At 39.7% G+C, this 144,179-nt stretch overlaps 4 protein-coding genes across 4 annotated transcripts; 3 read left to right on the top strand and 1 right to left on the bottom strand.

The window, feature by feature from the left end:
* Window positions 1-77,321: 77,321 nt before the first annotated feature.
* GDF10 (growth differentiation factor 10) lies at window positions 77,322-87,217 on the top strand. Its single transcript, XM_058029197.1, has 3 exons — window positions 77,322-77,644; window positions 81,157-82,064; window positions 86,289-87,217. The coding sequence occupies exons 1-3, from the start codon at window positions 77,347-77,349 to the stop codon at window positions 86,478-86,480; spliced, it is 1,398 nt and encodes a 465-aa protein (XP_057885180.1). The 5' UTR covers window positions 77,322-77,346; the 3' UTR covers window positions 86,481-87,217.
* Window positions 87,218-92,130: 4,913 nt separating this feature from the next.
* GDF2 (growth differentiation factor 2) lies at window positions 92,131-95,078 on the top strand. The gene is made up of 2 exons (XM_058029543.1): window positions 92,131-92,473; window positions 94,138-95,078. The coding sequence occupies exons 1-2, from the start codon at window positions 92,131-92,133 to the stop codon at window positions 95,076-95,078; spliced, it is 1,284 nt and encodes a 427-aa protein (XP_057885526.1).
* Window positions 95,079-102,255: 7,177 nt separating this feature from the next.
* Window positions 102,256-117,318, top strand: RBP3 (retinol binding protein 3). The gene is made up of 4 exons (XM_058029557.1): window positions 102,256-105,300; window positions 112,080-112,270; window positions 115,018-115,160; window positions 116,990-117,318. The coding sequence occupies exons 1-4, from the start codon at window positions 102,256-102,258 to the stop codon at window positions 117,316-117,318; spliced, it is 3,708 nt and encodes a 1,235-aa protein (XP_057885540.1).
* Window positions 117,319-124,047: 6,729 nt separating this feature from the next.
* Window positions 124,048-142,667, bottom strand: ZNF488 (zinc finger protein 488). Its single transcript, XM_058029428.1, has 4 exons — window positions 142,604-142,667; window positions 131,684-131,906; window positions 127,299-127,527; window positions 124,048-125,355 (listed from the first exon to the last, which is right to left on the bottom strand). Exons 2-4 carry the CDS (start codon window positions 131,897-131,899, stop codon window positions 124,181-124,183), a joined length of 1,620 nt encoding a protein of 539 aa, XP_057885411.1. The 5' UTR covers window positions 131,900-131,906; window positions 142,604-142,667; the 3' UTR covers window positions 124,048-124,180.
* Window positions 142,668-144,179: the final 1,512 nt, after the last annotated feature.

Genomic DNA, 144,179 nt, shown 5'->3' with positions numbered 1-144,179 from the left:
TACATATTATTAGAAAGTATTTTTTTAATGCATGCAAATCATGTAAAAGTAGAGGGCTCAAAATGCAGGATGGCACAATCCATTCAATAAATTTTCCTATGGGAATAAGACTGCTATTCTGGAGTTTTACCATATAAGTGTGTGTGTGTGTGTATGTATGTACACACACTTCTTTTATATCAAAATTAACTGTCTTTTCAATGGCCACTATGGAAAAATAACAATTATTTCTGTGGTAGAGAACTGTGGAAAATTAGTTCAGTATAAAAAATACTGGAACATTCCCTGATGCTGGGAAAAAAATACGTTCTGTACAATATAAATTATGGTATTGACATGGGACTCTCCAGATAAGATTATATAGCTTCATTCCTCAAGAAGTCACAGTTGTCTTAAAGTTGCACCTGGGGCTCCATGCAAATCACAGTACTTCTGGTCATGCCGGAAGTACTCTATGCCAAAAAGAAAGAATGCAGGAAAGGAATGATCAGAGCAGAAAGTAACCAGCTTTTCTTTGACAGCAAAAAGCAATTGTAAATTGAAAAAAAATTGCTATTACAGCTGGCTTCTTCTACAAAGCTCAAGAATTCCATATTTCTCATAATTTGCCCTGGATGCACACATTCATCTAACTGTTTCTGAAAGCCTAGTAAACTTTCAGTCTCCACAACATCTATGCCAATGAGTTCTTCAGATCAATCATCTGCTATGTAGTTTTTACTGTGTTGACTCTTGATCCCTGCTTTCAAAGAAGTGTCCAGTATATTTTCACTAACTTCTTCCCCAAGCTTTTGCCAGGCCTTTCCTCGCTCATTGCCTCTTGAAGTTTAAAAGTCTGAGATCTTACAATTACACCTAGCTGATTTTTGGTAGCTCAGCTTGAGTTTGCAAGAGTTCCTTTTCTGTTTTGTGTGAATTGTCTGTCAAAATAAAAATGAATCATGAACAAAAATTAATCATGTGTCAATCTGTGTCCAAGGCCTTAGTTAATTTACAGTCACTGGGTCACTTCAGTCCAGAACTGGAATAAGTCCTAACATACAGCTTATGTGGACAACTGGGTCAAAGTCTTGCCTGAAGACAGCATGACATCGTATACCTATCCAGGCCTTCCATATACAAAAAAAAAATCCTGCCTTATAAGAACTATTATTTCCAAAAATACACTTAAATTACCAACACTTGCAAATAAAGCATAAATCTCTGTGAACAAGAGAAAATCAGAAAAAATAAGACATGCTTTCCAAAAAGCTTCCTGCAAGCACCTTGCCAGAAGAAAGTGCAAAAAACACCTGACACCTGGGAGACTGGTAAATGGCAAAGAAGAAAAAGCTCTGAACAAATAACTGAAGATAGACAGAATTCTAGGAGCTTTAGGTAAGAAAATAGTGATGAGGAGAAGTACTTTGAGCAAAGCAAGGAACAACAGAAGTGTTGCCATCTTATTGCAAAGCTCTCATACCTTCTTGGTAATTTCTCATGGGCAATTCCTCACAGCACTGACTCCTTCTTCACAAAGCAGCCAGCTAGCTCCAACTCCCTTCACAGAACAACCAACAAACTGCATCTCTCTTCACCCAGCTAACCCACTCTTTTGTAGCACTCATCTTCTTATTGGACACAGCTGTGGCCTATTAAGGGAGGCCTGTTCCTAATCTTTGGTGATCAGTACAGCTGTAACTCCTGAGGTGTGAGTCTACCTTCTGCACTATCCTCTTACATTCTATCCCTCCACAGGGAAGCAACAAGACTGGAGTGCCAAGATGAGACTGTTTTGTGAGTTGGAGAACATAAATTGAGTATGACCATTCTGACAGAAACTTGATATTTCTCAAGTGTGGAAGCTATTTGGGGACTTAAAGAATACCTGTTTCTGAATTGGAATTGGGAAATATTTACCTTAGGAAACCTTTTACGTTCTTTCTCTTTTGCCTTCTGCAAAGTCTCATCAGGGCACTTCTCCTCAGCACCAGAATAACATTCTGTGTGGCATCTGCTATTTTCTGTAGATGGGCATCACTTAAGTGTCTTGCTTGTCTCTGACCCACAGCCCTCAGGTCTAGACCACTATTCTCCAACCTACAGCAAAGCATATTGAGTGAGTGCTTGGCGACCTATATCTTAATCGTAGGCAGAGGTGTTTATTGTGGCTTGCACAATACAGGCTTTTGTAGAGGCTCACTGCCTCCCTACCATGCTCATCCTACAGTAACAGGAACTGCTCCTGCCTTATTATTGCTACTGTCATCAGCTGCTCCAGCTGGGTGGCCCTAAAACTTCCAGGATCCTTGTGTCTGTAGCTAGGGAAAGCTAAAGTCTCCTAGCTACAATACTGAAGGCTTTTGGTTGCATTATAGCTGGCAGGAGAAGTTCCTGCTCTGGCTACTGCAAGATGAGCTGAACATCCTTCTGCCCCTTACAAGACATGGAGACAACGGCAGTGCACTGGGCAGCTCACCAGTCAAGGAGTTTTAAAGCCAGGATCTGAGTGCGAGCTGACAGAAGCAGAAGAAAGGAGAGGCTTGTGTGATTATTAGGATCATTAGAGCCTGCCCCTTCTGAACTTATGCATGTGCCTAAGAAAACTGTGCCATCTGTACTTTAAGCTCATAGGAGATAAGCAGAGGAAGAAGGGTTTATATCACATGTGCTGCAAAGCCTTTGTAAAGAATGAAAACAAACTGTGGTGCTGACTTTGTCTATGAAAAACAGTAAGGTCCCAACCATGCTAATATTTTGTCAAAAAATATTGAATCAGTTAGTGACCATAACATTTTCTAATGGCTTCCAAACATCAAAACAGATTTTGGCATAAATAAAAATCCTCCCTCTTTATTAAATCCTTATATGGGAAGTTTCAGAGCAGAAGGAATCCTTGGCATCAGAGTCATCAGGCTGGACCTTTGCAGCAGGAGAAACTTTAGTATCAGATAGGGCACAAAATACCAAATTGTCACTGCACAATTCAGGTCTCACCTTAAGGCCAACTGGGGCTGCTAAATGGGTATCAGTGAGCATCAAGCAGAAAGCAGATGAATGTTTACACTTGGTACGGCAACTGTATAGATCAGGATTTTGTCCCCCAGCCCTCCAAAATAAGTTTGCTGGGGTCTCTAATTTGGCTTCAGTCTTCCTTTGTTAGTCAAAACACACAAAGTAATTCACGTGGTAATTTGACCTCCTGAGCTGATTTCCAACTGACTTTCTTCCATCTTGAAAGTACCACCCAATGGCCCCCCTCAATTGTCTCTCCAAAAATATTTTAGGTTTGTTAATTCTGAGGAGTCCATCCAAGACAATAAATATATAATAGTCCCTATTCTTTCTCCCACCCTAACACCTATACAGAAGACAACTTCCTTCCTGATTCATTTACTCAGTCATATGGTTGTCTCCTGTCAAGAAAACAGCTATCAATCTTCTAAAAGTACAGCTCAGGTATTCTCCAGTCCCCCATAACTTTTTTCTCACTTTGGTGTTTTTTATCTTCAGCTTTGGCAAGGCCTGCAAATCCAGCTGAGGAAATAGCTCATCTTGAAACAAATTTCATGTTTTGAATATAGAACAGATAGATACCTAGAGGAAAAACTACACCCACACTGAGCACAGCTGGAGCAGGGGAGATTTAATTTGCACTTCTAAAATATTCTGAAATATAAAGACAATATTTCAAAGCAGTTTTTTACTCTAAGCTGTACAAGGTTACCAGTACCAAATATTTTACAGCCATTAGGTGTATCAATACCTAACATTTTTTTTTGGATGCTTACAGAACTTTGCAAAACTTAGCTGTTAGAAAAGAAATTTCACATGTTAAATGTCTGCCCAGGGAACTATTATTTTATTTTCCCCATTGTTCTGCAAAAGATTAGAAGTTTCCAACAATGAAATTAGTGAGAGATACTGTTTTGTGCATGTTAAATATATTCTTACAACCGCTTTTTCAGAAAGTTCTGCTAAAAATAGATTTGAAATACATTGAGTTTCTCATGTCAGAGATGAGCCTTATCCTTCTCTCTAAAACCAATTAAGCTGTCCAAACCCAAAGTCATTAGAGGCAAAAAATGAATATTTGCCTATACACAATAATGAGATAGAGATAGGGTGAGTATATTTCAAATGAGGGATTCAAGAGCTGACCAAAATTGCTGATTTAGTCTCCTCGCTAAAACATCAAATCTGAGATTAAGAGAAACATTCCCCTTTAATCTATATTTAATTGTTCCCAGATGGCATGGGACATAGAATCATAGGCTTATAAAACTATAGAACCATTTAGGTTGAAAAAGACCTTAAAGATCAGCAAGCCAAATCATAAACCTAAATCTGCCAATTCCAACTCTAAACCATGCTCCTAAACTGCCATATCCAGGCAGGCTATGAAAATAGCCTGACTCAAACAAAAAGAGAAAATCGTGCATGGAACTAGAAGTACCCCAAGGGAAAAGAGCATGTGGACAAGGAAATGAGGACCATGAAGGAGAAAAGTAATGATGGTGTGATAATGATGATAATGGTGATGATGATGATATGGGAAAGGGAAGTCAGAGCAAATCTGACTCAGAGTGATAAACAAACAAGAAGTACTTGTAACCAAATTTTCAATAAATCACTGTTCCTTTCATGTCAGCAAGCACCCTCAAACTACTCTGGCTGTTTGGTGGATAGAGCTTTGGGCATTACTGGCTTGTTTTGTTCAGCTTTTATCCTTATTACCATTACTTAAAAAAATTTCCAAAGGCATTTGGAAGAAGACTACATGTAGGTTTCAGGGGCTGCAGAGCCAACTATCATGGAAGGATGCTGAGGCTTGGCTCAGACCTCTGCTTGCCCACCTCTGTCTTACATTGCTGTGTACTCCAAGAGCTGCTTTCAGGAAGGAGATCAGTATTTCCCTGAAGGAACTGGAATGAGCACAACAATGAAAAATAGAGTTAACAGCATGCAGCTGGCTTCAACTATGTTGCCACCTAAATTTTAAATTAAAGAAAAGCAAACTTAGGCCAGGTAAAAGAATCTGATGGTTCCTCTCCTCTTTCCCCAGCTAAATGAACTAGGAGTGCTAGATATGTAAGAATAGAATCCAAGATATTCAAACCAATTGTTTCTAATTGTTCTACTGATGCCTAAAATACCTAAGAATCAGTTGCATGATTTGGCTTTAAAAAAGTAGTAGTATACTCCCAAGGTGTATACTACTTTAAGGTGTGTTTATCCTTCTGTTTTCTACTCCATGGAGCTCTGATTTTTCTGACCTGTTCATGTTATGACACCCTTATGGTAAAATTTTAATCCTTTGCTGTGGCAATGTTCTAGCATACATACTGCCCTGTGCTCACATATGGCCAGCTTGAACCCTGGATATGCAGATACCTGATCTGTTTTCTCGAAACTTGTTACTTGGACAAGATTCTAACAAACTGGAATGTCGGCCCAGGTTTTTTGGCAGAGTGCCTCCGTTTTCTGTGTCTGTAAGAGGCCTTACTTTCCCAAGCTCCTTGTCCCACTGGTAGTTTCATAAAAAAGCTCAGCATGTCCCTGGAAGTTCACAAAGCCTTCTTCATTCATAAACAAGTTGCTTGCGAGCCCATGAACAGAATGGCTCTATCCGTGACGTCTGATTGACCTTCAAGAACTGCACACATGACAGAAAAAATAATAATAATAAAAAAGGGGGCAGAAAGTTTAAGGAAATAGACAAATGAAGAACAAGGGACCCATCAGTGTGTTAGTAATGTGGTGAATGCAAGAATTAAAGATATAAATATCATGACGGACCGTATTTGCACTGCCAGAGTCTGTTTAAAAGAAAGAACCCCAGAGCTAGGAACCGATGCCTCCTGCATCCCTAATGGCTTCTATATAAAAATTGTCATTTTCTTTGTATGATTAAAATAAAGAGCAATGGCAAAATAAACTCTCCCTTCCTACATGCTTCTTTTAATGACTCTACTGCTGATAGAAGATGCCAGTTTTACAAGTCTGCAGACAGAGGCCTTCTGTCTGCAGAATAGGTACAAGACAAGCCGTGGCAGGGAGAGGGTCTCTGCCACACACGCAGCTGCCTCAGACCAGCAAGACCACCCCAAGAGGGAAAGGAGCATTCAGTCCTTGGCCTCCTTACTCCCAGCAGCAGCCTGGGAGCTAATCAGTGCCATTTGCCAAAGGAGTTCCAGGCAGTCTGAAGTCTGAGCACTTGTCACTAGCATGGAGTTAACAGCTCGTTTAGCTTCAGTTCTACTGGGTGCTACTGACAGCTGCTCCTGAGAATGCACAGAATGTCATTACTGGTCTCTACATATGGGTCATTCATGCAGCCGCCATTTCTAACTATTCCATTAGTCACCATTCCCTGTCATCTCCCTGTTTTATCCTCTCTGACAAGCTCGCTTGCTCTCTGACTCCTTCATAGTGAAATTTTTGTCCCTTTTACTTTCCAGGTGGTGCTTTTCCTATCGTCCAGTGCTGCCTTTCCAGGGGAATCCCAACAGAGCAGCAAGGACCTCCTTGGCTTTAGGTAGCTAACAGCTGACCATAACCCTCTTTCTTCTTCACTGAATTCTGTGCTCACACATTTCTAACTGTACGTTTTGAAAGTCAGAACTTCTAGTTTCTTTCACCTCTGCAGTGCAAAGCTTCTGATGGCAGAATCAATCATTCATTTTGATGGTAACTCAGCCGCCTCCCAGGTACTGTGGGCGTACCTATCAGCTTAGTGGTACTGAGTATGGGAGAAGAGAGATACATGTTCTCTCTTCTATCCCACTGCATTTCATTTGTTACAGTGACAGAAATGATGCTATGAACTTTCATTTAGTGTAAATCTCAACACTGAGCAACATGGTGACTTAAGACCAGCAGTGGAACAGAGTTCTGTTCAGACCGAGGGTGAACACAAGCAAGAATCAGGGCTGTCCCCAGGGGGTCTTATCATAATATATTAACTAACTCAGCCCCAGATGCTGAGTTTCCAAACAACTAAAAAACATCATCATTTTAGGTAGCATAACTGATAGCTCTCCATCAAGATGTCTGCCAGTGAATCAGTCATGGAAACTAAATTAGGGTTTATTTCTCTAGAAGCAATTATTTCAGTTTAAATGATGCTGGCAAGGCTCTGCACAGGAAATGCCGGCAATTTCCTAAACTGAGTGTTCTATGGGTAAACAAGAACTTTCATCTTTAGGAAAGTAAATCCAAAATATCTCAGCAGTGATAATCACAATAAGATCATCACAGTAAAATTATCTTGCAAGATTGTCATTTTAGTCACTCCCCTTCTGCTGATTGTGGCTGGAAAAATTAAGTTGCTGCAATTCACAGTGTTAGTTTTATACTTGGCTGAAGTCTGGTTAGTAGCTTCTTAGTATTTTTTACTGTTACTGGAAGTGTGGCTCAGATTATAATTTGGGTGACCTTGTGATGGGCAGTTTTAATATGGAGGTGGAGATCACCTCTACACCTAGTGGTGCACCTACAAAGCAACTTTTCTGGTGCACCACTCAAAAAGACTTCTCATTCTTTCCAACCTCACAGAAAACCATCAGAAGTTTTATATTTATTCTACAAGCATCTTTTGGTTGCAGTGATCCATCCCCCTCTGCCTCAGAGTTTTATAGTCTCCTCTTTAGTGTATTAAAAAATGCTATGCAGTCCCATATGAAATGAAAAAGGCAAAGACTGTGCTTGATTTTTGTATCAGGCTTTTACCATCTCAGTTTGCAGTGATGCACTAAAACTGTTCCCCAAGGCACTGGAAAGAAGGATTCTATGTTCTTTGGGAATGTGCCTAAGCTGAAATATTTGAGACCTCAGCAAGCACAGACAAAACTGATTGGCACAGACAAACTCTGACACGGTCACAGTTTTCCATTTGTGTATTTGTGGAGCAGAACATGTACATTACTACATCCAAGTCAGAACACAAAGAGAGCTGTCTTAAAGGTCTTTTCCAACCTAAATAATTCTATGATTCTATCTTAATGAGAATTTCAAGACTCATTAAGGCCAGATTTTATGAGTATCTTAAATTACTATATTTGGTAAGAACTGCTTGGTATATATTGGTTTTCCAGCTATAAAGTGTATTGTTTTGCTTTAAGTGATTTTTTTTTAAATACCCAAACATATTCCAATTATATTCTATTTTTCAGTTCTCTTTCTGAAACCTGGGCTTTGACATCTACCTGTTGGAAGTACCTTACCTTAGCTGTTTGGGAACAAAGTCCAGACATGCATGTGTTCTTCCCAGATGTTCAGCAGTAAGAACCCTACAGCTTTTAGCAGCTTCGGCATGAGCTTCCTAACTCTCTGATGTTTTCTAACAGGGGTTATGCATACATCTGCTCTAGTGTTAACTTCCTATCTCTCCTTCTCTAACCCCCTTCCTCCCTCTCCTGGACAATGAGAAAAAAATACAAAGGTCATGAACCTAACTGCACGCATCTCTTCCTGCTTCTTGTGTGGTTTTCACCCTGACCTTGATACTCTCTTGTTTCCCTAGTGGCGCCTCATGAACCCCCTTGTGCTTCCTTAAGAACAGGAACAGCAGAAAGAGGGAAAGAAATCTGGCAATTAGAAACATACCCTGAGATTTCCTGCTTCTAATGCCTATTGCAAAGAGGCTGCTGTTCCTCAGTTAACAGAGAGTAAAACAAGAGAAAATTAATGAGCTTAGCAAATTGAGGACAAATTGAATGAAAGGGGGCAAAATTCATCCCTGATGTGTTTTATTGGAAGGCAACTGATGGGCAAATTTATCTTGATATTTTAAACTATTCTTTAAGTACACAAGTAAGGACTGGGGGGGTTTGTTATTGTTTTGGTGGTAGGGTTTTTTCTTAACCATGTATCATTTGTTATTTGCAACCTGAACTACTTCATTAATTTTCTGTAACTAAATATTGTTAATATATTCACGTAACCAATATGATAGAGGGAAGAAACAGCATGATTAAATGGCTGACTTACTCTCACTATGGAATAAAACAGCCACTGCATAGAGGAATGACCTGATACAGGTAAATTTTGCTCTTTGTGCCTTTGGGTATCATCAGTCTAGATCATTCCCTTCACACAAGTTCTAGAATACAGATACCATCTCTTCACTATGCTTAAGTAGTTATTTTTAATCCTTATAGTCTTGGCCTAAGTGAATATTTATTACAGTGAAATGTTTTCATAGCTGGATTACCACAGAACTATAACAAGGACTCTTCCACGGTACTCAAGTGCAAAAAAGTGCTATGTCCTACATTCAGTGCTAAGAGGTGTTGACAACACTGTCACCTAACAGATTTACTTGGCCTTGGGGAGGAGAAACATTTTTGGCATGAAATTGTTTCCAGTGAATAAAATACTAATTTTCATTAACCACATTTAAACTGTAAATTTACTATTACATAAGTCACATGTAAATGAAAAGCCTTAAATCAGGTGTGGAACGTACTTGTAGACAAACACCTCTTGGTAATAAATTCTTACGAAGCAGCAATTGCCCTGCTGTGGCCTAGGTGGAGCATTTGCAAGAGCTGCACAAAGAACTGGCTATTCACATGGTTCTGGCACTCCTTCCTAGTTTCCTGCTGCTAAATTACATTAAGAGACTCAAAACATACTTTCTTAATATCCCTCCCCCCTGCAGGGAATTACTGTGGTTGCCACAAGAAAGTTACTTGATCATGGTGGGGCAGGAAAAGAGCTTGGTACAATCCTGAACAACTGATCCATGTAACCATCTCTGGGGTCCAAATTCAGCCTGCTGTCTCTACTCAGCAAAATACATGGCCTCTCTATTTTACTTACATAAGAGGTTAGGTAAGATGGACTGCAATGAGAACTAACACATTTTTAATTTTCCCAGTGGTGTCAGTGGGGTGTTGGAGGTTACCACAGGCTGTACAACTGGGGTTATAGACAATAAACTCTGCAGAGCATTCACTGCTTTTATGATTTTCTTTTTCTAAAATATTTTTTATCACTGGGGCTGAGTTTTAACTGTGACTCCTACAGTGCTACTGTAACATAGCATGACAGTGGCATACAAATACAGACATATTAAAAGATGAAAAGAGAAAGCCACAGTATTCCAACAGTTCCATCACTGAACTGTTGTGATGCCAGCCAGTGAACTGACATGCCATTCAAATTAAGCCATTTCTCTGTTTCTGAGACCCAGCTTACCCGTATCCACTTTTCATACTCAACATTCTTAAAGTTTTTTAGTTCATAACGGTACATGCAGCAGAATTGATTCAGAAAGTGCTACTCAGTGATTTAAAACACGAAAATGTGGTTATATCCCTGTTTCTGAAATTGCTATTTACCTCTGAAATGCACACACCTGAAAGAATATTCATTGAAAATTCTGAGTAAATAATACCCAATCCTCTCTTTGGATTATGTTTCCTGACTTAAATGCACTTGCCAAATTTTCATATTTCACTAAATATAAACTAGCAACTTTAAATCCATATTTACAAGCCAGGCATTCTGCTTAGTGATATCCACAGCAATTCCCAAACCTGTGATACACTAAACTGTTGGAAATGGCATTTTTTGATCAGGTGGATCAAGTTTTCCTTTGGATCAATCTTAATTTCTATCTTAATTTAAATTATCTTAATTTAAAGATCTTATTTAAATTAATATAGCCTAACATGCTATACGTTTGTCAATGGAACTAGGTCAATTTATAATTAATGAGGACTTTATCAAGAAAAATGTATTCAGGGACTGCAGGTGTGTGCTTGTATAAATAGACATATTTCTTGCAACAAAATGCCAGGGAAGTTTGATATAGGGTAAAGACATTTCTAAAGATTGTCTTCTGAAAACATGAAGGACACTCCATCTGTGCCACTGCCATCTGAGCTTTTATGCAGCAGCTACTGCTCTGTCAGTAACAACAGTACCACAACAGTACCGGAATACAAAGGGCAAAATCTGAGTTTTCAACCTTTCACTTGTCTGTGCTCTCTCAAATAATCTTTGCCCTGGTTACTTACATTGATCTCAGTACAGAATTTACACAGATTACCCTTCCCACTGTATCTTAAGTCAGATGTGTGCAAGGCAAAGCAACTACATCTGCTTGGCTCAGGGTCAGAACTGCTCCTTGCAAATCTCTCTATGGCAGCTCTTCCAGTTGCTAACTTGTATAAACAGACCATGCTTTGCACAAATTCCCTTGTATTCTGGGACTTACGCTATCAGACTTGAGCATGCTTTTCTTGTTCATGGTGTCCCTTTTACTTTTTTCCATGTCCTTTACCAAGTAGTATAGTGCCTACCTGGAAAGAGGGATAGAATACTCAAATCCCATTCTGTCATTTTTATCTGATGGAGAGAACAAGCACATGCTTTTCACAGATGCAGCTAGAGAAAAACAAAGGAGTTACTCAGAGGCTGCCTCAGAGGTTGACATAGTGCCTCTCATATTGCTGCTACTGGATTCTGGCAAAGATGAAAATAGCCAATACCTGCAGCATATTGTCACTAATCCCAAGTCTCTCCTCAGCTCTGATAGTGCTTGATCCTAGCTTTTAAAAGTAGCTTCAGAAAATTCAAATGCTTGAATTTTATATATATGCTTGAGTGAAATATAATGCTTGAGTGACTAACATTTGGAAAATTCTTTGAGGTCCTTTATTTATAAGCAAATTTGATGCTTCTAACTAGGTGTAGCTGCAACCTACCATCCTGTGTTTGGACCAAACTCAAGACAAACCAGCCTACTAGCTGCTAGGACAGGAATTTGCTAGTCTCCAGCAAATTTCTGTTGTTCAGACTCCTCTGTGCTGGGTCTGAGTCTCCTCCTCACTGTTGCTACATTCTTTACAGTGGAAATTGGGAGGTTCAGGAGGGTTTGCACTGGGCCTATACATGATGAGTACTCCCCACACGATTTGAAAACACTAATAAAGTCTGTGTTCCTGCTCTGTTGCATAAACAGAACATAAAGAGGAAAAGAAGGAGTTGGATCTAATATGATATTCAAATTAATTTAAGCACCCCTTTCTTGTGAAATCCTTCATTCAAACTGTCATGTTTTCACATATAAGAACAAAAATGCTTAAATTGTTTTGTAAATTATGCACAATTGGAAGCTTTTCAAATCAAAGGCATCTTTTGTACTTAATCAAAAAGCAAGGTACCCAAACATGAGATCTAGCAACATCTAGAAGCTGACTTGTCTATTAACAACAGATTGCCATATGCCTATGGAGCTGAAAGAGATTTCTCAATTCTTTTTCATCAAGGCACTGTGTCATAGAATGTGGGGAACTTGATATTAATGTACCAAGGGTCACTATTCCTGTGACAGAATCAGCAGCTTTATTGAAACCACCTACTCTGGTTGCACAGAGTTAACTCTAAGTGTTAATTTACACACACACATTCTGGTATCTGTACATGGAAGGCCTCATGCAAATCATCAGGGCTGAGTTCTAAAGAGCCAATTTGGCCTTGATCAGGATGAGGTCTGTCTTACTGACTTTTACAGTGCAGTGCTAAATTTTCAGATTTTGAAAATGTGTGTGTGTGTGTGTGTGTGTGTGTGTGTGTGACAGATCAAGAGACGCTCTCTCTGATTGACTTGATCTGGTACTCTGCTACAGATATATATGATTGTGCACATAGAAAGCCATGAATATCTGCATATAAATATAGATCTTCCATGACTCTATATTTATTATTTAAGTTCAAGCAAAAGGACTTTTACTTACAGTGAAGCTAGTAAAGAAAGGAGAAAATACTTTCTGATGACATTTTTTTATGACTAAGCTTGTTAATTAATGAAAAGAGCCCTTTCATGAAAAGTTTATTCCTGATAAAAGACATGTTGCTTTCTGTATGAAAAGTTATATAATTACTTTTGTGTGTCATACTTTGTGGGAGAGATATATCAGGAAATCTAAAAGAAACTACCCATCCCTTTCTGTCCAAGTATACATGGTGTGTTGCTCCTTGCCATGTGAATGAAAAGAAGCTGTATCAGTGTGCAGTCTGCTCACTTCATCATGAATACAGCTGCAGCTGGCCAGGGATTGCACAGTACTTTGTAAGAGAGTGATAATTTGTAGCTGGAATTCTATGGTTGCTTTATGTAGGAAGTTGGGCAAGATAAATACAATGATTGCTTCTAACTTTAAAATTAATAAAACAACACCCTGGCAATTCATACTTCTCAGCTTATAAATTAAGACATGGCAGCACAAAGAAGGAAGGTGATTGCTTAGATTCATGCAACAGGTTGCAGGAGGTGGCTAAGTAAAATCTCATTGTCATTATTCCTATCTGCTAAATCTTGCACTTTGTTGCTTTCAAAGCAAACCATTATGAAATTAACATCTTTTCACACAGGAAACAATTGCCTTTGCAACAGCTCATCCCATGTCACATGCTTGATTTTCCCTGTTTACCAAGTTTCATAGACTGCCATCATCATTGCTGATTCAGCATACCTCTATACAATGCCAGTCCAACCTTTTGCAATTAACAGGAGTTAATTGTAATTGCAAAGGTGCAATGTCCTGCAGCCTCTGCCTTTGGTCTCATTGCAGCAATTCCTCCATCATTATACAGTCAAAAGGACAAATAACTATGCTGACCTTTCACAGGAATTTCCATGCAAAGATCCAAATCCATTGCTGAGAAAGTGTAACTCTTTAGGAATTCTATCCTGGAATACAGTGATGGTCAGTTAAGTGACAGGATCATGACTTCAGCTGAATTGCTCCATGCACTACATGGAGCACAGTCTTGATATAAAACTCACTGTTCTAGCTCCTGTGTTTGAGATAAGGTAGAACAATGAAAATGACTCAAAGCTGGCATAAATGTTGGGACCATTTGGTCCCGTACAACTTCTGCTAAATAAGTTGTATTTAACATTTTAATCTTTAATGTTTTAGTATCATTCTTCAAATGGTTGAATATCACTCTGATTCCCACTGCAGAGCTAACAAAGTCATTTATCTCTTGCAAAAGGCATATGAATAGAGGAGAGGACAAGGTCTGTGATGGAGGCTGGCTCATAGTCTAAGCACTGGCAGAGAAAAAAATTACCTTAATGATTTTGACAGTCTGTTCTTGAACCGAACATCTTGTTCCCATAAGATGCTTTACATCTGTCTGTAGCCAGTAACTGTGTGATCACAGCTGAAATGCAGGTTATTCCATAATGTGTAGTACCCTTATCCAGACAGAGACAACATCATTTTGCTTACCATACATGCCTCTAGAGCTGAAAAACAATCTGAGTCTCCACAGCACATTCCAGCATTGCTGCTTTTTCAGAAAGAACTTTCCTCTTCCTCTCAAACTTCAGCTTGGTACATATATAACATAGGCATTGTGCCCTGAAAATATAAAACAAAACAAACTTTGAAGTGCCTTTAAACTAACATAACTATTTCATCCTTCTAGCACATGCCTGTGTGTAGATTCCCATTCTGCAACTGATATTTATTGATCTACATTCATATGATCCAAGAAAAGCTTGACTGCATTGCCTTGTGGTAAAATTATAAGGGGAAAAACTGGAATGTGGAGGAGAAGGAAGGAGGAAAGCCAAGCTTTTATAACTCTTTGTAAACCTGGTTTATGTGAGCCTAGCCAACCCAGGGTCTAAATGATCTGTTACGCTTAAGATGTGAAAGGCAGCACTGTTGCTGAGCTGCTGGTGCCCCACAGAATCAAAATATTTCTGCTGAGCTACAATTTAAACAGTCATACTCCAAATATGGGAAGCAACCCCTGTGAGGAAGTATGTTTTCCTTCTCAAAGCACTTTACCTTCAGTGAGTAAATGTTCCTAAGTGTAATAATAAAAGCACTAAAGTTTAGGTGCATTTTTATTTTGTGCTAATAGAGCAATCAAAAATACACAGTCTCAATTTTGCATTTTTATTCTGAAGAGATTTCAATGTTTTCCTGTAGATATATATCTGATCAGCATATCCCTATCTGTCAAGAGAATAGAAAGCTCTCCTGCCTTTTTACTTTCATTAACATAATAATGATTATGGGTTCTCAGTCATGATCAGTTTCTGCTTAAATTATCAGATTGCAATTCCCCATTACTGTGCCTTGCTCTGGCACAAAACTCCAAGGAACCATCTACCAGCTGAATGCCTCCTACCTGTCACTTGTTCCTCTGCTTGCCTCTCACATACAGGCTGTATTTTTACTTCTCCTCAGACTGCAAAATCAATCTGAGTAAAATAAGATTTCCTAAAACATGAAACCACATTTAGATCCAGACTCCCTATCTTCTTCCTCCTCCACCCCATACAATGGGAGCATCTGTGAATTTGGCAGATGATAAAACCATACTGGTGGAAAACCTTCTGACAGTGGTGAATAGACCCAAGAAGAGTAAAAAACTTGTGCCAGCAATCAGGGGAGGTGTCCAAAGATATGAACATCATGACTGGGAGAAACCTGTACAGCGGTGGGTGGAAAGGGGGACATTTCTAGCAAGTCTAGTATCTAGTGAGTACAAAGAATTGCCAAGCACCACATAAATCAGAATAAAGCTGTATTTTCCAAAAGATATATCCACAAAAAGTGAGAAGATTTTTCAAGCTCTTCATTTACTATTTACAAGCCTTTATGCACACTCAGATTCTTCAAATCTGTATTGATTTCATCTATATACCTAAAGAGGTGCCTTGCCCTTGAAAATCTGGCATCTCTTCTGAATGTATAAGCCTTAAAATTTTGAGAGGAGTTCTTCCAGTAATGTACTCAAAGGCTGAAAATGAATTTGAAATGGCATATGGCTCTCACACAGCTTCTCTGAAAAGAATTTATCCATTATGGGAAAGAAAATGTAAAGAACATCTGGAGGTCTGTTGAAAAAAAAGGGTTAGCAAGAATTAACTCAAGCTTATTTTTCCCCCACAGCTTCATGTAGGTTAGAGTCTGAAACTATCTCAGCTGAGGCCCAAAACTAAGGTGATGTCCTCCTCACTGGATCTTCAGCTCCGCTCAAAGATGTAATGTAGGATACAGGAGTAGAAGAAGCCAATACACACTGTAAGGGTATTTAACAACTGGAGTAAAGCTCTGGGGCCACTAATTAAGTTTTAATGTCTCAAGGTCTTCATGCAGGCCTGCGGAGTGGAAGATCTGCTTTAGTCAAACAAAAAGGTTCTTGGACTCATTGCTCAAGCAATCAGATGAGGTTCTCTGGCCTGCTACACCAAAAGGCCAGATGACCTAATGGTCCCTCTTGGCCTTAAAATCTGCAAATCTAGAATTACACCCCACTATAAAGCTTATATAAGGGATGGGAGAAAAGAGGCCAAAGAATTACAGAGTATTTACAAGCCTGCTACAGTCATCACTAATGTACATATAATTGGCAAAGCATTTACATCAGAGGCCAGTTGTAACACATACGTTTATTGAAGGCTTGCACATTTCATTATAACTGAATTACTGAATATATCTAAGCCATTTATAGTGAACTGTGGCAAACTCTAAAATAAAGTAAACACATGTGCAGGGATTATTGATGTGGTATGGCTGTTCTGATACTTAAAGGCATTATAAACTATTTGCAAGGCATTTAATAAAAGTGACTTACATTTGTATAGCGCCTTTTATCCTGAGGTATCCCAAAAATTCTGTACAAACTGCAACTACAACTCCATTATTCAGGCTGACACCAGTGGGGCTATTCTGAAGTCAGTTGGGTCATAGTGCCATCATGCTAGAGTGCAGCTATCCAATCTTGCATCTATAAATGGTGAAGGGGAAACAGTAGCTGTTTCACAGGTTTCACTGGACGTGAGTCCCCAAGAAGCTATTAGATCATTTAATCAGATATTTCATATTACTTAGGGCATCTAAAAACAGGCAGAGGAAATGGCATTTTTCCTCTGAGTATTTTACATGTCTGAGTATTGCAACTCTCAAACCTCACATCTAAGCTTGTCTCACAATAATGTCTTTCTTACATATTCTTCTTGGAAATAGCGGCAGTAAGAGCTCTTGCTGGGATGGTTATCTACAACAACATCTCACTCCTCTGAACTTCCAAGGCAGAGTCTCACAGCATGTGGGAACACCTTACCTTCTTAGTCAGCAGTCTTAAAACTCTGTTTGTTGGAAGACAACATGCTTAGATGATTACAGTCACTCTATGGAAGAATCTTGTTTTCTTCATTATTTACCATTTCATTAATCTTTATTTTAAAAATATAATTCAAAACTCTATTATTTACTTTGCTGAAGAAAATATGAAATCATATTGGAGCATAAAGCAGTCTCTGAAGACCCCTCCCAGCACGACTTAACAAAGAAATGAGATTTATTGGTGATACAACTTTTAATAGAGCCTTTTATTCAAACACTACTGACTGGTCCAAAAGGACCATTCAGACCTGGTCTCCTTCTGTGTCTTGTGGAAGGAAAGATAGATGACTGGGGACGGACCTTCCAAGCACTCTTCTGGGTGCTCTCTTTTGATCATCATAAGATTAGGACTGGATTGGACCAGGTGATGGGACATTACAGAAATGCCTGCACTGAAATGCCGCCAAATCCTATCAGTACTAAGTCAAAAGCTTGGGAGAAAGCCAAGCATGCTGTCTTCATACCAAATAGATCAACAATCCTATCAGAATTAGGTGGATAATACATTCACTTTGAGAGATAGAAAATAAATAATTATTTTGACCCAAGCTACAGTATGATAAGCCACTGTGGGACTGAAGCAAAATCTAAGCACTAACATTCCTGAAAATGGTATTAAGGCATCTTTAATTGACACTAATTGGTCAGGATATAATTTAGGTCTCCTCCAGAATCATAACCTGTAGAAGCCCAAAGACCATAAAACTTTGGCCTCTAACACATTAACATTTTTTCCTAGCACAGGAAGGATCTTTCTAACAAAACCTCAAACCAAGTGCTAACACCCTTTATACTTTGTGAGACTGTTGTGTCATAACATAGCATGATGGCTGATATACAGGTTTGATAAAGAAAATGGAATTCTGAACTCATCCATTTTCTTAACTCTCCAAAACTAATCTAAGATATTATTTCTCCCTGAAAACTACTCCTGTTGTATCATTATGTCTTCATCACTACAGTCTCATTAGTAAAGTAGTCTGAATTCTGCTGTAGTAGTCAGATTGCATACTGCTGAAATTTATGATAATGCATGTACTCACTATAATCTGCAATTCAAAAAGTCAGTATTGTTGGCAAAATGATGTGCTTCACCTATAATATACTCACCCTCACCTAAAGCTAGATGTTTAGAATACTCTTAATTCACTGTATGAATCACAAACCAGGTTTTACAGCCTGAAATACACTGAAGTGATCAAAGCAGAGGTTTTACAGCCTGAAATACACTGAAGTGATCAAAGCAGAGGACAGTGAAGGACCTGGTACTTGCATATTGTTAAGATCCTGCATTAGGTAACATTCATGAAATACTTTTCCCTCTCACTCTCACAAGGAAAAATCTAGCAAAGAAAATATACTTGGAGTGATATGAGGTTCTTTTATCCCATTTTCGGGGAGAAGGATCATAGAGTTTCCATTTTGTGCTCTTTTAAACGGGTCATTTCTGAGATTGCTTTAGATCACAGTTACACAGACAATTTCACTGGTATGACCCAAGGGCTGTGGTGTCTGGCAGGTGGCAAGAATCAGCAGCTGACGGATGTAGGCAGGCTTGGCAGGGACAGGAACAGGAACCCCTTACACTCAGCTGTGAAAGGATTTGTAAAATTGAACTGCAACCTCAGGAACTTGAACTTGCTAAACGCTAATGACAAATCAATGAGAGACTCAGGATATTCTCAGATAAACGCTTTCTCTGGTGCCAAAGCTGACCTAAGAAGTTCCTGCCCTCCCCTGCACCTGCTCTTTTTCTTTCCCTGCAGCATTACCCATTCCATCACAGAAATGTGTTGGATGAAATTGAAAACTTTTAACCCTATTTTAGTTCTGGTCTACAGGGTGATTCCATGAACTGTTGCAATGTAAGCAAAGTGCTAAAATGAAGGGGTGGGGGTGTATGGGTACTTGGACAACATAATTATAACAATAGCAAATATGCATCGTCTGAGTTTTAATATATTGTTAGATAGCATATTTCATCTGATTAAACATTTCCTGAGCATTCATGAAGAAATTCTGAGTTCAATTTGAATGAGGTCCCAAAAGCAGGTATTGTGTCACAACCATTTTATCCCTCTCTGGCTAAAAGATTTAGTCAAAGAAAAAACCCAAAATTTAGAATACATTCAAACTCTCAAAACATAGATCTATCTAACTAACCACTGCTATTTTCATTGTTCCATATCATTCTACTGCTACCTTTAAATTTCAGTTTTTATCTGTATCTCTGTTATCATTTTATACTGCTATCCAGAGATATATAGATTCATGTGGTTTTACAGCTGCCTCACACAATCTATGAAAAGTCAAACACACTTGTTTAGACTATGAGCTTGTTTATTCTGGACTACGATAACTAAATATACTCTCTGAAGGTAATGTGATTAACTTGGCCAAGCTGATTCATAAAGAAGAATGTCAGGAATTCCTCTTCCAGATGTAGCCTGCATTGCTCAGAACTTTCTCCAGCAGAAGCACATTTCCCAAGCTCCACTTAACTTCCCATAGATAGTGAAAATCCCAAGATGTACAATTAAGGAGGCAGAAGGAGGAGTGGGAGAAGGCAATGATTGCCTTAGATGTGTTCATACTTAACGGAATTAACATTTGCTGATACAATAGAACCTAAGGAGGCAGGCACATCATTTAATGTGTTAGACTTGCAGACCTTTGACTCTTTTATGGTTAATTAGCCTTTAACTTCAGAAAGCCCCCAGTTCATAGAACTTCCATCAGCTCTGAATTCAAAGCTTTGCCCTCTCTCACCCTGGCAGTTTACAGTGTAATGATGATTGATAACCAGATGAAAGCTTTAGCTGGGGCCTGTCTTCTTGCATTGTGCTGGAAGAGAAGTGTAATGATCTACAGCTGCAATGGTTTCAGAACCCATTTTGGTTAATTGAGGCCTTAATTACCCACTTAAGCAGGTTTGGGCCAAATTGATTTTATACCGCTTTTTTCTACAGCAGGTTAAAAATTAACCCTGCACTCTTAGATGCATTTGACAAGGTTTCTATTCACTTATTGCCTAAAAAGCCTAGTGAATATGATCTCTAGCTGACATTCATGAACTCAAGTAAAAAGGAGGAATGATACATTTTAATGGTAACAGATTACTGCTGACACTTAACTGCTATTAAAGATATAGAAGTGATCAAACACCCTCTAATATCTGGTTAGTGAGCAGTATGTGAGATAAACTCCCACCAAAACAAAAGCTTTTTTGTTTAGACCCAGGAATTAGAGGCACCTTTAAAATGTGAGGAGAAAAGTGCCCATCTACAGGATCAAAGCTGACTTCATTGGTCTAAGCAGCATAGAGATCAGACTGGCAGGGTATTTAGAGCAGGCAGCACTCTACTCCTCCTCAAGAACTTCAGCTTTGCTCACATTGCATAAGGAACATTCTGTATTAAATGTTTCTAGACAGAAAAAAAATGGATCATAAAGACACACTATTTTTTCTGACTTAAAGAGGACCGTCCAGAGAGAATTTGGGTTTACACTATCTCACTGTGCAAACTCCACATGCACTGGGAAACAGGCATGGTAAACCTATTCTAGACCTGTTCTTATTGTTCAGACAACAAGAGCAGACAACGTCTCAGCAGTCCTCCGAAGGGACTCTTAAAACTGTCTTTCACAAAGATCAGTATTTGCACACAGTCTGGGCTCCCATGGGAACACTGATAAACCCACAGAGCTGCAGACACTCCACATCAAAGTGCTGTGGACAGGTGAGGCTGTTGAGCTCTGACCTGCACCATAGTTCAGCTGACTGTAATGTACTGCAGACATAACTTCACTTGTGCATCTCATGTATTGTATAAATCCACAGTATGCCTCATTGCTTCTGCTTAATGTGATCCATGATTCTTAAATCTTAACTATAAACCATTCCAAAACCTTCTCTTTTATATTGATCACATTTCCTAATTAGAATAGCTGGCTCCCCCAGGTTATAGGCTAGCAACTAAAGAGCATGTTTACTGTAAATTATAGCCTGCTCACAGAAAACTGACAGCCTCAAGCAGAAAGAATCATACACAGATTCAGCTGACTCACACACAAGAACTGCGAGACATTCCCAAGTATTGGGTAACACAACAGGTAGTGTGGAAGCAAGACAGTAAGGACCAAAAGAAGAAACCATTTTGTGGGTGCAGCTTTGCAAAATAGCTGTTGCTCACTGCTAGAGATGGAAAAGGGATGCTGATCATCCAAACTAACTCCCTAGTAATAACACACTCCATTTGGTGTAAGTGTTTGTACAGGTCTTTTCAACAAAACTTCAGTAAGCTGACATAGCTGTTCCATAGGAAAAAGTCAGCTTTTGGCCTGCGCCCAGCAAGTTCTGCATGATGCTTTTGCCACCTCTGCTTTAACGAAAAAAATGTGTTCTGTTTCATGCCACTTGACACTGATGTCCACATGCTCCTACCCTCTGTGAGAGGGAACAGTTGTTTGATGTCAGGAAGACACCTTTGTCAGACATAGCTTCCAATTCGTTTTATTCCCACTATCTTCCACTGCATTTTTTGGGTTTTCTAACTTAGCATTAGGGGACTTTCTATTTAAGGGCCTGGAACAAAAACTGTGACTTGGCCTCACAATAGAAAATTACTCTAGCTATATCCTTTGCAATACTGATGATGAGATCTGAACAGGTAAACACCCATGAGGGTGTTCATATCTGTGGATCCTCAGTTTTACGGTGTGCAGTTCCTTTGAAGACTAATGTCTTTGTTGACCTGGCTTGCAATATTCAAATTTGCTAGAATTCTCTTCGGTTTTATATGTCCTTTTTATCAAGTATCATTGAAAAACAGCAGGAAGTCTGAGGTGCTTACATCTTAAAGATCCAATATTCTGCATCATGGCTGGCATAAGTAATGAAAGATACTTGTAAAGCTGCTCTAAACCATCCCCCCAGAGTAAGAAAGCTTTTGTTAAAACCAATGAGATAGGCGCTGGAATTATTTTGCTGTTGCTCCCTCAGGCTCTTAGCCTCCTCAATAAAATGGTCCATCCTGGAAAATGAGTCAATTCAAATAAAAGTCCCTTGCATCTTGCTGGCAGAACCCCATTAACATGATGGAAATCGTTGGCTCTCCACAGTGATCATTCCACACAGAACAGCTCTTGAAGGTCATTTCTTCAAAGGAATAGAAGCTACCCTCAACTAAAGGAACAGATGTACACATACCTGCATACTCAAGCTCTCATTTAATTTTCTTGAAATAAGCATGGGTTTCGTTTTGGATTTTCCAGAAGACACCAACATCATCTTCCCCTTCTGCTTCTAAGTTCAAAATGACAGACTTAGCACATTGATTTTCTGGAGTCAGGAAGGGACCGCACAGCAGACACACACAGATTAAACTGCCTTTATATTGGAAATGTTTCAATTTAAAATGCAGTTTTTGGTTAGAGTGTTCTCACATGTGCCATTGCTTCCTTCACATAAAACAAGGAGCTTTGATATTCTCATTCATGAAATACATCACCACACTTTTTAATAATCCCAGCACAAAACTGCTAAAGTTAAACCAGCCCCCTGGTCTCTATATTGTTTGATTACTGACACATGCTGTGATCCTGAAATCTGCTTGTGACTTTATCAGGATGGGATGAGGAACAGATTTGCCTAAATTCTTGGCGACACAAGTATAAGGAGGATAAAGGAGAGGTTATTTTCCACCATAACTGTTATTTGCTTAAAAAATTCTTCCCCAAAGCAAAGTTATAATGTGATATCTTGAAAGAACACTACTCCATTCTTTGCTCAAACACTCTTTAACTTCACATTAGCAAGACAGAATCATATCAGCTAACTAAAGATTCTAAAGATACTGATCAGATTGTTTTAAATTTCACTGAGGCTAGAGCTGGGAAACATTAAGATGCACTTCCCTGCAAGAAAAGCAGAAAAAGTTTGCTGCCAGGGTAGCCAAAAAAGCTACTATAATGTTGATAACAACTTACTGATTCCAACAGCTACTTTGATGAAGGCATGTCTTTTATTTCTGCAGTCCTGCTGCAGCAGGCTGGAAAGGTAATGCCAAAGGAACACAGTTGGAAAAATATTCCATGAACATAGGAACATTCAGCAGAGAGAGTGAGAGAGAGGAGTGATTGAAAACAGATGAAGCCAGCTCATGATCACAGCTTCCACTGCTGAATAACTAAGTCCATGTAAAACTGCCAGGCATTTCCCTCTGCCACGTGAGAAACCCCAGGGAAAGCCAAGCCTTTGTCTTCCTTTGACACATCAAGCAGTGAGGATATTATTGGCTGATAGAACATCCACAATATACATCACTGCCTTTGGCTCTGGTGAATGTTAGTATATCTTGCCATTTTCAGACATGGGTGAATTATCAGGAAATTGTTATGCCAGAAGCCTGTTGCTGCAGATCAACAAGTTCCCCAGTGCTAATTGTGTGCACCTAATAGGATTTTCTACCATGGGATAGCACATAGGAGACATACCTCTCTCAAAATTTGCAGTGTAATTCAGATGCAGTTGGGCTTCAGTTAATCACTGAACCACCTCGGCCCTAGCAGAATTAATAAACAGTATGTGTGCAGCCTGGTAGGTGGAGAATTACAGAACTCCAAACTTTTGGGGTTTTTCCCATACTCTAGGACATTAAATAATCTTGGAGATGTCACTTCCTGTCCCTACATTTCAGCTACTGTATTAAGAGCTACTCAGATAATAAACTAGCTAGCTGAAAGCTAACTTACCTGTGTACACAGAAGTTGCAGTCACAGCCTTCACTACAGACAGACAAGATTTTAAGCTGTTAAGAGTTAAGATCCAAGAGCTTTTTTTTCTGTAGAGCACTGCACAGTAATTCATGATAAATCATTCTGAATGCTACTACTGTACAAATGATAACAGTGGTCATCTGTCTGCAGTTATTTAGAGAAAACCAAGCAGCTCGTGCCCCTCATTGAGACACCTGTGGTGTAACATGCTGTATGGTCAGATTTAGGCAGAATTCCTAATTTTCAGAATTCCTCCTACAACCTGACACCTTGGTAGAAACTGGAAAATCAGTCATCCGGTGATTCAGAAGAATACAAGAGCATACCCACAACAATCACTATAAACATAATTCAACAATGGCATGAATATTTGGGAGAGAAGGAGGGTCTCCCCATACTGGACCCTTACAATGGCATTCAAAAGAACATGAAAAAGCAAGACAAAGTCTGATACTTGTCAGAGATGCTAAGAAGAGCATACTCATGACATTTCCATCAGTGAGCAGCACTCCATGAAGGTTTAGTACTTTTTGTGCTTTGAAAAAAAAAAATGCAATAGAAGCTGGAATGTTGCTCTTTGTCTTCCCCTGTAGGAAAGCCAGCCAAGAGCATTTCCAAACTTTGTTGACTCACTTGCCACTGCAGCTTTAAAGGAGATGAGAGGGTATCCTCACAGTTGTCATGCTAATAATTTGGTAGTTATCATATAATAAGTATAGAAATTCAGATTCTAAGTGGATTTGGCACTAATCTCTAAAAATTAATGTTTCATCTCATCTTTAATCTCAAATGATAGTTATGGAAATTATAACCCTTTGTTGTGCAGTGTTAGGAGGTGTCACAAAACCCAATCCACTACTGCAATGTAATCAAGACAGCAATTCAACAGTGAAGCAAGATCACATCCCTCTTCACTCCTGCTGTTTCTATCCAGCAGGTTTTCAGCTAAATACAACTTCAACATTCAGTAAAATCTTCCAAAGTAAAAGTTTAACTTGCATCAGGGTGCTTCAAAATATCAGCTAGACTATACTCAGACAAGCTGAGCAGCCTGAATGAATAAATGCAGTGCATAATGTAGACCACTGGAGGGATCATATGAGTGGCAGATGGAAAGGTCAAGATGATAACTTATTTGTGAACCAAAAATAACCATTTCCTTAATAACACAAACCAGTAGTACAGCTACTGAACTGCTATGCTCTGAGAAGGTCAGACAGGACATCAGGTTTCACCAAATGACCTCAGAAGAACCACTTCTAATAATTAAATACTGTTAAAAAACAGTTTTTCAGGTTGAGAGAGATGGCTGGTGTCCACTGTCCCCACAGCTTGCAATCATGACGCCCTCAGTACAGTGACTGTTGGAAAGGGGAATGTGCTGTAAAGATCAATTGAGACATTTGGTTCAACATTTTTACTGATGGAAGGTTACATCAATTGAACGTGTATTTCTTCCATGGAACTTAAGCTGTAGTCATGATTCTTGATATAGTATTTTCTGATTTTCTCAATTTCTGTCTTTGAAGGAGAGGAAACAGAGGAATAATTCCACTCTAACATATTTCTACGTAGTTGAGTTCTTTTTAAGAATACAAATGTAATCTATTTTAAAGTTAAATGGAAGCATTTTTCACACCTTCAGGTTCTCACATAAAATAAATCTGTCTTTTTCAGATGACTGCTAGCAACAGAAGTTACAATTAAGACATATCTTGGAAGGTGAAGACTAACACTGCAGGTGCACCTGAAAATATGTGAGAAGGCTAGCCAAAAGAACTGCATATGAAGAAAAGGAACAAGATGAGGAAGTGTTTGGGGGAATGCTGCTGGAAGTTACAAGACTAAAAATGCCTGGTCCTTTTGCACTGTAATGTTCTGGTTATGTTTTTGTCTTAATAAGAACTGTGAGGGATGACAGAATCTACTCCACTCAAACTCCACTAAAAATCCCCTCCTCAATCTCAAAAACATCTGGCTTGCGTGCTGCAAGAAGAAAGTTAGGTTTTTTTCATATTTATTTATTTATTTTCAAATGGACAGGATATTGAACCAGCATGAATGGGGAAAAGAGATGCAACCAAGAACTTCAAGCTAAATCACATGTGACAAAACCACAGAATTGCTGCAACCAGGGCAGACTCCACACCGAGTTAGCTTTTACCTCTTCAGTTTCCAAGAGGAAAGACAGAGAATGGTAAACCAGTGTTGGGAGGCATTAAAGAGAAACATGTAGAGAAAATTGGACTTTTTTTGGTAAACTGATGTTGCAACTTTTGCACTGACATCAATTTACCATCCGTAATTAGCCTTAGGTCACGCAAAAACCAGAGAAACACAAGGATGGTTTCTCCTTCTTAATGTCACCTCCTGAAACTCAAAGATATTACACAGAATTTGCCCAGGACTGAAAGAGGGAAAACTTCTGGCACTTTTACAGGATTTATGGGAACAAAAATTTTAAATTGGAGAGAAGAAACCTTACTGAGTTATCCACCTTGCCTACATACAGAACTTAATATAGAACTTAAAAAACCTCTGATACAGTCTCCAAGCTGTGAAATTCCTTGACTGAGATGTCTGTGGTATTTTTCTGTACTTGTTTTATTACTGGGCAGTAATTTGCAACAGTGTGGAAAAAAGGCAATAAAATCCATTCTGAGAGTACCAAGAACATTTTCCATTTGGATTAGAAAGAATCTGCAATCTCCTCAAAACAGCTACAAATAAGATTAAACCAGGAGTCCCAATCTGCATGTGTACAAACCATCACCTCAAAGACATCTTCCAGAAGTCTCCATCCTAGTTTCTCTGAAGCAACCTGGGGGTTGTTTCTTTTGTTAACAAACTTCCAGCAGTACTGGCATATTCAATATGTGTCCCATTCCTGTGACTCGGTGTGCTTCCATCAGGTCAGGTCACAGGTGCCACCCCCTGCATTCACTGCTCTCCCATAACAATAAATATTTGCACCTGAGATGCACTGATGAGGGATTCTGCTTTGTTCTATGTCATAGCTAAAACAGGAAAGAGGAAATCCCTGCCCCACTCATTTTTTCCCCTTACCTCATTTTCCTTTCCCTACTCTGTTTGGAAAACAATCTAGCTTGAAAATATCTATAAAAACTCATTCCTTCCTGCTGGTGACAAGCAATGGAATAATTTCTGCTAGCAAAACAAATGAAGCAAGCAGATAGTGAGGACAGCAAAAGTACTCATTGACAACCAGGTATCATCAGCATCAATGGCAAATGAGTGTCTGTGGCAGCAACGTGGATACCAGTGGTGAGGCAAACACCCTCTTTACTCCACACACAGTAAGCTCCAGAAAGGAGAAGCAACATTGTGCAGAAGTGGGAAGATTCGTGAAGAAGGCACAATAGGTATTTACAGAAGTGATTGATATGCCAGAAAGAAAATTATGAATTTCAATTCAAGAGAAGTACTGCAAAGCAGAACCAACCAGAAGTACCCCAATAAACCATTTTTCTCAGAACTTGCTGATTTAGTCAAATTAAAATATTCTTTATAATCAGCTATATTTCCAGTCTCTGAAAGTTTTCTGCTGTTTTGGGACAATAGTTTTTGAGGACTCAAAATTATTTCCCAGAACTCATACTCATTTTCAGAGCCACTCTTATTGCTGGCACATCAAACATGCTAAAACCATGAGTCGGGAATTTATAGGCCTAAAACTGTATTATGTGAGTCTTAAAAACTGAGATTAAGTGCAAAAATAGTTTTCAATTAATTTGGTTTTGAGCTTTGAGCTATCAGAATTCAAGGATGTCAAGCTGTGCTATAAAACCTTTTACACCCAGAAAAGCAGGATGTTTTGTAAAATAACTAGAGATGAAATTTCATATGACTGTGGGAGCTAAAGAAAGACACCTTGACAAACATGAAAAAAATAATGAAGCTATTCAATTTCACAGAAATAAGTTGCATCCAGTGAGCTTTGCAAGATCAGCCTGCATAGCTTTGTTTTATATTAGTTAAAGAAAAAGGCTATAAAGGACAAAAACAATGCCTCAGGAAAATAGTATGGCATTCTTTGCTTTAAATAGGGTGCACATCCACTGTTTTTCCTAAGGGATTTAAGAAGACTTGACCTATTTGGATGCCTGTCTCTTAGAGATTGTGATAGCTAAATATGCAGCTGTGTCAGCAAATGGAAAGAGAATTTCATTCATGTAACATCTGGCCTCATTTTAACTCATTAATGCTTCTCTGGAATGACTGCTTAGTCAAGATAATGAAATAACATTTAAATATGGTCTTGTTATTGGTCTGTCATCCTTTGATCCAGAGATTAATTTAGGTGACCTAAGAATTTAAGTACACAATTTCAACAAGCAGGTAAAACAGCATACATGTGGATTAAGCCTGGCAAACACAAGGCTAGTTTTAATAGATATTGATGCACAGGCATGGGAGCCATGCCCACCATGTAAAGAAGTTAAGTCAGTGTGAACCAAGAGATTCCCACAGCTCACAGGGGTCAGGAAGGGCCACATCTCAGTGGTATGCCCAGAGAGACACAGGCAAAAGCAGCTGCCTGGAACTGCTCGGTAATATGAAGCTGCTACATGGAACGCCTCAGTAGGCTTGGGCTCTGCACATACAGACCACAACAGAGCAGGAGCTCCTTAGAAATTCCCATCTCCAAATATGAGATGCACATAGAGGGAAAAAGGAAGATGATGCACAAAAGTAAGCAGCCTGAAAAAAAAGGCTGACAGAACGACAGGGGTCAAAGCATTCCCTGCCTTGAACCAGCAGGATGGCAATTCCATTCAACTCCCTGCCCTGAGCTAGCCTTTGCAAACAATCAAGGATTGCTGTTTAGGGTCTACAGCCCAGAGACCTCCACTTCCCACAGTGGCTCTGTGCCCAGCCTGCAGTCTGTACTGAGATGGTTTTCAGGCAAAGGACATCCCTGCTGGTGCTCAGGCCTCGCAGCCTGGCTGGCTGTGTTCATCTGACACCTTCCTGCCACCAGTCTGGAATGTTCTCTGGAAGGTCAGAACTAGGATTATTTTGGAGACAGAGTTACCCTGGAAAGAACAAACCAAGTACTGTGCATTTCAAAAGCTGTTGCCAAAATCTTCTAAAACTTATTAATCCAAAGCTGGTTAGGATTTAGTTTTTGTTTGGGGCTTTTTTTAGATGAAACGCTCTAAACCTCCTCACCATGAGTAGGAGGTAAATAAGAGGGAGGGAAAAGCCCTCATTTCCTTGAACCTCAGCTCAAGCACAAAACACAAAAAATAATCAACCATTGGACAACATATCCCAATGTAAACATTGATATCTTTCAGTACAAGTAGCTATTGAGAGATGAATAGCCAAGGGAACAAATTCAGAAGACAAGCAAGTTAGTAGACATTGAAGAGGGGTGATTTAAACCTCTCTTTTATTGTTACAAGCTCCTTTAATTTCAGGGGATTCAGTCCTAACAGATATATCAGAACAGTGCTCCAAGCCTGAACTAATGCTCCAGATGTCTCAGCTTGTCTCCTCTGCAGGTGCACACCAGTACAGCCTCACCAACCAACAATCCTCACTGGTGGCAATCACTGCTGATTTACTCTGAAATGGAGGACCTGCATGTACATATTTCAAACTCCTAATACTTTCTTTTGCTAGAATTCAATCTATTTGGTTACAAGATCGTGGAGGACTGAGATAGAAGAAAGAATTTTAAGCTCCCCCTTTTGTTCTGATGCATTGTACAGAAGTGTCTCTACTTGTTTTATTCCTCTCTAAGGACTTCTCTTTTTTCTTCTTTCTTTCTTTTTTTTTTCTCCAGAACAGCACATAAGTGTTAGGAGAAGGGATACATAATTAAAGTAAAACATTAAAATGTCACACAGAGATTAAAAAATAAAGAGCTGCTGTGCTGATTTTCCACATATGCAAGCCAGGCATCCATTGGCATATCCAAGCCTGACCTTTGGAAAAACAGAATCCCCCTCATCTTCAGTGCTTCCTGTAGCCCTGCTTAAAAAAAAACAAACAAAAAACCCAACAACAAAATAACAAAATCAAAACAAAGAACATGTGACTACCTGCATACATTAGCAGAGATATTGACTATTCTGAATGCAAAGACATGCATCTTTTTGTGATGCACGTTGTGAAAAATTTTGGGGGAAGGAAGAATAATATTTTATTAACTTAGTAATGAGAAGTTTCCACAGCTAAGGTAATACATGATAATATGGACTGAACAGCAGCCCATTGTTTGAGAGCAGAATGGAGCCCTGTATGGGATCACTGCTGGATTCTGTACACCACAGATGGAAGGGAGGAATTACACCCTGGATTTGGGGTGTGAAGGGGGGTATGCATTTCTTTTATGGTTTTATTGGCCTTGCACACAGGTCAGTGAGTCACACACTCACACACACACACAAAGATATGCTCATGCATGCACACTCTGCAGCACTGACAGTCTGTCAGAGCTGGGAGGCAGCTTGTCTAAGTTGAAAGTTTAATGGGTGCCCGACACTAAGCTAACAAGTTTTTCAAACAGTGGCTAACAAAAAACAGGGATCAGGGAGACTGCATTTGGTGCCAAGAGATTTGTTTTAATATTAACAAGGACTGAATTCAGGCAATAAAAGAGGAGGAGAATAATATCTTCTGAAAGTGCTGAAAGCCAGGTAGTTCAATATATTTGAAACAACATATGTTTTTTAGCAAGAGATTTTTTACTTTTTTTTAGGATGAGAAAGAAAATTCAGGAATATGAAGCAAAAGTAAGTGGTTAGCAACACAAAAATGTCAGCAAATACACACATAGTAGAATTTATTTTATATCCTACATTTCTAAAATTTGACATAATAAAAGCTGTGGAGTTTTTTAGTAAAGAGACACAGATTCCCCCAAGAGAGTCATGCTACAGTCCCACAAAGGTCATGATAAGATCTTTTAATAAGAGTGTCCATTTTAACACTACTGGGGATCTGGATCTATGATACTAAGTAAAAAAAAATATTGTTAAATCTTTTGCTACACTTCCTAGGCTTTTTTTGAGGATTTTAGGATCTGGGCTTAGAACTTTGAAACACACTAATGGTGGATGACCTGTCTTAGAGTCTTCTGAGATGTGTTCACACCATTCTCTCTGGAGTAAAAGATGTGTGCCTAGATTCCTGGTAATGCTTTCTCTGAAGTTCAAAGACAATAACAAACCTAGACAAGCAAAGGCTGCTGCCACCATAATTAAATGGAAGGCTCAAACCTTGAAAAAGAGTTGCAAAAGACTGTACCAGTGAAAAGGTATTGATGTGCTGACCTTGTGTTAGGACTTGCAATGTTATCAGTCTCATCATTCCAAGCCTACACTGAAAATGAGACCTAATTTCAGAAACTAAATGGGATTGAATTGCTTCATAGTTGAAAAGGAAAACTCAGAGTGTACTTGGGATTTAAACCATGACCTTTTCTCTCTGATTCTACATAGCAGTACCTCTTTAGTTCTAAAAACATCACACATCTGGGGAAATTTTAAACTGTGGCCAGAAGTTAGAGGTTTTACACAAGAGAAAATTTACTAATGCAATGTTCAATTAAATTTTCAAACAGTTTCATATACCTGATTTGATCAGAACCACATAACTTTTCTCAAAGCTGAGACAATTGAATCAGATAATAGGATTAAAGTTTCCATGGCCAATGGTGCATAAAGAAATTATGTATCTGAGGTACTGTTTCTTTGAACAATTAGTCTGAATGACTACGTAACAGTCTCCAGCTGGGTCATCTGAGGATGCTTTTAAAGATCTCTTCAAAAGCTTCAGCCTGTTACTATACCAAGACCAGAGTCTAAATTACTGACCAATATCCTCTCATTCATTCCATGTGATTCCCTACATCTCTGCACAATGCACCAAGTTCTCATAATTTTAGGTTATTGCCTTTACATTCTTTTCTTCATCCTTCCTTAAACCAAATAACGTGAGGAATACATACAAATTCTTGTGACTGTGTAGAAAATCAGGGATCTTTTAGAAATATTTGACAAATACTGCTTTGAAAATATATTGAGTTTTTCCAGCCAAAGCCACTTCAAATGATTCTTGGAGTCAAAGGCTTCCTGGGTTCTTCAGTAAGGGAAAGAGGGAATGAAGCAGAGAGAGAGAAAAAAAAAAAAAAAAAAAAAAAAAAAAAAGAGAGATGGTTAAAAAGCACTGGCTACAAACATCTGAAAGATTAAAGTCAAATCTGACAAGGCAGCAACTTCATCCATAAATTAAACAAAAATTGGTTATCCCAAATCTATAATCCAGTTGCAAAACTATGTAATTTTTACCTTTTTATATGGATCCAACAGCTGGAAACTACCAAAAGTACCAACAGATGTCTAAATGCCTTTGAAAATAAATGCTGTAGAAAAGTACTGGGGATTAAATGGAATGAATTTAAATCAAATTCTTAGATCAGCCAGAGTTCAGCAACCTTTTATTTATAAAGTTATTCTACAGGGAAAATGGAAATATCTAGAACCTTTTGTAAGTGAAGCCAGAGCATTTGCAACAGCTGACATGCCATTAGGCAACTGAAAAAAATATGTAAAAGGAGATGACTAGAAGAATTACTCCACTGAACAAGTGGAAAAAGAGAAAACTTTTGTGATCTATTTGTTATTTAATAATGTGAGCAGCAAGACAGAGAAAAGGAAAATAGCTGTGACCTTTTCCTGACCATCGGATAACATAATAAGAATCAAATTTTTATGAATTATTTATCTTTACTCAGAAAAAGGAATTCCACATGGAATTTTTGCTGTAGTATCTACTGAACTTTAAATTTACATCTTATTCAGGAATTATTTCATGTTTTGTTCATCATTATTTCAAATTTTAAACAATAAATTTTAAGAAAGAGACACTTTTTTGTGGTTTTAGTGCTCTTGACATAAGGAAGACCTGGTCTATGATGAACACATAGATACAATACAGCAAATAGCCATTTTCATGCTACTCTTTTTTTCCCTTTAGATTCATAGAAACAGTAAGGGAAAATACAGTTTCTAAGAAGACAGTATGTCACCTTTGAAGCATACACTGGGCTTACTCTATGAACAAAGTGTCAGTCCTATCAACTTAAATGTGTAGTACTTAGAAAACAGTTTCACAGCCTAATGGAAAAAGCTTTGTTAGAGCTAAGAGTCATTTTGCTTTACTATCAAGTACTGCTTTTTTATCAAATAATGCAAGGAAGATGTTCTGTGTCTTCAGCAACACCGAGAATCATCAGTTGCACTCCTATAAATATTAGTGGTTTGCATTTTGAAAACAGTTGCTTTCCAGAAGACTGATCCTCCCTTTTAATACCAGACATGATGAAAGTTGATGACACTACAGGGCAGAAGATTTAAAAGCAAGAAATGGAAAGACTTCTGAACAGCATTAAACAGACCTGTTAAAACTTACCACCCCAGAAGGTCACAAAGGGAGAATAACTAGCTGGGTATTAATGAAAGGCTGGGATCATTTTATGGCCATTCACATCTGTAGCCATGTTAGGCAGAGATGATTGCACTAATCAGACCAAGCTTCAGGGCATAAACTGTCTGTCTTTGGCCTGTACCTGCCACAGATCACTGGCCAAAACAGCATTCTTTCTCCTTGCCTCTCTCCTGCCTCATAAAGTTCTGAACAATTAGACTTCTACATTAACTGTCAACCATTTTTTTTCTCCAGTGGTGGGCACTAGTCAGTGCCAGAGACACTGGACCTGATTTCCCCACAATGTGTGGTTTCTGCAGCCGAGACGTTCCATCGTGCCGCTAAGACAATGACCCATCTGGACCTGTGCAGTCTGGGAAAAGGCTCAGCTCAGGGCACACTGGAATTGGGAATGCTGTCTGCAGCACATGTGACCTTTGTATCTCAATCTTCTAAAAGGCTACATTATATATTTCAGTATGGTGGACTCCAAATTTCTTGTCACTGTCAGCTCTCAGAATTTCCCTATGCCCCACCCTTCTAATCCAAGTTTTCATTGGAAAGACAACAAAGGTGATGTACTTAGAGAAACCAGCTACAGACCCATTTATCACTGTTTTATGGACCACCACTGGTCCATAAACCACAGTTTAGGAATTGCTGGCCTAAAGCATCAAAGAAACACTAGGAAATAGCAACTAGACTATCTGTGGATTTAAACTATGAGAATAATAGTTTTGACAAATCTCTGTCTTCTTTTTTTGACCATAAATGCTCTACCAACAAATTGTGACTCCGTTTATTTATTAGTCACAATTGCTGGGCAAATGGAATCCACATGTCCCTAGACTATGCTTGCATAAAAGACCTTGATCTCAGTTTCTCTGTTAACATGAATTGGAACAGTCACTGTGTCATTTCAAGTAGGTAAAGATCGTATTTAAACCAGAGCTCTGGGCTGCTGGTCAAATTCTGACAGTTTTACAAGAAAATCCTTGTCAGTAGCTATTTTCTGTCTTTTATTACAGGGGAACAGGAGCAAAATGGTCTGATTTGATGGCTATTTGCCTTACTGAACTGATGAATAATTTGTCCATTAGATGACTTTCCTACTGGAAATCAATGTCACACGTGACATTACTGCACATAAGATCCTCTTGGTTTTCAAGTCCAGACTTGCACATCTGAGACAATTATCTCACAACTGCTCATTTTCAGAATTGACATTTATGGTCCTAGTCCAATAGTTGCTAACTAGATGTCACACCTGTTCAAAAGGACTGTTTTCTGTTTAAAATAATTGTTATGATGAAGCTGAAACATTCTGTGATTATATAGATGGTGCCAAATTACAAGCTGTCTCTTTTGGGGTTTTTTTTTTGCCTAATTTTGCTTTGGCCTACTTTTATTGCAGTTTCTCAGCATATTCTGGGAATATCTTGAATATTTACTCATCTTTTTATAATAATGAAAACAAAAATATGTTTCCATGTGTCCTAATTTTGCTCTTCTGCATAAGAGTATTATAGTGAAATCATTGTGCCCTGCATCTTGTCATAACTCAATGCCTAATGTAGGGCTAGCACTTAATCCTGAGCAAAGATTTTGGAAATAAGAGCCAGAAATAGAGAAAAATAATTCTAGAAAATTGAATAAATATTTGGTAAGTTATGCCCTTGTCCTTCTCTACTAATTGCTCCTGTGTCTATAACAAGATGCTGCAGTTTTGGCTTTCATTGCTTTACAATAGTCCCTCACTCTTCCAGTTTGGTATGAGCAAACAGCACAGTAATGGAAAATAACAGACTACTTAGTCATAAAAGATATTTCAAACATCTCATAATATTATGACCACATAAAAATTGTTGACCATAGGAGATCATGATCCTGTTAATTTTCCACAAATTTTCCATGGCTCTAGATGAAAGAAAAAGAGGTAAAATTTTGATATCATTGTAGTTGGTTTATGTTGTTAGAGGTTTTTTGCTTGGTTGAGTTTGGGCTTTTTGTTTGTTTGTTTTTAATACAATTCTGTAGTTTCCTTTCTGGCAGAGAGCTGAAATATGTAAGCCGAGAAGGTTCTTGCTATTTTTAAAAACTACTGAATGGTTATGATTATGATAATGATGATGATTATTATTATTAGCTATGGTGATATGGGATAGCAAGAAGATTGTTTTGTCACTTGAATTTTGATTAGAGCACAGAAATTTTAATGAAACCTTGTAAGTTGTTCTTGGAGCTACATCATCACTTTTTGGTTTATGTTTTATTCTCTAATTTCTTAGTTGAGAATCACTTCAATTAATTTGTGGTGGGAATTTGTCCAAGAAGAATCAGTGTCTGGTTGAAATAAAAATGTTTTGGTTTATGGTACTGACAAATGATACGGCAGCCCAGCAATACTAAGAATTGCACAGACACATAACAAGAATCCTTCCACTAAAGCTCATGTGAAGTCAGGATGGTGAACAAGGAGCTGGCAATAGAAGTCTAATCTCCTGACATGAGTCCAGTACCCTTCCCCAGGACTATCTCAAATTATCTCTTTCTCCCATTTTCAAATTTCTGTCTATTTTTGAAGTGAACATTGGCACACTGGAGCAGCTTGGGGTCAAGTCCAACAGCTTCCCTCTAAGAGCAGTCAATACCACATGTTTCCAAGGGACATTTTGATCCTAAATTTTTCATCATAAAAATTTTTAAAATGTAAGGACTAGACTCTCTTCTGCCTGGCTTCCTGATGTGTATCTTTGCTGCCACATTATTGTTCTCTTCTTTGTCATTTCAGCTCCAAGGTAAGCTGTAGGAATGTGAACTGCTCTGTTTTATGACTGGCCAGGAGACAGGGCAATGCCAGAGTGAGTGCAGTACCCTCTCGACATTTTGTAATCTGTCCATCTCTACTTACTACCTACATACACTGGGTTCCTGCTACAGGTGATGGGCAAGCACCCAGGCTGAACACTCCCAGTTGTGTGCCCATTGCCACTCACAGAATCATAAAATTATTAAGGCTGAAAAAGTTGTCCAAGATCATGAAGTCCAACCTTTGACCAAACACCATCATGCTCATGAAGTCATGAAGCATTCCTGCTGCTAGAATCAACAATGGGTAACCAAGTGTTAGGAAGTACCTTACTTTCCTGCATGCATATACATGCGTAAGTTCACTTTATGCCTCAGATTCACAAGTAATAAAATTTAGACAATAGTACCGTTCTGTCCTCCAGGGCTGCTGGGGATAAAAGCACAAAGGAATCTATGCTGGCCAGAGAGTGCAGCTACTAGGATCAGCTAGTTCAGAAGAATTTATTGTTTTAAAAGGGTAGCTGAGATAAAACCATACAACTCTGGATTTGGGGTTGACCAGGGATCTATGTCTCATCACAATTCCAGTGTTAGGGCTGAGACTACAGCAGCAGCTGGGCCACGACTCTGGATTCCAAGCTCACTGTAGAGGTTGTAGCCCTTTGGTTTTGGTCTGTATTCATCTCTACTTCACCCAAAGCAATCATAGAAAGTGATGAAAAATACACAGCTGGCCATTGAAGCACAGACAGAACAGAAGATGAAAGCTGATTGCTCCAGCTCAAAACTAAGAAAGTCTCCTTTAGCTGATAGTCTAAAGAGCCTGGATTTGGTATGTGGTTAATCTGTGCAAGGAGAAGGGCAATGAAGCACACAGGCAACCATCCATTCTCTGCAGGCTTGTGTCTAGCTGCAGACTCCCAGTCAGGGCACATATGCTTTCTCTTCCCATTCTGCCACTCTACTGAATTTTGCCACTCTTCTCCACTAGTTCTATTCAATCAATACACAACTCAATGTGCAGAGTAGAGACTTCTCCGTGCTTTTTTTCCCTTCATCCAGGAATTTTGCAAACCCATCCCTGCCTTGTCTGGATGCAACTAAAGCTCTTCCCTTTATAAACAAATAAAAACAGAAAAGCTGCAGTCACAGAACTTTGTTGATTCTTCTTGTGCCACGTTAGGGTGCACATGGCTCCCAGCAGCCTTTGAAAACCCAATGCATGGATTAGCTACATCAGCACATGAAGCCCTTCGAACACACTGAAAAAGGAATGATGTTTTTTTATTGTAAAAGCCCTGCACTGTCACTGTCTAGATTTACCAGGCACCCATTCCATTTCAGTGCATCAAAACAAATTTAACCTAATGCATCTTAACAAATGAAAGCTCCCTAAACAATATAACATCAACAGGGCTTCATAATTGCAGGCTCAGTGCTTCTGGGAGAATGTGATGCTCCTGTGAAACTCATATCCTTGGGCACAGCATTGTGAAGGAATACTCTCCACAGTCAAAACCAAGGTAGAAGAAGCATGCCCCAAGTTTTAAAATATTTTGTTGGCTTAACAGAAATTCTCACTTCATTTCTTTTCTTTTCTTTTCTTTCTTTTTTTTTCCAGTTCTTTGCCTTCTGGGAGGTTTTTTTGGGGGGAAGAAATAAAAAATGTGGCAGGACCCTCCCTCGAAATGTTTATTAAAACAAAACAATAACAAAAGGCTACAGATTCTAAATGAAATATAAACAGCAATATTAACTTCTTTCCAGTTTGGGGGAAAATATGCACAATTGTTTACAGTTAAAATTTCCCAGATGGCATTTCAGAACTTGTTATTCTTTGGGCATTTCTTGTCACAAAGGCGAGAAAAAGAAAATGGATTTTTACAGGCCCTCAAAAAGTAAATGATATGGCACAGATAGCACCCATGCATTCAAATATTTAATCCCTTTACTCTCTTAAATACAGGAAACCAAAACCAAATCAATATAGTAAAATGGACCCAAAACCACTGGAAATATTTATATCAATGAATCAGCCATTTGTTGGTTACTTAGAGTTAATCCATATATTTTATCACAGACTAGGGCCTGTTCCAGTTATTACTGGCTATTTCTCAAGCAAGAAGGTCTGAAATATTTTTCAAAAGCAGTCATTAATTTCTTGCATAGCCTGAGGCTGATGAAATCATCCTTTGATGAGGTACATTTTAAACAGAGACCATTTACTCAGATATTTGCAAATGTATGACATGGCACTTCCCAGCAACTCTGTAACTTTCACACTAAAGATTGCTCAGCTCCATGAATCTTCATGTGGCCAGCTAAGCAATCTAGATTTTCCATGGCTTATTTTCCAGACTCTGTTAAGACTAATGCTACAACATCAGGAGCCGGTAATGGAAGTGTCTTTTCCACTTTTGATAGTAACACCATGGTTTTTACAACTCTTTTTTGTTGGAATTTGAACTCACCCATTGTAATGTATTTATATCCAAACTAAAGACAAATTTCTTCCTCCTGCACACATGGGCTTAAAAAATAACATTTTTCTGTTCCTTAGGATCTTCTGATCTGGGTGCAAAGGCAAATTATATACAAATTTAAACAAAATATAGATATTAAATATATATATATAATAATAAATATATGATGTATATTAAATATAATAATAACATATATATATTAAATGCTGTTAGAGTTTTGAGACCTCCCATGGGCAGGAATTATTATCCTGCGTTACAACATGAAGAAGAGGGATCCTGTAAAGCTCATTTGTTTACTGCTGCTGCAAACTCCATGTGACCTTGGCTTAGGCCTACATTTTTTCAGAAGTACCTATCCTTCAGTTCTGTAGGAAAGTTATTTTGAAGCACTTAAAATACACTTTTCAGGAGGTAGCGTGATCCTAGCACTGATCCTTAGGAAATCAATCCCTTAACAAACATTTCTAATCAGAACTACCCCGGAAGGCAGCCAAAATCCCAGTTACTTTAAAGAATTAATTCCTCTCTGTTTCTGCTTCCCAACAACATCTCTAAGATTAAGAAAGATCTAAATCATGGAGTGTTTTATTGAAAACGCATAAATCAGAAGCAGGCAACTGGAGTCACGTAAGTATTTGAATAGACAACTAAGCCACAAGAACATTGAGTTCTACACCCAAGTTACGCAAAGCTGAGCAGAAATACAAACTGGCCATCTATGGTTTGCCTGAGCTCTAATTTTCGGTTTTCATTGTTGAATTATGGTCCCTCTGCCACCTTATAGTACAAAGAATTGTCTTTTCTCCTTTCCTTCTGGCTGCACTGGGTGTTGACTAGGGATGAGAGTGGTTTTGGCTTCCCTTTACTGAATTCTATGATAAAAAGTGGTGTTAGTTAATAGTCATCATCTATCTGCTCTAAAAGCATCATGAAAAAATAAAAAAAGAACATTATCTCCTTCAAAGAAAACCTCGACTTTTATGAGTACCTTGTACTAAAACCAGAAGTGTATTGTCTGCATTCTGTTTTCAACTTTGAAGAGCTACTGTGATGCAAAAAGCACAGCTTTTCTAAAGCACTTACTAGCACTATAATAAAGTGTGAAGCAGCAAAGTCCCTTCTAGTTCTGAGGCAAGCTTGCAAAGACTTTTTTCCAAAAAAAATGAAGCAAGTATGAAATGAATTTGTCTTTCTTCATGTCCTTTTATTTTAATTGGCAATTCTATTTTTATGGTTAGGTCCAAGAAACATAAAATTATCACAGTTACATAGACATCTATGTTGTGGCTATTAGTAGCACAATTTATAGAACTGACCTCTGTAAAGAACATAAGCCTAAAGTAAGACCCAGACCAAAAACCTAGCAAGGGAAGTCCTTTGGTTAAAAGTCAAGACTCTCTTAACTGCAATTCAGTGACTCTTCCCCCATTCAGTGAATACATTGTGTACCCCGACAGTCACCTTTCTGGTTTTTTATGGGAGTCACTTTGACTGAATTATTTTGTTTTGCTAGTCCTGAGACTGGGACCTCATGATACACTGGAGTTACTTATGCTGCAGTTGTGAAATACTTTAGCATTGTGGCTACAGCTGCCTGTAAAAGCCTTGGCCTTTCATGAGGAGAGACAGGTTTTGAGATAGCTGAGGAGACCAAAACCAGACTGAGGCAATAACATGTTCCACAGAATAACAAGTTTTCTATGGCATGTTGTTTTCCTATGGTTTCATTTTAAAAAGATTTTATCTTTTACAGCTGGATGTATACTCCAAAAAGATACCCTGGAATGAAGAATGTGCCTGAGAATTCATCAAAACCCGACAGATGTGTGAACTGTCCCCTTCTTCATAGTGTAAACTTAACTATTCCAGAAAAGTCTTCAGCTGCTTCATTGTTAAGAGCCATGATACACTGAATTCATAGAATACCCCTCACTGAATTTAATTGAGACATAACTTTGCCCTTAATGGTCAGATAGAATGACAGACCAGCATACTCTAAAACATATAAAAATGATGGAGATGAAGACTGCAGCACATGTGCCCCTTTGGCAGCCTTTGGAAGTTCAAAGGAACAGCAGCCATAGCATCAATGCAGCACCTTTCCATAAAGAATATGTACTATCTGTTCAAATCCATATTCCTAATTTCTACTAGTGTGTATCCTAAACACTAGTATAGTTCCTAACTATAACTAGTTTGATTACTAGAATTCAAATAATTCAATTTTGGTAAAGTAAGCATTAGACCCAACCATTTTACTCTGAAAATGAGAACTGAAAAGTAATAATAACTCTTCTATACAACATTTGGACACTTTCTTTTGCTAGTGCAGTATCTAATTTCCCTCTCCCTTTTCTCTTTTGAATATTGGCAATCCTTTGTCTTGTGGTTACTTTAATTTCTGCTTTGAATGCTTCCCTCCAAGCTAAAGTGGCTTGCTTTTGATTTTGCTTTGTTTTGTTCTTGTTTAACGGGTGGATTGGAAACTTCCAGATGTCAATATCTAGTAAAATTTTGTCTTGGAGCAGCCCTTCCAAACATTCACTTCAAAACCTCAGCATTCTTCCAGCAGTGAGTTACACTCCAGTCCCCTGGCTGGCGAGTGCACCACCACAGCAGGACAGCCATGCACAGGCTGACAGTCTGCCCACTGCCCTCGTTGCCACCTGTCCTTTGGAAACAGCACTTGGCACACGTGGCCCCGCAGTGCACATTCAGCTTTGGCCTATGGTAAATGCTTCAGGGGAAGCAAGGAAAGTCTGGGTCACAGCCAATTGTGAAAGACTGTACACGGCCGGGATTAGGGACGTGGCGTCAAACTCCCTTTCTCTACAGATCAGCATGCACCTCTGGGAAGGAGAAAAGATATCTATTCCTTGAAACACTCTTGACTTGCCCTAGCTAGTAACCATCCAAATGAATAGTGAACCTTTCTACAAGTTTTGCTCGGGTCCAGAGAGCAATTTTTCTGCCAAATGCTGTTCAGCCTGAGCTGTAGTTACGTGTCCTGATGGGCAGTGATGGGCTCTGTGTTTGTGCCTGAGAGTAGGAATGACAGGAGACAGTTTCTAGTCCTGCTTCTGATTTCCTGCTTTTCTCAGCTCTGTTCCTTACCACCTATGGTATTTTTAGACAAGCAACAATTATTCACTGGCACAGAAGCTAAGTTTAGCATGAATGGATATTGAGCTCTTAACAAGAATGTTTACAATGAGATAAAGCATTTTTAAAAATAAATTTGTCACTAAACATTAAAGAGATCATCACCACTGGTCTAAGATTACAGTTAGAACTGGAAATACAATTTCAGACCACAGCAACAAACAAACTTTTGCTCATATTGCTAAGGAAAAAAGGTTGTCATGCTGGCAGCTGTGAAACAAATTACTTACTTTTATTCTTGAACTACTACTCTTGACTATGAGCTTTTGGGCTATTCTGAAAGCCCTTCTGAGAGGATTAGGGGCTGAGGGCAAATTAGGGTTAAGAACAACAAAGGCTGAAGAAGCAGTCGCTGGAATTGAAAGGCTGAAAAGATAAAATGAATACTACTGCTGCCAGGGGGAATGGTTTCTTTAGGTAGCAGATTTCAGTCATTTGATAGTCTAACTTGGATTATGAATGAGGGCTTGGATCAGCAATGATAGACATGAATTAGTAGATGGATTTCCCAATGTCTAGATAGGTAGGAATAGAGCTCTAAAGGCCAGGGCTCCTAGTCTGTAGTTACTTGTGTTGCACTTGGGGTTTGTGATAATGAGGAATGGAGAGGTTTCCTTACCTGAGCCCCACATAGAAGAGGACTAGTGTTGGCACAGGTGAAAGATGCAAAACCAAGAAGCAGGAGCAAAACATGGAGTTTCTGGCACCTGATCTTTTCTTCCTTACTACCTGAGCTCCAGGCAGAATTCATTCTTAGAGAAACACAGTGTTAGAAGTGAAGGCTGGCTGAAGAGGCAGTGTGTGCATGTGTCAGGAGAAAGAGTTTTCTCATTGCCTTGCTGTACATTGTCTGTAGGTAAACAATGCTGTTGAGTCCATACAAAATCCACTTAAAGGCAAATACACTAGACAGAAACATGAGTTTCTCTTTGTACACTGTTCAAATTCATGAGATACTCCAACAGAATTACATATTCCAGAGATTCCACACCTGAAGACCTTGGTTTGCTTTTAAATATGCTACAAGCCTGATTATGATCACAAAGCAGCTTCACATCAGTGAAAGAAAATACCATTCCATCAGGTCAGGTGGTGAAAATCAGCATAACACTGACTTCAGCAAAACTTGCACAATGTCCAAAAGTCAGGGATATATTCCGTCGAGTTCATTATCAAGGTCACTAATAAAGTCAGTAGACTCTATCTATCACCTCTAGTTAAAAATCACACCACAATGAAGCCAGACCATGCTGAAAATCCACTTAGCTGAGAGTAAATACATTACATATTCTGAAAGAGTGATGGAGAGCTCCATAGCATGGGAGAACATGCCATCAAAAATGAGTTTCCAAATTTAAGAGGATGATGAAGAGTTTGGAATACTGCTGTCAATAAAAGTCTGAGCATAGCAAAGATGATTGCAAAAATACAATATATTTTTTAAAAGGTAATATTTGATAAAATTAGAACTGATTACAAATTAAAAGACACAGTAAAAGGAATTCTGATAAAAGTATTGAAATAATAAAGATGGAACTGACCAGTGGGAAAAAGACTGCCAGCAGTTGTCCTGAGCCACAACATAAATTATTGTGAAACATAACTCCAAGTAAAATAATAAGCCGGCTTTCAGTTTGAGGCAGAAGTCACAAATTTGTAAGGAATCAATTAAAGTGAGGAGAAAAAAAAATCACTGCAATGAACTCTGTAAGAGCTACTCCCACACACTGGATGTCAGGGGACATTCAGTCAGCAAGCTACATAAACATTCCATGATTGCTTATGTAATACAAGTAATATGCTCATCCAAAACCAAAAGCAAAACCAAAAGCAAACCCAGAAACAAACAAAAAAAACCCCACTAAGCCAAAAAAAAAAAAATAAATAGGGCCTGAACTTGAAGATGTGATAAAGACTGAATGTTTCTTAATTTATGTAAATATTATAGTTTTTTCTTTGAATTTGCTCTAGCTTCCTGCTTTTTCCCTTTCAAGAGTCATTGTTGCCTTTTTTTGCTTTAATAATGCAGGTAATAACTAGTAGATGTTGTGATAGGAAGCCAGACCTGTGAAACAGATGCACCAAACCCACCAGAACAGTCCAAAATAAGTGGTTAGCAGTATGACCATAATAATTTTTTCTCAGCAAGCTATTATTCCCAGCTTGTGCCTTCCTCAAATATACAGCTGATGACAATGTCACTCTGCATCATTATCGAGTAACCCTCCAAAAGCTTGAATTTCTTGAATAAAACTGGTTGTAGGGTTCTCCATTAAGACTACCAGTCTGTAGCAGTATAACTTTGCCTATTTTAAAAACATGAGTCTATCTTATGGCTTCAGAACCTTCAATCAAAACTCTTATTGAAGATACAAATATCAAGAAGTTTCTGCTCCCGTGATGTCACTACCTAAAGACATGGCAAAAAAAAGAAATCACATCAGAGAAAAGCAGGTGCAAATTAAAACCGAAAGGAAGCCATTTGATTACAATTGTGCACTAACTGTACCACACATCCAGGAATATAAATGGAATAAGCAGCCATGCCCCACCAACCCCAGAGCAAGATTTAAACAACAAAGCCAAAGTGCTCTTTCAAGAATGGTGATGCAGACATGGGAGATTTTCTATGTAAGGTCATACTGACCATCAGTATCCTAATTTTAGCTACTGAGAATCTACATTTTCACCAAAAGCCAATTTTTGATAAAGTATTTTGCTGTATGCACCTTCTGCATATAAGTCCAAAGGAACTGAGCTCACAGTTACATCAAGATTCATGACAGTGCTGCAGCAAATCCTCATTCCTAACATAATTTTGAAGAGTACATGTATGGTGGTGTGGTTCCAGGGTTTTTACTTTCACTGAAATTCAGAAATGTCAGCTATTCCACAGTATCTTACTCAGATAAGATACTTACTCCTCTTTCCTTGCATCAGAAATCTACTAGGTTTGTGCCTAAGAAATGGATCTGAAAATGCAACTGATTCTAGATTCTCTGCACCCTAGTAGTTAGGAGTGATTGCCATTATTCTCAAATATGACGCACCAATAAGTTTTACAGAGTCATCATCCATGACATGACATTTCATTAGGTCCCCATCCTCGAGAGTCAGACTATTGGAAAGCATTTTTGTCTGCAAAGATAATGCACATGCCTTTTTTCATTGCCTGCTTACTGAAAAGTATGTATTATGTCCCTGGGTGTATTTTTTATTGCACTCTATTATTCAGTTTTTGCATAATTTAAAAGACTTGATGGAAGGAACAGATCATTGCCATGCAAATGACTGTGAGATGAAAACCTCATCATTGTGCTATGCCAACACAACTGAGCCTTCAAAAGTAGTCAGTTCCCATTGCAACCAAAGGAAGTTATGTGGTGAAAAGCCCTCTGCAATCCATTGAAATTGTGTCCCTTAATGTTTTACAAATGCCTGCAGCCGCAATGACTCTCTCAGTACTGCTTGTATCACAGCAGCCAGCTCCTTGTGCAACTCAAATCAGTGACTACAGCAGCAAAGGACATTTGCTTCTCTCTCCAGCAGCCAAGGCTGGTTAGCACTTTACAGGCTTCTCACTGGTAAAATTTAAAGTTTGCAAGTATCATCAATTCTATCAGCAGAGAAGTGAAGTGACTTGCCCACAGTTATCTTGTGAACTGAGCACAGAAATCAGTTTCTGGTTGCATTGGGAACTTCCCTAGCTATTGAAATATACAGATATTTTTGAATAATTGCATTAGTAAACATTCCTTGCAAATAGAAATTAATAGCTGAACACTAGCAAAGCAGTAGACTTTCCTAGTGCCTTCCTCTGCAGTTCTGACAAAGCTTCCAAATATTTATTATTTTAATGTATCACCTTCATGAACTTACTGAAGTCCTTTGCTTCATGTTTGTAGCCAGCTGGAGTAGATACAGTTTAAGAGAGGAGTAAAAATGAAGACAGATTCTTTGGACATTTTTACCATATTGTTAGAACACGTGTAACTGATTAACACATGTACATTAAAAAAGCTATCTCTGTGCTAGTAAAATATTCATGGTTAATGCTTAGGCTCAAGCATACACTGGCATACAACCACTCCTACTGTTGATTTATTAGTACACTCCCTGGCATAATTTTGGCTCATGTCAACTGACACTCTCTGAAGCAATGTCTGGGCATGGTATGAAAATTCTTGAAGTTAGGGACTGTTTCCAGCTAATACTTTAAAGCAGAATGCTTTGCTTTGAGTGGAAGAGAGCAAAGCAGTGTGGGCATTACCTGTTCCATGCCCTTTGATACAGAGCCCAGAGAACGGGCCTTTGCCATTTTGTTTGCATTAAATAGTCTAAGAGACCAGTATTAGAAAATCCAGGGAGACAGGTTTCAACAGAGCATGGTTCAATGCTCCCCATATAATGATGTGAGCTTATCTGTATGGCTTTCTTTCAAGGCTTATTCCTTCTCCTAGCTGCTCACTGACTGTTCATGTGTGGTTGTAGCTGGAGGTGTGCACTTCAAATCTTGTTACCACATTGTTTTTCAAATGTTCATTATGCCATTTTCATAGGTGGTAATGATTACTTTGAGCTTTCACTAACTTCAGGGGCACTGATGGTGCTTTGCACAGCTGTAAAGATGTGCTTTCCTAAACAGTTGGCTTAAGTTTCAGCATCTGCAGAACCCAGAGCAATGCAGAGATGTTTCAGATGGATTTTAAAGTAGCTACAGCTCCTGTGCAGGATGCTTCCTTGTACAAAGACATACGTACTAAGGAACTAAAATAGGTTTTATCTCTGCTCACATTTTGACAGGCAACGTTTTAGTAAAAGCCACACACCACTATCAATTTACCCATTAGCAGAGTCTCAGGCTACTGGGTTACAAAGGCTCCCAACACAATATTCTCCTTACCTAGAACCACGAATGCTATGAAAAACAGTGAAAGATTGCTAGTCATTTGATAAAAAACAAGTGAAAACAAAAGAGAAGATAGTTGCTATCTTTGAGACATTCTGTTGAATTCTTATGAATTAATAGGGTTTATCATGGTAACCCTCCTCTTCAATGGTAGAATTATGGACTGGTCTTATTTTAATGGCAATTCATTTACACGGTAAGGCAGATTTATTGAAGTTACATAGAGGGTGATTAGAGTTATTAGATACAGATGTTTGCTGACCATCAGCAAGTATCTGTAAGTACCCCTACAGATGCAGGGGTACTTACCACATCAGATCAGTTTTATTTTCACTGTACCCCAGCATGGCTGAATGCATGGAATACTTGTGAGTAACGCTAGTTTCTATCTAGTTTATGAAGGTGCATGTGTTAAGCTGGATATATATACGTAACTTATCCTCCATATACTAAGATACAGCCTATTTTTTCCATGAACAGCATGAATGCCTTGTTGGCCTGTGTGGCCCCAAGCCTCTCTACCAGCTCACAGCCCACTGACTGAAACATGGGGGCTTGCAACAGCCACCTCATTGGGGTGTTTCGTTAAGTCTTTTGAAGCAATTGTCCTGTATCAGTTAGATTCTAATAAGTAATTACTGGCAGCACCTATGCTTCCTTTGGAAATCTGTTTTGTTAAAGCAGCATGCCTGCTAGGCACTTATGATGGTTTTCTTTCTCTAAGTAAAAAATTGTTCACAAAGGCATCATTTCCTCGTCAGATTGTTGACTGTTGGTTGCATGTTTGGGAGCTAATGTCACTTGTTTACATCATGAATAATAAATCCTCACCATTTCTCCATTCTTAACCCAGTTTCACATTGAGAGAAGCAGCTTTTCATCACTTAATTATAACTGAAAGAGGAGAAATCATACTGGTTTTGTCAGATAGTGCTTATTTCAGAATTGGGCAGATGTAGTACTCCTGTACTTTCTACCTAACATAAAAACATTAATTATGGTGTTTACACTTTCTTGTTTATTTGATTTTTTTATTTACAAGAAAAGTTTCCTAGTAGAAATAAATATTTAAGTTTTTTTAGAAACTTGAGCTTTTTTACGCAACATAGTATAATTCCCAAAGCAGCTGCTTTGTGAAAGAAAAATAAAAATTGCACTTTTGTGGGAAGAAAAATTTCAAATAGAAGTAATTAGGCCATAATATCAGTTATTTGTTTTGGACACATGGAGTGGTGCAGATGCTTCAGTGTAGTTGCCTCATTTTGGACCTTTTCGCATTTGCCCATTTTCTTCTCTGGATCAGGTCCCTCACTAAGCATTCCCCACCATAACTACTTTCTCATATCCTGAGGGGCTGCCTTGGTGCACCCTGGAGGCTCCAAGACAACCTCTGAGAAGCACTCCAGAGGGCAGGACTAAAGCAGGAGGGCAGCCCTTATTCAGCTCTTGGGCAGAAAAGTGGATGCACACCTTACACATCCCCCTGACTTGCTGGCAGTCAAAGAGAGAGGAGCATTTGGAGTTAGGGCATTTGGAGGATTTAACAATTAGAAGAATTATGCAAGACAACCTGCTGCTTACAAAGGATTTGAACTAAGCACAAGCCTTTGTCATATTAGCTGAAACTAAAAAGTTTATACTGCAATATTGTGCAATCTACATAGCAAATATGTCAGAAATATGCAGACATCCTTCCACAAGTACTTTCCTCAGAGCTAGTGAACCTGGGTATGCTTTGTGGGGAACTATTTGGAAGCATGTTCCATAAGAGATGTTTCCATTCTCTCAGTAATAGCTCTGGTAATTTTATACAGCTAAATCACATTTCTTATGCAAATATAATTAAGTTGGAAAATTTCTTAAGTTCCTTTTGAACTCACAAAGTTTCATTTATCTCATCATATAAATCATTCAAAGAAAATTAGTATACCTGATAATGATGTAAAATAAACATTGACCGAATTACTCTCTATTTCTTTACTTTTTAATATCTTGATTAAACAGTACATTTTTCAGAAGACACTACCTATTATATACATCTGTAAAGCACCAATACCACAAAAAATGTACCCTAGGTTCTTAGAAGCACACAGGATAACTTGTTTAACTCACCTGACTCTCTGCACAGCACAGTCCCTAGATTCATAGCACTGATTGCTACTTGATGACTGTCATTTCTGGAAAGACTAGACTGTACCTTACAAAATGGCATTTAGTAGTCACTTACACTCTTCACCTTAGAAGACCAAAGATCTTTCAAACCCCAAATTAAGTATTTATATTTATATGTGCCTTTGTTCTGTGCACCCAGCTTTGGCTTCCATAGTCTGCTAACTAAAGAAGTCTGTTAATATCACAAAAATCCTCCTACTCATGAGCAGAGCATCTGATTCTACTCTTTGCTAGGTACTTATTTTGGTATTTTAGCTTCTCACTGTAAAAAAAATAAGAGTAAAAGAATAATAGAATCACAGAATGGAGAAAATAATTCTGTCTAAAATATGACTTCAAGGAGGAAACTCAACTGCAGGGTACTTTTTTTTTGAAGGATTAAGGAAATGTAACAGTTATTTGCCCACTTGGACAAGTTGCATATATATATATATATGCATATATATGTATATGCACATACATATATATCATGTTCACCTGACAAAGTATTCTCCAGCAGGTGTGAAGCCACATAGAGACTACAGGAAGGCTTGAAAGAAACAGAGAAAAGGCTAACAACAACCTTTGCATTAGATGCTACAAAAATAAATAAATAAGCAAAAGAACCAGCAGAGACCTTGGAACCTTCTTGCTCAAACAAGACAAAAAAATTAATTTACTCAAGGTTACCTCGTGTGTCTTCAGCAGAACCAGGTAAGAACCCTCCCTGGAGCCCTTTTTCTGGGCACCTGAGCATTTTATCACATTGCTCCTCATTTTCATAAGGCCTCTACTATAAGTCATTTGGAGGAAAGATTTTTAAAGCTGGCCAAGGACATCAGAACATTACCAATACTCAGGTATGTGTGGCAATGTCCTATACTGTTCAAATAAATCATAATGTGCTTTTATGGCTCACTGTGGCTATTAAATCAGGATACTCACAAAACAAAAAAACAATTTCTGTATCACACCCAATAAAATACATTACAAATTTTGAATTGTGATTCCAGCTGCAGACTGAATGTATCAATACTTTTCATAATTAGATCTAAGATCCACCTAGCATTGACTATTATAGCAAGCATGTCAATAAAGTAAACCTCTCAAGAACACCACAAGCATATCCATCATTACCCTTAGAGAAGAATGATATATATCCTTGATATATAGGATGGAGGAAACAAAAGCATAGAAAGTGACATGCAGACAGCATGGTTAGAAATTTTCCAGATATGCTGCAAGTCCTAATTCCTCAGTCCCCATCTCTATTATTGCAGCACTTCAATTGTGAGCCGCTCCACTGGGAAGATCTTCAACTGATCACTCAAAACCTGTCCCATAAAGGCTCAGATTCTTTCCAACACTTTCATGCTCACATGCTACTAACACTAAGCAAAATAAGTACTCTGAGAATCTCTGTCTCTTACCATTAGAAATCACCATATATCAAGTGTTTTGTAACCAGTTTGTGTCTACAACTCTATTCAGCCCAGTAATTTATGTAAGTGCTTATAAAAGATATAAAAGGGGAAAAAAACCTCAGCAAAATCCATTACACAAGAGAAAATTTGAATCTCTAGCTAGAATTAATTTGTTAGGCTTTGTTAATTTGACTAGTGGCTGTTGGATTCCTTTTCTCACAAAAGTCTTTTTATTACTTGTCCTCAGAGGCATTCATTTCAGAGAAAGATAAAAATAATAAATTTCACTTCGGTTTCAAGCTATCTGTGACAAATACACAGTGACATTTGATTTTCCTTGTCTTTTTGATGTCACTTCTAAATAAATACTGGTGGCCTGTCATTGCATGGCTATAGTGAGAAATGTTTTCATCCAAAAATTCAGATTTTTAAACCAAGTGTGATGGGCAATAGAAAGGACATGTTTTCCCAGTGGCTTTTAGTTTTCACAAATGCTTGCATCTTTTGATTCTACAAATTTTTGAGACGAGACAAGCTGGAATTAAGGGCAGAAGAGGTCATGCTTTTATTTTCTATTAAAGAAATAAATGAAAATGATAATGGAAAACATGCAGAGAAATTGACTTTGTTTTTATGCTCCAGTAGAAATAAGATCAGATCTTCTTATAACCTCAACACATGCAAACTCTGGGAAGTTCTGATCCTTTTACCTAGTCTGAATCTTGTGACTCTTTGCTGAAGTCTGGACCTTTATAGTATCCAGAGGCTGAATCTGACTTGTTCAATACAAAACAACTGAACTAAATTCATTTGCCTTCATTTGAATGCAATTCAAATTAGAAAGTCCTTCAGGTTCCACAATTTCTGATGTAATGGAAAGCCTTAAACTCTATATTTATCCCAGACAATGACATTTTTTGAAAAATTGATTTAAATTTATATCTTACATTCTATGTCCATCTTTGCAGCCCATGGCTGGTATTTTCCTCTCTTGAAATTGTAGGGTATGAACAGGGAGGAATCTTAGTTTTAAGAGACAAGTGTATGTATAGACAGAAATTTGAAATATTTATCAGAGGAAGTAATGCTTGTCAGTTGAGAATCCTACGTGTTTTGAAGGTCTATTTCTTCTATGGAAAACCTCAACAATACAACATTTTCATTTATATTATTTTTCTGTATCAATTTTCATGCAAAGTTTATGTTAATGTAGCTGGTCTACAGACTGTTAAGACATTGACTCTCTAACAATACACCATGTATTCTCTTTTGCCCAAAACATGATTTTGACATTAACACACTAAATAACAGCACAGCACCATATTGCTGGTATAAATAAAGCATGTGGTCAAAAAAGAACCCAACTTTGCTGTATGACAATTGCCTGGGAAGAATTGTTTGTAATGCATGTCCACACCAAAGCAATAGGTATATTGCACTCATATCTGCATAGCAGGTCTAACTAATGCAGCCTAATCAAGCTTTGTTCAGGTGAATTTGGATTGATAAAGCCATTCTTACAGCTAGTATTTTTGTCTAACACTAGTGCAAAAAAATGGTGATACCATGTCAGCAACATGGGCCTTTGCAGTTTTGCACTGCAATGCAAACTATTTACAATTCAATGAAATTGAGTGATCTTTTACATAATACTATTTGTTCACAAGTCAAAGCACTCTTTAGTTAAGAAATGCCTAGGGGTGAAGTTTTGTCTGAGTGGGAATGGACCCCCGTTCCACTCTGAATAGAAACTCCATGTCCTGCTGCTTAATTGTTTAAGTGCAAGCTGAAATATCAATATCTAGACATTCTGAGATTGTTTTTTTGACTGAATCTACACTCTTGCTAGAGTTCAGTCTTATTAATGACCTAGACATAGAAATTTCAGCCTAAGGGAAGACGCTCCTGATAAGTCTCTGGAGAGAAATGTTCAAAACACCTCTGATCAAAACCTGTTTTCTTCCCTTCCCTACCAGACTGGCAGTGATGCTTAAGTTCAGCAGGATGCAATTACATAACCATCAGCAGTTCACAGTTTACTTATCCAGGTCCTGAATTCACCTCAATAATTTACACTTCAAAAACCATTTCAAACATAATCACTTGCCCTGTGCATAAAATCCATTACAAGTACTTAGGATTAATTGATCTCCAGAGCAGAAGGCTGAGCAAAGACAAGAAACTATTTACTGACACACGTGAATGGACACATAAATTTCACACAGAATAAGAAACAACATCTTCCAGAAACACAAACCTACAGAAATACTAACCTGAAAAATGTTATTCCTAATGTTCACCAGCCACTAGAACTGAGGTGAAATTACCAAATTAAGTTGCTCCAAGTGCGGGCTGCCACTGAGATGGATGCTTCTGTGGTTGTACAATAATCTGGGTCAGGGAACTAATCCAACTGAAAAACCAACCTGCTCCTTCTGCAAGGGGAAGTTTTCATCCAGTTCCCTGATTAAGTTCCCTTTGCAGCCACATAAGCACAAGTGTCAGCACAAAGGCAAGTACAGCAATTTGAGTGCCAACTGCTTAGTGTTTTAAAATCCTTTCCCTCTAGTGAATTGTTCCTATTACTAAACAAGTTGTTTTACAGACACTGCTTTGCCAGTTTCTTCACTAATACAGTTCCTGAGGGAAGAATGACAGGTATTGAACTACATAAATTGAACTCTACACAATGTGCTGGCTAGTATTCAGTGTGAAGTAGTTCATGTGTAAGAAGGAAAAATCCCTGAAAGATTCAACTTGGAAAGGGATGAACTATGAACTAACAGCTGAGACATGCACTCAGAAAAAACACAAACAGAGACAATAGGGCAGCCAGCTGCCCCACCCTTAGACAGGCCTATCAGCATTCACCACGTGGGAAGTCAATATTGATGATATTAAAACATTTGCAAACTGATACTTCTTTATTCAGAATTCAGTAGATTAATAACACCTTTCATAAAGTACCATATTTTAAAATCAAAACATTTGAAACTGTATGCTTTGGTGAAAAATAAATTAACTTTTCATTAAATTATTTGTGGAAAAGTGTTTCTTTCCACAGTCCATATCATGATTTTCTCAGTAGTTACAACAGCGTGTATGAGTGAGGGACAAGCTGGCTAAAAGCGCAGTCTACAATGAGAGGGTTTGTAACATACTGTTGGTACCCTAAGGCTCCACTCTCTTATTGTCACTCACAGGAATTGTTAGGAATTTGTCAAAAAGCAAGTGACTGTGAGTATGGCACTCAACAGGGAGGGAGATTACCCAGATAATTCTTACCACTTTACCATGTGATGGCAAAAGTGCATTGAATTCAGTGAGATCCACACAGTGCTCTGGATTATGATTTTCAGTTCTGCAACTGTCTCCTTTATGTGGTTAATTCCTTTGTTTTTTAATGCCTCTCAGCCTTCTAGTTTGCTTGTTTAGCCTGTTGATACTGTGAACTCAAGAGGACTAAGTCTATTTCCTGTAATGAATTTAAGAGTTTTTGTCATATGTGATTTAAGATAACTTTTCTAGAAACTGCTGCAATGTATATAGAATTGACCATATATCACTTCTTGATAACAAATTTTTCTAAGTTTTTCCAGTTTCTAGTGTTACTGGAGCTTGCTTACGTGCCCTTCATGTTTTCACCACACACCACACACCTCATATGTGCTTTAGGGTGTTGTTTTTTCTGGAAAAAAAAAATTATCACTGGCATGAACACTACGTGAATGTTTGTATTGGCAGCAATGGACATCCCTTCCTGAGAAAGTTTCTATTGGAGGAAAAGAATTTTTCATAAGTCTAGTCCTCCTAATGTGCTGTCAATTTGCTGCAGCACACACAGTATCTAGCATGGTACAAGACTGAGCACTTCCAGGATCCATGCAAAAAAGGAAACTTCCCAAAAGATTAATGATTCAAAATCAATTTCTTAATCACAGAACTTGAAATCTGACATTTCAAAGAAGCTTTCATTTCCCATGCTTCATGCTTTCTCTGTGCTCCTGGAAAACACATTTTTCTAATTTAAGGCTATTGTGAAACCTGATGAACATCAGAGAATTTTTCATTTGAAATAGAAAAGAAAAAGTATGTGCCAGTGTGCACAGGAGAAGATAGGAGATGAGAATGAAGGTTGCACTAATATTTAGGTGGTAGTGGTACTTCTAAAATATCAACAGGCTAGACTCAGGTTAATCACAAACCAACATTTTATGGTGTAAAGTTGGAAGAAAGCACCACTTTGACCCCAAGAGTGTCATTTTTAATCCAAACCATAATTATCATTTGAGATATGATAATTGCTTTCTCCATTTAAAAATAAAATTAAGGGACACTCCAAAGTTTAAATGAATTGTATTCTGAAAAATGGAAACTCCATTTTAAGAAAACTAAAAAGAACATCTATTATTATTTTAAAGCAGGAATGCATCTACACAAATGAGTAGAATCTGAAGCAAGTTCTTTTTCAGAACACTAATCTGCTTTGCCATTCAGTTTAAACACTTTGTCAAACCCTGAAGCCACTTAAACACGGGCAGTCCCTGAAAGAGCTGACAATCCCAACCTGTGAGTTTCAGTCACAGTTATGAAACCGACATGCAACACCAGCAGGGAGAGTCAGGCCTTGGCCTTTCACTCTCTTGTGGGTGGCCTTCACACATTTTGTGCCAGGAGGAACTCCCATCTGATGGGCCCTCTGTGCTGTGCCACAAGTTAAGGGGAGTAGGGACAGCTGTAGGGGTTTTCTGTGTAAAGTAATTTCTGTGACAATTAACTTACATCCTTTAGCAGCTCTGCCTAGCTAGACATAAACCAATACATGAAAAGAGGGCAACTTTCTACTATATCTTTCAAAAGATACATTTTGTCACAGGTCAGAGATGATTTTTATTATTTGTGCCTTCATTTATTCAATTTCAGAATACTTTATCTGCTTTAGTTATTTATTTACTTTAGTTACTTATTTCTGCCAACCATCTCATTCATACCTGATGTCACAAGCTGGAGTAGGATAATTTAATCCTAGTTAATATTGTGAGAAGCTTTGAGATCCTCAGATAACAATACATTTGTAAATTTTTGGTAATATTTGCCCAAAAACATTAGAGTTTATGTCACATACCAACACCAGAAAGGATTAAATTAATATCTGGTCTATAAAGGGATATCACTCTTTGTCTCAGTCTAAAAATGGCAACCCCACTTAAGAAGAAATGGAAATCAGGACATCATAAATTAATTTATTTTTCATGTTACTCTGAGATTCAGAGTAAGACTATTCATGGAATAGTCTTATTTGGACAGATGAAATTCTGTCAGTAAATGCTTTGATACAGGAACAATCAGAAGTTCCTATGGCATTCCTATGACTACTTTGTGTAAATACCAAAAAATGTAGGCATTCCAGTTCTGAGCAATTAAAAGTTGTCTAGGAAGTATCAAATCTAAACTATGGATACAACTGACACCACCATGAATCTTAGATGGAATTGCACTAGAAATGGTGGAAAATTATCTAGAGCCTAGTCCACCAAGTCTCATCTACAAACTGAACTGCTGGCAAAGATGTTTACCTCTCTAAAGGAAGCCTGGCAGTGCAGCCCCTTTCACAGTCCATAAAGTCTTTTCAACTGGATGAAAAACATGTACAAGAAATGTCCAAGCAAAATGGAAATAGGATGCCTAAGTTAAGTCAGAACTAAGTTAGGAGCCACACAACTAAACACTGTTATTGAAACCCAACTCAGTATTCCTTTACCTGTAACATCCAATACTGAGCCAACAGTAAGGGGCTACACAACACAACACTGTGTGCCACCTCCACTCGAAGCAAACACAACAGAATCACCTAGAGATGTTCTGTGGCCTTTGGTCACAGAAAATCCCTTTCCTTTATATGTCTTAACACACTCAATAAAAAATACAATGGTGCTCAGTCTTTTTGGTGCCTACTTGGTTTGCCATGATGTGGTGTCTCTATCTTTAAAATTGCTCACAAAAAATCCAGTTTTAATAAACTTTCATCATGGGAAGGAAACACATCCATACATATTAATCAGCCAAGTGAGAAAACACTTGATGTGGAATTGTGTTTAACATCCCGTGTTGTACCACTTTAACTTTCCTTTAGTTTTGGCTTCATTTACACTAAAAAGCCCAGTTCCAATTAGCTTTGTTAAACATGCTTCACGTCTATACACAATGCGTCTAGAATGGATCTATCAGTGAACATGGACAAACACAGGACATAACATAAGCTGTCTTCATGCAGCTTGGTTTCCTGGGCTGGCACGAATTTGTGTCATGATAGATGAGTCATCCCTGCATGGCTGTTAAGTTAAGTTTTTTTAATTATTCCTCTATTTTCCAGAATCATAGAATTATGTTTGACAGATAGCCTAAAATCTTAGAGATGCTGATTTAATCCATGCCTTCTTCTTATGCTATCCTCTGCTGAGGTCCAGCATCTGGAGGATAAATAACATAGCTAAAGTTATACCATACCCCAGCCACAGAACAGAGACTAGTATCCATGCCAGCCCCCTGAATCCCCACACTAATGCACAAAGGAGTGGACAATGCCACTTCTAAATTCATTCATTAACAAGAACACAGTTGTGTTGCAGACACATAATGAATATATGGAAAGGCCTTTTGTTCTATTATGATCTGGGGTCCAGCTGTGGGGGCAGAGATTTAAAATGGCACAATAGCTGTAGGGTTTGCAACTTGTTTCCAAGATCTTTATTACATCCCACATTCTGAGTAGTGGCATGTGACAAACAGGACAGTAAACTAAAGAGTATGTGTCATGTTTCTAGTGGAGACTGCTGTATAGCTTCCTCTGCCCTCCTTGAATCCTCTTTAAAAGAAAAGGCATAAAGCAGAGAAGTGTCCTTTTCCTTTACGAAGCTGTCTGCCTTGATGCCTTTGTTAGATACTTAAAGGACTGAGATCATTAAAAAAAAAAAACAACGACCCCACATGAATTTCATCAGTAACAAGAATCTAAGTTATGTCAGTTACACCATGGAGATATTTTTCTTAGCTGCGACACACTGAGGGATAATATAGCCTACTGCTTAGATATCTAATATTCTTTGTGCTTTTGCTAGAGATGTGTGGTTTTGACAGCTGCAGAAATTAAAAAGGCTATTACCATTAATTATCAGGTATGAAACAAGATTATGCTTGTAAAATAATATCAGCAAAGTTGAGGGTGAACAAAGAAGTTAGATGTTTTGCCTGTTTTTTTTAAAGGACCCAGGATAAGTGGGTGGCCCAGTGCTGGAAAGACTAAAGCAAGACTCAATTCAATCATTCACCTTGAAAATTCAGAGATAGGCGGTCACTGATAAGTGAAATGAGCATGTGAGGAAAAATGAACATACGTGGAGATGCAAGTCTCTGCAACACTGAGTAGAATACAGAGCAAAACTGGCTTTTCAAAATTCATAAGAACTACAGGAGGAATGAACAAAGTGAAACTTCAGATGATATTAGTTGACTCATATTCTCAGGCTCTCTATAGCCAATTAAAGAATAAAGTTCCTGCACAGAGAAGGGGATTACTTAGGTTAGAGCATAAAATGAAACAATATCCTCCATCTACAAGCTGTTCAGAAGAACAGATTACAATTTTATTACTAACACCCAGAAACCCATGGTGTATTTGGTGCTAAATAGAAACTATTGCCCCTCTCCAGAGTTTAGAATCTCAATGAGCACAGGGAAGATTCAATGCCTGGAGAACAGAAGGATGAAGAGATTAAATTCCATCCCTAAAGTTACACATTGAGTATATGACATAACTCAAAACAATACAGTCTTGTTTTACATCCTTATCTGGCCTGCATGCAGACTGCATGTTCTGGTAAGCATGCAGCATACCATGAACAAGGAGGAGACTGACCAGCCCTTCCCCTGAAACTGAATTCATTCCTTTTTTCCTATAATGTGTTTTTCCAAGGTGTGAGGAAGAAGCATCTGCTCTCAATTAAACTGAATGCTTTCAATGTTTCCTATTAGTTCAAGGAATAGAAATAATCACTTCAGCTTTAATTTTTTCACCAACCCACACAGACTCAGTGCCTCAGACTTTTTAACAACTGCTGAACTTCATGGAGACAATCATAATGCTCTGTATCTCTCATTCATTTGTGGGAAAGGAGATAGAAAACTGGAATTCCACACTTCGAATATACACCTGTTTCCCAGAGCTTAGATTTTTTTGTAGAATGGACTGAAATAAGAACCTCAGGGCAGGCTTTCTTCCTTGATTTAGCATGTTATGCACTGTCTTGCCTGACTTTATGACCCAAACTTCAATTTCTCATATCTTAGAGACACTGTCAACATCAACATGAAGACGTTGTCTGTGTTATAAGGAATGGAATAAACATGCTCAGCTGAAATCTACCTTACAGAGACAAATGATACACATATCTCACTGTTTTTTAAACATGAACACTCTTGGAGTTAGGATTCTGTTAACAGCCTACAAACCAGCTTTTGCTGCCAGGAATGACTATTACAAGGAATGACTTTTTCATCCTACACTGGTGGCTCTCCACCATAACCATCACCAAGTAGTTATCTGAGTCTGTGCTATGAACACAAAAAGCCATAACTGTAAAATCACAGAATTTTTGACTCAAGCTGATGACTTCTACAGCCCTGTGAAACTTCAAGCAGGATGCTTAGCCCTTTCTGCCTTTCAAATTCACCACCATCGTTGTTACAACAGCCTGCAAGTCATATTTTGACTTGAATGAAGCAGAACTGATCAGACCTATTAGAGAAGATAGTCTTTCTGCATTCTGTCACCATGTATTCTGGTACAGAATACTGTACCAGATCAGTATTCTGTCTTTAGCACAATCATCCCAAGAAGTGGGAAAGAGGTTCAAGATGAATTGTAAACTAAGTTGAAATTCCCACACATGACGTGCTGAATTGACTGTGCTGTTATCAAGGCAGCTATTATTTGTACAGTAACAGTGTGTAAGGGCCCCAGGGACTCACCTGTGCTAGGTTCTGTATTTCTGTTTCCACCTCCTGCCTTGCCAACCAAATCCCCATGCCTACTCTGAAAGATATGAGGCACTGAACCAGTCTTTTAAAATGTCATCATGCACACTCAGGCCAAGATGATAGATGGGCGAGGTCTCCAGCTGGGAAGGAGCTCTGTCAGAAAGTCAGAAGCAGAACTGAGCCCAAGATGTTTACTTCCAAAGTGGAACTGGCAACTCTCTTGCTGTCTGCCAGCTCCACTCAGCACTCCACAAGTATTTCCGGCATTTTCTACAGGAAGCAGCTTTGATGACTGATTGGAACTGCGTTCCACATCTGGCAAGGCAGATTCAGGGACCTGGAGCCTCTGGGAAGCATGCTTCAAGACTCACCTTTAGCTCCTTGGCAGCACAGTTTTGTCTGGTTATGTGCTACAGCCTTACTAGCCACCAGTGACACACTCTCATTCCTATACACTGCATTCCCAGCACCCCTTTCCTTTCAGTCCGCTTTCCTTTTCCTTAAAGACCAGGACTTTAAAGAGAAAGTCTGGACTTTAACTTCAGAAAAGAATGTTTCGTTCAAAGGGAGCCTGAAATCTCCTCCTGAAAAACAGATCTTTGAGGTAGGCCGCTTTGTCCACAAGTAAATGCTTTGACTTCAGAGGGACAAACCAGGACTGTGGGCCCAGCACATTAAACAGGATGATAAAGTTCCCAGATCATCCTACTTGGCTTGCTTAGAAAACTGATGAATACACAGAGAAGTTTCTAAACTAAGAACAAAAGCAAATCATTGATAAAGCACACCTAGATCTCAGCTTTAACCAGTATTTTCTTCCAGGCTCAAACACCTTAAAAGTCCTGCAGATACTCTTGACTTAAAACATTTTACACCCTTGAACTTCATCTCAGCTTAACGCATTCTCCCTAAATGGATTCAAATATTATAAACTGATTGAGAGGAAAAAAATTGCAAGTTCATAGTAATCTGCAACTTCTCCAAGAATTTTCTGTATAATTTAGTTTTTTTAGTGATCAGGTTTTGACCAGCAACAATTTGAAGGGTTTTTTCCCCCTTTGGGTATTTTGCTGACTTTGCTGAAAATCCAATTAGGAAAAAAAAATAAATATATATATATATAAATATATGAACAACTATAAAACTAAATTGGACATCAAAGTTTTCCAGGAAAGAGACATTCTTGCTGAACTATTTTGATGTTTGTAACAATTTTTGGTTTATGACTTTTCACTTAAATTCTTTTCTAATCAAACCAGCATTTTTTTATTAATATTCTCAACTGGATGTAAAGTCAGTTTTTATTATAAGAATTTAATGAAAGAACCTTGAGCAGCTCTACCATCTTTATTTCTAAATAAAATTTTCCGGGCACATTAATAACAGGCATGAGAGGAACACTGCACCAACAAAGATCACCTGCTAATACACAAGTGAGAAGCGAAGCTGAAGAATGACAAAGCAAATTTCCCAAGCACTGAATTACAGCTTGTTTCTCTAACCAGATGTTGGGGATGTCCAAACAAACAGATGCAGGCAGTTGGGATTTTTACTCTGCCACACTTCACACAAGCCAGACAGCAGCCAGCTCTCCAAAAGCCATGTAACCATATGAACATGGCATTGAGCCTGAGCTAATATGTCTTGCTTTTCAGCACCAGCATATGGCTTCTGAATTGGACTTCTCCTGTTTAGTGGGCTCAAAAAATGGGCAAAGCAGATGCACACCTGCCATCATTCAGCCAGAAAAGCATCTCCTCAGAAGAATCATTCCCATGTAGTTTCCAAGTGGGCTATGATGCACTATGATGAAATATCATTTGATGAGAAAAGTTCAAGAAAAAATACATCTCAATACAAAAATCAGTTTTGCCGAGCAACACTGATTCCCACTAAAGTGCTTCATCCTCTTTCTGTTCTTAAATGCATATTGTCAAAACAACAACCTGCATGTATCAGTTTTCTGGAATGACAAAATACCTCATGGAAAAATTCTGAGCAGCTCTAAATTTAGCCCATGAGGTGAATTTCCATGGTGAAAAACTAGTACACTGCTGGTCTGTAACTTATTGATGAAATCTTTTTTTGTTAAAAATACATTAATGTCTTGGAAACAAAATTTATTTACTTCAAGAGAAAGTTATATGTGCTCTTAGATCTTGAACTGACTTCCTGGCCAAAACCACACTTGTCTGAGTGGATAAGTGACTTGACCAACTTTAAGCTATGTCTCATGACACAGGAGAAGCCAAGACTTGCAGCATGGCACGGCTAAAGGGATGCCCACTATGGCTGGTTTCTAACAGTTCCTCATGAGCTGAGAGTGAAGGAAACATCGCATTAAATCAAAATAACACAAAAACCTATACTAATCAAAATAGGAATATATGATTAAATGAGTTTCCAGTTATAGATAATCCCCTAGGGAGGAATACATAAACAGTTAACTGGATTATCTTCCTTGAGGATTTAAGACTTCTTAAGAATGGTGTTAAGAAGGCAAAAGAATGATAGAGCAAAAACAATTACAAGTGTTCAGAGCAATTATGAAAACATCAAAATAAAAAAATATCAAATTTGTTTTTTTTCAAAGTAAAGTTTAGGTGTGGAGATACCATACAATAATAGCGTGAAACTGAGGGAAAAAAGTATTGTTCTGAAAACTTCAGTAACAAAGCACAGGAGATATGGAACCAGCATGAAAATGGAATTTGACTCCCATGAAATGCTGTTGTCAGTCAAATCTGCCTTGCAGCACTGTTTCTAACTCACAGACAGATTTCAGGAATTTCTTTGCTACTCTGTTTTCCTTTACTTTTTTGAATCTTAAGGAGTTTTACATTCATTCTTCTGACCTTCCTGAATCCTTAAGAGGTAAATAGGCATTATTATCCCTATTTTATGCATAGCAGACTTAGACACAAAAAACCATGAATGAGTCACCAAGATCACACAACACTTCAGAGAAAATCTAGAACACCATCCTGGAGGCCTGACTGAGCATGCTGTTCTCACCACTTGACCAAATTTCTTCCTATTGTAGGAACTGAAAGGATGGAAGCCAATTAGCCACCTGTTTCATTGTTGGGCATTTTCAAGACATCTGGTGTGTGCTAAGTGAAGCAATGGGCTTCACACATACAGGACCTCCTGCTACTCAAGAAGGTTGAAGTTTCACACATGACCAGGATCTTTCACTGTGTAAAACATAAATTGAACACATTCCAGACTTCTGTTTCTATTAAACAAATGTTTTGACTGGGAGCACTGATTCCATTTTACCTCTGTTGTTTCTGATTTCCTATTTCTGTTTCCTTTCTTTCCACTCCTCTTCCTCTTCCAACACTGGTGCCAACACACTGGCCACACACACACACACGTCATGGTTGTTAGTAGCCAGCTGGCAGGTGCTGGATATTTTTCTTGCAGCATATGTATGTGTGGATGACTGCTCTTGCTGTGTGACTAACTTAGCTGCTGGCAGTGATTTTGGCTGGGGTATACTCTCTGGCATTATTTTAGTTCCAGACATTTGATGGGTTGAGTCTCCTGTTTTGTTCTCCCAGACAGTATTTTTCAGTATTCTCCTTTTAACAGCCTGAGACAGTCATGGCTGTGTGGATGTCTTTTAATGCTGTTTGCAGAGCTGCAGGCCTTTCTGTCACTTTATACAGCTGTGAAGGGAACCGTGGTGTGTAGGTATCTATGTGTGTATTCATGCGATATTGTTCATGGTCACGTGGCTCCCATTTTGAGTATGTGAATTTGCTTCTGATGTGGATGTGCATGCACAACCCTATGCCCTCCTAGCTTTGAGTACATCTGGGCCTCTGTGCATATCCTTCCTTCAATGTGCCCTTTTGTACAGTCTGTGTATACCTGAATTTCACAAGGTGAATGGATATGTGTCCTTAGTACGTGCAGAAAAATAATTTCAAAAGTATTATTAAAGTGGCAAGTCAAACAGCAGATATGTGAAAATACTATAATTCAGTTTGTCTGCTCACCCTGAATTCTAGCCTGTGTAAAATTATCTGCTGAGATAATCAAAAATCACATCTATAGCTTTCTAATTCAATGCTTAAAGCGGACTTGCTTTAGGAAGACTGCATAGCAAATGTATACAAATTATCCAAAATCTGTTGCAATAACTGCCTCATTTATTGCCAAAATAAAAAAAATTTAAAAATTGAGGCAGATGATTACAAAATGAAGGTACTCTGAATCCTTGACCCAGCACCTTATCCTTCCAGACTTCCCCTTGCAGTCTCTCAGGCATCTTGATTAATTCTTTATTCTGATTTCATACTCATTCTCCAGCCATTTCCAGTTTTCACTAGCTTTACATCTCTTCTCTTTCCAAAGAGAAATGTCAGTGTCAACACCAGAACTGTAAATGCAAGTTCCTTCTCCATTTGGCATTCTTTGCTTACATGCCCACGATATCTATTCCTCTCTTTCCTCCCAAATATTTAAACAATTTCCAACACATATAACTTCTACCTTCATTGTTAATGTCCAAAACATGCTTACAACATGCATTGTTTAATGGTGAAAACAAGACATGACTGTTAAGAACATAAGCATAAAAGTAGATTTCTACCATTAATATTATAAACAGTTTAAGATTTCTGTAGCACCTGTAAGACAGACAGAATTTCTGTTTTTTACAAGCTCAGAAGAATAATGACTCAAAGAAAAAAAAAGCTATATGATGGTATATTCAAATAATAATGATTTTTTTATGTAGTAAGAGAGGACACATAACATCAGGATATATTCCTGAAATATTTTGTTACAAAATTAAGTATTATTTTCCAAACCTTAAATCCCTTAATTCTTGCAGGCAACATATTTTCCTTGAATAATGAAAATTATATTATATATGTCCTGCTTGTAAATGGTGATATCAATCAACAAGTAAGGATTACGGATGCACACTGTGAACCACCTGATGAGAAATGGACAAAGAAAACAAAAAAAAAAAAGAATTCTCAGTTCTCCAATCACAGCCAGAACAGTCAGGAAAACATCCTGAAGAGACTACTACAGTTTTGCCTTGCAAACATGATGAAAAGACAGGAAACCACAATAGGTAAGAGCAGAGCAGCTCATGAATCTTGCCCACAAAGGCAAAATCGAAGGCCACAGTAAGAACACACAAATACAGTCCCAGCTCATCGCAGGCACTCAGCTGAGTGATGACCCCCAGTGCTGTCAAGGACTGCAAGCACGTAGCTCAATCCAGGATTTGTTGAGAATAAATTAAAACAGTCCTAAAGAGTCTTAAAGGATTGGGTAAGTGCTGTGATATTTCTTTGATGAATACACTTCCATGGGCTAGTTTGAGAGCTCAGTACTGTTTCAGTAACAAATCAACGTTGGTTTGACTACACCAGACTTAGAGCTTAGTGCTCTGAGTACTCACTTGTAGTCACCTGATAACAACAAGTCTTTTCCAGATTCCTCCACTCATCAGTCTCAGAGAAGAAATGTGGATGTATGCAATGCATTAAAGCACAAGACAATTTATAGCCAGACAGAAAAATTACACTGGCAAGAAAGTTCCAGTGCTAAAGTACATGGTTCAATGGAGAAAGTGTTACTGGCTAAGCTGCACCAGTAACATTTAAAGAAACATTCAGGCAATTCTGCTAGGGTTTGTCAAAAGGGAAATCACTTATGTTTACTCTGGAACATTTTTCAGAAACTCTTACTGCTCATATGCTACTATTAAAGCATACAAGTTTTTCTACTACATAGGCATTTTTCCTTAGCCCTGAAAGCATACTGGAAATATAATTGTTCAAAATGAAATGTAATGTTGTTTTCATTACTATTAACAATATATTTTAATTTTTTTTTTTTACTGAAGATCTGTTATTGCAATTCATGCTGCATTAATTATGTCCCAGTTGCTTAAAAACAGATTTCAGGAATCAGAAATGTGACTGATCACCCCAATCATAAATGCTTTCCATTTAAATTCTGAGATGATTGCACATAATGTAACTATTTGCAACTAGCTTCTTGATTTATTAATATTCTTTTCAATTGCTCAACTCATAAAAATCCTAACAAAAGGCAAACACAAAACCACTGGATTATGGCTTAATGAAGTCTAAATTTTAATACCGAAACAACATTTCTGGAATTTCTAAAATTATCTGTTGGCTATAATAGTGATGCAAAAGTGCATTAGAAAAATTAGGTAACTCATATAGCTGAAGTAATTAATGATCTTAACATTAAAATATTTCTAATTTTCTCTACAAAGAGAAAGCCCTTGCCTTCAGTTTGGTACAGCAATATAAATGTAGATTATCTCCGAATTTAAATACATTCTGCAGGGAAATTTTAACATATATCTGTTTATTTTTTCCAATTATTTTACTTCAACCAGTTGCCCAAATAGGAATTCAAAAGTAACAAAACCCATCATTGTTCTATATTTTTCATGCCTGTTTAAAATTTCAATGGACCTTCTTAGAAAACCTGTTTTAGATGGATAGAGCTAAAGATTTAAGGCCACAGAACACTAACCACATAAATTGCTTTCATTCAGATCTTCCCAGCATATCACCTGGTGTTTTACAGGCATACCCCCAATGCCACATACTGAGTTTTCAGTATAAACTTGCAAATGAAGAAAATATTTACAATAGTTTAAAAGTCAAAAATAAAAAATTTATAAATAAAATTAATTACATCTTGAAATTTAAAATCTAGCTTTGCATTACTGTCTATTTGAGTATGTCTATGAAAACAAGAAGATACTAAACACAAAATTAAGCAATGGGCCTTGTGATCTAAGCTAGCTGAAATCATCCACAAACTTCATGCAAATTACATTGAAATGCATCTTTTTGCAGAGCAAAGTGTAGGTAGGGAGCAGAAGGACATGTGTAGTATAAAGACTACACACATATGCTGAAGATAGAAAAAATAGCTTAGAAAAAACTATAAAACTTATTGCACAGGGTACAATATTTCATATAGAATATTTTCAGAAGAATGATAAAAAGTTGAAACAACACACTGAATAAAAAGATACTTTGTCCCAGGGGCAAGTACTGTAGTGATCAATTACATCTTGAACTGCAGAAACAAAATTAACTAACTTGATGGAAAGCACCACATTGCAATAAAATATATTATATACAGATGAACAGGAATTGAGAATGCTATTTATTTGAAACAGCAGGTATAATATACTGTACCTCTATACCTCCTGATGGAATATTTCTAAATGGGCTACCCATATTTTGCAACATGACTGCACGTTGATTTATGGAGCCAAAATAAATGATATGCTTCGCCAATAAAAATTCCTTGCAAAGGCAGCTTTTTCCATTTCATTTTAAAGTGAATATGAAAAGAAAGACATACAGAGAACTTTTTTTTTTTTAACAAACAGTGCTAGGCAAAATACATGTTACAGGTATGAAAGTATGTTTGTATATGTGTACAAAAGTATTTTCTGTACTGAATCAGTTTTTGATACAGAAAAGCACTTGTACATATGCTGACAGCAAAAAAAGTACTTCCCATCTGAGGGGTGGAAATAGTCAATGAAAACAATTCACTGCTTTGCCTTACAAGTGAATGAAATACCCTGAGTAGCTCTGTGTTACTGTGTGCTAACGCAGCATCTCAGAGTTGGCGTGTTAAAGGATGCACAAGCTGTGAGGCCCGTGGATGTGCAAGCTGCCTGCCCTGGCACCGCGGACTGCAGGCAGCTGGTGGCTGTAACACACACCCATCATCACGCATTACAGGTCATGGGAAGGTGGCAATGCCTGACACACTGATGGCGCTGACATTGTCAGCATGACAGTTCCATCATGCTCAGCTTCAATTTCACCTTCAGTGCTGCGTGCTGCCATGCAGCCGCTCAACGCTGAGGTGGAATGGTCACTAGCACTACACTAATTAAGTTTAGGCAGCTGTAATTTCCCATCCTTAGGGATATTCACAGCATCCAGTTTCAGTCATTGAACTTAGTTATCTGTGAATCCTTTTCACATAATGCTGGACATGTAAAAGCCAGATGCCTCATCTTTCCAGTTAACTGTAGCTTTAATCTGTGGGGGTCACCAACAGTCACATCCAGATTCCACAGAAATCAGTCTTACTAAAATAATTCCTTGACATGCACAGTGTTACAATAATAATAAGAGGAATGAATGCTTTCTCACATTAGTCCTTTGTTGTTAAGCATATGAAGTAAACTGCACCAATTTAATTGGCATAAGAGTAAATTATTTGGCATGGGAAATACTACACCAGTTATAGGAAAGGAAAAGATAAAAACTTTTCATGCTGAAAATAAGCAGAAGCATTCCATTAATTCAGCTCAAAACTTTACCCAGATCTAACTGAAGCCTTCATGCAGATTCTGATGGAAAAGCTGAAAACAATACATGGTGAAAAAGTTGGAGAGAATATATGGAATAAAAGTTGGAAAGAAATTTGGAGAACTAGATCTCAACAGAACTTCAGATCTCTTCACTCAAACAATTCAGGTATTTTAATGGCATTTTGAAATCTTTTGAAGGAGAGGTAGAGGCTTAACAAAAATGACACTGTGAGCAGACAACCTTCCAAACTATTCACTCTCAGCTAAGGTGGCCAGTTTCAACAGGTCTGTAAAGTCAGTACCATAACACTTCTTCTGCTTTACTTCTGACATCATAGAATAAACATTTTCTCCACCCTTACAGACAAGTGAAATTACTATATTCATTCTAAGCAGCTTCTCTCCCTGCATTGCACCAATATCACATTGTATCATCCCTTTCGGCATTCAATCCCATGGCATTCTCTACCTCACTTCCTCCTTCCTCCCCTTATCCCAGCTTCTATTCCTCTTTGCTCTGAAATAAAAGCATAGGCTTCTTTCTCTTCCTTCCCATCAGGGTGGGACACCTTCCTTTGAGAAACCTGCTGCATAACTGTTCCTTCTCCTTTCTTCCTAGGGCGGAGGCTTTTAAAATCTTCCAGCTGGCATCATTGTCACTTGTGATTACATGCCTTCTCATGAAAGGTCAAGCACCATTCTAGAACCTTAAAAAGGCCACATGCCCCATCATTAGAAGGATTTTCTATGCTCATTGTACTGTTGAACCACTTTTCACTGCAATAAAGCAGGGATTATTTAACAGTCATCTCAATATATTTTCAGGGATGTTTATTATAAGTCTTTTCTGCTGTAAGAGCTCCTGCAACTTTGGGTAATGAAGCAGAACCACTGAACTTATCATCTCCCTTCAGAATAGCTCACTGGAATCCTTATTTCTTCTCTGGGACTAAGGAGAAAAGAATGAGTGGAGTTTCTTTGGCAATGATAAAAAACCCCATGATGAACTTGTGTTGTCTGAATCATGAGTGTGAGTGATATTAAATGCAGACTGTTAGCAGGAAGATGAATACGGTAACAAAACATCTTTAGGGACAAGGGACCACAGACAAGCATTGGAATGCCTTGTGGTAAATACATCCCTTCTGAATGCATCATCATCAGAGGATTTATTCCAGGTCTGGCTCATGTTGCCATTACCCTGAAGTGGCTTTCAAGAACTTATAAAACATATGAGTGAAGACAACAAATTAAGTGAAGGCAATAATTAATAATAAAATACTTTCCTTTTCCAAAGCTCTTTGATCCTAAAGCTCAAAAGGAACCCAATTATATAATATTAAGGCATGAAACACTTTTGATTAGTGCCTAGTAAGCTTTCTGAAATTCCTAAAATAGATACCACCTCCTTCTGAAAATGGCATTAGGTACAGAAACATCTGCATCTTAAGTTATTTAAATACCATTTAAAAAACAATACAAGTACATAGATGCTCCACTAAATTTAAGTTGCCTTACAGATTTCAGTTTAATAGAAATAAAATGCATTTAAAATTCCCACATGAGATTTTAACTGAATTGCCATACTTATGAGCTTTTTCATGCAGAAAGAGATTCAAACAAACATCCTTACAGAACACTCTATCTTACAAACATGGAAAAAAGTCAGTGCTGCCCCTCATATACCCTAAGGAACTGCTTTCCATGTTCCTCATGGTTTTTCCCACTGTCCTTGAAGTACTTGTTCCCCAGTCTAGGTTCATAGGTAAGTCCCTGTGAGCTGTGTACAGTGCAGTGTCCTACCATGATCTCTGCAACACTCCCATCCCTGGGAGCACTGCCCACCTCAGTCTAACAATAGTTGGTGATTTAGTGATTTATAGATCTCATGGCCTGCACAGAGTGAATTCTGCTGCCACACTAAACTTCGTTTGTACTTGTCCTTACACCTGAATATGCCGGCACTGCTTTTTAAAGCAAATATACCATTCTCCATTCTGTCAAACTTTCAGTGTCAGCAATTAACCATAGTTGCTTTCCTCACTGTATTCTTTTCTTTACTGCTTCTTTACTGAAACTCTTCACCCTACTCTTTAATCCAGTGCTTAATTATTTCTAGGACAGTGTCATTCAAAACACACTTTTTAATGATCTCTCATTTGCAGTATTCATACAAACTACCATCTTCTTTTCCTGGAGAAGTCAACCCATAGGTGTCAATTCCAGTCCAGCCACTATGCTAAGAGCTTTGAAGCTGAATAAAACATGTCTCAAATCAAGACTGGGTTTAACTAGAAAGAGGCCAAGATGATTAAAGTGGATAAGAAAGATGTATTAAGACAGTCTTTGTTATCCAGTATTTCCTAGGGGCCCATGCTGCAGATAGCAAGGAATTGCTACTGATTGTGGAAATAAGCCATGGCAAATTTTTAATGTGCTTTGTTATACTTTAATAGTGAAACCCATTAAACTATAAAAATATAACAATGCTCATAAAAACTTGACACTCCTCACTAAAGATAGGGCTGCTGGAAGCTGCCTCTGCTCCAGAGCAACCCTGCTGAGCCACTTTACTGGGTTTCTGACTCCCAGCTCTGGGACATTGTGGCACCACGGCTGCTTTCAGCTCCTATGGAAGGAGCCTGACCCACCAAAAGCACAAAGTAGAAGCTTAGAGCTTTTTTTGACTACAAACTTTTACTGCCTGCTGCAGCCCTTTCCAATTTCAGAATACATTGCTTCACTGCTTTACATCTGTCTCACTGAGCAGAACCACAGAGGTCAGACCTTGGTGAAGCCAGAAGCCTGTCTTGGCCCATCTTGATACTTTGTTAGGTATTTATTAGGTGTTTCTCTAGGGAGGCTCTGTGAGACACTAAGATGCTCATAATAAAGGTCTAGAACAGATCTTCTAACCTATGCACGTTGTGCTGTATCACCTTAGCATCAGAATGCCATACAACAGTATACTGAGCAACAGAGTACATATATGTCTTCCATTTGTCTTTAAAATATTTTAAACTATTAATAAAGAAATTACTGCATTGAAAAAAAATCTAGTGTTAGCATCATGATTCTTCTGCTCCAATATTCATCTACAAGCTTTTTTCATTAATTTGCTATAAATCAATTCCAAGTGAGTCTTATGGAATTTCTGGTATTTCTTCTTTCTGTGGAAAAAAATCCCTGCATAGAGTTTGGGAGGAAGAAGTTTGGGCAAGTGTTCTTATGATTTCCTTCCTACAAGATAGGATCTTAAATGTGTGTTCAACCCAAAATATCCTATGATTCAATGATAGACGGTTTTAGATTCATATAGGAAATCTGCCAAGAATAGGCCTTATTTTATTTATATCTATGTACATATATGATTAATGGGAGTGAGGGGTAATGAAATTTACTGAGACTACCATAGATTAGATGCCACAAAATGCAAAGAAGTAGTACAATAACTTACTTAGAGTGATATTCCCATTTTTCTCCACTCAGATACTTCAAACTGCTTTAATTGTCATCTTCCTAAGAGTTTAGGAGTTATATAATGTTAATGAAAAATTAGTGTGAGACTGATGAACAAAGCATCTCATGTCAAAGCTTAATTTTTCAATTTACAGGGAATAAGAATTTTGGTGGAGTTTCAACTGATGATTACTGTGGTTGCTAGTCTGGCATGCTCCCTTTCTAAGCAAGCTGAGATCAATCATAGCAAGAATTCAACAACTGACAGGGCCAAACTCATCTTGAATGCAACTCCAAAGTTCATATAGTGACATTAAATTCTGATCCACAACTTAGTATAACAGAAAACATCTTCTTAGTATTCTTTTACAACAAACAAAATATCCACATGGACCCAAACTACACAGCAGTGATCTGTGGAGTTAGTTTCACACAATGTGTGAATTCTGCGTACCATCAGGAATTCTGTCTATGGAAATCAGAATAAAAACCCCACTTTAAGCTCTAGCATACTTTCTGTGTTGGCTGTTGGGTTTTTCTAAGCATACCGAATATAATATGTGATGATAACCTAAATAACTCTTTCAAATGAGACAGCTAATGGTGCAGCCTTCAAGAAGTAGTGTTCTGCACACAACCACTCGTCCACATTTCTTCTGGAGGCTGCAGGACAGAATGGGATTTTCTCAGAAAAAGGTGTGAGGTTGGTCTTTCCCTCAAAAATGCTGAGTATAAGAAATGAGAGACAGGTAGATCAAGGAAATATGAAAAAAGGGATATATCTGGAGAATTAAATTCTTCCGTGTTGTTGAATTACCTGAAGAGGAAAGTAACTACTTACAAGAGAAACAAGAGAAGAGGCTTCATGGATTCAGAAACAAGGCAGAGAGAGAAAATAGCTCTCATTAGACCCACAAATATGGGTGGAAAATTAAAAAAAAAAAAAACACCTTTCCGCCTGCCTATGCTAGTTATCTAATACAAAGCACTACCTTTCACCCCAGGTTCTCCCACTAGCGCATGCTGGCAGCAGCTCAGCCAAGGCTGTCCTAAGGCTGAGAAGGTTGTGACTGTCCGAGCTGGAGACAGGGAAGCCTCCCGGCAGAGCTGCTGGCTGGGAACACGTCCCCGGCGCACGGGGCTGTCCCAGGGGCTGGCACTGCCTTCGGGACACGCCTGTCCCCTGCCGGTCACCGTGCCCGCGACAGCGCCCGCAGCCGGCTCAGCCCGCCGTGCCAAGGCGCTGCGCATCCTCCTCCCGTCTGCAACCGTACTCGGAGCCACAAAACCCCGCAATTTCCCGGCTCCATCTGCGAGGAGATCTTTGCAAAACCAGCTGCGGCCACCGATGGTTCCCAGCTGCTGCTGCCTTTCCCCCACCCTCTCTCCAGGGCCTTCAAATTCCCCTTGCAAGCAGGAGTGTGAAGATGCAGATCGCAGCTGGCATGCACTGGTGCAGGGGGTACAGGGGCACGCTGCAGCCTCACCAGGTCTGTCTATTGCACAGCCCATTCCCACTTTTCTCTTGACAAGCACGAGGGTTTAGAGTGGCTCATCAGATATGGGTCCTGCCAGAGGGCATCAGGCACAACTCTGAACGTGTATTGAACACTGACCTCAGTGAGAGTCTTTGCTGCCTAGGAAACAAACTGCCTAAAAGGACTGTAAATTCAAAGCTTTAGAGGTTGCAGGCTGGAACTTAAGGACTAGTGCCTAGATCTGCTTGAATAATTTCCTTTAAATTTGTTTGGAACACGAAAATGGATTTAAACACCACAACCACCACCCCTTTTCCTCCCTGAAGTTGTCGACTTCTGCTTCAGCCGCAATCTGAATGGTTTGATCACCTTCTGCTCTCATTCTCCTGCATGATCTACAGCTTCCCTCTCCCCTGGAAGAAAGGTATCCCAGGCAGGACAATGGCCAGGCACTTGTGATGCACCCTCTCACAGTAAGGAGAGATCTCAAACAGTAACAAGAGCTACTGCAGTTCAGGTGAGCTCAAAGGCAGAATAACCAACATGGATGAACCAGTTTTTCAACAGACAGGAGTTACCACCAGAATTTCCACTGGAAAAGTTTCTTCCCTTAATAGGAAAAAAAATTTCTTCCTGAATGACTCTGCATGGTGGTGCATAGGCCATTGAAAAGTTGAAAGTGCCTGCTGTAACAAAAACAAAACAAAACAAAACAAACCCAAAAAACAACAAATCAAAACATGGTCAGTACGTGGTAAAATCACAGAATTGCTACTTCTGAAAATACCAGCTGATACCTTTGCACTTGGTAACCTATGCATGGAGAAAATCCTCCCACAGAGGCTGGTGACTTCTGGGTAGCAACAGAATGGGAAATGCTTGTCTGATAGTTTTCCATACTATCCTTATTACAAGCAAAAATGGTGGACCTCAAGATAGAAACACACATCTTTGGCTCCTGAGACCTGTCAAAAATACATGTTCTGAAAGTCTTCTAATATGGAAGAAAAAATCCTGGACTGTCAGTGAGATAAAACCAGAAAAGCAACAGATACAACATTTCCACTACTGATGGAGATAAGCAATTATTAATGCAGCAATGCTTGGTACAAGCCAATTGAGTAAAGAGAAACTGAAACTAACCCCAGACTTGCGAAATGCTAATCCTGAGCTGAACAATGCTACCACTGCCGGTGGAACTGGAATGGGAAGGGGCTCTCTACTTCACTCAACCACCCTCAGGGAGTGAAATCCTCCTCCACACATCTAGCAAATGATAGAGATTTCTGGTAGCCAATGAAAACCCACAGACACCACTAGACCACAGAGCATATGAGCAATTTTGACAAATTATGACAAATTACACTTCATCCGTGCACCCTAATTCCTTAGTTTCTGTAATGATGATCATTGCAGTGTGGTGGGATGAGAATAGAGGTAATTTTTGCTTCTTAGCAAGATAGACAAAATAAACTTTTGTCACTAAGGATGAAGGATGGGGGGACTGTCAGGGGGAAAGTTTATTCTTGTGACAGACTGGAGTATGTGAGATCGTGGATCCAGAATGGAAATCCAAGGTGAGAGGTTGTTCTTGAGCTGATGGGATGGACTGAGAGAACTAGAGGTGCTTCTTAAGAGGAAAATCTTTCCCTGCCAACAATAGGCAAAGCTTTCCCTGCCTGATATACCAAACTCTTCTCTCAGCATTAAAACCCTTCCAGAACTCTGGATCAACTCTGAGCATTCTGCTTCCTCCAATACCTAAACACCACTTTGTTCTTTCTGTGGTATTAAAATAATTTCACTATTGTTTAGGAAAACTGAACTAAATGCAAAAGCCCATTTTACTGACCATACATCACTGACCATATAACATCCTTGCCACACTATGTGATTTTGGAAGGAATGTGAAAAGGCTTTGTAAAGTTCTGCCACCAAATTCTATGAGAACCTGCAGACCACTGCATTTCACACAGCTAACTTCTAATTAATAAGTTATATAGTTAAGGAATGGTCCTAGCTAATTGTGTAGCATTACACATAGCGAGGGATTTTTCTGAGTGAAAAATGAATGAGCTGCCCTACAATAAGTAGTAGCCGGAAATTTGGACTGAAGCCCAAATTCAATAATAATTTATGTTTCATTAACTTCCCTGGAGTTTTAAGCTTTATTATCTCTGCTACTGACTTTATTATTAAAAATAAAAGAGTCAAGCAAAATTATTTTAATATACATAGATATAATCCTAAAGGGAGTTGATAATTTATTTTACCATAGAACAAGAAGAATAGATACTACTCCGTGTGCTCTATATCCCTTTTTGTATATTTCCTGTGTATTTCCTACAACAAAATACCACCACAGGTCACAATAGTTCCTTTGTGAAGATATCACTAATTCCATAAGAAAACATTATTTGGTTTCTTTTTCACATATAAGCTGTTATTAAAGGTATGTAACACTATTTATATCACAATTATTTTAGCAGGAAACTTAGATCTGCAGTTTAAAATCTTGAATGCACTGTTCTAACTATAAGGAGACTTTCTCCAAGTCCTGGCTTGCAAAGCTTTGACTTAAGCTATTTAAGAAGGGAAGAAGAAAAGAAAAAAAGAAAAAGAAAAAAGAAAAAAGACTCTACTTGGCAAGAGCTTTAATTAGCAGAAATTTCCACGCTAGGAATATTATTCTGCATGAGCAGAAATTGCATAGCTCTTGCCTCTAGATGCCTTAGAGATGCCATTGATTGGCCATATTCAGAACGGGGGAATTATGTGACCCAGTGCTAATTTGAATTCCTTTACCAAACACATTTTTATTTCATCATCTCAGCTGCATAAAAGAGTCAAAGTACCAGAGCTTTAAAGACTTTGAATTCCTGCTGTTCTGCAATAAAATAAGGCAAGAAATATTAGCCATCCCTGGTTGATTCTTCAATTCTTTCCCAACAATGTCAAAGTATCAGTGTCCTACAGGTTTTAGTGCAGGTTAAAGACTGATACAAAGTGTATGCCTGAATAGAAGTTTGGAGTGAGTTAAGGAGAGGGAGAACATTTTAATGGGACATTGGTCCAAAATAGCCCAGCTTGTTTCTACCTCCTGCTGCCTCTTCCTCCTTTTCACAGGACCTTGATTGTATAGAAACAGTACAGACAAAAACCACAAACAACAAAGGGTTCGCTCACACCCCCAGTGGAGGTCATGAGCATGCTACCATGGAGAAAAAAAAAAAAGCATCAAAGGGTAGTTTGGCTTACTTATAAGCAAAGATTAATTAATAGGAGGTTTGATACTTTAGCAATGTACATTTGGGCAAATTTGTATTTGCAAATTGTTTGTTTCACACATTCAAAGGGCACAGAGCAATGAGGCCTGGTGCTAATTTTAAAAATCAATCAAACCTTTCTTTGCTATGATCCAAAAACTACAAACTTGTGGTTCAGAGGCTTTCAATGGTATCTGCTCAGACTTGACACTCCAAGGTTAAGAGAGAAAAGCACAAAAGAGTTGTGTTATACACAGCAACAGTAGCTTTTTCCAACAAATTTTCAATTATTGCTTTGTATAATCTCCAAGAAAAGTAACTGTCTTGGCTACTAGAGATAAAGGTTTTAAAAAGAAGGCAGAAATTTAAAATTCCCTTAAAATATACCCCTCTCCTTACAGGTTGTCTTTAAAACTGCTATTCATTACACCAGCATTTATACCCTCTGGATGACTATGATTCAGAACTACCTGTGTCACATGAAGAATAAGTGCAACACGCACCATTCACTTTGAAATCAACCCCCTCCGACCTAAGCCATGTAAATCCTTCAGAAATTCACACCAGTATTCTCCTCCTTCAAACCACACATAGAAACAGTCCAATGACGAAAGTTTACCCATGCACAGCCCCTTTAACCCCGACCATTTAAGTATCTGCTGGGAATTATCGGTGACCCTTGCTGCACTCCCGGCTAGCTCACACTGGCTCTTCCAGAGTACGGACCCACGGGGGCTTCTCTTTTCTCAGGGGTCCTTGAAATAAACACTATTCACAGCGTTGGCTTCACAAGACAGCACTGTCAGTTCTGCCAGCAAAGGGGAAACAGCAACCACTCTTACACTTTCGGCACGTACATCACACACCCTTCCCGTGTCATGCTGCCGCTGCCCCTGCCTCCCACTCACCCTTCCGTGCCCTCACCGCCGGCCCGCCCTGATTGCTATCTATCGCTTCTATCTTTCAGGAATTATTGTCCATCCCCCCCGCCTCCCGGCCGGCGCAAGCAGCCAAGGTGCCGTCCTGCCGCAGCGCCCCATGCCGCAGCGGCGGCGGTGACATGTGTCTCTCATCAGCAGCTGGCCGCTAATTAATTTAGGTCCTTTTCCCGCTACGCTGTAAGGAGCGGGGAAGCCCCACGTCGGGGACAGGCAGCGTCCCCTCCCGCAGCCCCCCGCACCCGGAGCGCTGGAGCTGCCCCCGCTCCGCCGCCCCCGGCCCGCAGCTCCTCGCCCCCGGGCCCGGGGATTGGCCCGGCGGAGGCGGCATCAGCGGCGGGGGGGGGCCGCCCCCACCCTCCCTCCTCCTCCCTGGTCCCGCCGCCCCCTCGCCCCGGTGCGGCAGGGCCAACCGGGAGACCCAGACGCAGGCAGCGACCCAGCCGCCGCCGCTCCGCGCCCGGCCAGCCGCCCGCAGCATCCCCCGATGGCCGCCCGCCTGACCTGCTGCCTCCTGCTGTGGGCCCTGGGCCATGGGGGCTGCCGCTCGCCTGAGGGGGAGGGCGCCGGCAGCCCGCCCGCCTGCCCCGTCCAGCCGCCGGCCGGCCCGGCCTCGTCCGCCCCCGGCCGCGACCCCCGGCGCGGCTCTCCGCCGCCCCCTGGGCTGGGCAGCATCGCTCAGGACATGGTAGCTGTCCACATGCTTAAGCTCTACGAGAAGTACAACCGGGAAGGGAGCCGGCCCGGCGACGGCAACACGGTCCGCAGCTTCAAAGCCAGGCCGGGTAAGACGGGCCGGGCGCGGGGGACACCGCCGGAGCCCCCTCGCTCCTCTTTCGCTTTAAAGTGACGGGGTTGCGTCGAGGTTGTCACTAACTGCGGGCGGTGTCGCTCTGGGTGAATGCTGGGGCTCCCTTGCTACCTGCAGGGACGGACAGGGTGTCGCCCCTCGCTTTGCGAGGCTTCCCACCTTCCCTGGCTCCCTTCCCTTCCCGGAGAGCACCTCCCCTGGGAAAGTCTCCGTTGCTGTGGATGCAAACCAGCGGCAAAAGAAGCGCCGTTCCCAGCGCACATCGCACTGGGCCGAAAGATCTGCTCAGAAATACTCGGAGCATAAGCTTCGTAGCGAGTGCTCCAGGCACTGGTCCTCTCCCCGGCTCCTCGGGCAGCCTCAGAAGTTCCTGCTAGGAAGAGTGCCGCCTACAGGACCGCCGAAAATTGCTCGGCATCTTAAATTCCTTGCGCTGCCTAAACCTGACAAGACAGATACCTGACGTCGCTCTCCCCCGTTTTACTTGGCTTGATTATAAGGGTGGAGGAACATACGTATTGTTTCTCCTTCCTACACTTTCATTACTAGACTTTCATTATCCCAATATCACGTCAAATAATAAAAAGGATGTTTGCCTAGTTGATAGTCCATGCATTTGTTATCCTTTGCCAAGGAAACGCAAACTCTTTTCTGGAAAACATCTTCCTTGTTTGGTTGACACTTACAGACTGTAACTAAGATCTTAGTTCTTAAAATAAGAACTGCATGAGTTTCCAGAATGTAGTTGTTACTACTTTGTCAGAAGCATTCATTATTCTATTTAGACAAGTCAGATGGATTGAAACTCACAAAAGCAAATTTTGCATTAATCTATTTCTCCTCCACTTAAGTCTCATGTATAGAGTACAATGCAGCATACAGTGGTTTAGGGAATGCTTACTATAATATTGCACAATAATTCATATTCTCTTGTTCACCTCAACTTAATTTCTATCCTATGTCAACTGTAGTACCAAAAAGCAATCATATTCAAGGAGGGGGAAACTCCAGGGAAGAGTAAGTGGCTAATGAAAATGTCTAAAAATCAAAGAGTTATTATGTAAAGCAATTGCAGACACTTAGGAGAAAAATAAATTTTCATGCTCCAGATCATTATTAGTTGCTATAGTAGGGGTTAGGAAGGAGCTTCCACTGTGGATGGTTTTCCATGACCTCCTGTTAACACTTAAGTTTTTCTGTGAACTGAGCAGCTAATACTGGCTGTCACCCACATAAGGCCCTGGACTACAAGAGGGATTTGGGGACAAGGCAATAATTGCACTATATTCTTTTTCTTAATTTTTCAAATAATCTGATGCACACACTACTTGCATCAAAGTAGTCTAAGTTGTAATTCTGTTTTAAAAAACTAAAATATCAGCATTTTCTACCCACAGGTAGACTGTGCTGACCAAATACAAATCAATATTATTTGGCTCATTTGTCTGATCATGCAAGCAGGGCAGAAGCCCAAAGTTGCCTTCCCTTCTGAAACCCTGAGACACTGGTGTTTGAAAAGTCTTTGTCCCAACAATGCTTGTGCTTCACAGCAGTAACTACAGAGCTGATGGTGCATTTTACTACTAAAAGAAATATTTAAAAATTCAACTGTACACAACTCAGGTAGAGAGAGCCAGTAGATAGACATCTTCTTAGAAGCATATGCCTTCTGAAATGAACATGCAATAATAAAGCCTAGTGTTCTACAGGAAGCATTATAATTACTCTCTTCCTTGGCCTGAGAAATCATATATTAGCCTTGTGAAATTTCTGTGCTTCAAAGACTCGAATAAAATCTAAACCCTTAAGTTTTTTCATAGTATGAGCACCTATACATATGACTAGTGTTGCCTAAAAGCTTGCAAATAGGAGTCCTGTCCTGCCTGAACTGACAGAAACAAATAGGCTCTTATCACATCAGTGCAAGCTGTTCCACTTCACTGTACCAGGAGCAAAATACAGATGGTGTAGATGGAAACTGCATTTGAACATTTGAACTTGAGCATTTGTACTCCAAAATTGCCTATGTGGATTTGATCACCCTAATCTACTGTTCTTTTAGTCCAAATCATGGCTCTGTGCAGCCCTAACCGGGAGACAGCAACCACCAATTTAGTAAGGTGTAGCATTATTCATTTCCTTCTTTGTAATGAAACTGTTTTAAAGAAAGAATGTTCCAGCAGGTGGCAGTTAACAGTACTGCCTTTCTGTTGTTGCCAAAATTTCTGTGGCTCATCATCTGTAGTGCATTGAAAAACAAAACTAAATGTTTCTGGGAAGCCTGGCTGTTGCATTTGTTGGGTTTTGTTTGGTTTGGGATGGTTTTTTACTTCCTTCTGCCAGAGAATTTTCAGGTATGTCAAACAGGGCTGCCAAAGGGTTGGTCCACTTGGTTTAATTAAAGTTGCAAATTTACAGACTGTAATCCTTTGATGCACCACTAAGTAGTGGTGTGAGCCTGGGAGAACAGGAATCACTTCTTGGTTCTGCTACCACCTTCCTACATACTGTTGAGCTAGTAAAAAAACAAAGGCAACTTTTCACAATGATAGACTATTAAGGCATCATCTTTTTATGTTGGGATGGGGTTATATTTTAACACACTAAGAGCAGTTTCTACTGTTTAAATAAAGATGGTGTGAGCAGTTATCAGTGTAAAATTGCTTGTCTTACTGTAAATGAGAGTAAACATGTAAGCTGAGCACAAACTGTTCAACTAGCTAAAAAGAAGCTGTTTCAAATGGAGTTTGAATTCTAAGAGTCAGCTCCTGTTCAATAGCATTTGTCACTAACTTCACTCAGATCTAAACACAGCCTTAGAAACCAAGTGTGTTTTAGAGTGCTTTAAACAAAGCTCCTACACGATGTGTACTGGAAAGGAGGATTGCTCAGAGGAGTAATGACCCCCAAAATGTGTCACACTGCTTACTGCCAGGCCCCTTATGAAATGTCTCATGTGCCCTACTTACAGATGATGAGCTGTTGCCCACAGAGTTGGCACCCAGACATCTTTCAGGAGTCTGCAGTCAGCTTTAGATTAGATAATCTTGAATATTAACTGTAAACCTGGTTTCTGCTAGTACTGGTTTCAGCAAGGTATTTCTCTGAGCCCTGCTGCAGGTAAATTTGACAGCTTCTCTGAGCCTTTGTTATGAATGAAATCAATCAAGGATTGCTTTTCTTGTCTGCCTAGAATGAAAGGCAGTCTGCAACTAAAAATCTCTGCGAAGAATTTTATCCCTCATGTGTACAAAAGATGCCCAATGTGTGGACACTCTCAATGCTATTGTAATATTGCTATTAAATAGCTAAGTTGTTTTCCTCCTCTTATTCACCATAGTTCTAAGCTGAAGTGGCAAGCTCACTATACTAAATTATTTGATGTAAGTGAAAAGCAAAATTTGTTAATTCACTTAAATGGAAATAAGATTTGACTGCCGTTTTTGGTCTCATATATACATCCATGTTTTCCTTGCTCTCTTACAGAATTCTTGGCCCAGAAGCCCTTGTACTGCTTCAATCTGACATCCATGCAGGATTCAGAAATGATCCTTGCTGCCACTTTTCACTTCTATGCTGACAAACACCCTCGGCACCGGGAGGTGTTTTGTAAACGGTCCAAGAACTCATCCTGCCGCCTCCTTCACCTGCCTCCACTCCTACGGCTCAACCTGGTGTTCCAAAGCATTCACCAGAATTCTGCCTATGGACTGGTGAAAGGGAACATCACTGTGCTTCTTCAAAGGCGAGGGGCTTGGCACGCAAAGGACATTTCACACATTGTAAAAGAATCAAAACGAGTTGGAGAGCTCATTCTCTGTGCTGAGCTTGATTCTGGGGAGAAGCACCAGGGCTTCCCCGAGCAAGTTGCCAGCCATTTACCTTACATACTAGTTTATGCCAATGATCTTGCAATCTCTGAACCTAACAGTGTGGCAGGCACCCTACAGCGTTATGATCCATTCCCTCCCAATGACGGGGACCCAAATCTGTCCCCTAATGCTTCTACTGACACTCGAGTTAGGAGGGATACGTACCTCGCCAGCTCTATTCAGAACAATGAGTTGCCAGAAGTAGATTATAGCAACAATAAATACAACAAACATGACATATGGGAGAATGCCTACAGATCCTTGAAACCAAAAGCCTCACGCAAAGATCGAAGGAGAAAAGGGCAAGAAAATACAGAAACACTTAAAAAGTCTCAGGTGCTAAATTTTGATGAGAAAACAATGAAGAAAGCAAGGCGAAAACAATGGAATGAGCCAAGGATTTGTTCAAGAAGATACATGAAAGTTGACTTTGCTGATATTGGCTGGAATGAATGGATCATATCTCCCAAATCATTTGATGCTTACTACTGTGCAGGTGCATGTGAATTTCCAATGCCCAAGGTAGTATGCCTTTTTATTCTTGTTAGCTTGTAAACAGTAGGCCTACTGTTCTGCTTATCCAAGTACTTCTTTAATTGGAATTTCCTTTAGATTTTTACCTTTTTTTGTTGTGCTTTGTTGCCTTGACCTGAAGAATTTAAACAATATTTTTTCCATCAACTTAACCATCAGAGTACAAAAAGATTGCCACTTCCCTTCAAATACAATCTGAAGAGTAGGAAAAAAACTTCAGGTTCATCTTCTCATTTCTCATCTTACATCTTGAAACCATAGCATAAAGACTTTTGCAGCTTATGAAAATATGGTTATACACACTAAATCATCCAAATACTTCATCGTAGTGACAGAAGTATGAAGTATTATATGCTAATATTAAAACAATCTACTCTATCAGCATATTTCTGGATTCCACTTGTAACACTTCAGAAGAAAAATAAAGAGTAGTTACACTGAAGTATTTTTAACCTAGGAAACTGCTTGTCACTTTTGAAAACAATAATACCATTTAAGATGATATTTGTGTATCTAAATTCTAAAAATGTTAGATAATCCATCTGGAACAAAAATGTTGATTTACCTAATGTCTCTAGAAGTGGCACAAAATTGGCTCTAGCACTCTAAAGTAAGCATACTGAATTCCTCCTATAGAAGCAGTGTGAAATTTGCCAGTGGAGAGGTAAACATTTCTCTCACTCCCATTCTGCTCTGTGGCAAGAAGTAGAAAGGCTGGTAATCCTATGTTGGACAAGAACTTTTAGGATTTTATAAGACTTTCAAGTAAAGGCAGAGGGGAGGATCTGAAGCACTGCATAACCTGCATAATTAGAAACTGTAATTATTTTGCAATTCTGCTTACAAATGGCCTGATTATTTTTTCAACTGACATTTTTGTATGTGGTCATTTGGCACATAAACAAGGAATAGTCCTGTACAGTACAGAATTTCAAGGCTCTGAGACAGGAATCTGCCCTACTTTACATCCAGGTAGATTGATGTATGTTTGTGTTGAAACAAGTAGTCTAATTCCAGGAAGAGTAGATATGTAAGCTAGTTTTAATAGGAACAGTGGAAATCCAGATTTCATGGTAGAGTGTACCAATCAGACCACATGTTCTTGGATAGCTGGCCAATGCTGAGCCAGGTGTATATAAATCAACACATGGTCTGGCAAAAATTAAAGCTTGCACAAACTCACATACAACTTTACTTTGTTGTTGTAACACAAATTGATCATGCAACAAAATCACCACTTAACTTACCCAAAACAAAAGACAGTCTGGGAATATGGGTCTTTTGCCATAGACTCACAGTCTAATGCACTATTCACACACAACAACATAAACCCAAGAAATAAAAAATCCCCAACCAAACAACAACTCCACCCTTCAAAAAAGATGCATTTAGCACGTCTGGCTTCTTGTGAGCAAAACAGCATTACACAAAAGCTGGTAGGGCCAAAAGAGAAAGGATCCGTTTCTAGCTTGAATAGTTAAATAAGCTTATATTGCTCCCTAACTTAATATCTTATCTAGAAATATAAGCAATTACTTGATATATTATAATTATTTCCTTTCACTAATATCTTGGTGCCCAAAAACCAAAATAAGGAAAATAAACCTACTAAAAAAAAAAAACCCAAAACATCCACCCCCCTCCAAAAAAAAACCAAACACAAACACCAGAGAAACTAAATCATTCACATTCATTGATTGAGTTTGCTTTGAAAGAGGTCTACTACTTGTTAGCTTTGTATTTTAAACAGAGGAAAAAAAGAAGCAGATTGAAAGCTGTAGCTTTTTTTAATGACTGTTTCAAAAGGAAGAAAGAGAGGATGAAGATTCAGTTCAGAGCATGAGAATTGCTCTATATTACCGAGGAAAGCATTTGTTCTTTCACATATGCTGTAAGTCAGGAGAGTACCAAAGGCCTGATTAAAGCTATTCATAAAGACTTGGTCTGCACAGTCAACCTATGATGGACAACAGACGCCTTATTTCCAAAGTACCCTTTTGGAACTGTGGAGATAGAATTACATACCTGGCATGTTGGGTATCATCACATTGTAGGTTTATTTTTTTTTCTTTAGTATCAGTACATCATTGTGCAGATCCACTTTATAATTGCAGGTTTTGATTTAGATATATACTCAACAGCTAGGTACAAATAGGTACAAATCTTCTCATAGTAAGTTCATTTACTATTCCCTGAACTGTGAGGAGGGGCACTAGGTTATATGTATGGCTGGCTGTAATGCTGCAGTCACCAAATAAATTCCAGTCCTGCATGTCATAGAACCTGGTGTGTTGTATATAACTTAGCAGCCAGCATTTAAAACATTAGCACTTCCTCAGTGTCATTATTACTGGGCATTCAACTAATTATTTCAAGCTTTCTACTTTAGCACATTGGGACAAAGTTAAATGTGAAGCCTAGCCCATGATCACTGAGCACTGATGCCAGGTTTCCAGAAGGGCTGGAAAAATTCAGAGCCTGGCTGGATGTGGGATGGGTGTGCTGTCTGGCTCTGCTGTGGATTTAGGGCTCAGGCAGCCAGAGTCCATACAGAGTACTGCTCTATCATAAGCATTTTCCCTTCTAAGCACTTTTCTGCATAGCATATCCACATTCAGGCATTTAAAACATAATTAGTGTTGTTGTCTTGGGAAACAGCTGCTCAGTCTAGATAGACTGTGTTCACATGTCTTTGTTCCTTGCAGATATTAGAGGCTGCACAGTGGGAGAAGATCCTTGTAGGATCTTCTTCAGGTTCATAGCCAGGAATCCTCTAAGTCAGTAACTGGCCATGAGGGCAGTGGTGGCTATAATGGGAGCAATAAATGCTGTTTCAGTAGCACATTGTGATCTGTGGCAGTTTTAAATAACAACATAAAATAACACAGGTGCTAGGAACAGTTCAGGAGGTTTTTAATAAAGGCTAAATCAAGAACTTAATTTTAGAAGCTCTGATTCTTTGAATTTCTATACTCTGCAGTTGCTTAAACACTCAAATCTCCTGTTTCTCTCTTGCAGTCTGCATATGCTGACATGACCAACATGGGTAGAAACTGATTTCTACTTCACACAGCAGCTGAGACCACCTCACTGCTGCTTGTCTGTGGACAGCTTTGAAATCTAAAGATGAAGGAGAGCAAGAGAGGGCAAGCTGCTGCTAATTATGCTAACATGCTAATTACAGAAAGGAACTGTGCAGGATTGGTCACTTGTTGGGACTTGGCCATAGGGACACTGTCTTGAAGGGTCAAGGACAGATTTCATAGTTACTCCTTATAATGACTTCATTAAGGAAGATCTGAATGCCTTTGATTTGCCGATATGTTACACTTAATGCAAATGTTTCAAAACTGAATTATCCTAAAAACACCTCCTTTGTTCTATCCATGGTCTGCATAATTTTTCATGTTGAAATGGAAAACCATGGTTTTTGTGGCTATAACCCCAAACAGGTTATAGATGTAAAGCTGCTGTGAATCCTAACTTCATATTTTTCCCAGCCTCCCAGCCTTTTTCCTTTTAAAAAAGCCTGGTGATGAAGGCAGAGGGACACAAAGACCACAGATATTAACTATTTGTCGTGCAATTATGATCAGAAAGGCCCTGTCAGGGGGCTTGATTATTCTATACTCTCTCCTGTGTACACTACTTCTGGAGTGCTCTGCTCTTTGAAAAGAGAGTGATCACTCCAGGAAAAAGTAACTAATTTCAGGTTAGCATACATGAGAAAAAATTCTATTGGAACATAGGGATAGTTATTTTGGAAATACTTACCGTAGCAAATTTTCTAAGTCAGGCAAGAGGTTAAGAAAACAAAATATAGCATCTAGCAACTGAGAACCATGCCCCAGTTTAGGCTTCTTCTTCTGCATGTCTGCCTCCAGCATGTAGCAGGTACATTCAGAGACATTTTTCTTCAGACCTCTGGCTGCTGGCTGTGCCACCAGTGCCCTCCTCTGGTATTTATGAAGGTAGCCTAAGGAACACCAAATATCTGTTGGATACATCCAGCTCAGGAAAGCTGAAGTGTGAGGGACTGGCTCACGGCCCTGTAACTCAAACAATGACGTATTTGCTTTATTGAGAAACAAACAACTGCATAATTGTTGTGATTTTCCAAGTTCACGTAGGAAACTGATTGCTTAAACCAAGTCCACCTAGGAAAGTGACTGCTTATAAGTGAAGCTGTAACTATTTCCTTCTCTGTTCTAGATTGTCCGGCCATCAAATCATGCTACGATTCAGAGCATCGTAAAAGCCGTAGGAATCATTCCTGGCATCCCAGAACCCTGCTGTGTTCCTGACAAAATGAGCTCACTCAGTGTCCTGTTCTTAGATGAGAACAAAAATGTTGTTTTAAAGGTGTATCCCAATATGTCAGTTGAAACTTGTGCCTGCCGATAAGTTCGTACAAACACACCTTTAGCAAGGCCTACAAATCCTGCCTGACTGCTCTGGGAAGCTGTAAAGGACAAATTAATCCACTTGTGTTGATGAAGCAATGCAAGTCTCCAATTCCTCTACAGAAAGCACACGGAAAGACTAAAACAATGCACGTGTTTGCCTTGAAGGATGCTGTACTGTCATCATTTGTCTTTCATATTCATCTTCCAGGAATTCAGTAATTCAGATACCTTCCTAACCCACCTAGCCCAGATACCTGGTGTTTAGAAAGAAATTTAAGTGTAAAGTTTTCCATAATCAAAGGACTAAAATATGTTTTTATATGTTATTTTCTGACTATTTTATCTCTTCAGTTAACCAAGAAGATGGGAAGTGAACTTGCAAAGGCAGGCTTATTTTAGAATATCACTTTTGTACACAAATCAAAAGTTTTTGCCTAAAATACTCATACTCTTAATATGCATATTTATACTGAGAAATGCTGTAATAAAGGGCTTAAAATGTATATTTTCTTCAGGATGCAAGTATAGTTCACTGCATAAGTTTTCATATAAACATTGTGTTAATATAGTCATTTTTGGTTATCCTTCCTTAATATATAATTTGTTCTACAAAAGACATGTAATATCCTACATTTTTGGTTTGCTGGATAATTTCAGGTTGTTAAACATATTCTCTGAATAACACATACAGTATAGTAATATGTTGAAATACTAAAATAAAATAACCAAGATTTATATTTTTGTAAATTATTCTTTATATCCTCTAGATTGTTTCATGCTTTTAACAAAAGCTAATAAATTAAAGGTACAGTAGTATCTAAAAATATTTGATTGTTTTTCTATAAACGCACTCTCCTACATTCTGTTAATTAGATGGAAACTTGTAAATACATGTTAAGCTTGTCATAATGCGCTTCAATAGATTAAAGACAGAAGGAAATACCGCGATCATCCAGACCGACCTCCTGCATAGCACAGATCAAAGAACCTTGCTCAGCAGCTTCTGCACCATGCATTATGGAACTTCTGTTTTAAGCTTGGGAATATCTTTGAAAAACATGCATAATTTTGGCTTTAAAGATTTCATGTGATAGAATATCTCTACTGGACTACAAGTAGTTGTTCCAAAAGTTAGTGCTCTTTGTTCATATGCAGTGGCTTAATCCTAGACTGAATTTGATGAGCTTTAGCTTCAATTCAATGGATCTTACTGTAACCTATTTCATTAGATCCCTTTTATCTATTATCCAAAATACTTTCACTGTGTATTTTTAGTATAGAGAGTAGGGTCAAGTTACATTTTGGCTAAGATTTAAATAGATTGATTTCTTATTCTAAGCCTTAAAATAATTTCTCACAGCTCTCTTCTGAACTCCTTCCAGAACTTTCATTAACTTTCTTTTCAAACAATGAACATCAAAATGGGAAACATTTGGCAGTGATTCCATTGGAAGTCTTTATAGAAATAAAGTCTCTGCATCCCTCTAACTCCTACACAATCCCCTGTTGATACATTTATGGTGGCCTTTTAACTACAGCAGTCTTTTAAGACCTGGTGTTCCCATGGTGGTGTCTGTCAATCCTCTGAGTGTTCTAGGACACACTTGCCACATACTTCATTTTCACTCACCTGCATAAAGTAGCATAAAGAGACCAGGAATGGAAGAAACACCTGAAGTTCCTAAGGTAGCACAAATTATGATATGGAGTGCTTCCTCCTCAAGAAACACTCTAACCTTAGGCACTACCTTGTCCTAGTAGGAGCTGCTTTTTTTAAGGGGAGGATACTAAACACACTTCCTCTGATGAACAAATACCTGGAAGGCTCCTATCCTACTAAGGTTCTGGGTATCTTCTGCCACCAGTTTTCTGTGCCCAGGTGGTGCAGTTTCTCAGACAACAGGTGTGTAGATGTGGTACTTCCTGCTAACATACGTAAAAGCAAGATTCAGCATGCATGGGAGGCTTTGCAAGGTTACTCTGATAGCAGTTCTTGCTGATTCTTCCTAGGAAGCTCTGACTAAGAAGTACAAATGGTGCCCTGTAGTGACTGCCAGTTATGCCTAAAAAAAGATCACTGATCAAGTTTGCAGTTCTTCTCCCAAAGTACTTTTTTACTTTGTAAATTACTACAGTAATTTACACTAGAACTGCTGGAAAAAAAACCTTTGTATAGTGTCGCTTTTAGAGATCTCCCTTAAAAAATTTACAATCTTGTGGTTTTATAAATCATGAGAAACACAACTACAATTAATAGAGTAATGCTAACATATAAAGAAAAAATCAAAAGTTGTCAGGAAGTCATCATTCCTACAGAAAAGCCATAAGCATAACATTTTTCAAAGTATCTTAAATCCATGTTATTTTTGCTCTCTATGAAAATCTACCTTTTTATGTAGCTCTAGTCTTGCTCCCATTCATCACTATGAAAATCCTGACATATTAACTTAGTGTGCTTATATTCTCATCTATAGCATTTTGTTTTCCTTAAGGAATACTTGCTATATCTTGAATTAGTCCTTGGATGAAAACATTATTTCCAAGATGTGCTGATGCAAGCTATTATGGCAAGAGATGCCACACTGTGATCTAAGGTCAATAGGACATAAAGAAAAATGCTACTGCTGCACTCAGAAGGACACTACAAAGCTCCAAGAGGTTAAGACTGCATTAAAAGTTCTGTTTGCAAAACTATATATTATACCTGTAAGCGTGATTGTTCTCAAAATATACCCGTGCTACATAAGTCATACACATCTCCTATTAGTAAAGGTTATTTCATTTGGAGTTTAGCTGTACTGGTCAATTCTTCAATGCAATTCTTCAATGAAGCAAAAAGGCTTTCAACCACTTTTAGTGGTTTAAGTTACTCCTTTCTGGATCTTTGGAATTTGGATGTCCAATCTTCCTCTGGAAAGAGAAACTTTGCATTTAAAATGGCACAAATGCAGACAGCTGCTGCCAGAGGATGCTGATGTCTTGGTTCCTACAGATCTTTTTATTTCTTTGAACATCCTATAAACCATTCTACTCAATGCTTAAGTTTATAGAGAAAGTTACTAGTGGTAAACACAGGTCAAGATAATTCCACTGACTAACCCTAAAAGAAAATGGTATGAGTAAAGAGAAATAAAACATTAAAAGAGCTGATACTAGCCAGCAAAGTGTTAAAACCCATTTTTTTCTAAAACAAATTCAATTTAATTCTTTCAGGCCACTGTTTGATTTCCAGAGGTAACAGCAACAGCTACAGTGTACCTAGGTTTTTGTGCAGTATTCAATTCACGTGCCAAGGCTGCATAATTCAAATAAACCACCGGACAATATTAATGTGTTTGTGTATCACATTAATTTAAAAATGTCTCACTGCCAAACCTCAAAGAACAGCTTCAAAAGGTATTTCCACTGAGTTAAACTGTTCATTGTAAAGTTTCTGCAAAGCTGACACTTGGCCTGACAGTATTTGACACCTTTTTGTATGAACTTAGAGTCTGTATATAGCAACCCCCAAAGTATTTGCAGGAGGAGAGAGGTGTTTATACAGATCATTTGATCTAGCTGCACTCTATGTAATTAAAACTAATTTTAAAGTAGACAGATACAGAACTTCAGGTACCTAGTCAAGGAATGGAGGGGCTCCTACTGAGTGCAAGACTGCACCCTTGAAAGTCATAACCCTTAAAAATTTTGTGGCTGTCTTGGATTTGTGATGCAATTTGAGCACCCAGCATGATGCTATGTAATGGCAGCCAGTGAAAGCTTTGGAAAGATACACACTGGAGCAGTGAACCACATAAACAAAGGATATGTGATTTCTGCCTGTGTCACTGGTGGACTGCCACTAGAAAACTAAATATAGCCCTAGGTTTCACCTTGTCAAGAAGACCTTCAAATTATGAAAGAGAAACAAAAAAGAAAGAAATGAAACAGGGAGAGAAAATGTCTTTTGTTATTGAAAAGAACAGTCTGTTTATCAGAAAGAAAACTGAGAAGTAACTTGATTACACTGTGCAAGCACTTTGAAAGGGGAAAATGTCAGTGCTATGGGACTCCTTAAACCAGCCAGAAAGTTACAAGAATTCCTAACTAGAAGGTAACGTCAGGCACAATGAAATTATGAACATGGCATGAAGGGGTTTTTAGCTGTAGGTGATAGTATTTTAGCTACAAAAATTGAAGACATTTTTGATTCTTTGGCATGTTCAGGTAAAGTCTGTTGGCACTTTAAAAGTTATGTTTATCCAAACACAAGCAATTTAACTGTGCGTATAGGGAGGAAACACAAAGGCCCTGAGAAAATATAAGTCTTGCTATGCAAGAGACCAGGATCAATGCAAATTAATCCTTTTTGACTTTTTCATAGGTACATAATTAACAAGGATCTTGGATTCAAGTTATCACTTGAACAGACAATAAGAAAGCATTGCAGAAGTCTTGGATCACTTTTAATGCTGTGAATCCACGGCTAAAAAACAAGAGAAATGGCCAAAAAATGACCACATGTTTACAATGAGATTTTTGTTAATGTAAAAGCTCAATATTCTTCAGATTTTTTGGCATGTCTACAATATGAATTGAGTAGTTCTTAGAAAAAATGATGCATTATTAGTATAGAAAAAGCAATTACATATCATTAGATTAAATCATAATACATTCATTAAGATAAATAAACCTGGTTTTTCTTCTACATCATGAGAAATTCATTTGCCTTGGCCTGTTCTTCTCATGCACACTATATCTTCAGAGATAACCTTCTGTATCTTCAAAAGGACTTTTTACTTTCCATGTGGCCTTGGAAAGCCTAGTTCTGTCTTCATTTTGAGGCTGCTAAAAAATGACTGGTTGTTCTTGGACTGAATTGACCATCATGAATCTATGAATTATATTACATAAGATACTATAAAAACAAGCCTAAATTCCCATACACCAAAGGAATGAAAATGGACATGCCTGCAAACAACATGAAGCAGACTTGACACAAAACAGATATTTCACTGTGTACAAACAATAGCCCTTGGCTGATAAACGGAAAGAAGTTTTAAGGTTGTTTGTAATGTCATGAGATCATGTCTTGCAGAATCACAGGTCTCCATCAAACTAAGGGGCATTTTCCAATCATATGTGAAGAGATTGTATGAATGATTTGTGAGATATTATTTGCTAATAGCATGATTTTTTTCTAGGTTTGTATTTTCTAGTCTTGCTGAAAACAGTGTAAACTTCTGCGTCCCTAAGAAAGCTTCTCTCTGTGTTGGCAAGGAAATGATAGAAGAATGTAATTAAGCAAAGATGACCCTAAAGTGAAATGTGGATTCTTTACAATATACAATGTCCTTCCCACCAGCCACATGTGTTTGTCAGATGTTTACAGAATCTTCATTAACTAAGAGCTGTGCTAGATAACAGAAGCTGAAGCATGGCATCAATGACTCTGATAAGGACAAGTGTATGACCAATCTGCTTGACAACTGACAAGAGGCTGGGGTTTGAAGCAGACTGCAAAAAGAACACCAGAAAGTGATTTGCAAAGGGCATTCCAGTTGTTTGCCTTACATCTTCTTTCCTCTGTCAGTATTGAAACAAGACTGGCAATCAGCTAAAATATCCTTGTCCTCTTGTCTCTCCACCAGAAAGTAAATGTAGAAGAAATGTGTTGTTTTGGAGTATTAGCTGCACTGTCTGTTTTCAACATCATTGCTTGTTTGACAAGAGGCAAGCCTGTGGAAGACTGGGACAGGCTTTCAGGTATGGGAAAGTCTGATGCACACTTTCATCCTGGGGAAGCAGAAGATGAGACCCATTTCAACTTTAAATCTTTCTTGGAGAATATGAAGATGGATTTACTGAGGAGTTTGAATTTGTCAAGAGTCCCCTCACAAGTGAAGACCAAAGAAGAACCACCACAGTTCATGATTGATTTATACAACAGATATGCTGCAGACAAGTCCTCCATCCCTGCATCCAATATTGTAAGGAGCTTCAGTACTGAAGGTAGGAAAAGTCCTCAATATGTGGACTACAGTTTTAAAGAAGTAAATTTATAGTAAATAGTCAGATTCTTTTAAAATTCAGAAGAAACTGAGTTCCTAACTTCCACAGATTCTTTAGAAATTAAACATTAAAATTTTGTCTTGTATTCTTACTATATAGTTTCTTTCAATCTTTAAAAAAAAAGTTACCTTTTATTTTTCTTTGATATTTTCACTGTACAATATTCTCTTCTCAAATGCTTGAGCTAAGAGGATGCACCAAATAACAAGGTTTACATGAAGCATGTTTTTCAATCATAGATATTTCAAACTGAGTTTTTATGTTAGCATGCAAACTTTTGATCACCTATAATTGAGACTGGTGCTAGAGAGCTTTTCTTTCTGGTAGGCTCTGTACATATTTAAAAACCACGGCAACCAGCTGGGAAACTTGTTGCTGGATCCAAACATGGACCAGCACTGCTCCTCCAAAATTCTGGGTTAGACAGAGATTTATATGGAAATGGTTAGTCATGCTTATATCAACAAAAAAATTCAAGATCCCTTTCTATCTAACATTAAATAAACTTTTAAAAGATCCATCAGGCAGTAAAAAAGTTAGAAGTCAGTGCAATCCTTGTTACAAAATGAAGCAGGGAGAAATGAAGTTTCTGTTTATATGAAAAATAGACATACAGAGGTAACAGCACTACGGAGAACTCCAAATTCCCAAATTAGTGTCCCTAGTCCTGAAATAGAAAGAAAACTCAACAATAGGACCTAGATGATAGTTTCCATATCTCACTCTCCCCTCTGACTACTTTACAGGGTAAATGATCTGAAGAAATGGCAGCAACAACCAATTAAAATTGCCCTAAAACCCAGTCATGATTAAGCAGTTAGTTTACATTGAGCATTAACTAGACATCAGGGATGACTTTTAAATACTACCAGTCTGATCTTCCAGCCAAATATCTGCCCCTCCCAAGGCAGACTTGCTGGTACTGCACATAGATTTGCAGACAACAAACAAACGTGAACGAATCCACACAAACTCAGAGAGTCCAGCCTGGACCAGGTCTGCGATCTGGGCATGAAAGGCTGTTTATCACCAAGACCCAGTTCAGATAGAGACTGGAGGTTCAATTCAGAGCTTTCAAAAACTTTTCTATTTACCCAAACTTCCAGTCTAAGCTGCTTTCATACTTTTCTGAAGACAACAATAAAAGCCTTAGCACAGCCAGTTCTTAAAGACACTTATACATGTATATTAGAGCAAAAGAGTAGGAAATCATTGGGGTTTTTTACAAATTCTTTGTGTAAAAAAGATCTTTAGCAAATTGCTAAATCTGAAAACTCTGCACTTGCCTTATTTATGTACTTAATACTGCCCGCCATCATCCACAGTTTGTTCTAGGCAGCCTCTTTATGCTTTCCTCCACACACTCACCTGGCTATGCAATCATAGTAAAATACTACCAACACCAGGGACTTCCATTTCCTCTTTTCATTCTCTGCCCTTGAAACTTGGCCAGAAGACAGAATTTTTCTTTTTTTTTTTTTTTTAATGCTGTGTTATGTGGTATAATGCTCTTTTTTTATCCCCAAAATATATCCTGAGTCTTTTAAAATCAATTACTTGGGCAGTCAGAAGCACTGTAACCACATTTTAATCTCCTATTGCAGATGTTGTTTCTTTAGATTCACCAGAAGAAAACCCATTTCAGAAACACATTTTGTTCTTCAACATCTCTATTCCACAATATGAGGAAATCACCAGAGCTGAACTGAGAATTTATATCTCCTGTCACAGGGAAGTTGGGTCTCTCTCTAGGCTGGAAGGCAACATGGTAATTTATGATGTTCTAGATGATGGCCACTGGGAAAACCCAGAAAGTACCAAATCTTCCCTTGTCTCCCACAATATCCAGGAATGTGGTTGGAAGATGTTCGAAGTGTCCAGCGCTGTGAAAAGATGGGTCAGGGCAGACAGACTGGAGACTAAAAATAAGCTAGAGGTTGTTATAGAGACTAAATCTCTGAGTGGTTTTACTTGTGGGAAGCTGGATGTCAGTGTTACCCCTGACACCAAAAACCTGCCCCTGTTAATCGTGTTCTCCAATGACCGCAGCAATGGGACAAAGGAGACCAAAGTGGAGCTCCGTGAGATGATTGTTCACGAACAGGAAAGCGTGCTCAAGAAACTAGGGAAGAACAACACCTCATCTGAAGAGGAACAGCAGGGAGAGGAAAAGGCCATCACTGGATCCCACCTACATTCCTCCAGAAGCAAGAGAAGTGTTGGAGCCAACCACTGCAGGAGAACTTCCCTCCATGTGAACTTTGAAGAGATTGGCTGGGATTCCTGGATCATTGCACCAAAAGATTATGAGGCTTTCGAGTGTAAAGGAGGCTGCTTCTTCCCTCTGACAGATAACGTCACCCCAACTAAACATGCTATTGTCCAAACCCTGGTGCATCTCCAAAATCCCAAAAAAGCCTCAAAGGCCTGTTGTGTTCCAACCAAACTGGATTCAATCTCCATTCTTTATAAAGATGATGCTGGCGTGCCCACTTTGATATATAACTATGAAGGGATGAAAGTGGCAGAATGTGGCTGCAGGTAGTATACAAGGCTGAATCTCTAAAAATAGGAACATCCCCTTTTTCTGTCCTGTGTAAATCTGTACAATAGTGATGCTAATGAAGACCATTACAAACAAGGTTTGGAGCAGGGTATGGGGCTGGCTGTTGTTGCTGCTTGTTTTAAGGGAAAATTGGCATTTAAAGAATGGCAATCTTTGTAAATAGCCTGCATTATATATCATGGCAAAGTGAATACTGGATTAAAATGTTGTGAGATTCAATGAACTATGCATTATCTGGTGACAGTGATACAATGTCAATGCCTTATTTCAAACTTTCTGTTTAATCAACTGTATTTAGGTCACAAACTAGAGGACTTTCAGTGGGAGTTTAGAATGTCCTGCAAATGTTTAACAGCTCTCGAAATCTAATTCTCTCAGTCATCTCTGACATTTTCAGCTTCAGTACAACTCAGTAAATGGAATGTTGTCTGCATGATAAAGTCAGGAATCTAAATCCAGGAAGCCTTTTCTCATATCAGTAATCTCAGAGGCTTTTACAGGCAAATTATTTGTTCCTGTAAGTGAAGATTTGCAGTATTCAAAACAGAAGAGACTCTCACTTATTTCATTCCCAAGTTTCCTTCTGTGGGTAGCAGGTGCCTTAGTCTCAGCTTTCTTATCCTCAATGTCCCTATTTTTACTCCTTTATGGCACACACTTGAATGATAAGAAGTGCAGCCTTCCGCTTCCAAGACACTGTTTCCTAGGAGGAGCAGCTGCCCTTATCGCCGCACAAAGATAAGGAGCCACTTTGACCTACTGCATATTCTTAGTATTTCTTTGCAAGAACATGCAGTCAAATGATGTCCAGCCTTAGAAGCTGTATCCTAAGAGCAGTGGGGGTTGGCAGAGCTCAGCACTTTTGAAAAGCTCAGCTTAGGCTGCGTATTTAGAGGCCTAAATTTGTTGTTCAGAGTCTGGCATGAAGTCCTGATTTTGTAAAAATTTCTTTCTAGGAGAAACTCTATTTTGCATACAAAATTCTTTCACCCCTTAGAAGTCTGGGAAAAACGGAAAACTTCTATCTATCTATGTCCTATTACATTGCTGTCTGAGAAATATACTATCATACTATCATTCTTCTGACTTCAATTTTATTTTCACTAAACAAGGACACCATCTTTCCTGCAATTAAAGTAGACTTCCTTTGATGCTAATGGAGGTTGTGCCTGTAAAAGGACAAACTGTCTTAAACTGGTTGCAAGTGACAGGGGTAAGTTCTGTACAACATCACCATAGTGCGCCTCACTTCTACTCCTTAACCACCTTACACACATCTACCTGAGAACCCTTTTGGACCAAATCCTTAACAGACCTTGCATCCCTTCAAAAAGGTGAAGAATATTGATGAGGCAAAAATCTAAACATTACCCTAATGTATGGAAGCAACAGAATTTAAATTGATCCATCTGTTTTGAATTAGGACAGCCTGTGGGCAAGACGAATTCATTTGGCATGAACAGGTCAGCTTGAAATCCAATACACAGTTTATTTACTATTGTTAACCTAATACAGAGCAAATAGCAGGTGAGTGTGAGCAGGGCAGTTGTAATTCTATCAAGAACTGCTGGTTAGATCACAAACCATGAGCACAAAGCACGATTCACTAGAATTCTTGAACTGATTTATAGTCTTTTTCTTTAGAACTGGTCTGCAATTGGATCAGATCTGGGATCTGGGTCCATGCAAACTCCATACATCCCTAGCTGCATGCCATTAACCTCTTAAACTTCCCACAGCAGTAATCCTTTAGCCACTGGCTTCTGTCATCTTACAGTCATCGCCATGTCTTCCTCCTGCCACAGCCCCCTGTATTGTGTCCCTATTTTGTACCTCTCTCCTAAGCTCCTGACATTTTGCAAAACTTTTAAGTGACAGAAACAACCAAACATGCACTTGGTTTGATCACATTAGAAGACTTATTCACCCTCATGTCAATGTAATTGTAGCTAAGTGCCCTCCAGTCATCTAAACACAAGGTCCTAGTTATATTTTAACTTCACTGAATACAGGACTTTGTCCATAATTAAATGAAAAAAATGGGGAAGGGAAAAAACCTTCACAGAGAGAAATTCTCAAGAATCAAGGGAGGGTGGGGGGTGTTACATTCTGAAGACAAACATCGATCTTTATTTCCCTTCTTTGGATGGGAAAAAATATACCCCAAACCATTTTTGGCTCAAAACCTCAGCTCCTAGCTGTGCTCACAGAATTCCAGAGAAGACTTACAGATCCCATCACAAAACTGGACTAGAAGTTGCTTTTATATTCAGTGAAAAAAATCAATTGTGCTTCCAGCCAGCTTTAACGACCATACACCCACTTGCTTAACATTTTGGTTGGCATGGTAGGAAAATGAAACATGAATCTTTCCATAGGGTAATGAACAGGGTCAAGATGAAATGAGAGCCCAGTAGTGACTACAGCTGCTGCTACCTTCAGCATGGCTGAAGTGCGTGTCAAATTGATGTTTGGCTTTACATTTAGCAGCTTGATTTATGTAGTTTTGCACATTTAATTTTAAATAATTGTTTGAGATCGCTCAGGTTTCAAATGCTTTGGGATGCAAGAAGTCAGCCAAGTGGTCATGATGGCTCTAGAGAGTCCACAGGCTGTGAAGAACAGGTAAGCATCTTGCCCCTGCTTCAAGCTGGGCCCCACTGGACACTGAGAAAGCCCTCCCTCATGACTGGATTGTGAATGTTGACCAGCTATTGAGGAGCAGGTTGGGGCTTGTGCAGTGTTCAGCAGATGCACAGTTAGAATGAAAACTTATTCATTTACCATAAACACAAGGCCGATGTCACAGCTGCACAGCTCAAGGGGCCATACATCAGCATGGGGGGCAGCAGTGCCAGGAGGAGCCATCAGGAGCCTCAGACCCTCAGCAGAACCATCTGTGGGAATTGGATCAGTTTGGGGGCAGAACCATCTGTGGGGATCGGATCAGTTTGGGGGCAGAACCATCTGTGGGAATTGGATCAGTTTGGAGGCAGAACCATCTGTGGGATCAGATCAGTTTGGGGGCAGAACCATCTGCAGGATCAGATCAGTTTGGGGGCAGAACCATCTGTGGGAATGGGATCGGTTTGGGGGCAGAACCCTCTGTGGGAATCAGATCCGTTTGGGGGCAGAACCATCTGTGGGATCAGATCAGTTTGGGGGCAGAACCATCTGCGGGAATGGGATCGGTCTGGGGGCAGCCATTGTTGATGTCCACCAAACAAAGCCTGCTGTGGGTGTCTGGACCTCTCACTGCTTCAAATATAACCCCAGGATAGGAGGGCTTGATAGATATTTAATATTCAGTGTTTATGATTGGCTAACTCTGCTTGGTGTAGTGAACATGTAAATCTATCAAAAATGTAGGACACAGAGAATACAGAAAATGTAATGCAAACACGTAATATACCAATTTTTCAGGGACTGCATGTTCAAAAGTATGTTTCTGAACTAGGTCAGGTTGCATATTTGAAATGCATTTTCTTGATGACCTCCTGAATCTTCTGCTTATCTAGAATATAATAGTTCATCTGTTGAGTGGAGCTATTCAATGTGAGTTTATCACAGCTGTGCTTCATAAACTGTGGTGACTATCCACCTGCTCCTGGCTGAAATTAGAGAGATTTCAAAATGGGAATTCCCTTTTTCTACCTTCACTCAATCTTACATTAAATATATAAATCATCTTCTCATTCTCTTTTTTTTTTCTTTTTCTTGATCACTGTAAAAACAGGGGGGAAGGGAAGGGAAGGGAAGGGAAGGGAAGGGAAGGGAAGGGAAGGGAAGGGAAGGGAAGGGAAGGGAAGGGAAGGGAAGGGAAGGGAAGGGAAGGGAAGGGAAGGGAAGGGAAGGGAAGGGAAGGGAATATTTACAAAAAATCAAAATCTAACACATTTTGGATTTAAGTTTTTCTTATTATGAATGTAATCATTAAGCAACTCAGAATGCTATTTTCATTATAATAAAATGGAAATATTTTCATATTTAAGTAATGTGAAAGAAAACTTTCAACTTCAATTTTAATCTATACAGGCTTGTATGGCATAAAAACTGAAAAACCTTAGGACAAAAATCTAACATTACTTCTTTTAGCATGGGAATTAGAAAGGAATCTGAGGGTGTTATTATTAATTCTTTTTATTTCTGAGGGGTCTAGAAAGCCTACTCAGGTACAAGTTTTCCTTTGAACCAAACAGTACAAGAACAGAACAGAATAGACAGTCTCAGACCATACCTATGCAATCCAGTCATGCCTGTCACAGACAGCTATGAAGCTGTACTGACCCAGACTTGTACATCTATAAAAGGCAGTGAAGGTTTGTCTAGAAATACTTATTGAAGTCCTGGAAGCATTAAATATTTCATTAGCATAGTCCTGCGCTTGAGCTAATAAATTCTGCCTCTCAGTATTTGGAAGCCAGCTATCACCTTTAAATGAATTCTTATTCATACATATAATTTGAAAAAATGGCTGCATTAAAGGCTTTACTAAAACCAAAAGTAGTTTATTCCAACTTTCACCTTTATCCTGTTGGCATCTCTGCCAGTGAAAAAGGTGTTCTTGCTGCCACCTTCAGATGAGCCTCCTGCTACTGCGGCTTGTTGGTGACCAAATATCTGCATGAGTCTGATGAGGGAATGGTGGGAGCAGCTGCGCACGAGAAATGGGGAATACTGGAGCAGAATATGGAATGCAAACACTATACAGCAAAACATTTAATCTTGTGCCTATGGAAGAATTTTAGCATGTGATCTGAGTAATGCAGACTCTGCAAGCAGACTAGTCTGGGACAGATAAAAAATACCTCTTTTCAGAGTATGTGGGAAATTCATACCCACAGGAAGTCAGAAAATGAAATACTTGTGGACAGATTTTAAAGGATCATAAAGTTTTATGAGTTATAAAAGCTAAAACTAGGCCTTAGCTATTTAGTTCTGCTCAAAACTAAAATCAAAATAAGACTTTGGCTTGAATTATATTATAAATTAGAATAGATGGTAGAGTTACATTTTGGATCTGGTTATTCAGAGTTCAATGAACAGACTTGCATTAAACAACATATTTGATAAAAATTTAAGCTATATGTGCCTCAAAATGAGTAAGCAAATAGTCATTCTCCAAATCTTAAGGAACTCGCACCACACAGAAAAGATTCTTAACTTCTAACACCATCTGTAAAGAATTACCAAGGTAGCAGTGAAAGTTACATGTCACATTGAATTTAGAAATCCATACTGAATATTCATATAGAATTTCAATAGAAATAGATTACTGAACCGATCCAATGAGGAAAAATAATTTTTTTCCACTGTCCTAGCATTTTAAATTGTGCATGTTGGAAAAAATCCTTAATTTTACATTTACATTTTGAAGCTTTTTTTGGGGTTTTTTTTTATGTGGCAGCAATAAAGTACATGAGAATAAATGTGCTTAACTTGAGAGATAAATTGAGCTGTGGGGTTTTGCCTTATCTAATCACAATACTGTATATATTTCTCAGTATTTTTGCTTCATAAGAAGCTCAGCTACCGTTTCTAGCACTTCTGATATGAAAATCTTTACAGACTGTGATAAAAGCAAAACAAATGTCAGGAAAATATAGAAAAGTATTTTTTCTTATCTTACAATAATATTATATAGAAATCACAGGCAGGAAAGTGCCATTTTGTGATATTTAACCTCTATATAAGGCCTCACTGGAGAAGAATATTGTTCATAACTGGAAATACTTCCTTAAATGCTATGGAAAAAATTGTCATGTAAAGAGTTAAGCAGTGATAGATAGACCTCATTTAGGTATGGAAGGCAGAGCTAATATCTGCCACACTGATTAAAAATACTCAATTGCAGTTCTGTTCTTGTCTCCTTTCTGACTATTGTCTTCATGGCAATTCATCCATGTCTGTTACATTCTGAGTAAGATGAGGTAACTGTTAGCACCTTGTGTCTAACCTCTGTGACACCCTTTGCACAGAAAGTTGAAAGCTGAGTGGCAGGCTTCATTCAGGACACTCACACACCAACAGAGTGCATCCAGCCAGGCTCAGACCATCTTTGGACTCCTCCCTCCACATGCATTCATATGTAGCAACATTTTGACAGAGTACAGAAACATGCTCTTCCCAGATTTCGGAGTCCATTCTTGTGACTACCTCCAGCAAAGAGAGTATCATTTCAGATTTGAGGCCAGGAATCTGTTCCTGTATATCTTTGTCATGTCATACTGGAGCTCAGAGTGGTACAGCCTGCATGCTGCATATTCTGATCCTCTTTCAAACTCTTAATACAATAGGGTCTCAAATACATTGTGAGCAGAAGAAAACAACCCCCCACATTCTATTTTGGTATGTTGAGCCTGAAGTCTATTGGCTGGGAGCTGTCATCAGACATGACCATATGTTACCCAACGGTATTACAAGTAAATCCTAATTGAGTGCAAATTGTGAAGATTAAAGTCATCTCAGATTTAGCTGTATTATGTTGAGGCAAATGTGTTTCAAAGTCCTGTTTAAAATGCTGGCAATTCTCAGCACAGAAATTAAAAGGCTGTCATTACCTTGGATTTTATGAGCTGCGCTAAATGTCTGGAGTTCCTTGTTTGGAACCCTGTGTCATAGAATGTATGAACAGTCCTTTGCAGCTCTGACTAAAAAACACCAAAGACAATGTATTGTCAACAACTGTTGAAAGAATATTAAATATTGATACAACTTAGTCAGTGAAGAATCTCCTGGTATAAGCTCTTCATAAATAATGGTAAAAGGCAGGATCATTGCTGTTCTAACTGTGGTAAAAATCAGTATTGCATTTAAGCTACCCACTTCCAGGATAAGCCAGGACCAGTTTGCAACAGGCAGTACACTACCTTTTGGAAACAATTTACTGCTATAAAGATCTTCCTTGATGATTGGAGTTCATTACTGTTTCATAAGAGGCCTGTGAAGTAGTAAGGAGCTGAACTTCATCTATTGGTGCACTTTGGATGATGCACTACATTTTAATGAGATTAAAGGTTTAATGCAGATAAGAGATCTGTTCAGTGCACCTGGATTCAACACAGGGATTTCAGTGTGATTCAGAGTCATTGGGGAGCTATGTTCATCCTGACCGATAAGAGCTTCTGACTTCTTTTCTATTCCGTACAACGACAAAATGACCAGGACACATTTCTTGCTGTTTTCAGCACTGATCATATGCAGCATACCTGCTGAGGAAATCTTTCAGCCAACTCTAGTGCTGGACATGGCTAAAGTCCTTCTGGACAATTACTGCTATCCTGAAAACCTAGTGGGAATGCAAGAAGCCATTGAACAAGCAATCAAGAGCGGAGAGATCCTGGACATCTCAGATCCAAATCTGCTGGCCAGCGTCCTGACAGCTGGAGTGCAGGGTGCTCTGAATGACCCGAGACTGGTGATTTCCTATGAGCCATTGCCACATGCAGTTCCCAAACAAGAAGCTGAGGGTTCCCCTACCCGTGAGCAACTCCTGAGTCTTATTGAGCATGTGATCATGTATGACAAGCTGGAAGGCAATGTTGGCTACCTGAGGATTGATTATATCATAGGAGAGGAAGTTGTGCAGAAAGTTGGAGCCTTTCTGGTGGACAAGGTCTGGAAGACACTGATAGACACATCTGCCCTGGTGATAGATCTTCGTCACAGCACTGGGGGACAGATTTCTGGCCTCCCCTTCATCATCTCGTACTTACATGAACAAGACAAGAGACTGCATGTTGAGACTGTATACAATCGTCCCTCCAACACCACCACAGAGATATGGACACTGCCAAAGGTGTTGGGAGAGAGGTACAGCAAAGACAAGGATGTCATTGTTCTGATCAGCCATCACACCACAGGAGTGGCTGAAGATGTGGCTTACATTCTCAAGCACATGAACAGAGCTATCACCGTTGGAGAGAAGACAGCCGGGGGCTCACTGGACATCCAGAAGCTGCGTATTGGTCCCTCCAATTTCTATATGATGGTGCCTGTGTCACGATCTGTGAGCCCCTTGAGTGGGGGTGGACAGAGCTGGGAAGTGAGTGGGGTGATGCCGTGTGTGGCTACTGAGGCAGAGCATGCCTTGCAGAAATCCTTGGATATCCTGGCAGTGCGCAGAGCAGTGCCTGGCACCATTAGTCACCTCAAAAACATATTAAAGGACAATTACAGCTTAGTGGAGAGAGTGCCTGCTCTGCTGCGGCGCCTGGCCGCCTCTGCCTTCTCTTCTGTGCAGTCATCTGAGGACTTGGCCACCAAACTCAACACTGAGTTGCAGGCCTTATCTGACGACCCCCGCCTGACGGTCCGAGTCATGATGCCAGGTGAAGCTGCTGATCCCCCAGCTGAGAAGCCAGTTGGAATGGCAGCTGACTTACCTGACAATGAGCAGCTGCTGCACGCCTTGGTGGATACCGTCTTCAAGGTGTCAGTGTTGCCTGGCAATATTGGCTACATGCGCTTTGATGAATTTGCAGATGCCTCTGTGCTTGTAAAGCTGGGGCCTTACATTGTACACAAAGTGTGGGAACCCCTTCAAAACACAGAGAACTTGATCATGGACCTACGTTATAACATTGGAGGCCCTTCCTCCTCTGCTGTGCCCGTGCTACTCTCCTATTTTCAGGATCCTGCTGCTGGTCCTGTCCATCTCTTCACAACGTATGACAGACGCACCAACCGTACCCAGGAGCACAACAGCCAGGCAGAACTGCTGGGCCAGTCCTATGGGGCCAAGCGTGGCATCTACCTGCTCACCAGCCACCACACTGCTACAGCTGCTGAGGAGTTTGCTTACCTCATGCAGTCCCTGGGCCGTGCCACGCTGGTCGGGGAGATCACAGCAGGAAGCCTCTCGCACACCCGGACCTTCCCTCTGCTGCAGCCCGGGCCGGGAATAACCCGCGGCCTGACTATCACAGTTCCTGTTATCACCTTCATTGACAACCACGGGGAAAGCTGGATGGGTGGAGGAGTTGTTCCTGATGCCATAGTGTTGGCTGAGGATGCACTGGAGAAGGCTGAAGAAGTGCTGGCCTTCCACAAGAACATGGGAGTGCTTCTGGAGGGTACTGGGCAGCTTCTGGAGGCTCACTATGCCATCCCAGAGGTGGCTGCTAAGGCCAGCGCCATGCTCAGCACCAAACGGGCCCAAGGAGGTTATAGATCAGCTATAGACCCTGAGACTTTGGCTTCCCAGCTCACCACTGACTTGCAGGAGGCCTCTGGAGACCACCGGCTTCATGTCTTCCACAGCCATGTGGAACCAACACCAGAAGAGCAGATTCCTAATGTGATTCCCAGCCCTGAAGAGCTGAGCTACATCATTGAGGCCCTCTTCAAAATTGAGGTATTGCCAGGGAACCTGGGCTACCTTCGTTTTGATATGATGGCTGAGGCAGAGACAGTGAAGGCCATTGGGCCACAGCTGTTGCAGATGGTATGGAACAAGCTGGTGGACACGGATGCCATGATCATCGACATGAGGTACAACACAGGTGGCTACTCCACTGCCATCCCAATACTTTGCTCCTACTTCTTTGACCCCGAGCCTCGGAAACACCTCTACACTGTCTTTGATCGTAGTACCTCCCGCAGCACAGAGGTGTGGACTCTCCCCCAGCTCACTGGCAAGAGATACGGCTCCCTCAAGGACATCTACATCCTAACAAGCCACATGAGCGGCTCAGCAGCTGAAGCTTTCACTCGCTCTATGAAGGACCTGCACCGGGCCACTGTTGTCGGTGAGCCCACAGTAGGCGGATCCCTCTCGGTGGGCATTTATCGTGTTGGGAACAGCTCCCTGTATGCCTCCATACCCAGCCAAGTGGTGCTCAGCCCAGTCACTGGAAAAGTATGGAGTGTGTCTGGGGTGGAGCCACACATCACCATTCAGGCCAGCGAAGCCATGGCTGTAGCTCAGCACATTGCCAACCTGCGTGCCCAGGTGCCACAGGTACTGCAAACTGTGGGCAAGCTTGTGGTAGATAATTATGCTTTTGTGGACATTGGGTCTGTTATAGCATCCAACCTCACAAAAAACATCAACAAAGACAATAAAAGGATCAATACAGAGGAAGAACTTGCTGGGAAGGTGACTGCCATCTTACAAGCTCTTTCTGATGATGAACACCTGAAATTACTCTACATCCCTGAACATGCCAAGGACAGCATCCCAGGGTTCATGCCAAAACAGGTACAGCTCTCTCATCCTCAGCTATAGAGATGGCAGCTGGAATGGGAGCGTTAAGTCAGATACCTTATCTTTTTTCTAGCCCAAACCATCCAGATTTACCTGTACCGAGAGGAGAAGCCAATGCCCGAGTAGGTTTTGTGGGCTGAGCTTCCTCTGACACTTAGGGGAGTAGCTTGGGGAATTAGATGGTAGTTCTGGATGCGTAGATTTTGGAAACAACCTTCAGGCTGTGAATTTCAGTTGCCATATCCTACAAGCAAAAATGTAGGGTTTCAGAGTTTGAGGTAAGATATCTCATTGTTTCTATGATCCCTCCTCTTTCAATGATGCTGCTTTTTCAGCTGTAATTAATTCAGAAACTCTCTGGTTTCAAACCCAGGTTGTAATTTGAGGGAAGTTTAGTTGGACTAGAGTAAATGCATACAACTCACTAAACATGCAGCCATGTGCTCTTTGATGGACCTCACTATATAAAATTGTAGCAGCTGACATCTATTACACCAGAATAATCAGCAACTCCTTTGATAGTTGCAGTGGAAAGTTGTTCTAATTGTATCTCATGCTCAGCATCGGACAGTTTCCCAGTGACCTAGAAATATTTTGGAAGAAGTATCTGGGTGGAAGTTAGGTGACCCCAGGGAGAAATTGATTTTTAATAATCTACTTTTGCCCTTGCTGTGTGGTTTGCATAACAGTCTGTGCTTTGTTCTGAGCCCGAGTGTTTATACACTGGTCTGCCTTGGCAATCTTTCTTGTTCATTGTTGTGCTGGAGGGAGCTCCCAGGAGCACTTGTTAAAATTCCATCTTCAAATTAAATAAAGGGTTAGGATAACCTGATCCCTTTCTTGGATGGAGTTAGCTGCTTTCTGGCTACTGCACTAGCAGGGCTATCAGAGACGTATTTTCTCCAGGGACTCATAAAATTACTTTTGAAGAGAATGCATTTGCCTTTGCAATGAACCAGAGTAGACCAAGTGTCAGGTAACTATTAAATGTTTCCTGGGGGAGGAAATCTGTGGACTTCCACACTCTGAAATTTTTGGCATGCATGATTTAAAGTGGCCATGACCTTTGTGGTATTATCACAAATACTAAGGTAAAGGACAAAATCTAGGCATTGCCAGGGATGGATTTTTTTTTTTCAAGTTTGTTAACCAAGAGATGCTGTCCCCATTCTTGCCTCTAAGATTAAATGGAAATAATTAATTAAAGGAGTTTTCTATTCCAGCACTCTCCTTCTTAACTTGGTTGTGTGAAGAAAACTTCACTCTAAAGATATTTCAATGCATTTGACTAGAGTCAAAGCAGAGTTCCATGCTCAGCTATTATCAATATACCAGTAGCGACACATCATAATTTCTCCCCATTCTACAGCATGGAAAAGTCTTGTAAATTAGTCACTGCATTCATTGAAGGTTGTTAACGAATATTCTTGGTGGCTTTCACTTGTTCAGATCTTACTTTATTCAGACCTTAAAAGTCAAGAACACAACATAGGGGACAAGTATCTTATTTGTCACATGACATAAAATTCTGATCCCGATAGAGCTAGTGAAGAAATGCCATTATGTTATTCAATGCCTCTGTTTTACCATAGTTCTTTGTCAAGCAAAATGATTGGGAGAGGTAAGGGACACGTCTATAAGAAGGAAATCGCATCAATGTGCATGAAAATTAGGACAAATGTGGAATTTCTCCAAGGTGAAATAATATATAAAGAGCAGAGAATCACATCTCTTATGAGACTAAAATGGTTTCCAGAGGTAGAAACATTCCCTCATACTGCTGGAGGAAATGGGGAGTCAGAGAAGAGAGCATTAAGATGTTAACGAAGACACTGAAGTCATTAAAGGATTTTCCTTGAGATGGAGGTAAAAGAAAATTCTCCCATTCTACAGAGCCCTGGGCAGTAAGAGTACCTTCACCTCCTGTTTTGTTTTTGCAGCCATAAGAGGAATGCTTTCTGTGGAACATTTCAGAATACCCAGGAGAGCAAATACCTTTAGAGTACAGTGAAGCATATATGATGGAAGTACCTGCATTTGTAAATTTAAGAAAAATTAAATTCAGCAGCCCAATACGTGGACATAGTGGCTCTCTTGATCTATATCACATTATTCCTTAAAAGCCCAAGAGCTAGTTTTTCTCTTGTGCTACCTATCTTCCAAACCACCCTCTCCCTTGACAGTGGAATTTTACTGTTAATGACCTTGATGGTGAAGCAGATCCAATACAATTAACACAGTGATGATGAATAACTACAGGAAGGATGGGATGGGACATGGGAGACAGACAAGTGAAATGCATGCAGACCTGTGCATCTGCTGCACTAGAATAGCTGCTGAAGCATAGTACAGAGGAGTGAATATGTCTCCTCTAAGCAGCAGCAAGGTCACTGCTAGTCAGAGCTGTCAGCTGCATAAATGCCACTTTGCAAAGTCAGACTTCCTTGAGACAAATTTTGTCTATGTTTTTTGTGATCCAGAAAATAACATTTTGCTTATAAGGCAGAGCTCTGTATACTTGCTGACCTGAAGTTTAATAATCCTTGCTTCTTATTCTTCTGTCTCTCTCCCTCTATAGTCAAACCTTCCTCTACATACTGAAACATTTGTGTTTGTGACTGTCTACCTATGGAAGAACTGCTGCCTGATTTTAGCATAAGGTTTATGTCCATTTTAAATGATGAGGAGTCACCCTGAGTAATTATTTGGAGCCATTCTTATTGACCAAACACTATTAGGGCAGTCTTTACACCTAAGGGAGTTTTTGTAATGACAGTTTAGATGAGCAGCTGAAAATGATCAGAATATCAGGCAAAAACTAATATCAGAATAAAAGGCAATCCTTTTATTATTTATTAATCCTTTACTAATCCTTTGTAAAAAGAGATTTTTTTTTTTAAATTTTTTCTTGCATTTCAAGTCCTTCTGTTTCCAGAAGATTAATATCTCTATATAGGAGAGTATTGCACTTGCTGAAGGAGGCAATAGTTAGAGATGTTTCACCAGACAGAAGTACAGTTTATTTGTATCCCTTCATTAATGAGTGAAATCAAAATGGACAGCCTCCAAGTGTCAAAATAAATAATCAAATTCCTACATCTATTGCTAACAAGTGAAAAAAGAATTGTTGTAGGCCCATATCATGTTGATTTATATCAACATAACCACAGTAAAGTACATGCAAGTTTATGCAAGAGAAAAATGTCTCATATTTAACTTTCATTGGCTCTTCACCTTTTGCAATCTTTGCTTGCTTGTTTCTGGGGTGATAGTTGTTCACTGCACAATTCTGGAAAAAAGTAGCTTGTTTAGGGGGAGTCCTGTAAAAATGTAAATGGGTTCTTCAGAGTTCATAACCTGAGCACAAGTCAATAGGGTCAAGCTGTTGCAGTAAATACTTATCATCATCAAATTGGAATGGATAAGGAAGAATATAATCAGGAAGACATGAAATCTTCTGCTACATTTAGCTCTAAAGAAAATTCATCTAGAGTATAATATGTAAGGTTTTGGGCAATGGTTTTCTGGAAAGATGTGGCTCAAGTATGGAGACAGCAGAAAAGAGGGACAGGAGTAAAGAGAGTAATTAATAAAAGTAGCCTTCAAAAAGTTTAAAAAGTTTGAGTTGTTTATTCCAGAGAGAAGAAAACTGAGAGGACACATGAAAACAGTCTTGAGATACGTAAGAGACTGTTTCAAATATGAAAAGAATAATCTCTTCCCATGTCCATAGTAAATAGGCCAAGAAGCAATGCACTTAAACAGTACAAAGTTACAACTTAGACTGTTTACACTAGATCTTAAAAACATCTTTCTAATAGTAAGGCTGGTGACGTACTAGGGTGGATTGCCTGGAAATCACCCAGTAAAATGTGTGTTGTTAAGAGCAAGTGAGAAGGAGCTGTCAGGGCTAGAGCTGAGCCTGCTCAGTCCTTGAGCTGGGGGCCTGATGAACAATTTCATTCCAGCTTGTGAGGGTACACAAGGAACCCAAATGTTCTGAGGAAAGTGCAGCCCTGCCACTCAGCCCTCCTGATCTCATAGTTCTTAAACTAATCTCAGGGTTTGCAATGGTATTGCAAGGGTGTTTGCTGATAATATTTTAACAGCCAGCAATTGACAGCACTAGCATCCATAATGGAAGTCAGAGTTATCTTACATTGGTCAGCACAAAAATAGCTATGGAAAACCAGGTTCCATCTAAATAGAAAAAACAAGGGAGATATGAAAAGAAAGAAAAGAGAGAAGAGAGGCACATTTAGAAAAGTGGTTCACCAATGTCTGGGGTTTGTGTCAGAATCAGGGATCAAACTCCATGCACAAGTCCTAAAGCAGAATTCTAATGTTCTATTTTGTGTGACATCATGCGTTTTACTTACACCACTCACCTGTGAAAGGGGTCTGCAGAATAGGACAGCAGACCCTTATAGTGTTAATGAAAAAACATTTTTCCTTGACTTAAAGTGGAGTTAGCTTGGAGGTCCTTTAGTGTAGCCACATTGCTTATAGTGTGCACCTGAGGGCTGATATTTAACAACAAGTCATTTGTATGTAAACACTGTCTGACTGAGCAGCAGTTCTTACTTTCAGCTGCATCCTGTCCCAGCTTGTCCTTGGCCAGCAAACAGAGCCCTGCCTTCCAAAGGAGAGCGTGTGGTTCCACCCTGAACTTGATTTACCTCCTTAGGTACCATTTACCTCCTTACTGGCGTGTAACTCATGTGCCAGTGTCATGAACCTGCAGTTTTGCAGGGCAGTAACTCTCTAATATCAGTCACTGGCTCCTCACCTCTTTTGCTGAAAGATTCCCTGGCACCCCAAAATTACATTCTGAGAGCTTTTCATCTGATTTCCAGTCTTCAAACTTTTAGAATAGATACATTTTCATACCTTTTCTTGCAGCCATGAAGAGCTTTCATTTAGGTCCTTGCACATTTATTTCACCCCATGAGACCTGGGTTGAGCAACCTTCCCACCTTGAAATTTAAAATGAATTTTCAAAAGTTATCAAAACTGAAGTTCTCATGGGAAAAAAATGAGATGCGTCACAGTAAAAGAAAAAGTAGAGAAAAAATTTATCAGACAATTACTCTAACATGTTTATTATGGGTATGCATTTAGCAGTTATCACTGGAGACAGAGATAAGACATTTGTGTGTTCAGTTAAATATCATTAGCAAGTGGCTGAGATTAACAGATCAATTTTATTTGTAGATGTTACTAATGAGTGATGTTTTTTTTTTATTTTCCTCCTGAGGAGGGACCAGTATCTCTGAACTAGACATAAGTTCTGTCAGAACAATCAATGCATGCTGGATGTGTTTTTCAAAACTGTGATTAGTTAATCAAAGTACAGTGGGCAGATCAGGTATTACTGCTGTCACTGAGAAGTGGATTGGAAATGACAAACCCAGCAGTGCTGGACTGATTGTTTACAGTCCAGATACAATGGTTATTTTCACAAGGTATAGTGATAAAGAAGAGTACAGAAAAGAGTTTGTTCTTATCATCAGGTCAGCAGCTACTGGCCAACAGGGCTTTTAAATTAATGATTGAAATTTTGATAATTTTGGCGTACATCAGGGACTGAATGATAAAGTGTCATATGGAAGGTAATCTTCCCCTAAGTTGCCTCAATCTGTGTCAAACACATTCACACACCTTGGAAAAAACTCCTTCTGCTGTGGCAGACCTGCTTTTGGCAGGAGCACAGCTCCAGGCCAGACCCCATACAGAGGTCAGGAGACCACTTGAATTCTCTGCGGTTGCAGAGTGCCCTGGTGCCTGCCCAGTTCTGTGGCATGTTGTAGACGGGGAGAGCCCCTCCGGCACATGGCTCAGGCTGACTCCTTGTTCTTTTGAGTGTAAAAGCATGGATTGTCTGGGGATGAGCGACGGCAGAGGGCAACTGATTAAAAACAAGGTATAACACCATTTTCACAGCAACTCTGAGGACGAAAGACCAAATGGCTGACGGTCATATAAGTCATATGTATTCTAAATTCTTATCTCAAGCTGAGGGAGACTATTCCATTTTCAGATCCTGCATACAAATAAATGTTCAGCAATAGGAGCTGGCTGTGTCTCAATGCACACAGGGGTTACTAGGAGAACTTTATTAGGCTACACATTGCTGCTAAAAAATGTCTGCTCTTTAATAACATAAGCTAAGCAAAATTAAATAAATCACAACCTAACACGTGAGGCTCCAGGCACGTGGCCACCACACAAGAGATTTAACATATCTGCATCATGAGCATCCTAGCACATGCCCCACACATCAGGCTCCTCTCTCTCACAGGGACTGGGTCACTAAGAGGGGCTGGGGCACTCGCACCTGCAGCCAGCAGCTGTTTGTGCCTTGAGGCCAACCAAGAGATTATGGAAGTCCCAGGTGCTGAGTTTAGAAGCAACTCTAAAGGCGACGTGTGGGCTTGGGTGGCAGGCCTGGGATCTGTGCTGCAGGCTGGGATTGCTCTTGCAGCCTCTTTGCTTCAAGGAAATTCTTATATTTTTGAAAAAGAAACTGAGCTCTGGGATATAGGAGGCTGATCCGGATTCTGGGTGTTATTGATAAACCTTATCCTGTGCAAAAATTCATCAGGCAATGCTAACCTATGCTTAGTGTGCAAATATACTGTAAAATTTATTATGTTTTTCAAATTTGGTCACATTCCTCACACATATCCCACCTGGATTAAACACAACCCACATAATTTTGTGTTAAACTAGTGCCAGCAAATGATTTGTTTTGTTTTTCTGTACTCTTTCAGATCCCTCCACCAGAAGTATTTGAAGATTTGATTAAATTTTCATTCCACACAAATGTATTTGAAAATAATATTGGCTATCTGAGATTTGATATGTTTGGAGACAGTGAACTTCTAACCCAGGTGTCTGACCTAATGATAGAGCATGTTTGGAAGAAGATTGTTCACACAGATGCATTAATCATAGACATGAGGTAAACCTTTGAATGGCAAATAACCAAAGCTCTTTCAAAGCAGCATTTTATTTGTAACAGTGAATTAGCTTTACATGGCTTGCTGTCCTGTTTACAGGCTAACATTGCTAGGATTGAATGAGAAAAGGAAAACAGCCAAGGAAAATAATAACAGTCTGGAAGTATATTCCAAGATAAATTGTATTATCACTTGAGATGTTTAGAACTAAGTAGGCAAATTTAGGGAATAGTTTGCAGAATGAAAATCTGGACCTTACATGTGTTTTATTTCTCTAATCTAACTCTCCGTGTGCCACATATATATTAAAATAAATCTTTTACTTCATGTAGTGTACTTCAAGTGATTCAACAGTCAAAAAGACCCCGTGTAAGGCTGTGGCCTTTAATTTAATTTAATTTAATTTGCCATATCTGCAGTGCTAAATAATTCTGGGCAATCAGGTCTGTCCAGAATGGGCCCTGTGCACAGAGGAACTCAGAGGTCCTGCAGCCCTCCCGGGCCCTGCTGCTCCAAGCTGCAGCATCGTGCACCTTCTCTCTCTGCTTAGAATTCTGCTGGACACTCTGGTGTGTCAACAGGGCTCCAGATCTGATGAGCCATAAGATGTCATCCATTTGTCACCAGCTATTAAAGCAGATTAATATAAATATGTACATTAATATAAAAATGTACATTTCCTACAGAATATTTAGGGAAGTAATTTCCTTGTTGTGGTCCAGAGCTAATGTGTGTGAGCCCAGAACATTACAAATATAAACCAAAGGGGGACTTTGTAAGAACTTGGTTTTAATGTTAGAACCACTTGCATCTATGGTTATCACAGGGCTCTTAATATTTGGTAATCTTAATATTCTTGTGGGATTTTCAGCATAGGGCGGAAAAGTTGAGCACAGTGATGAGAACAGAGATCTCACTGTGTGAGCACAGAAGAGGCAAGGCAGCAACCAACATAACACACCCATGACTGAATTTGAATTCAGCAAAAGCTCCACCATCTTCCACTAGACTTGAGATAGCATTGGGACTTTCGTCTTTCTCACCCCAGGTTTCTCCCAGCCTAAAAATTTCAGGGCTGAGAGCACTGAAACAGCAAATATGAAATCACATCTCAGGTACCAAATGGCATCATTATAGCTCTTGTCATGTGTTGTTTGGTTTAGATTTATTCTTTTACTATTTAATGAATTTTCAGTCCTTTGAATGCACATAAAAGACCCAGTCTCCGAAGGCATATAAAACCCTAAAAAATCCTTCTGAAATTTTCTGTTAGCTAATCTTATAATTTTAAGACTGATGATTTAAATTTTGCATGGGATTAACTGTAATGAATAATGTTTCTCATTTTACAAGTTGCCCTCCCTGAAACAGCTGGGTCACTCATGAACTTCATATTTGGATAACTTCAATTTTGCATGGGATTAACCAGAATTCATAATGTCTCTCACCTTGACAGTCCCCCTTCACAGAACAGATGTGCTAGTAACGAACTTCATCTTTTTAACCCCCTCAGCATTGATAAAAGGCCTCCCTAAGGTCACACATGACATCTGTAAGAAGCAGTACTAGCATCCTAGAGTTAAGTTAAAACTCTGGCACCTGCTCAGTCGTTATTACTGACTGAAGTGTCACTGTCTGCAAAGGGAGTGTTCCAGCACTGCCCGGCCTGCCACCACCTGCAGCACTGGTGGCACCTGTGTGAGCTGGGCCCTGCTGGGCTGTGCTGGCCCTGCTGGGCTGTGAAGCAGCAGCACCACTATCGCGGCACCACTGGGGACACGCTGGAGATGGCTCTTTAACTTCCAGCCAGTCACATTGTCAGTCATACAGCTCCCAAATGCGGAAGAATAAAGACTTCACTCTTCAGAACAAAGGCATCCTGGATTGTTGGATCCTTTCCTGGAGGTGAAAAGTCATAGCCATAGATTGAACTGAATAAAGTCATTTTTCAGCAGGTTTTTGCTGGAATGCCTGTGCTGGGTACTCCTAAAATCACCTACAGGAAAGCACTGAATCCACACTATCAGTAAATAGAGTACAAACATCTCTAGAGCTGTATGTGCTCTAGTATTAGTGAAAAGTCACAGGCAAAAATGTTTTGGTAGTTAATTGTGTGTATTCATAGCAGGGGTTCTCCAATGACAGGCACTTCATTAAAATTAATCTTCAGAGACTGCTATGGAATTGAACTGCAACCAAAGTTTTCAATTATGAGTGTGCTAAATGAAGTAACTAACACAATCTTAAGGCACAAAAAAAAAGACCTCATTAAAACCACTAAGTTTTCTAATTTTGTGTAGCAAAAATAAGAACACAACAGTTCTACAAACATGCGTTGCTTTCATTGGAATCTACTTTTATGTATTAGGGCTTAGGTATTGCTGCCTTGCCAGGAACAGAATAGGTTACCCAGAGGAGAATAACAATAATCTGATGTTTCTCTGCAGATCCAGTCTTTGCTTACTTTCTGTTTTTTTTTTCTAAGTAACATCAAGAAAAAAAATAGACTTTTAAGTTTTGTGTTTGCTTTGGAAGTTAGTTGTGGGCAATAACAGTCTGACACTTTTAGACAGGATTTTGCTTATCTGATAGACATGCAAATGCTGATAGGGGAGAATGACTATAAATATATCAAAATGTAGCCATAAGCCTTTTTGAGACTGATATTAAAGAACAATATTTGGAAGGGAGATTTACTGCCTGACACAAATTTTTACTTGTTTCCTTAATATGTTTAATTTTTGAAAAGGTACAATATTGGAGGCTCCACTACACCTATAGCAATCCTATGCTCCTATTTCTTTGATGAAGGACACCCAATTCTCTTGGACAAAGTTTATGACAGACCCAGTGACTCAGTAAAGGAAATATGGACCCAGCCTCAGCTCAAAGGTAAATGACAATTTATTTTCAGCATAGCTTTCCATTTCAGATGTCTCTCCCTGTCATTTTAAAGTGAGCCATTAAATCCTGTAACTTAGTTGGTAGAAGCACCTGCCATGATCAGCTCAAGCTTTGTAAAGAATGTAGAAACAAAAAATGTCCATTTCAGCCATGTCACTCAATGCCATCTACAAATAAACAATTTATCATTCCTTGAAATAGGCTATGTTAGGCACAGAGGTCTGTAAATTGGTCCCCAGAAGTTTAGCCAAATACTGTGTACAGCAGCTGTAACTTGTTGCTTTTAAAAGTTGCTAAAATTAAAAACTAATCCAGTGCTGCCTGGACCTCTAGTAAGGTCTCTTCCAACACTCCCATACAGTTTTATTCATTGTCCCTACCACCTACCTGCATCATCCTCTACATCAGTAGATGAAAGCACCATAATACCCCAGTTTGTCCAGACAAGAGAAAGAAAAACACTAAATTTTGTACATCTGGGTGAGTTTGAAGCATTTGGCAATGAGTCACACACACCCCACATGTACCCTGCCCCAGTTTGTGGAAGCTGAAAGGATGCTGCAAGATGCAGAAACAGAGCTCTTCACTACTCATAGGCTGCAGTTAGAGTGCTAAGAAGCCTAAAACATGGGAGTTAATTATTTCCCCCTCTTAAGCTAAGACAGCAGCAAAAAAGTTAATGGTGTGTGCAGTTGTTGGCCTGGATCATGCTGAAATGGTTAAATTCTGTCCCAGTCTGCAGGGCCCATCTATTTTCCCAGGCGGTCAGAGGTGGGTTGTGCTTAGGGATATGATTTCTATGGACACACTCCAGTTCCCATCAAAGAGAACTGGCAGACTCATATTAACTTCAAAGGACCTGGATTTGGTCCTGTATTATATAGATCTACTGTGAAAAGAGTATTTTAATGGTTATTATGTTTATAGTGAAATGAGAAGACAAAAGATGGTGTGAAAATTAATTACCATGCTGTTGGGCCCCTCTCTTAGAATTTAGCATGAGAATTATATGTCATACTATTACTTACTCATAAATTGACATTTTTAGAGCAGTTTACTTTTCAAGCTATTAAGTCCTAGTTGTTATCCATCAATCACCTTTTCAAAAAAACTAAACTATCGAAAAGTATCTAGCATGTTCAGATATATTGAAAATAAGTTTCAAAGCCCTTCCTATTCCTGTCAGCTGTTTTATGTAAGAAAATCAGATACTTGGCTCAGACCCTAATAATAAAGGGGTATTTGATGAAGGGTTTGGGACAAAGGTCATGTATAGGGACAAAGGCCATTTACAAGCTATAAAAAAACTGTGGGAAACCAGTGTAATTGTAATTTCATAAAATAATGCCTGCACAGTTGCAGGCCAAGCTCTATGACAGTCGTGTTCCTAGAGCAGGGATGAGGGTGAAACTGAAGATGCTTCTGGATGAGTTTTGACTACTCCTGCTGCAATGGTGAAAAATGTCATTTTTCTCACGTGTCTATTCTGCTATTCTGATGAGATCTGGAGTTCCTCTAAAAGTCAAAGCCACAGAAGAGATAACAGTAGTAATCATGAGCTGGCTTCTCTCCTCATGGAGCTCATAGCCAGAAGCTGATGGCACAAGAGCACCACAGAGGGTGACAGCCTTTTATACAGCATATAGTCTGGGCTAGTGTTGAATAGACTTTAATACTCTCATAGGCACAAAGTAAATTTCCAAACTGCTTGGGTTGTTAATAGCAGGTAGGGAGCAAATCCTCTATCTTGGCTTCTACTATACAAATAAATCTCTGAAAATGGATCCATTTCTGACGGGGTTTTTCCTATCTTACAGGGGAGAGGTATGGCTCTCAGAAGGGGCTGGTGATCCTTACCAGTGCTGTGACAGCTGGGGCTGCTGAAGAGTTTGTGCACATAATGAAGAGACTGAGCAGAGCTCTCATCATTGGGGAGCAGACCAGTGGGGGCTGCCATTCCCCACAGACATATCAGGTAGATGAAACCAACTTCTACGTTGTCATCCCCACCTCCAGATCAGTCATCTCTGCAGACAGCCCCTCTTGGGAAGGGAAAGGAGTCCTTCCTCACATAGAAACACCAGCTGAAACAGCACTCATCAAAGCAAAGGAGATGCTCAGTGCTCATCTACACAGCTCTAGATAGCCCAGTGGAGGAACACAGACCTAGTTCTTATGAAAAGAAAGCTAGCTACCCAAATGTAAAGCCTAGAAAGAAGTGGGAGCTTCGTTTCAGTCTCTCTGGTCAGTGATTGGGTCCCTGTACATAGCTCAAGTGACTCCTTCCAACATGCTGGCATTTTTCCCCACTCTGTGCAACCCAGCTCTTTCTGTGTGTGATTGAAATACTTGAATAATTCACTGGGGTTTCTGGATTCCTCTCCTGTAGTCAAACAGAAATGTTCAGTGTGCAAGTTTTTTGAAGTGCAGTTACCAGTCACAGATCTTTCATCTCATAGAAAATCCCAGTTGTCAGTATTGAAAGCATGTGAACAACTTTAAAGACAGAAAAGGCTCTTCTTCTTTGGAAATGGTGTGCATTCCTATTTATATATCTTTAAAAATTAGCAGTAGTTGGAACCATCTGTTTTTCAAACTGCAAGAGCTAAATTAAGTCTCTTCTCCATTTCACCATTTAGATGTACCAAACATACCATTCCCAGTCTGTCAGGGAGTCCAAGACTCCTGGTATTTGAAAGGAACATGCTTGCTCCTCTCAGTGCCTGTCAGAGGGGAGGATGAGCAGGACAAAGGCAGCACCTTGACTCTTCCACCCAGTGCCCAGATCAACTGACTCAAGGAAAAGAATCATACCTTTTTTACTTAAGGATAAAATTATTTTGTTCTGTCCTGCTACAAAGACAGAAAAAAAAAGGAAGCTGAAAAATATCCTTTGCCCCCTGCTATCAAGCTACATATGAAGTGATAGTGGATTCCAGGATAACTCACAGAGATATTAACATGAGCTTAATGCACAACATTCCTTGTCTTTCCTACAATTCTTAGTTAAACAAATATCTTTGTAATTATTTAGAAATATGTGTAATTTCAATCTAGATCTCAGATTTTCTCACCTCTAAAAAATGCCAGCTGTAAGATAACTAAATTAGGGAAATGGTCCCCCAAAATTCAGTTGGAGTCTACAATAGTTACACATTGGTGTTCATTTGCTCATTTTTAAGTTCCTGCCAATTTTTTTTATAAATTGTGTTAAACACTTGACTTCCAGTTTTTACAGGAAGAAAATTTTAAGAACTAAATAGATTTTCCATCCTTTTCATTATTTGTCTTATCAACTACATTCAGTGTGATTGCTAACCTGAGCTCTTTTGAGACATTTTCATGTTCTGATTTTTATGAACTAGCTTGTTGTTAACCTTCTCAGTGTTGTGGAAAGAACTTTAATTAATTAAATCCCATATAGAATTTCATGTAAAGTGATATATGTATGAAGAATATTAAATACTCTTAATGTGTAAAAAAATGGAGTAGTCAATGAATGAGTAAACAACACTAATGTACATCTTCTAATGTCTTTTCAACCTCTTTAATATATCAATGATCCAGATAAACTGCTTTGTTTTCCTAAAAACAATCAGTTGTGCTGTCATGTACAAACAATGTTAATTGTTAAGCCCAATATTTAGAAACTTTAGCCATCCATTCAAAGACAGAAAGCTATACCATAAGGGCACAAATAGCAAATAAATTCTTCCCAGAGTAATATGGGGCATACAGATGTATCATAAATATCTAGAAATTGGAATCCAGTTGAAAAAACAAACTATGAAGATGCAATTGCTGGTGAGTCCATTTTAAATCAATAATACTGTTAATTCACTAAAGTGATCGATTTCAGTGGAAAACTATAGTGCAATCTTGAGAATTTTATTACTTGACAAAATATTATTTGCTATTTCATAGTACTGGCTAATTAATTGAAACTGCCAGGCTTAACAAAGGCCAGTGTGTTAAAAGCAATTTTTCCTGTCTTCCCAAACTGCTGTGTCATAGTTATGCTCATCTTAATGAGTTTAGACCTCACAGAACTACAGCCAGTAATTGTGTAGAAAATTATACTGCATTGAAAGGTCTGAAAATCACAAAAGCACAAATGCAAATTAGTTATGCAAAGTCCATGGTTTGTGGTTTAAATGAGAAAGTTAGAAGGTTTTTAGGGAGGGGCAAGCAATTTCAGAAGTGCTCTTCCAGAACATAACAGGAAACATGATGAAACTGCCACCCTTCTCTCATCTGGTTCCAGAGCTGACATGGACATACCACAATTTATAGCACCATTTTCTTATCATCCCACCTAGAATAATTTCACAAACTTTAATCCTAATCATGTTCCTTTTAAAGGCAGAAAGAAAGGAGTTATCGTATCAGACTACCCAGCATCATCCTCTTTCTCCTTCCAGCATTCATAGAACTCTAACCAAGAAATGACAGCCAGCTTTTATTTCTTTTGTGCAGCCTTAGTCCAGTGATTTCCAAACTGTGCCCTGTGGGATCTCATCCAGCTGATATTTCCACCTCAGATGCATCTACAGAGGGCTTTGACCTCAGACCTTGGCAAACCATATACTGAGGGGGCACCTGGTCAGGTCACAGTGGGAACTGTGGGTTCCTGGGAGCTGGTATGCTGACAGAACTACCCTGCATTTGGTCAAGCTTCCGCTTCTTGTTCTCAGTTGGTTCAGGGCTCTGTTCAAATAAGGTCATGCTGCAAGTTCACGTTCATGATTGCACCTTTGCACCTTTGCCCCCACACCTGGCTGTGTTTGCCCTGCCCATGGGTCTTTGGTCCCAGTCTCTGTAACCTGTGGTCTCCACTTTGTTATTTTCATTATTGAAGTTTTCATTTTAAGGGCTAGACCATCATTCCCATTCCTTATTTTGCCAGCTCCCTCCAGCCAAGCTGAGCAAGGGGACCAAAGCGAACTCTAAACTGCAATAGCGCCCCGTAGATCCAGGGAAGTGTACAGACTGCCTTGATTAGTGAAAAAATACCTCATAAAAAACAAGCAAGTATATATTTCTGAAAAGCACATCTGAATGTCATTTCAATGGAAAAACACATCTTCATCAGAAAAAATTCAGGGATCAATAATCAGTGAGTGAACAAATACCGTAATCTGGCATTTCCTATCAGTAAACTCATTATCCACTGCAGAAACACAGCCTGCTTGAAAGCCCTGTGTTGTGTCCTTTTTCACTGATCCAGAAACACATGTCATGGGAAACAGTTGTTTGATTGAAATTAACAGTTAGTTGCTAACAAAGACAGGAAGAGAACCAGTCAGCTCACTGCAAATTGTCTCCTCTTGTTTTAAAAACAAAATTATTTTTCCCCCTTCCCTAGAATTTCTACTTGAATAAAAGACAGAGATCCCTGCTGTAAAATCACAGTATTTCACAGAGACAGAATGCAGTCCTTCATTTCTTCACAAACCCCCTGTTCTAGTGGAGTGCTTTCCTTCCAGCAGGATTTCATCTGCACCAATTTAAATTTTCAGACTTCTAGACATAAGGGGAAATAAGCTTCCAGCATGACTCAATTATAGGAAGTTTGTTTTTCTTTGTCTCGTTAGGCTTCCTTCTGCCTGTTCAATATTTGGTTCACTCAGCTTTAATATGAGTATTTTCATTTAAAGAAATAAAATCTCCAAAAATTTTGGATAAGCCCCCTGGTTTATGTAACCCAGTTTAGATGAGACACTCAGTTTAATTTGAGACACATAAAAGACTTTCACTGTGCCTGCACAAAGAACTGGTTTTATACACAGGGAATCAAGTTCTGGTTCTGTTGGCATCTGTGCGGTTTTGCACTGATACCAGCACAGAAGCAGCAGACAACAAGATGTCATATTGTTTGGCTGTATGGTTTGCTATGTGTCTAAATAAGTCTTAGTTCACAAACCCCTTTACCTCAGAATAAGAAGAAATTAGTTAATGCAATCTTTATGCTGATGGCCATGCAAAAAAACAAGGACAGCGTTGCACACACTGCCTGCAGTGTGATTTCCATGCTACAAGAGGGAAATCCTCAATCTTTACAGACCAGGACCACAGTGCACTGCCCCTGAGCTGGAGGAGGTGAGCAAAGTACCAGAAATGAAGCTTATTAAAAACTTCTCCTCATTTTTGCATTTTGAACCAGCTCTGCCACTTTTCACAACTGCTTCTCCTCATAATTCTCTCTCTGTGCACAGAAGGCATTCCTGCATTGCTTGGCATCAGAACATATAAACTCCTATGGCTGAGATATGCCCACAAGGAAACTGGGTAAGAGTTCTTACCTTTTCTTTTTTCCCAAAGAAAACAATTCCATGACATAAAGGGAAGCTATTTCTCCCTGTATCCTTGCTGCCTGCTTAGGTCTCATACCATAAGCTAAATGAAGAAGTTTGATTTTTGGTGAGTAATCAAACCTACAGGCTATAGGTCTAACACACTCTCTGAAAAGTTTGAGACTCAGCATCTGTTTTTCAGTGGTTGATTTTCTACACTTTGTTCAACACACAATCAGTGAAAACATGTAACCAGCAATATTTGGTACTGTTTCATTCTGATCTAAATTACACACCACGTGTAGTGCACTGGAAAAACAGGCATTTGGAGGAGGGTAATGTTGAAGTGATGTGCCAAAATAATACTGGGGAGCATTATACAGCTAGTCCTGTCTTTTTCCAGAAGAAATCTGAAGCTAGGTTTCTAATCATAAAACTGTTAAGAAAACATGGCATCTTTCAGTAAGTACAGAAAAGAACATTTTGCAGTAATGGTACCAAAAAATCTTTAGTCTTATTTATACTGGGCCAGGCTGATCTTAAAGTAATTAATATAAATCAGGAGTAGCAACATGGAATTATTCTGGATTTTCACTGGAATAAATGAGATCACAATCTGGCCTAAACTACTAATGGGAAATATAACCCTGACCACATATGAATGCAGTTACACCACAGTCCTTCATTACACTTTATGGACACTGACTTCACAGTAAACTGGCTGGCACCCAGGTGGAGTGAAATTTGGCCCATTAAACTTTGCCATAAATATATTCCTTACACAGCAAATGTTATTAGACACAAAGTAGAGATGGAAAGATTATAAGAAAACCACACCATCCCCTACTCAATGCAAGGTTGTTCCCTGTGCTTCATGTTTCAAAGTCTTTGTTCATTTTGTGTTTTAATGATTCAAGTGAAAGAGCTTCCACCACTGACCTTGAAAAGCCATGTTACAATCCAACCAGAACTCTCTCCTCAACTCAAAGGCATAATGTAATAGTTTTATCACTTTGTGTTTCAAAAATAAAGCCTGCAATAAGAAAAATGTTTCTATTAACAGGAAAGAGCCATGTATTAATGTTCAACAGCAATATATTGGGAAGAATACAATCTCCTGACATCCAGATATCTCCCAAGAGGTGACAGTGAGTGGGTTTTGTTGGTTCCAGCTGACAGCCTAAGACTGTCAGTCTCTCTTTTTCATTCAGATGTATTTACTTGCTGATACTTGCATTATCAGGCAAGGCATCATCATGGTAACTCAAAATTCTGTTCAGTATTCAAAAACCACTGGAGTATATCATCAGTATGGTAGAACATATAGAGCATATTGAAATGTCCATTATCCTCAGCTGGGAAATGAATGGTTTCTGATCATTCTCTAACTGAAAGAGAACAGTAGCCCTTGATGAGGCAGGTGAGGTTCAAAGGCAAGCCACCAAAACATCAGACAACCTGAAAAAATACTGTACAAGAGCAGGAGAAATTATTGCTTGAAGAACAAAGTGGCATAAACTATCAAAATCAAGCCCCTAAATGGATTTAAAAAGTAATGAAAGGCTAATTAGATGGCCTGCAGTAACAATAGACAGTGCTTCCTCCCACTCTGAGCAGTTTAAATTTACTGCTAAGACTCAGCAAAGCTCAAAAAAAATTAGACAAAAGAAAAATGTCTCATGGACATGCAAGAGAAAGAATATGCCACTTTCTTTTTTAAAAAGGTGGAATTGGCCCATGTAGAAACCAGAGGACAGACAAGGTGGTGCAAGGCAGTGCAATTCATGTACACCTGTATCATTTTGTGTTTCTCTTCTCAGAACTGAGCCTATCATCCACAATTAAAGTGTGCAGATTCTATCAGTAACTAATTGTAGCTCAGATACCCTAACTGCTTCCTTTGGTATATCCAAAACCTGAAAACCACAGGCTGAACTCTACTCCCATTAGATCTGTATGCCTACTAAAGTCATACAGGTCTTAGAATGTTTGACAATAGCTCACATTTTGAAACAGACCCACATTGATTTCATTGTGTAAAAGACATTTCAAAAGCAGCAGAGCCTGGAACAGAACTTGGATATTCTGCTTTACAAGTTCCTTCCTCTTTGGCAGTCTGCCAGTCAGTTGTTCACAATCATAGATTTCAAACATTCAGGTCCCTTTGAAAGCCAAGGAGATGGTAAGATGTCAGTTTTTAACTTAAAAAATTGGTGAAAGCTGATTCAGCTAACATAAAGGAGTAAGAGTCCACCAAAGCTGCTAGAAATAGTAACTTATCTTCTTTTGACATATAAGCTCTGATTTTTCTAATGCTTAAAGCTTCCTCATTCAATGATGTGGTTATTATTTCTGTATTTATGTTGTACTGCACAGACACCAGCAAAACAAATACAAGCAAAGACAACTCTGTTTGCAAATGTATAACTTTGCCCCTACTCTGCAAATTAACACTGCATGTGGATTCTTTTCACTATTTTATTTCCTCAAAAATAGGTTGACAAGGGCTAGGTTGAGTTTTCAAAACTTAAAACCCACGCAGACTCTTGTAAACATTTAATATTTTTTCACAAAGCATCTATTATAAATTATTGTAAACAGTGATTTCCTGAAAGAAATTAATGTAAACTCAAAAAAGAAATGGATTTAAGTGAACTATCATTCCCTTCTTCATCCAACCTGCGGGGTCCCTTGGTGACATCTGCCTGCACAGCTCTAATTATGAGAAGTCATGTGCCGGGATAAATGATGGCGTTCTCGGAAGTACTCATGGCAAATGGGACACGTCAGCTTCTCCTCCCGCCTCCTCTTGCACTGGGATTCACTTGAGGAATATTCTTTCTTGTGATGTGACCGCATGTGGAAGACTAAATCAGACGTCATGCGAAAGGACAGGTTGCATTTGGCACACCAGTTCTGGGCAGCCACTCCAAAGGAGGTGAAGGTGGGAGGAAGAAGAGTCAAGGAAGAGGAAGAAGAGGAGGAGGAGGAGGAAGTGGTGGTGGTGTTTTGTAATTGTCCTCCTGCTTGCTTGAGCCACGGTTCTGAGGTATATGGGAAAATACTGCTCCGAGTGATGCTTGTCTGCAGCATCTGAGCATTACACAAATCACTGACAAAGAACTTGGAATTGAGAAGACTGCTGCAGCACATGATGTCTGCGGTGGCAATGAAGCCAGACAGCTCCCCCAGGCTCTTTGTTGACTCACTCATGGGATGAGAGGAATTTACTGCAGCTCTTTCTGTTATGCACTTACTGGGCTTGCTGAAAGCACTCTTCTGTTCTCCTCGAGCTCTGGTGGGCCAAACAAAGGAGAAAGCACTACCAGAGGAGTTCAGCAACACTTCCTTTGACACCTGCTCCTTACCAAGTGGGGCCATGCCATCCTCCTGCTCTGGCTCCTGCAGTCTCTCATTCCTCAGCTTCTCTTTCATCCTCCTGACCTCAGTGAAAGCACTCTGCTTCTGCTCTAAAGCATCCTTCCTAGCTGACTGCCTCCCTGAACTAAGCTTCCTTAAAGAACCAGCCAATGCATGCTCTCCCCCAACCTCTTCCTTGCCCCCACAGTTATGTTCCTCAGTCAAGTTATTGGTTTTCTCCAACAGCACTGTTTTCCTGCTCCTGTTGCTCTCAGCCTCTTCAGATTTCGCTCTCCTTTCTCCAATAACACCATGTGCATCATCTTTACAAGCTGCCATTTTAACTTCCAGGTCCCTTGCCAGACTGTGGAAATTCGTGGTCTGCTCAGATAGGCTGCCCTTTTCAGTTTTAGGGTTCTGGAAGTTTCTCCATAGCAGAGCACTCTTCTCTGGCACACAGAGGAAGCGGACATGGGACAGATAGGAATGCTCACATTTAAAGACTCGGTCGCACTCTTGGCATCTCAACTCTGCAGAAACAGAAAACAAGTGATGAGTTTTGCAAAGGTGGAATCATGGGTGGATGCAGATTCTGATCCTGTTATTGACACAAAAAGCCAGGAACACCTCGTGCCTTACAAGGTTACCCATGGTAAAACTAATGCCAGGGCAGGATCAGGTCCCTTCCTGCTATGCAAAATGGTTCATTCTTATTTGCTTCCATGCTTCCGTGCTACTGGCAGAAATATTCCATTTAGACTCTCAAACCTAAATTTTATTACATAAAATGTAATTATATTACATAAAAGTACATAAAATGGCCAGTACACCATGATCTAGATAAAACCATTTAGATTTTATAATGATTTGAAGTCTAAACCCAGATTTGGGTCTACATTTCTTAACTAAGTCACTGGCTTTCATTCAAGATGAATGTTAAACACTATGTATCCAAGCAATAATGAGTTTTAGACCAGGATTCAAAGATTTTTACATGACTCTATTTTTAGGATACTCTGGTAGTTTAATACTGTTCAAAAGTCATCTGACCTTAATGCCTGAAGCCCTTACTCATGCTCATTTGGCAAGCTGTTATATGCCTTAAGGCACAAATGTCTATGGCACAGAAAATGATGTTCAAATTGAAACAATGCCAGTGATGGGCAGGAAGAATAAGGAACACTCTTTCCTTGTGGTCTTCAGACCCACTGCACCTCTGGTTCTTTGGGATGATTGACTGCCCAGATGGTACAAAATTCAGCAATCACACAAATATGGTACATCTTAACCCTTGTAAACTATATCCATGTTACGTTATTTCACAACACAGAAGTTTTACAATCTAAGTGATGCCAGACAGCACCTGAGGCCTGGGATACATAGGAAAAACTGGTTGGGTAGAATTAAAAATTCCTGATTTGGGACTCAGAACAGCTTATATCACTTCACAAACTACAGAAGCTGAACTTTTTATAAGAAAATAAGGCTGCCGAAATGGGTGGAACATTAAACCTATGAGTTTAAAGTCTTAAGTCCAGATATAGTGTTTCTTGTGCAAGTAACACTCTTCCCTGGTAAATCCAAAGGGCTGGCAGAGTGTGTCCACACAGAAATTAACAGAATACACTGAAACCAGCTGGAATGATTTAGTCAGTTCCTGCTACGAATGTGTCTGAATTAATTTAATACTAATTTACAGACAAGCACATTACCATATGAATTTGCTAACACATATCTTTATCATCCTCTACCTTTACTAACCAATCTATATAAACTTTGTTTAAATCAACTAAAGGGAATGTAGAAAGGGTTTTGTTCCAGTCTAGCTAGGTAAAATTTGGAAAAAATGACAGCTGGAATCAGACTTGGTATGGACCTGACTAACTTGCTTGGTGTCTCTGTAATCTGGATTTTTAGTTTTGTAACAAATTCTAGGTCAACTTCTTTTGGAGCAATGAATTTTCAGCAACATATCAGAAATTGAAGCTTGCTCTTTTCCTCATTTCTACTGTGTCCAACATTAAATAGGCAGACTGTGCTGCATGCAATACTGTTAGGTTTGTTATGGATTTTTAAAGATCTGCTCATTTGCAAAATTAAAGCTGAACACTAGTCTACACCTGATTTGTCAGTGAGCTAAAAAAGGCCAATTTCCAACTGATACTTTAGACTTTTTAGGATTCTAAGTTATTGAAGTGCAAAGATTTCCATTGCATAGCTCAAGAATTTCAGCATGAATCCCTAGTGCACCATCCTCTGCTAGAAAGTACCAATGAGAATGGCATTAAGAACTGCAAATAGTTTCTTGCTCTGTGCCTCCAGCTCAAACCTCAAAGCAGAAGGTCTTTTCTCTTAGCAGACCAGCTAAGGATTTGCACATGTTATGTGTTATTACAAGACAACCACATACTAAAGAAGATGCAGACTCCCTTCTGTCCTCAGTGACCCCTGCAATTAGCAATTCAGTACTTACCATTCTGGGGCCTCTGAGCTTTTATCTCATTGAAACCCAAGAGGCTGGAAAGCTCCTCATCATACCAGACAAGCAGCTCCTCGTTTTTGCTGATTTTCCTGGTGGAGCGATAGTATAACTGACTGTTTTCCAAGTAAGCTTCCAAGTTCTGCTCCTTGCTATGGGCAGCTGCTTGTACAAGTCTCATCCAGGGCAGGCCTGTGGGACCGTGAACAGATGTGACATCCACCTGTGAGACAGGACACAAAGGAGAGAAGTCTCAGGTCTCAAGGCCCAAAGCAAGAGTTCATCCAATCCAAGATCAAAGCCTGGTCTCTGCCTTGCACTGCGCACATATGACAAAGCTGTGAGCCCAACACACCTGCCAGTGTCACCAAATTATCAAAGGCATCCCAGGGAGAAGCCTTCCCCAGTGTGGGGGCTGAGAGCTCTGGGAATGCAGCTGTGTGGGAAGGAGGAGGAGACACCAATGTCCATGTGTAACCCCCCCAAGGCAAAGCCTTGGTTTGTCAGTCCCTGTCCTGTGCACACCATCCCATGGGACTGTGCCAGGCGTGGATCACAGAGGTACAGGAGGTGGGATCCTCTCTAAGAAGGGGTCTCAATACTTGGGATATGAAAATGGGATATGAGTCAGGAGATGTGCCAGTGCTGTGACTTGGGGACTGACAGTGTGCAGACCCCTGGATCAATGCAGTGTGAAACTGGGAATGAACATACACTCAGGACAGTTGCATGTGGAGTTTTTCAGTGACATAAGAGGATATGGAACAGAGGGTGCAAGAAAAGTAATTGTTATTTGATTCAATGCCCCAAGTAAATATCTGCATATATGTTTGGCTAGATTACATAAAATACAGATTTTAATATATGCAACTAAGAAGCACTTATATGATCTCTTTCCTTTTTTTTTCAGAAATAAAATTATATTTTACCTTTGCTAGATTAATTAAATTAATTTCAAGGTATCTAAACAGATAAACCTCATCACATCAATATTTTTGTTAAATAATTTCTGAGAGCTGCAAGGGGTTGATTTGCTTTCAATTTGTGGGCATGCAGATATACCAAACAAATTAAGTTTAAAAACATTTCTCAGGTCAGGCACTAAAAAGTTAAAAAAATAATATTAAGTCTATTGCCCAAATTAAATTTCTGTTCTGTGTGTATATTACTGCATAGTCCTAAATCACATATAATTGTTACTCCACAGGACTCCTGAGTCATTTAGTCACAGGTTGGCAAGTAAATAATGTAAGTACAAAACATTTGGTATTGTCTTCCTCATGCAGTGTGTGACTCCAGTCTTACTTACTTTAGTACACTAAATAAGGAATAATTTATTTCTTTATAGGTTTTTCCTTGGTGTTTACCACAGCAGGTCTGTGCCCTCTGCAACATTTGAAAGGGAATATTTTCATAGCTTGAAGGTTAAAACACAGGGTGATCAAAGGCAATGTTTATATAAATAAGAACTAATTTTTGATGCACTAAGTCATTGTTTAGAAAGGAAGAAGTTTGCAAATGAAAAATGTCTAATGACAAGTATGATCTAGATTTCACCCCAAGCAATGTATAGCTCTTTGTTTTCCACTAATTGCAGGGCAGCCATTCTTTGGTGTTTGGTACCAGAAACAATATTTTGGCTAACTATTTCTCTGGTTTTAACTGACTATTACCTACAGTGAAAGTTTGATCACATTAGTAGCTTGGATACAAGAATGAAACATTAAAAAACCATTAGGATGAGAGTTACTTCGCGTAAGAGAGAAAATAAATTAGCATGCCCTGAAACTGGTTCTCTCTAAATGCCATGGCAATTAACAATGATTGAGAAATACAAGTGCCTGACAGCAACCCAGGAACACCCACCCACACACAGAGGCTGTAACTAACAGCTATGACAGAGGCTGTCATATTTTAGTTGCTGTGTTTCAGAAATTCCGAGCAGCCACCCGGTGCTCTAAGCAAAGTCAAAGGGAGCACAGCTCCTCCAGGACTCCAGGGAAAGAGCTCAGTCAGCTTCAAGCAGGTGAGGAGGAGTACCGGATGTAAGATACAATCTGGGTTCTGCCAACTAGAATAATGAACTAGCTTTAATTTTTCCATGTGTCTAGAGACACTATAAACCCAGCTAATCCACCCTCTCCTGGAGGTGTCAATCGCCCAGAGGGACCCTTTGTACACAGATATGAGGTAAGGCCTTCACAGTCCAGCATCTCAGTCAGAGCTGGGCTGTGGAGGAATGTGGCTCCCTTGGGAGACACTGGAAGAGAAGAGAAGAGAAGAGAAGAGAAGAGAAGAGAAGAGAAGAGAAGAGAAGAGAAGAGAAGAGAAGAGAAGAGAAGAGAAGAGAAGAGAAGAGAAGAGAAGAGAAGAGAAGAGAAGAGAAGAGAAGAGAAGAGAAGAGAAGAGAAGAGAAGAGAAGAGAAGAGAAGAGAAGAGAAGAGAAGAGAAGAGAAGAGAAGAGAAGAGAAGAGAAGAGAAGAGAAGAGAAGAGAAGAGAAGAGAAGAGAAGAGAAGAGAAGAGAAGAGAAGAGAAGAGAGGCAGTAAATCTCTTCCTTGAAACCCCCAAAAAGCTGTAAGGGGCAGAGGAATCAGTGAAAAGAGCTACCTGTGCCAATGGCTGCCAAGGTATCTTCTTTGCCCAAGTGTACAAACTGGGCCAAGGAGATCAAATTAAGGTCTCGAAGAAAATGAGGGAAAAAAGATTATGAAATTCTCCTTTGGTCTAAACAAAAAAGCCCAAGATGATTAAACCCTTGTTAGAAATAACATTCCCCAAAGTCTTGCTGGAGTGCTGATGAACAATAATGAACAGAAACCTCAGTTGCAACGAATCCACCTTGCCAATTCATTTTCATGTGTGCTCTGTTTGTACTATACCCAGCAGAGCAAAACTCATTTTTTGTTTTGCACTTCAGTGCCATGATGACAACATAGCATCATTATTGAATTTTTAATTAATTACTTCAAACAGTTAGGAGCCTAATGGTAGTTCCTGATTTCTGGGAGGTTTACTTTTAATTATGAGTAGTTAACAGGATATGGGACTACCAATTGCATCTGAAACAGCTACTTGCACAGAATTTCATGTATTTACTGCCAAAAGACAGAGATCTGAGCCAACTCAGGCATCCAATTTCATTGCTGCATAGCAATTACTTAGCTCAAGTGTAGAAAAACACTAAAGCCATCCCTCTAGAGGGCTCTTCCAATGTAGAAAACCTTTGAGGCTCTCTCTACAGTAATTCAAAACTCCCAGGAGAAATACAGAAATATTCCAAAAATAAAGCCTTTTTTCAGGGCAGGTCTCTCTCCAAAGAGTTTGTTGGTCTCCTGGAGTACTAATAACACTGTCCAAGAAAGCAAACTTGTGCCAGAGACTCAAAACAGCCAGATAAACCCTGAAGCCTCTTCTTCTCCCTCTTAATTTGCTTAAAGCAGAAATGTAGAACAGGTTATCTGCCAACAACTGTATCTTCCATATTACACATGTGCCTTGGGATTTCTCTCCTCCAGAGTACAGGAATCTTAGGCAAACCTGGATCTCTCCCAGACCCATCCATGCCATAGAATATGGGAAACTGGCTTTTCTCACACCATAAAACACCTTCCTGTCTTCATCTAGACCAACAGTGACTGAAAGGCACTCCAAGACCCAGAAAGTCGGGGTAAGTGGTCAGCATGATAAACAGTGGCTATGAAACAAAAAAAAAAAAAAGTGGAGAACCAGAGCTTGAGAGCTAACAATCCATTGCAATCCTGGGGTTTCTGCCTTCCCTACAGTGATTGAAAAGTGTAGCTGTAACACAGACATACAGATCAAAGGTGACTTTAGGAAGTCCATGTACTAACAGCATAAAGTTGTGGCTGCCCAAAGTGTGTGTGGGCTAGTTGTCTGACTGCCATTGTGGTTTCACTTTCAAGGATAACTGAACACACTGGGGTAGCAGTTACCTAGATCAGGAAATAAATGCTGTGAATGTACCACCTGCATGAATCAGTGGCACAGTCTTCCCCCACTGTTCTCACAATGTGGCTGTCATACCTCCTGATAAACCTCCTTTGTCCTGACAAAAGCTGAACTAGAGGTTTCTAAACTATTTGTCCCCCTTCCCTCCTATTCCAAGTCAGATCTGAAGCAGGCCATCAATCATCAGCATAGAAGTGAGACTTTGTATTCTTCCTGCAAAGGGCAGAGTTTTCCTTAGGTCCTTCCAGTCTACAGCTCATAAATCAGAAATGCACTGGTCCTTTCTTTGAGGGAGCTGTTGCTTGTGCTGAAAAAAACAAAAACCTACCCCTTGCAAAGTTACCTTCTCAGGGATGGTGTACCTCTTTTTGATAGGTCTAACATTACCCATTCCTATTTTTGTCATACCTTAAATACATAGTGGATGTTCCGTCTGTCAGAACATTTGAGAGCAATGAAAGCTACAGTGTCCAGCAGGGTGTTCTGGAGCATGCATGGTCCAAAAACAACTTCTTCAGGGATGTCTTGTGTGGTATGAACAGTAGCCAGTATGTCTGGAAAATGGTGATGCAGAAGCTTGTTGTCACTTGTCCAAAGGAATTTAGGCAAAGAGGTAAGTTCCATTATAAACCTGTAAAAAACACAAGAAATCACATTTGGCACAGAGATGAAGTAGAAGGTGGCATCACTACTTCAAATACAAAGATTTCCAGGATCTGTAGGTGAATTGTAAGAGTCTGCCAGGACATTGTTGGTTACAGAGTTTACAGCTTTATTAACATCCAGTTCAGAATGAGAAGGATTACTTTGCACTAAACCAAAGTCTTAGGTTTGTAAACAAGTGAATTACTCTTCCTGGAATAGGCAGACAGTCCAAGTGTTCAACCGCTGCTCTCTACAGACAGGAGTAACAAGATTTGGGAAAAATAAGCAAAATTTTGAGTGAGTAGAACTCAGTATATTCTTAAACATATTCTCAGCTATCCTTCTTATTATTATTATTTTGTAGAAGTGTGAAGAAAGGTAGAGAAGGAGAACAGCAACAAAATAAAGCAAGACTTTTTGAAAAAGCTGTGCTTTTATTGCTTTAGTGCAACATCAGTCTAGTTTCTGGTTAAGCTGCTATGAAACCAGGAATAACCTGAGTCTTGAGTCTATCCAACCAGTATGCACAGAATTTGTGGAAATTCCTCAAAAGAATTATTTTCACCCTGCCTCAAAGTATATGTTGTCAGCTATTGTTGAGAAAATCAAATCAGATTATGACTCTTTGCATAGTGATAGTCCTAGCACAATGTTAGTAGAGATTCCTATCTTTAGAGGATAAATTTTCCAGCCCTGAATGTAGAATAATATGTTTGTCATTGTAGATGCAACTTCTGCAATATGAGCCACAATGTGAGAACTCAGTATGCAGCAAGGAGAAGACAGGCTTGAGTTATTTGTCATTCTAAGCCTCTCTGGGTTTCTAATAAAGATATTGCCATCTCCAGCTCCCAGCTGGAGGTCATGGAAAACCCCTCATTTATGCCATCAAGAGCTGGATCAGGTCCATTAGGCAGAGAAAATTAAAGAGAACAGCAACAAGCCCTGAAGACGCCTTAGCCTAATAAATACTGAGATAGAAGGGCTGAAGATCTAGTCTAATCTTTCTCACTCTCTGACAGCAGAATTGATTTGTTACTCACTGACTCATGACTTAAATTGAAGTGGTATAAAGTGCTCAGGAGAGTTGCACTGATTTAACTAAATCAGTTTCTAAATCAGGGTAGTTAATTCAGTATAATTTATTCCTTGTAGGCAAGGTCTAAGACCCTACCCTAAAAATATTAAAATACATGGTCAGACATTCAGTATGTATAAACACCAGAAGGAGGAAGGCCTAAACCAGACAACCAAGGCAAAGAGTGGGATAACACATGCCCTCAAGCATCCCTTAAACTCAATATGACAATAAAGTTTGTTTGTTTCTAAATTACTTGTTAACTTAATACGTGATCAGACAAAAAAATCCCCCAAACCTACATGTGGAACTGCCAAAGTCTCAAAGTGCCACCCTGGCAGCTGTGGGAGCACGGAATTTGACTCTTGCATGGAAGGGTCACTTTTGTGAACAGCTGTGAGAAGGATGTACTGTGATTACACAGCAGACGGGACAGTGACCGTCAGCCTTGCTCTAAACGCGCTGGGAAGATCCCTGTTTTCCAATCACGTGGCGAATGCACCATCTAGTGTCACATCTCAGCATCACACAGTGTCCCGTGAGCAAGCGAAGCAGGGCATCCCCATCTCTGCCCTGTGAGCAAGCGAAGCAGGACATCCCATCTCTGCCCTGTGAGCAAGCGAAGCAGGACATCCCATCTCTGCTGCTGTCCGTGCATTGCACGGTCTCAGGCTCTGAGCACCCTGTCAGGCAGGAATCGGTTCTCTCCGGAGTGGGTCATTCTCTCTGCCACCCTCTGCTCAAAGAGCAGCTTGGGTGCCTCCTCAGCTACTGGATTTGATAGGGTCTGGTCAGAGTTATGTCAGGTAGGGAGAGTCATTTAAATCTACAGTGTTGGCTTTTTGCAGTGTCGGCTGAAGATGTGCTGCTGGTACTCAGAGTGGAGAGTGGGGATCCTCTGCATCATTAGAAGAAAAAGGGTGAATCTTTTTCTGCAGTCTTCAAATAGCATGAGAAAGCTCCTCCATCTGCATCCACAAGATTTCAGCTTCTGTCACTAAGCCAAGCTCATCAGCAGAGGGATAACAGTGAACAAACATGATACTGCTTTCAAACTGTGCTGCTACCTCGGCAAAGGGACATGCTGCATCCTGTGGGTTTTCCAACCTGCCCTCGTTCAGGGGTCTCCATTGCAAAGTGCAGATTCATCCAGGGCAGTACTGGAACAAGTCCTGCCTCCTGCACAGGTGAGGGGTGGTAGGGGGCTCTCTGGTAGCTGCTGCCCTTACCACAGAGAACTGAAATACTGCCAGAGGGCACCTGCTGGATTGTCAGAGAGGGTTAGCAGGTGTGTGACTACACTGTGGTGCAGAAGGCTGTATAATGGTCGATGCATACCTCATACCTTGAAACCACCACCAGAGATCTCAGAGCAGCTGAAATACAGCAGCAGCACCCACAACACTCAAAACAGACAGCAGAAATTAGCTAGGGGGAAAAAAAAAAGTGTAAATAGGCCAGAATACAAATCTGAAAAATCTGAAATACCCTTCAGTTTGGATGTAAGTTTGAACCTCTACATGTTTTTTATCTGGTTATAATCTAAAGCCAAAATTTCAGCCACAGTCAAGATGTTTAGAGGTTTTTTTAATAAAACCTCCCTTAAGTTTTCAGGAACTTCATACTTGAGTCTGAATGAGAATTCTACACCAAACCAAGAACCCAGTACTTGAGTTTAATTATAAAATTTTGTTTCAATGACAATCTCACACTTTTGCCAACAGTCTTCATAGTCAAAGAAAATTAATTAAGAACTTGGAAACGGACTCATAATGAGAAATGGAGAAGGTATGCTACAATGCCTGCCATTTTAATTTGACAGGCTGAAGTAGGTGAATCACTCACATTCTTCCCAGTGAGTGAAGAGAGAAAATTCCCATAACAGAGAATGACTGTTCCCCATGACTTCACCCAACTGATTACTCTTGTCTTAATGCCATTGATCTCCACATTTTGACTGCCTTCTTTAATGAGCAATAAATCTGCCGTGCCTCCATTTCTTACAGATTCACTAGCTGTTGTACATATGACTTCACTCACTCTTCTCCTACTACATAACAATTTACAGAACTGTACCACAGGCTTCATTGTGAAGGTCAGATCTTCAGCCCTACATCCTGCAGGCAATGATATGCTTGCCCCAAACTGCCAGAGCTGGGAGGGCCATTGCTTCCCAGGATCCCCCCCATACAACATGATCTTGCTGTTCCCACTTAGGTTCTGCATGAGCAGTTCCTATCCCTCTGGAATTACCCACAGACATCTCTGAGAGGCTGAAATAAAATGAATATTTATAGTGCTTTAGTAGCACATTAGACTCAGATCACCTGTTATGGGTACTCTCCATAGTCTATCTGTCACAGATGGGAATTCTTCATATGGATGAGTTTAGAGACTTGCTGTTTAATGGACTCTTCATCCCCCAGACAGTATCTGATACACATATACCATGTCCCTGAGTGATGGATTTTGCATCTTGATTTCTGGGAAGTGTGACAGATCTGTCAAAGAACAAGGACCCATGGGCAGGCAACTCCCTATGGATTATGCAATTCTGAATGTTCCATCAAAAAGCACATTAAATAGATGATGCTCACAGCAAATGCTCCCAGCCTGCTTGCCTCCAGAGCAGCACACAAATTGCTAGTCAACTTTTGGTTTCCTGAGTGTTCTTCCAAGCTGGAACTCTTAAAGTAGCCTTCTCCTAGTCTCTCACCTTTCCTAGCACTTGTCTAGCATCCCATTAACTAATTAACTTCTACCTTCCTGAAATGTGTTTACATAGCTCCTGTACCTCATGAGAGAAACATGTTACCAGAGAGGAAAATAAAGAAATTTTCAGATCCCTGGTTTTCTACTGCATGGCCTTCAGATGTCACTGCAAGCTCTCCTAAGAAATGTCTGGAAATTCCCAAATGTAGAAGCACTGAGTTGAGCAAGGACTCCCCTGAATTCTATTTTCAGAGGATTTGACCCGATTCTCCTTGCCACAATGACTACACTGAACTGTGGCGTCATTTGGAGCTTCTTAGTGGCCCTAAAGGCACTGGTAGCCCTGCTCAGTACTATGATCAACTATGCAAGTGGGAAGGAAACAAACTAATCACATTTGCAAGAGGGGAATGGTTTCATCCAGAAATTATTTAGCTAGTTCTGCTCTTCACAATCAAAAACACAAGCAGGTAATAAAAAGTATTTATTCAAAATTCATTTGATTTTCAAAATTGTCAATAACTACTTCACTTTCACCTTTACTTCCATTTTAACTGTAGATTAAATTGCATATATTTATATCACTTTCAGAGCAATTATCCTAGCTGGGAAAAAAATGGCACAGAAGATACTCTTAAAAAAATAATTGAAAGTATTTGATCCTGGAAACCATCACCCCACTGTCTTCCCAACCATTTCTGTGTCTACTCCAGACTTTCTCCAGAGCAGGGGTTAATGTAAACACTACAGCTCTGCATTTCCCATGTCAACAAAACTGAAAGCCAAAAAGGAACAGAAATATTAAATGGAGCCATCATTTCCTTCACCTTTTAACTTACTCCTTTCTGCTCCAAAGTGTGATGGCATTTTCCCTGAAGCACATAACCTGTGACAGTGCCACTGCCAAAACTGCCTTTGATTTCAATAGCAGGTCTGTCGGCCTGAGGAATCCATGATCAGACGTGCAGTGTCATGCACAATAAACTACAGATAATAAAGGAATTGAGCTGATGCAGACAGAGTGGTTCTGTCTGCAGAATTTATTATTTTCTGTTGTTATAAGGAACTGAGGATTCTTTACATATGAAGGAAATTTCAATGGAATACAAAATAGAAAAGTGAGAAAATCTATTCTTGGGTTTTATACAATTGCTTTTCTTCTATACCAGGTTTTCTTCTCCATTTATTTAAGCTGTGAACTGCAAAGCAGAAAAATAAAAACTAAAACTGAAGGAAACTGGCAGGGAATCAAATAAAAGAATGGAGAATTCTTGCTTTAAAAAATAATCCCAGAACCCATGAAATAAATCCAGAAACTAAACCCTGTTTCCTAAATTCAGTCACAAGCTGAGAAGTCCTTTATAAGCATGAAAAGTCTAAACAAGTAATTTCTTTTACTTCATTGCTACTGCAAGACACAGTTTATGTGCTTCAGCTTGTATGCAAGTCAGGTGTCTTTCTGAGCACAAAATGATCTCTTTGCACCTTCACTGCTGAAAATCCCACACACATGAAGAAAATTGTACAAAAACATTTGGGAGATACAGCTATGTGTTGCCATTCCCTGCCTTTCTGGGATGAAGAAAGCCATCTGGAGGTTTGGTTTGTTACCCCTCAGACAGATATTATACCCCTAGAAGAACATGCAAAGATCTTGGATTACCTCAGAAACAATTTCTCTGGATTTTAAAAAAAACTAGTCATATGTCACTCATTTCTGAGTCTCAGGTTTAGCAACCTGTCCATCTTTGAGATGGACATAAGACAATACACCCCGAATTTCTGAGCTTTGATTATGCTCTTTCCTCTTCCCATTGTTACTGGTCACAAATTTGGATCCCAGCAGTGATCCTGCAGAGAAGCAAGAAGGTGACAGATCCAGAGGTCCCTTTCCTGCCAGTGAGCCATGTCACATCCATGCATTAAGAACAGCCCAATTAGCACTGACGAGGTAAATGAGAGAACAATAATTAAACCTGCAGAGACTGGAATTTTAACCTTTTCTTTTTTGCAGTCCAGGGCTACAATTGGGGCATATTTTGAGGACCTCTCTTCTCAGTTCCTCACAGCTCTTGATGTACTGCTCATCTAACAGTTCTGTTCTCCTGGCATGATTCAGTCACACTTGCCTGATGTGCTTACCTGAGCTAGGCTTCTGGCAAGAAGTACAAGGAAATACAACTATGCATCAAGGAGGAATTTGCTGACTGCAGAGATGAACAGAATCTGGAAGAATGGAATACAATCGGGACTGAACTAGCCCGATGCATGGAAATGGTCTTCCCTTGGCACTCCAGGCCACCCCAGCTTTCTTTCTTCACACTTCTCTGTACAGCAGCTGCAAAACTCTAACCTGCCAAATACCTAAAAATGAGCAGAAATAGGGAAGTTCACTGCCTAGATTGTTCTGGAATGATGAGAAGGCAGCTTGGGGTGTGGAGTTTGGTGTCTAGTTTGAGCTTTTAGAAACTGGGCCCTTATGGAGAGAATTTCATTGTGAATTAGAGACCTTCAAGTTTATGGGGTGCTCATGACTTTGTTATTGTATCATCCCGATACCTTCAGGGAGCAGCTCTCCTGTTCTTACTATTTTAAGGCTGTGTGGTCTTCAAATTTTCTTCCATCATCTGAAATCCCCAGTACATGCAATGTAAGCTGACAGCTTTTGATGAACCATCATTATATCTTGGCTGGATACCCAGCCTAGTGAATCATGAAACTGCCAAATCTTTTTATTTATGAACAATCTCTCAAACTTCTGTGGGAATAATAAAGAAGACAGAGATAAAATCCCTGATTGGAAATTAACAAATACCTCAAGCTCCACATTTGCTTTCAACAAGTCTTGTGACATACAGGAACCATTGGGAAGTGGAACCTAAAAGAAAAGCTTTCAAGTTTGTTCTTATTTTCTCTGAGAATAGGGAAGTTGAAGTGGCCTCTCTCCTGATGCATGGTAGCTGCCACACAGACCTCCCTCTCCAAAGCAGATGAACATTACATCACGTCTCTAAGACCACCACAAGGATGCAATTTCCAGTCTTTACCTGATGTCAGGTACAAAATTCCTGGGATTGAGCATCATATTTGGTTTGATGAGAAAATAACTGAGATTTGAACAAGTCCCAGCAGATGCACATACTCTCACCCCACTGGCTCTCAAATGGCAGCCCAGCACCAAACTTCCCTATGGTTTTTGGGATTTACACACTGAACCCCTAATTCTACTTCCACTCTCTTCCATGGCCAGAAATGTGGTAGGTAGGAAAGGAATGGGCTATCCCACACAGCTGGAAAGCCTGGTTAATACTCCCTTGCTGGGATGTGTGATGCAACAGTCTCTGCACAGTTCCACATGAAGCCTCCTTGGATTTAGCTGGAGGTTTGGAATCTGGCAGAACATGAACAACAGGGCTACTGAGGTCTCTGTTCCATCTCTTCCAGTGCTCAACCACAAGAAATGCAGTGCAGGCACTGGGAGAACTCTTCATACTTCAACCTGGACAATGAGCAACAGTAATAACGTGCTGCATCCATTGGAAAGGATGAAGTACATTTATTTTCTACAATGCTAGTGGTTCAAACAGACTGAGTCTAGGAATTTGGCCTCATGATGCATAAAATGTCAATATTCCTTTCCAGTTGGGTGGGTCCCAAAGACAGAATGAATGCCTCTGTGTGGCACTGTGTCTGATCTAATGAATCCTGTTAGATGGTACTGGGCTGTACAAGTCACTCATAAATCAGACAATCCACCTGTGCATAAAGAGGAGATGACTATAGCTCCACAGTCTACTGGCTTTCAAAGACTTTATTTTTGTGTGAAGGGCTGACTCTTCACTGGCTTACAGCTGTTCTATTTACTGAAGCAGTGCATTTATCCATCACTTCACTCTTGTGGTTTCAAGGCCTAAGACCTAAAAAACAGGGTTTCTGTAGGATAAAGGAAAACACTGGGTTTCTATAGAAAAAAAGGGAGCTTATTTTAATTTTTCATCCAGGACTGAGGAATATCAAACTGTGAATGTTATGAATACATAATTTCAACTGCTTATACAGCTGCACATGCCATACACTGTATGGATACATTTCAGTTCAGAGCTCACAGTATCGCATATCCAGGCCTGAATTGTGCTGGTGGTCACCTCAGGACTTGGTCTGGTTTTGCACCGGCTGCTCTGGCACTGTTCACTGTTCAGCAATTGACATAATGCTCTGAAACATCACAGGAAGTTCGAATTTTGCAGGGACATCCAAAAAGAACAGAAAGCAAATGTTATTCCATGAGAGGGGGAACAAAGAAGGCAACCATTCATCTGTCACACAGTCTAGGAAAGTTACTTGTCACACAGATGCGTGTGCCTGCTTTGAGCAAAATCCTTGATTCACATAAACAGCAGCCCTGACCACAGTAATCTGTGTTTACACATTTGTTCTGACATAGATCTGTGCATTGGCTCCTTCACCCAGGCATCCATGCAGACAAAACCACCATTCCCTGTATGCAGCCACAGAAAATGGAGAAACAACAGCCAACCAAACAACATGAACCAAACACAAACAGCATGAATGAAACACAAACAGGCTGAACCAAACACAAACACACTGAACCAAAATGTGTAACTTGTGAAAACAGTCATAAATATTTGTCTTCCATCTTCATACAATTCACATTGATGTCTCTTTTTCATAAATTCTTTAAAGTTACCTTATCTGGTTCAATTTAAAGATATATTAAGATATGCTCCTATTTAAGAGTCCTACTATTGATTTTGGCAGCTTTAAAAAAATGTAATATCTGTTCAAATGTTTCTTTCTGACAGAAAAACATATACATGTAGTATGTAAGCACATACATAAAGATGGAAACATTTATACACACATACATGTCTTCACAGCTGAACATAGCTCCATACATACACCTATTTAAGCCATACATACACCTGATTATTTTTTGTGATTTTTCATGTTCATAATTTGTATTTTAGAAGGAATATTTTTAAACAAAGATCAGTTACTTCCACATGGCTGGTGCTGAAGATTTCTTCAACAGTACTAAGGGGCATTAACTTACATTAATCTTACTTACATTTGTGCCAAACTTACTACACATGATGTCAACTCCAATAAGAGCAAGTGACAGAGCTGAAGGACACTATGCAAGGTGAAATTGTGGGAGGCAACATAAATAAGTTAGTTTTTGCTACAATGAAACCTTTTAATTGAAAGTCATTTTGCAAATTAAAGTCTTACATAAAACAGTTTGTTTTCCAACAAAATATTTTGCTCTTTGACTTGGTGTTTATCAATAGCAGGTAACGTAAGACTGTGCTGCAGGAAAATTATATTAACAGAATCACAGCATTACAGACATGGAAATATCCATCTGTAAATACTAGGATTTAGCCAGCTAATTTCTTTTGCAAAATCTTTGGTACACTCTGTAATTCTTACCCATAATTTATTTTTGTACTTTCTCATTTGGTTATATTACATTCAGCTAACGGGATCTAAATATTTTGACTTTATATTAGTATTTCTATGGCTACAAAACTATTTCCTCTAGAAAATTAGATCTCTGTAGAGTTCCATAAGGCAGCTTTATTTTGCTTTGAAATACTAGAAATTTATTAAATACAAAAAATAATTGCATTTTCAAATAACAGTTTATGCTTTGGTGTAGTTTTATACATTAAAAATCATAAATTTAATCACTCTACTGCCAAAATAAATTCCTCTATTCCTCTCTCTAATACCAGTTATACTTAATACATGGTAACAAAAGCTGTCAAGTGCTACATTTTCAAAAGCCAAAAATAAGGGAAAACTCCTGAGACGTAATTGATTATTAAATGCGGAATTTCGTGCATGACTACAACTGCTTTTTATGTGAAAGCAACTGTACTAAAAATATAAAACTATTAAAAAATCTGATCCTCCATCAAATTTCTATTGACATTTCTTTGAACTAGTAGCTGTTAGTTCACAGAAAAAAAGTCATTAATATGCTTCAAACATTTTCAGTGGACTGAATTCCTACAAAAACCTTTTAATGTAAAGATTTGCAAATTTAAAGATCAATGTGACATTTTAAAGTGACAGCAATAGCAGCTCTTAACTCAAGTAAGAAATTTCTACTACATGGATATCCATGATATAAGGAATACACACAAACAGAGAATAACAATGTGAGCTATTCCAAACAAAGTTCATCAATTTCATAAAAGCAATTAGACCCTAGGTAAGTACCTAGAACAGCCACGATGCTCGATCACCTGTCGAAGTTGGAAGGATGAGGAGCGCTGTAACCAATAAAAAGAGCAAGTGATGCTCGAGAGCTCTCGGCGAGAGAAGAGAGCCGGGAGGGAGGAAAAGCGCGACTGCCGGCGGGGCTGCCGAGGGGGACCCGCCTCTCCCTCCGCTCGGCACGGCCCCGGCAGCCCCGGTGGGCACAGCCCCGGCAGCCCCGGTGGGCACGGCCCCGGCAGCCCCGGTAACCCTGGGTCGGCATGGCCCCGGCACTGCCCCGGCGGGCACGGCCCCGGCAGCCCCGGGTGGGCACAGCCGCTCTGCCCGGGCCCCTCCAGCCGCACTGGAGCGGGCGGCAGCACGGCCAGGGCTGGGCACCAGTCAGCAAAGGCCACCTCCGTGCCCTCACCTGCTCCCCGGCCACTCCCGGCCCCGGGGCAGCCCAGCCCTAGCCCCGTCCCCGGGCAGGTCCCGGCCGTGCGGGAGCGCGGGGGTAGCCTCGGCCCGGTCCCGACAGCTCCGCGGCTCCGGGAGCGCAGCCCGGCCGGGCGGGACGGACGGTGCTGCTCCGCTTCGCCGCGCTCTGCAGGGGCAGCGGCCGCGCCGAGCCCCCCGCCCGGCCCCTCTGTTCCGGCCCCGCTCACCTGGGGGTCCCGCTGCAGGGGACGGGCGATCTGCGGCGCCGGGGGTCCCGCCGCGCCCCGTCCCTCTCCCAGGATCCCGCTACGGCCAAGTGCCCGCGGAGCCCTCACCTCAGCTCACCTCAGCTCACCCCACCGCAGGGGCCGCCCGGCCCCCCGAGAGCCGCGCCGCAGCCCCCGCCGCCGCACCGCCCCAGCACGCCGGCACCCTCCTCCCGCCGCGGCTCCCCGCCCAGAGCAGACCCCGGGAAACGCCTACCGCAGCTCCTGCCCCCGACCCCCGCCGCCAGCCAGGCGCCCCCTCCGCCGGGAGCCGCTGCCATGCCGCCCGCGGGGCCCGCAGCCCTGGCCGAGCAGAAGGCATCCTGCGGACAGCAGCGCGGGGAGCCACGAGGTGGACGGGATTCCCCCTTGTAACGGGACCATGAACCGAGGAGTTTCTTTTAAAGTTGGGGAGGGGAAAACCATACACGCACGCCGAAATAAACCAAACAAAACCATCTCCAAAGCCGCCTTCCCACTTGTCCTTTAGATCATCTGACAACGCTTTTGAATAAAAGGCTCTTCTAGGAGCTGCAGGTATTGACAAGAGCCGCTTAAAATGAAAACAACTGCTTCGTAGAAAATACTCGCAGGATAAAAATTAGGACTTTGAGGTATGAAACGATTTGTGGCACAGCTGGTATGTAAAATAAAACCATCAAACGTCTTGTCATAATCAAATATACCCTAAATCTGGACTAGCGACATTGCTTTTGAAAGATGTCGTTCCATATAAATGCCTTTAACGCCTGGTAGAAAATTTTTATGAACATGTTGACAAATGAAATAACCCAGGTTATTTGATTAGTGTCCATGTAATCTGAATATGGGCTTGTATCAGGAAAAGAAACGTCAACCCTTTAATGCTTTTGAAAGGATGGATTTTCGCTGCAATTGAAGAGTAATCTTATACCAATAATGAGGGCGAGCCACTCTCGCTGTGTTTTGTGATACAGGGATTATAGAGGATGAACTCAAGAGTTCCTGTTCTCTTTTAAAATTCGGCTCGGGCCGAAGGAACAGGATTGTTGAGGGCAGCAGGGGTTTGGTAGCTGCCCAGCCGCCCTGGAAGCTCTGCATCCTACCACCTGCCCAGGAACCGGTGTGGTGGTGGCATCTCCTAATACTGCTTGGGAAACATCACCTGATTTGGGATGCAGGTGTCAGGAAACTGGGATGGACAATTCCCACTGCACTTCATATCGCAAGAGTTTATAATTTTTGCAGCCTTTATGCAAATAGCGACAGAAGGTGTAAGAAGGGACCATTAGACGTGGTCACCTGCCTTGCGGGAGCTTGAAGCACTGTGAGACGCTGTGCTGAGGTAACCTGTGTCCCAAAGAGGGTGAGATGTGCACCTAAGGGTCAGCTCTCCTGGTGCTTGGTGTGATTTTCCTTCGAGCAAGGCCCGATCAAATGGCTCCGAGTGCTCGGGTCACGGGCCCGGCCCGCCCTGCCTGACCCCACACAAACCTCGCTCGGGCTTGGGGCCGGACAGGCCTGCCCGGGGTGTGACAGCCACAGGAGGGGCTCAGGC

This window comes from Melospiza georgiana, chromosome 8, assembly GCF_028018845.1.
Source record: "Melospiza georgiana isolate bMelGeo1 chromosome 8, bMelGeo1.pri, whole genome shotgun sequence".
NCBI classification, from domain to species: domain Eukaryota; kingdom Metazoa; phylum Chordata; class Aves; order Passeriformes; family Passerellidae; genus Melospiza; species Melospiza georgiana.
The sequence above is the reverse complement of the archived record's forward strand: the minus strand, read 5'-3'. Positions and strand labels throughout refer to the sequence as shown.

Excerpts from the sequence above, each read along its gene's own strand:
- GDF10 (XM_058029197.1), top strand. The coding sequence starts at position 77,347 with ATGGCCGCCCGCCTGACCTGCTGCCTCCTGCTGTGGGCCCTGGGCCAT. Across the intron at positions 77,645-81,156 it reads CAGCTTCAAAGCCAGGCCGG|AATTCTTGGCCCAGAAGCCC; the intron begins GTAAGACGGGCC and ends GCTCTCTTACAG. Across the intron at positions 82,065-86,288 it reads GTGAATTTCCAATGCCCAAG|ATTGTCCGGCCATCAAATCA; the intron begins GTAGTATGCCTT and ends TCTCTGTTCTAG.
- GDF2 (XM_058029543.1), top strand. The coding sequence starts at position 92,131 with ATGTGTTGTTTTGGAGTATTAGCTGCACTGTCTGTTTTCAACATCATT. Across the intron at positions 92,474-94,137 it reads AAGGAGCTTCAGTACTGAAG|ATGTTGTTTCTTTAGATTCA; the intron begins GTAGGAAAAGTC and ends CTCCTATTGCAG.
- RBP3 (XM_058029557.1), top strand. The coding sequence starts at position 102,256 with ATGACCAGGACACATTTCTTGCTGTTTTCAGCACTGATCATATGCAGC. Across the intron at positions 105,301-112,079 it reads CAGGGTTCATGCCAAAACAG|ATCCCTCCACCAGAAGTATT; the intron begins GTACAGCTCTCT and ends GTACTCTTTCAG. Across the intron at positions 115,161-116,989 it reads GACCCAGCCTCAGCTCAAAG|GGGAGAGGTATGGCTCTCAG; the intron begins GTAAATGACAAT and ends CCTATCTTACAG.
- ZNF488 (XM_058029428.1), bottom strand. The coding sequence starts at position 131,899 with ATGGAACTTACCTCTTTGCCTAAATTCCTTTGGACAAGTGACAACAAG. Across the intron at positions 127,528-131,683 it reads ACATCCACTATGTATTTAAG|GTGGATGTCACATCTGTTCA; the intron begins GTATGACAAAAA and ends CCTGTCTCACAG. Across the intron at positions 125,356-127,298 it reads AGCTCAGAGGCCCCAGAATG|AGTTGAGATGCCAAGAGTGC; the intron begins GTAAGTACTGAA and ends CTGTTTCTGCAG.